General features: G+C 35.3%; 8 protein-coding genes across 15 annotated transcripts; 4 read left to right on the forward strand and 4 right to left on the reverse strand.

Annotated features, from left to right (window-relative positions):
* Positions 1 to 1,135: 1,135 nt before the first annotated feature.
* LOC106160321 (putative U3 small nucleolar RNA-associated protein 11) lies at positions 1,136 to 9,576 on the reverse strand. Its single transcript, XM_013536874.2, has 8 exons — positions 9,387 to 9,576; positions 8,666 to 8,727; positions 7,633 to 7,735; positions 3,838 to 3,951; positions 2,657 to 2,750; positions 2,244 to 2,374; positions 1,829 to 1,939; positions 1,136 to 1,585 (listed from the first exon to the last, which is right to left on the reverse strand). Exons 1-8 carry the CDS (start codon positions 9,444 to 9,446, stop codon positions 1,499 to 1,501), a joined length of 762 nt encoding a protein of 253 aa, XP_013392328.1. The 5' UTR covers positions 9,447 to 9,576; the 3' UTR covers positions 1,136 to 1,498.
* Positions 9,577 to 32,571: 22,995 nt separating this feature from the next.
* On the reverse strand, positions 32,572 to 35,269 carry LOC106160339 (POU domain, class 3, transcription factor 4-like). The gene has a single exon (XM_013536912.2). It carries the CDS (start codon positions 35,235 to 35,237, stop codon positions 33,993 to 33,995), a length of 1,245 nt encoding a protein of 414 aa, XP_013392366.2. The 5' UTR covers positions 35,238 to 35,269; the 3' UTR covers positions 32,572 to 33,992.
* Positions 35,270 to 56,448: 21,179 nt separating this feature from the next.
* On the forward strand, positions 56,449 to 62,922 carry LOC106170353 (24-hydroxycholesterol 7-alpha-hydroxylase-like). 2 transcript variants are annotated; one of them, XM_013550194.3, is made up of 12 exons: positions 56,449 to 56,655; positions 56,830 to 56,965; positions 57,225 to 57,371; positions 57,735 to 57,832; positions 58,204 to 58,289; positions 58,503 to 58,692; positions 59,198 to 59,294; positions 59,605 to 59,738; positions 60,025 to 60,120; positions 60,431 to 60,519; positions 61,144 to 61,231; positions 61,831 to 62,922. In XM_013550194.3, the coding sequence occupies exons 1-12, from the start codon at positions 56,476 to 56,478 to the stop codon at positions 61,897 to 61,899; spliced, it is 1,410 nt and encodes a 469-aa protein (XP_013405648.3). In that variant the 5' UTR covers positions 56,449 to 56,475; the 3' UTR covers positions 61,900 to 62,922. The 2 variants fall into 2 exon arrangements, with proteins under 2 accessions (XP_013405648.3, XP_086855659.1); XM_086999533.1 differs by having other exon boundaries at positions 59,614 to 59,738.
* A 2,080-nt stretch (positions 62,923 to 65,002) lies between these two features.
* Positions 65,003 to 84,214, reverse strand: LOC106160302 (sodium-dependent serotonin transporter). Of its 2 annotated transcripts, none has more exons than XM_013536854.3 (14): positions 84,149 to 84,214; positions 81,166 to 81,960; positions 79,734 to 79,868; positions 74,468 to 74,696; positions 73,663 to 73,810; positions 73,078 to 73,212; positions 72,852 to 72,955; positions 72,500 to 72,624; positions 71,981 to 72,093; positions 71,553 to 71,684; positions 67,789 to 67,888; positions 67,431 to 67,531; positions 66,549 to 66,719; positions 65,003 to 66,331 (listed from the first exon to the last, which is right to left on the reverse strand). In XM_013536854.3, the coding sequence occupies exons 2-14, from the start codon at positions 81,926 to 81,928 to the stop codon at positions 66,242 to 66,244; spliced, it is 2,346 nt and encodes a 781-aa protein (XP_013392308.1). In that variant the 5' UTR covers positions 81,929 to 81,960; positions 84,149 to 84,214; the 3' UTR covers positions 65,003 to 66,241. The 2 variants fall into 2 exon arrangements, with proteins under 2 accessions (XP_013392308.1, XP_013392305.2); XM_013536851.3 differs by lacking the exons at positions 65,003 to 66,331; positions 66,549 to 66,719; positions 67,431 to 67,531; positions 67,789 to 67,888 and adding exons at positions 68,915 to 69,367; positions 69,627 to 69,797; positions 69,999 to 70,099; positions 71,003 to 71,102 and having other exon boundaries at positions 84,149 to 84,208.
* Positions 84,142 to 87,330, forward strand: LOC106160308 (uncharacterized). The gene is made up of 3 exons (XM_013536861.3): positions 84,142 to 84,665; positions 85,306 to 85,429; positions 85,683 to 87,330. Exons 1-3 carry the CDS (start codon positions 84,656 to 84,658, stop codon positions 86,365 to 86,367), a joined length of 819 nt encoding a protein of 272 aa, XP_013392315.2. The 5' UTR covers positions 84,142 to 84,655; the 3' UTR covers positions 86,368 to 87,330.
* Positions 87,331 to 87,467: 137 nt separating this feature from the next.
* On the forward strand, positions 87,468 to 90,066 carry LOC147764176 (uncharacterized). Of its 2 annotated transcripts, none has more exons than XM_086999536.1 (4): positions 87,468 to 87,718; positions 88,351 to 88,402; positions 89,061 to 89,214; positions 89,645 to 90,066. In XM_086999536.1, the coding sequence occupies exons 2-4, from the start codon at positions 88,351 to 88,353 to the stop codon at positions 90,009 to 90,011; spliced, it is 573 nt and encodes a 190-aa protein (XP_086855662.1). In that variant the 5' UTR covers positions 87,468 to 87,718; the 3' UTR covers positions 90,012 to 90,066. The 2 variants fall into 2 exon arrangements, with proteins under 2 accessions (XP_086855662.1, XP_086855661.1); XM_086999535.1 differs by having other exon boundaries at positions 87,469 to 87,718; positions 88,346 to 88,402.
* A 1,256-nt stretch (positions 90,067 to 91,322) lies between these two features.
* Positions 91,323 to 108,182, reverse strand: LOC106165518 (WD repeat and SOCS box-containing protein 1). 5 transcript variants are annotated; one of them, XR_015332234.1, is made up of 9 exons: positions 102,396 to 102,551; positions 99,676 to 99,847; positions 98,202 to 98,422; positions 97,827 to 98,059; positions 96,692 to 96,864; positions 95,685 to 95,798; positions 95,199 to 95,309; positions 94,501 to 94,638; positions 93,317 to 93,469 (listed from the first exon to the last, which is right to left on the reverse strand). XR_015332234.1 is itself a non-coding variant. In XM_087002808.1 (8 exons), exons 1-8 carry the CDS (start codon positions 107,846 to 107,848, stop codon positions 93,307 to 93,309), a joined length of 1,227 nt encoding a protein of 408 aa, XP_086858934.1. In that variant the 5' UTR covers positions 107,849 to 108,182; the 3' UTR covers positions 91,323 to 93,306. The 5 variants fall into 5 exon arrangements, 4 of the variants coding, with proteins under 4 accessions (XP_086858934.1, XP_086858935.1, XP_086858933.1 ...); XM_087002808.1 differs by lacking the exons at positions 94,501 to 94,638; positions 102,396 to 102,551 and adding an exon at positions 107,809 to 108,182 and having other exon boundaries at positions 91,323 to 93,469; XM_087002809.1 differs by lacking the exons at positions 94,501 to 94,638; positions 102,396 to 102,551 and adding an exon at positions 104,690 to 104,861 and having other exon boundaries at positions 91,323 to 93,469.
* Positions 108,183 to 108,648: 466 nt separating this feature from the next.
* LOC106160338 (ribosomal protein S6 kinase beta-1) lies at positions 108,649 to 118,314 on the forward strand. The gene is made up of 16 exons (XM_013536911.3): positions 108,649 to 108,874; positions 109,746 to 109,777; positions 110,738 to 110,855; positions 111,070 to 111,138; positions 111,549 to 111,620; positions 112,423 to 112,556; positions 112,871 to 112,971; positions 113,269 to 113,359; positions 113,562 to 113,652; positions 113,814 to 113,855; positions 114,338 to 114,403; positions 114,558 to 114,620; positions 114,837 to 114,914; positions 115,134 to 115,241; positions 115,573 to 115,688; positions 115,890 to 118,314. Exons 1-16 carry the CDS (start codon positions 108,770 to 108,772, stop codon positions 116,080 to 116,082), a joined length of 1,479 nt encoding a protein of 492 aa, XP_013392365.2. The 5' UTR covers positions 108,649 to 108,769; the 3' UTR covers positions 116,083 to 118,314.
* Positions 118,315 to 123,173: the final 4,859 nt, after the last annotated feature.

Consider the following 123,173-nt stretch of genomic DNA (forward strand, 5'->3'; position numbering starts at 1 on the left):
AGGGCCACCTTTTCTGGACTAATGCTTGTCTGATGACGATAAATACCTGTGGTCTCCTTAAACAAACTGAACCAAAACCATTAGTGACAGTCACACACAAGCCATATTTCATGCTTTAATTCTGTGCCTAGTGTCAGCATAGAAAGATTTATATGCAATTAATTGTAAAAGATGGGCTAATTTTAGAACCGACTTCACTGGAAAAACAAATTGGATCAAAAGAACTGTATCTACCAATAAAGACCAGTGTTGTTTTGTCTAATTTCCTGTTATGAAATGGTATTATTCAATCTTTAGAACAACTGACAACAGCAGTGAGAGTTCAACCAAGTATTCCACAAAAGACAAGTCAAGCTATTGTGACAGTGTCATTAAATGTTGGCAGTTGTGACTAAAAAAAATCTTGCTCATCAAAAGCTAAACAGGAAGTGGACTGGAGTCCAGTTTGCTTGACTTTTCACAGTTCTCAGCGTAATTATGTTTTAAAATACATCATTTTAATATTTCAATTTTTTTCTTTTACAAAATCACACAAGTACGCACTGCTTAATAAACAGGTGTTTCTTTTGATTCAAAGTTGGTGAAAAAGTAGGTTTCATGGAAACATTAAGTGAGCCCTTCTCAGCCTGCCTTACAATTTAACATTCATGACTATCAACATGTTACCCTATCTGCCTAACCCAGACTGTGGGCAAAGTTCCCGCTAACGTGAATTATATTGCAGTTTTGTGGTATGATCAAGCCAGATATTTTGATTGGTTGATGCAAACAAAAACGACAGGTACGCAGTACCTAGCCTACATGACCATTCCAAGATGTGTGACAGGATATTTCTTCAATCCACCTGGTTGTCTGGACAGAAGAATTTCTTTTTCCCCCTTAATTGCACATTACACTTAAATGAACACAGTTTTGAAGAAGTGCTGTCTTGGTACTGTATTCTGGCAATGTGTGGACTATAAAAATAGGAGCAAAGATGGTGAGAACAGGTGCTAATATTGTAATTTTGTGTACTTATTTTCCTCCCTGCCATACCTTAAATTCATCTTACAGTCTATCATTAAATGACCTTGAATTAAAGTGATTTAATCAAGAATTTTGACACAGTGATTAAAAAAAACAATTAAAAGTCACATTTTTCTTTGTTGCTCTGTATAAGGCAATAATTTATTAATAAATAATACCTTGGTAAATGACTCATTGTGTCAGAGATGTGAGAGGGTGGCCAGTTTACAGTCATCAGCATAAGGGTTGTCATAACACATTTTATGCAAAATAATTTTTTTCAATTGATTAAGTTACATTCATTTTCCACCGTTGAACCAACCAATCACTCTCCAGCTTAGCTCAACATCATGGGCCCAATTGCTGTCCATTCCCTTTAATAGTAATAAACATTTCAAGCTGTCCAGATTTTTTGTTTCTTTTTAACTTATTGTTCTTAGGAAAAAACACTTTAATGAGCTTCAGATTCCATGCCTTCCTCGTCACCTTGTGGTCACCTCTTTCTCTGTGGCATCCATTTGTACACAGCAGCCATTTCCTTTGTCTCATCAGCAACCTTCTTTTTCCTAGCTTTTTTGTCCTGGAATATGTAATATTTTCTTTTTGTGTAATATGAAAATAACATTAACCTAAGATTTTGCTTTGAAAAAACTCTTAAGGTAATTCAAGGTTAAGAGCATTTAATTTTACAAAATTTAGTCAAATCATCACAAAGTTATTCAAATTCAATCAATTACCATACATATATTTGGAACAAGACATCTGATTAGCAAAAGTGAAATGATAGCAAAAACACTCGTAAAAGCTATCTATAAGAATGTACCATTAACAGTTTCTTCATTTCCATCTTCTGTGCTATTACATGAAGGTGTCTTTCTCTTTCTATCCTTTTGGAAAGTTCCTTGTATTTTTTCTTTCGTTCCTCTGCAAATTCCTATACAATTGAAAGATAATTTGATCTCAACTCTCTTGTCTCTTGTGGACAATTTTAAAAGTCAACAAATCAGGTTATAGTATTCTCAATTGGAGCAATGACTACTTCTGACTGATCATCAGACTTGATGACGAGGAATTTAAAAATTCATCAGGTTTGATCATCATAAGCAAGGCTTTTGTAATGAACCACTGATAGGAAATACAAAAATACATTTTTAAAAAAATAAAATCCAGACTCAAGCAGTTAGTGAAAAATAAATTGTTGAGGCAAAAAACTGAATTGTCAAGTACACTGTCATTACCTGAACTGTATCTTGGTCAAGACCACTCTGATATGTTTGAGTTTTCAACATGTCCAAGGTTGGGCGGTTGTATGTTCTCCCAAGTAAACTGGGGTGAGTGTTGAAACGTTTGGCTACATCAAACGATTTTGCTGAAGTTGCAAGTTTAAATTCATAAGTAGGATTTAACAGGTCCAAGTGTCAAAATCATTCTCTATCCATTTTTTTTTTCTCTCATCATTATCATCACAGAGAAAAAATCTGACAAAAGTATTGAATGATCAACAAATTTAACAAGAATTTCCATTCTTAATTATAAACTATACAATTAAAATGTACGTCTGAATTTTTCTTATTTACTGTTCACTTTTCATTTTAACAATTGTATGTTTTTTTAAATGCATACAAATATATTAAAATGTATATGCACTTACCTTCTTTCTTTGAGTCTACAAAAAATGTATGCTTATTTTTTGGTTTTTCTTCACCTTCAAGTAAATGCAAACTTCCTTTTAGCTTTTCTATTTTCTATAATTAAATAAAGCAACAACATAAATTAATATACAACAAAGTCAAACAAATAAAAATTTTAATTCTTAAAATTTAAAAGAAAACTGCACAATACACATGCAAATTTATTTTAGACATTTTCTGACTTTGATTTGTCCTTTATGTTATGCTAAGGGTGATTATTATTTTGAAAATATAGGACAGTCACCCATCAACATGGTCTCATACACCCTGTTGTTTTCCATGATACAAATGAACACTGCATTTTAGTGATGATGAGCCGTGTATTATATTTCTTTAGTAATGCCAACTTTAAAAAGGTTCAGAATGAGCCAGCTAATTTAATGTCACAATAAGCCATGTTTCTACTTATACCGTTTGTCTCACAAATGACTGATAAACCTACGATGGAACTTGAATGAAAAGATTTGTCCCACAGCAAAGTTTAGAAACCATAACTATAAATAGGTCACTTGGGTCATGTGATGTCATTTGAATTTAGTCAAAAAAAAACTCAACATGTGTTGAGGTTTCATTAACTGGTTTAGTAGTTTTATTTTTTAGGCCCTTGCAACAAAGGAGAAAAAAGAAAAAATTAACTCAAAAGTTAGCAGAAGGCTCCATTTAGAGGATGGAATAACAAAACAGTGCAACAAAATACACTGAAAATTATGGGAGAAAGCCTGGCACGTGTAAACGAGCAGGTGTTTCATGAGGCCCAAAATGTTAAGTAATAGATATATATCAATTCATGTCAAAATTATTAGAAATTAATTCAAATATCAGTTTTAATTATTCTTCACTCCCTTTTTAATGCCAAATAAATAAGGGGCAAGGGAAAAATAAACATTTTATGCGCAACTAACTAGACTAGGTTGCAATGACCTCAGTCTGGTACATGGCAAGTGAGCGTCTTTGAATGAGCGCCTTTAAACACCCACAGCAACAGATATTGGTAGACTTAAAAAATATAAGAATTATAAAGAAGAGGTTCTTAAGTTTCATTTGATGTGCAACACAGATGTTCATTAAAAGAAACTTTGTAACAAGAAACAATCAGTGCCAAGAACAGGTGTGCAGAGGCTACTGCAAAATATTCCTTTACCTTCAATTCAGTGCTTCGCTTGTAATTGATATATTTTAGATCTTGGGATTGCATTAATTTCAACTGTTCTTCACTATATGCTGGGGGAGAGTCATCATTTTGGTGCACACCTTCCTGAAAGTAAATCATCAAATAGCTCTTAAATATCCTAATTGAATTACAAATTTTAAAAATCCAATAAAATACCCAGGTACATTCAATACCCACAATGAGACATTGCTTTAATTTCTTAAATATTGAATGGCATTGTAAGTTAAAAAAAAACAGTAACAGGTGATCTATCATTTCAATGGAAAACAATTAAGTAAGCTTTCAAAAGTTTATAACATCATCCCCTCACTCGCAAGACTAGATGAATTAAAAGTTATTGTAAATCTCAAATAAAAGAGAAGACAATTCAAAAAAAAAAAAAAACTAGCAAAAATGTTCATTAGCATTATCAAACACAAACTATTAGCTTATGGCCAACCTAGGCGAAGGTCACCCATGAATAGGGACGGGGGGTCGATCTACCTGACATTCATAAGAGGGTGCTGGCCACTCTACCACCTAGCAGTCAGTGAGTTTCAACATCTACTCACATCAGTCTGATGAAGGCCTTCAACCAGGTTGGCCGTAACCTAACGGTATGAAAATATTTCCACTTGTGTTTGATAATTTTCATTAACGAAAAAAAAACTACTTTTTAAAAAACAATGGCTACTTTTCCAATCCATGAAACCATATTTTCTTACAGCAAAAATACAACCAAAAATATTCAGAATTTATTATGCCTGATCATTTTTCTTCCATAACACTTTTGGAGTCAAATTCCTCCAATATTGACATTTTACCAACCACTTACATCACCGAGAAGCAGATAGTTAAGATGGGGTAAAATCACTCACACCACAATGGGACAACTCTGCTTCACAGATTAATTTCTTAATTTCCCAAGAGTTGCAAATGATATGCTAAAAAAGACATGTAAATCTAGTAGTGAAAGCTGGCTTAAAATCGTAATGACAGCTGGAGGGAAGGTGAACAGGGATCACATTACAGTCAACAATTGCAGCAAACCACAGGGAAATCGAAGCTGTTTTTTATAACACGCTGGAGAAACAGATGGCTAAAGACCTTGTCAACTTTATTGGCCACATACCCTAAAACAGTAGGAAGTAACCATACACTGACATTTTTTGCTTTTTCAAGTTTCATTTTTTTATAAGTTTGTCGTTTGAAATGTAGTGATTATCAAAGCACTGTTTGTTTAATGAACAATGACACAAATTTGTGGATTTGATTTTCATACTTTTCTGTACAAATTACAAAAGACTATCATTTCTTGGTTTCAACAAACTAAAAATAAATAATAAACTGCAAAAATGACAGTCAAGTTTCATCTGACACAGGACTGCCTACTAATGCCTAACCATTTCTAAACATCATCCTCAGCTATGCATTTTCACTGGACTTTCTATCCATCATTACTTGTCAAAACTTTTCACAAATGTATGCTACCACCAATAAAGATGATTAAAATTACCAAAATGATCAAAATCCCTCAGTGACTACAGCTGTATATTTTGATTCCCTTAGATATAATCGGCAAGATTAAAAGGTGACAATATGAGTATGCGAAATAATTCATCATGAAGTCCCAGAAGACCCCCAAGGGGTTTCATAATGATTGCTTTAATCTACACAAAACAATTTTCTGAGCACTCATTTCTGACACCTTGGTGGGACTTTTGAAAAAGTAGATAAGCCCTAATTAGTTTAATGGGCCTTAAAAACTTGATGAAATTTACTTGGTTATTGATGCATTCAAATATCAAGAGTGGTGAGTTGGAAATTTAAGAAAAGTCCATTTATTTTGTCTCAATTAGCATTTGTTAAGTGCCACATTCAGAGCAAATGAAAGCATTTTATTAACATTCTCTTTCAATATGTTCTAAATATAACTTAGATATATTTTTAAAAATATTCTTCCAAATAGATTGAATAAAAAATCTCTAGTGAGAAAGACATCTTAATCAAATTGTTACGAACCAATTTATCAATTTCTCATATTTTTGCGGGACTTAAAAAATACATGAAAATTGTCAAATGTCCATTTAAGAGGAAAGTATTTGAAAGCTTTTTTGCAAGATAACTGTGATCTTTACATTAACCTTTCTCTAAAATACAAGAAGCATCGGGAAGATTTCCTTGTCTTTCAGATGAATCCAATTTGCAAAAATGTTGTGTCAACTTGTCATAACAGATTCAGACTGCAGAGCATCAGGAGAAAAGCTCGGCAGTTCATGCTGATAGCTATTAGTACTGATTGTAGCCTCTGATTTCCAGGCAATTTATCAACACTGTCATCCTCAATAACTGTCTTTCATTTACCGGATGACTATTATTGGGTTTTGTCAACTTTAACATTTACTTGTTGTCACAATGTCTTTGTTACTTCATGGCTGCTTTATCAATTACTGAAAATAAATTGTCATTTAGAGATAAATGAGAAAAAATATAGATTACAGAAGTGTTGGTAAATATTCCATTTTGACATGTATGTAACATACCTACAGGTCAGAAATAAATACACACTTTGGCATGTCACAGTTGTTATCAATGGGGCAAATAAACAAGTGTTTGACTCACAGAATTCTTCATTAAATTTAAAATTACTAGCACCGTTTTATTTTTTAGTAAATCACTTTTGGCAATGTTAAAGCTATAAGTCTTTAATTTAGGCTACCAGTCAATCTATTTACTTTTGACTAACAGTGTTCATATCTCTGTACAATTCAAGCTTGGTTCAAAGCCGCATAATGGAATACAAATGGATGCATAACTAGGAATGAGGTTAAATAAAATCTTTGAACTGCCCTGTTAATGTGGAGGCATCAGAATATTATCTGGCAGATACCAGCTTATATCTGTCTTGTGTTAAATGGTCAACATGGCTTATACATACTATTTACATAAGATACAATGATTTCACTTAGCAGAAAGGTTGACAAGCTGAAAAAAGCAAATGTTTGTTGTTGCCTGCCATATACATAATTCAGGGTTGTTATCCACTAGGTGGCACTACAAAAGTTATTGATCACAGTATCTTGAAGAAAACAGTGAATGAAGTAGTCTGCAGTAATGATGAAAGTAATGCTGGTCATGAAAAATTTTATTTTATGTAACAAAAAGATATTATCAACTTAATGATACAAGAAACAACCAATACATTTTATACATAAATTTAAAACTTCTGATTAATGTCATTTAATTAACTTTTCCTCTTTTTTTTATCCACAAAAAACGAAATTAATATTTTTATTCTACTTTGGACATTACGGGTAATATACAAAACTAGTTGTAACAAAAAATATGAGTCTTTCAGTCTAAGAAGTTTTCTACTGTTGAAACATTGTATTTGTGTTTATTATTATTGCTTCCTAAACATGCTTATGAAAGTAGGCTTTAAAATATGATCACTGATGTCAGAGAGGGATAGAACTGCAGAAATCTTCTCAAAAAAAAAAACTGCTATAAATAGACAGGAAATATGGCAATCATTGTAAATTAGTTTCATTCAAATTATCATGTTAAATATTCATTAGTGGCTGCTATCATTCCCACATTAATTTCCAGAAAGAAAATAAAAAACTCTCAATCCTTTTTTTTTTAATTTTTCATTTGAGTTGCTTCAAATATTAATCTTTTAAAAAAATATTTAGCAAATATTGTAAAAAATATTTTCAAGATACAAAATGGCTAGAAAGAGATTAATCAGTCAAATGACATAAGCTTGCTTTTCTCAATACTGACCTTTAACCTTGTGTTGACCATTTTGAAATAGAATTCATCTGGGTTTTTGTCCAAAGCTTTCTTCTTTAAAGATTTGATCGTGGCTTGTTTTCTCTGATAATCTCTAAAATCAAGATATAAAATTAACAAAGCTAGTCAGGGCCATATGTTAACCTCAGGCACCAGGTAGCCCTGTAGGGTTACCAACAGCCAAGGTGTGATAGCTGGAGTTTTTTTAACAAATATATATGTTTATATCAGGATTTGACATGAAATATTTTCAAGCACTTGCCCAGTCAGGCAAAAAGGTGTCAAAATCAACTTGCCCCGCTCCAAAAAATATATTTTTTTAATTATAAGAGGGGGGGGGGGAGAGGGGTGTACACAGTGAATAAATAATTTAAAATAATGTGTTTGGGAGGAGGTTACAAAAACTTAATTGCCACACCTGAAAATCACTTTTTTCAAACAGTGCTTGTTCCTCAAAGTTAAGGATTCCAATTATTTTTAATTGATATTTTCTAAATTTCTCATTATTGATGTATCTGCAAGGGGTGGGGGTACCTCCCCTAAAGAAATTTTGAAATATGAATAAATATTTATGGGCAGTGCAGTTCACTACCTGAGTGACTTGATTTGAAAATTACATAAAAAGAGGGACTCTGCCCTCCCCCACCCAACCCCCTTTCAGTTTCTGGGGAAAAAAATCACACCAAAATTCTCCACTATCTGAATCATAGTTCTTAACTGTACCAAATGGCACTGTTTGCTCTCCAAAACACCAAAATTTTTCATTGCCCTTGAACGGACCCCCTAAACCACATACCAAGGGTAGGCTTTGCACCTGAGGCCTGTCCTTTCTAAAAAATCAAGCCCGCCTTCAAATAATCCTGGATCTACCCCTCAGCATTACATTTGAAAAAACTTCCTTTACATGAAATGGGACACGATGACTAACATACACAGTAAAATCAGAACAGAGTCTTTAAACACAGCAACTGACGACTACTGTATATATGCAATCATCTTGCTGAAAATATCTGACACCACTTACGTTGCTCGCAGTTTGTAGTCTTTTTTCTTCTCCAAAAGTCCAAGATGTGCCCTGCTACTCGGCTATAAAAAAAAAGGTTTTTATGAAATTGGTGCTTCCATCTGATCGTGATTTTAAAACAGAACATTTAAATTCACAATAATCATCTGAACAAAGCAAGAAAACAAAGAATATTTCTTGAATAGAACAGTACCTAATATCTATGCTTATATAAAATAAACTGTGTATATTGAACATGTATTTTAATACATCTTAAAAGATGTGTTTTGTATACTTTTGGGTGGAAGACATCACCTGATCCAAAAATGGGGGCATCACAGCATTTGTACGGTATATTGTTTATCTGTACATTTATTTGTTTTTGACTACTGGGAAATATCATCTATATGTTTAATATGCGACACTGATGTCTAAGGTCGAAATGCTGTCTGTACACACAGTGAAATATCAAGACGTCTTCTTGGACAAGTACAAATAACAGATGTAGTTTCCCGTCTTTAGATCTCTTGACCACGTTTTCTTTACACACTGAGCGTGCTAGTACGACAATGAATACATTTAAGCAAATTAAAAAAGGAAGACTAGAGGCTGCTTTTATGGAAAAGATGGAAAATTTGAGTCAAATTAGCGACCCCACAGCTCCAGTTGCAGCACACATCCATGAATGATGAAGTATTTGGGTGTTGGGGGCAGTTACTTAAGATAAGGCTATATTATTTACCTGATTCCTCTCCCTGTGAGTCTTTTGGTGCGATTTTTTTGCATTCTTGAACGTCGACATCTTTGCTTTGTGTATAAATTAAGAAATACCGATTTGTTTACGTTTCACACATACGAACACATGGCCACTACAATCGGAAATAGCGATAACATTGATCTGCGCACGTGCTGCTAGATGTTTCTAATCTCTCAGCATTAGAGAGCAAGATTAGTCTAAATAACGCACGTACACTCACTTCGGTCAATATAACGTATATGCATCTTAGTTCTGATGTTCATTTGCTTTTTTTCATGAAAATGCATTTTAAGGTAATAATTAAATCTGCATAATAAGTTTCTACAACTTTTTTAGATTTCATGTTGTATTTCTTGGGAAACTAAGTTATCGTTAATTGGCAGTCAAGGTAGGCCTACTTAAAAAGCAATTAGAAAATTAGAATTAAAAAAATTTGAATTTCAATTTGAAATGAAACTGATGTAACTGAAAGGGTTTCGTCAAATTAATATAAAATTTCTATTTTTAAGCTCCTGAAAACACGTCAGCTATTCACCCACTGGTGAATGGTTACAACCCGTCCCAAGGCCCCAGAAAAACACTGGGTAGTAATTTCAGAGACTCGAGTTTAATTTACGGAAAAATTTGATTTTGAAGTCTCCTGTCGATTAAATTGTGATATGAGTAGAGCCGTTTAATCACTGCGCGTGCCAAGTTTGTCATTTTCTTACCCAATTTTGTTTTGGTCGTTTGAGATTTCAATTAATTAACTCGACAGCGCTCTAGGAACTTAAACCAAATTTTCTTAACCCCGTCGTGGCTTTAATTTTGCGGTCCCTAACCTTCAATCCGCAAGAGCTCTTCTTCTCCTAGTATTTTCTTTTGAAGCAATCGAGCTTAATTTGTCCAGGGAATTCGTCACTGATTGCGGATTTCGAGTGTCACAGGACCTTTGCAACGCACGCATTTCACCCTTGCTCCCAACTCCCCGAACTGTAACAAGAAATTTCGATTTGCCCTGCACCACGAGGATTGAGATAGGCGTTACAAGAATTAACTTCTAATTTGTTCTATTTTCTAAACCATGAAATTGTCTTCTGATAGCATGGATTTTAGCACAAGGCGATAAGAGAAGACGCTGTCAGGATGTCGCATCTGCTGTGACTAATGATAATGTTTTACTCGATCTATTGCACTGTTGCCACAGTGATATTTTGATATTGCCATCTTCTTTTATTGCTAATTTTTCCCGTTTGGCCACCAACCATCGGTCAGTCGGGTTTATCTGTTCATTTAATGCTCATATATTCTTGATGTACCAATGAATTATTCCTCTTGATTTTTAGGTTTTATTCTTTAAATGTTTTTGTTCCCTTACTTCTTTTCTTTGATTTTTTATCATTTAATTTTTGTAGTGAATTTCATTTCGCGTGTTATTTCTCTCTCTATCTCTCTCTCTCTCTCTCTCACACACACACACACACACACACACACCATGACACATACACACGCACACATACAAGCACACATACTTTTAAGTCCCCAGCCGTCAAACATGCCTATCGCATACAAGCACCGACTCACCTATACTAAACGTGCGGCGCAATGCACTTGTCTGCCCACCCCGCACACCCATTATCCAGCAGAGAGGATCTATCACATGTCATCTTTTTCACATTGTCTGAAACTTGAAATCTTTTATAACTCCATTCCATTTTCAAAATGGTTTACTTAAGGGAAAATTTAAAACACTAATTCTTTTTGTTGTGTGATGGGGCTTTTAATTTGTGTGGTTTCCGCACGCACAGAAAAATGCAGATTTTCAATTGAAATTAGGCCTACATGATTAGCGATTAATATTGCCCGCGAAATTTACCGAACGTTTCTCTTTAAAACATTTCCATTTGAAAGGAACATTAAATTGAATTAATTGTTTATCATAATCATTCCTAACCCAACAGCAGGACTTGTATCGATCATATGTCGTCCCTTGAAACTCCTCTAAACGACACTCTTGCGATATTACGAGAAATCCACGTCGTTTCGGTAATAAATCTCCGCAGGACTTTTCTAATCACAGCGGGTCCAGATCGGAGCGCAACTTAATTCTGTTTTCGTTCTTTTCCAAATGGATTAGTGCCTGATCTGAACGGGGGCTAGAACCCAGCTATCTCCGTCTAACTCAATTTTCATTCGGAGGATCGAAGGTAAACGACAATATATAAATTAACGAAGATTGATGATCGTTTCGAAAATTCAATTTTGTTGCAATTAAGACAAATAATAATCTAGTAATAAAATTGAAAACGTCACGTGATTTATGGAAAGAATATCGTTCTTTACTAGTGTTCAAACATTTTTTTCTGTTGTTTGAGACATCAGTTACCACAACCAGGTCTATAGATTCATGGGTTTTAAAATGTGTCCCACTCTGTACTATTTCTTGTCCAAACTGTATAAAATAAAACATGTTATCGAAAGCCTTTTTTAACTTGCACAAACAAGTAAAATTATACAGATGTATATGTATCAAAGAGCCTAAATTGTTCTCAGCTGTTGAAAAAATTCATCGATTCATTTATTACAGCAGAAACCCATATTTCCTTGAAACACAGGTATTATTATAAATTATGCACATATAAAAGGCTTAATTTCGGGCTGTGTTTTTTTTTTAACTTGCTATATTGTTTAGAAGGTAATGGCTTTAAAATGTTATTTTTTTTAAATCATCAATGTTCTGACAAACACCTCCCTTTGTAGCCTCGTCTTCCCTGTAGCCAGATTACCTCCTTTGTTGTTTTAAAATATACAGTATATATATTTTGAGTAAAGTGATAGAGAGCCTTAATTTGATAGTTGTGCTCAAAATGCCACGGAGGCCATGATTCACTGAGAGAAACCCCAACCGTTTCTATGTATGTCAAATTTCGAACAGCATCTTGCCTGTGTTTTACGTGATACTTCAAAATTATAATAAAACCGTATCTGAGGGAAGGCAAAATAACGTGACGAGTACATAAGTTCAAGTCACAGAGCAGTGTTGTTATAGGAATGTAAATAAAGACAAGAACGATGCAAATGGCAGATTGGTCAATTTCAACGATTAGCAATCCTGAACGACGCACATGTATATTCTCCTTGCCCTCTGTCGTAGTTGTCATAATTTGTTGTTCACTAAGCCGTGCGATGATGTGTTCATTATAGATAGCAATAATTAGATCAAGGTATTACGGCGAGCTGGATCGATAGATTAAAGATAAAATTAGAACCATTCATCGACAGGCTACCACAGTTGATGCTCTGATGTAACCCTCCAAACTCTATCAAATTTACGTCAATAAAATGAAGTCCAGTTATGTCAGCATCAGAATTAACGACTGTCTGTTTGATATGATGTAAACTTGCTCGATGTCCTTCCCTAACATTGCGGAGAATTTATTTCATTTTCGGTACATGATTGCACCTTTCTACATTAAGTGTTATTTGCGTGCTCGCACCAGTAATGCATTTCCAGTTAATATATTTATATTCGATTGAATGGAGCAAGCTCGTTCTCTAGGCAAAATCGTCTTTTGGACGCATCATAGAATGAAAATTATGGAGTAAAACATTATTTAGCGAAGGACATGATTTTCGTTTTCAGCTTAAGATTTTTTCTCTCTTAATATCATTTACTGTACAACTCATAGTGTGAGTACGCGTACCGTGAGGAACAGGGTCAGATTGATTCTCTATTTAATTGTTATCCTAGTCAGTCATTGGATAAATGTACCAAAGTTGTCAGATTGACTCAACTTTAAGTAGAAAACGCTAATCAAATCAGTTGTTTCATAGATAATTTCAGCCGCTCCATAAAACGTGATTTTCTCTTCATATCTAGTCATGATTACGGAGAAAACTTTATTACAAATGTTGTGAAAGAAAAACTGGACCATCTCACGGTCTAAAGTGAATATGTATTTAAGTTGAAAACATTCTAATGGTTATTCTCTCTCTTTCAGAGAGCATTTGCATTATATATGTAATATATATTGCGTATCATTCCTGCTGAGCGCTTCTTGATTTTTTTGTATTAACAAGTCTCAGTTAAACGTCCAGTGTTCGTCTATTATTGAGAAATCGCGTCGCGAGAAGAGTAATATCAGTGAGATCAAGTGTGCTTAAAGTAAATCTTCTTCATTACAGAAGATAATACATTCCTGGAGGCATTTTTCTGCACGTTGTCTCCAAGAAAATATGTGTTTCTTTCTTTTGTTATCTATGTGTTCTGCTTTCCTCAATTGACACTATTATTGGACGGTATATAAAGTAGATATAGCGAACTCTATAAATAAATTCACCCAGATCATTAAAAAAATATAATTATATCATTATTGAAGAGTACGAGTGTATCCAAATAAGGTGGAGATAGCTGTTTGCTGTGGTTTATAGGCTTATTAATTACTTCTATGGCCTGTGTGTACTTACTAGTGATGAAAAGACAGAAAACTATAGGCAGGCTGCTCTTTTACAATATTTATTATGAAAAGCTAAATAAGATGTTTCTTTATAGACATGTCTAATAATACAACACAAGTTTTACACTTATTAGTAATTAAGTGAAATAGCAAAGACATAAAGGAGCATAAATGTACAGATAAACAAGTGAAAGTGTTACACAACTTAGGAATTTATGAAAAATAAGTTAACACCCGTATACAGTGTGAAATATACATGGAGCCCTGTAAGTAGATATTCTTTAGATAAGCTAAATAAGATGTTTTCACATATAGACATATTTATAAATACAAAACAAATTACACCGATAAGTAAATAATGTGAAATTGCAAAGAACAAAACACGGTTTTATTATTCATTCGGCAATGTTTAAAGAACTGGTTCTCTGGGACGGAACGGATGTATGTAAGCATATCTACAGATATTTGTTAACAATTACAAAAGGAAAACATAATACAAAAAAATACACATTAGCTTGAAAAGGGCCGATTTATTCCTATGCTTCATTTAACATTTATGCTTGCTTTTACTTGTATTTAATTTTTTTTTCATTTGTGATATACGTCTATTAATTCCAAAAGCCGTTAAATTCATCGCTATTAAGTAAGAATCGATCAGCGAAAACTCGAGCATTGATCCATGTAATGGAAGTCAGTAAGTAATTAGCTCGTGCACGATGTTGCTATGGTAACAAATCTGGTAGTTTGCAGGTGCAGGTACAAGAGGGCGTCACGGTCAGTAGTAGTGTGTGCCTGTCTGTGATTTTTTTCACCACACTTTCCTTACAACTTGGCAGGTAAACGCAGGTGTTTGTGTGACACCATGGTGTTGTCATGACAACCCGAGGTGCGTCTTGCCGCTGACGTGCACCTGAAATAACCTGTTGCTGTTGTTATTTCGTCTTACTTCATACGCATAAGCATTCGAAAATTTGAAACGGGATAAAGAGTTAATCTAGTGACGAACTAATTGACTTTTATATTATTCTTGCATGGGAGACAGGTATTTTCAACGGACTTTTCAGCAATGTTTGCGACGTAGCAGGACCACGAAAGATGAAAGTCAAGGTTATTTTTTCAGTCTGCTCTCATTTGGTTATATTTGTCTCCATCAAGTCCCCGCTGTGGCAGTTAAAGTCCTTCTATATCTATATAAGTATACTTTCGTTTTCTGCTACTCCTTTTTTGTCTTTCCCCTTCAGGTATGTTGGTGGTACGGGGTCTGTGGTAGGCCTACGTGCAATACCACTCCTGTGGATGAAAAAAAAAGATAACAATAACTTTTACAATAATGAAATTGAAAAGCATGTTGAGAATTATAATGGACAACCGGGAACTTTGCTTAAAGTTTTGCTGACTTTTCATTTATAACATTGCATACAATCATAGTGATGGTAATAATAGTGATGGTCTAGAAGATGGCAAAATCTTTAGGAAATCCTGATCACCGTATTTCCTGACACGCTCAATTTGATGTTATCGCCTCTAAATAGCTACAAGATAGGAAAGCGTGACATAAATTACTTCAGAGAATGTCATTTGCTGTCACAGCCTTTTCAAGTGTTTTATGGGTGACAAGAGCAACGACATCACCGCGACGTCGCATCTTGTCCAAGGCTTCCAGTAGAGGTTGTCTTGGAGACACGTACGGAGGAAGAAGTATTTAATGACGACTGAATTGCCCCAGGGTGGAGATAAACGATAAGACAAGCAACCCCCGAGCTTGAGCAAGCGATGGATAGCTAAATGTCGTTTATTTTTCTTTGACCTTAAGTTTAACCTCTTCTGCCGCATATCCTGTAAATGTTTACGTTTTTCTTAAGAAATACACATTATATTCAACTACAAATACATCTAGACATCGAAAAAATTCCATAAGACTACAAAATAGAAGCTTTTCTAACAAGGCATTTTTACAATGTGGATCACTTGCGTATGCAATTATTGATCAATAGTTATGTTAATCGTTTGTCATGAAGTAAATAAAGTGTACATATATGTATTTTACGGGTTGTAGGTCAATCAAACAAAAATGACCAAATGCTTTACAGGAATCTTCACAATTTCCACCTCACCAGTTACAATTATTTCCCTTCAGTCGGAGAGTACTATATCAGGGGATTTAGTCGAAGAAAAATCTGGTTTTCGTCATGCTGATGGTCATCTAGAGATTAAACCCATCAAATTTTTAGTGAACAAAAGTATACCTTGTCTCGCGACAGGCGTAACTAATAACGGAGAGATGTGGACCCCGATTAGACAACGATGTCGCCTCACGTTAAAGACAAAAGAAAGGTAAAATCTGATAAACTAAAACAAAGAGTAATAAGAGAGTTGGTAACGTCATCTACGAGTTCTGTGAGACCTTTAAAAGGGAGGATTTGCGGATTTTTTAAAAATCATCCTTTAAGTTAATATGTCACTCTCTCTAAAAAGCCGATAACAATTCTTATTTAACAGAAATACAGGCAGCACATTCTTTGACCTAAAACCGTAAGGAAGTTCCTCAATTAATCCCTATCTTTCATTACGACAAAATGGCAACACGCATTTGGCCAGAGAAATCAACCATGAAAAATGTCTTCTGCTTCCTCTGTATGGTATGGGCGCCTGGTGATAACATACAAGGGGGCGCATCGCCCGCTATCTACACCGCTAACAACAAACAAGGCGACTATCGCAATTTCAAAATTGCTATCATTAGACTGGACAATCAAAATCCGTAAAAATCGGACTATTATTCGCACGGCTATCCGTATATTAAATTATTTACTGGGGCCTGGTGGGGTGTTTTGTGGCCGAATCTTTTTCCTCATTTCCTATTCAGATTTTATCAACAAGTCTGGGTTTGTATACGTCCGACCACTATAGGTAAACTGAGGTCTTGCACGACTATATATAGCAACGCGCCAAATGATTAGCATAAAACATCACTTTTCGAGAGTTTTCGTGTCTAAAACTGTTTATTTTTAATGCGATTTCATGAAGTAATAAAATACTCATTCACCTGCCCAGGACAAGTACAGAAAGTTAGTGCATTGTACGAAGACCTTCATTAAATTATGTTCTTTACTATACCGTCGGCTTAGTTGTCCAAAACTTAAGGGGCGATATTACTTCCATGGGTTTAGTCATAAATTTTGTCTAGTTTAAAACTTGATATAAATCTTAAAGGTGTGCAAAACTGTAAGGATAAATTTTTAACAATTCTTTATCTAATTCAAATTTAAACACCTGAAGAAAACCCCGAGCTTAAACCCTCCTGTAAGATAGGATCTAAGACGCTAATTTCTGTTAGAAAAAAATAAGATAAAAAAGCAATAATATTATCAAATAAGTAAAACACTCCAGGACTTTTTTTAATATGCTAACTATATCCCAGCTAAACACTATGTGTTCAGTGGAATTAAGAAGGTTACTCATCAGTCAGATAGATAGAAATATGCACGATAGGGACTACCAGCTCCCTGCGGGCTGACCGGCCTAAGAAACTGTGAAGAATTACATGTCGAGGATAGGTATTCTAAAAAGAGTAGAGCAAAAGGGGATAAAATGGCCCTGTGTATTTATCTTTTAAGTTAAAATTTAAAAATACACTCCGTAAGTTAGCCGTTCTCAGACGACATAAAACTAGGTGATTTCACTGAAAAAATATCTCGTCATCGTGTTTACTTTTCTCTTTTGCGTCCCATCACACAACTTATGTTCTGAAATCAGATAGTGAACTTGAGTATTTGTTTTAATGTTCCTGTTAATTCATATAGCCTACCTTCTTTTCTAATCGAGGGTAGGTTGCTTTACGGAGTATTTTCGAAAAGACGAAAGTAGCAAAAAACAAAAGTAATCATTACTGTGTGTGTGTGTGTGTGTGTGTGTGTGTGTGTGTGTGTTGAGCAGTTCGTCATGTTATTTCCCTTTTAAAACTTTCTTTAAAAAGAATTCTCAGTTGATAAAGCAACAGAAAAAGCAAAAATAAGTTACTAAATTGTGTTTATTGAGAGCTCTCCACAGCATCTATTAAAGATGCGTGTAGTTTAGGTTTTAGGACACGATTTCAAAAGTGTCTTTGAAAAAGAAAAAAGGACAAAAGTAGTAGTTATGAATAATAATGTGCCTAATAAAATGTATTATCTATTATGTCAATTTATTATAATATAATTACCCTTTTCTAAAATTATTTAAAAATCAAGTGCCAATGGCGTTAGTTTTTGATTACAGGAGGCACACGAGTATTAGCAACGTGGATTACTGTAAGGACATAAATCAACTAGGGGATTGCCTGGAATATAACTATAGAGTCAAATGCGTCAGTTTTATTTTTAAAAAATGCTTAATTTAAGGAGGGCATCTTTATGTTGAAAGATATACATGGGCCAATTTCATAATTGATGTCATATCGATAAAAAATCGCGTCAGCAGTCCATTTGTCAAAATAAATACGCGGCTACCTAATGACCGTGGACAAATAATTTTTTTCATTACATCTCTTAATATATTCTGTATTGAGAAACGGTGGTTTATGTGTGAAAAAAGCTGCTGTTGCGTATTAAATTTCCCCTCTTTACACACTGCCTAGCAGAAGGAGGTACTTAAATAGATAACAATACCAGAAATGTTGTATTTTAATCACAGGCATATGCACTGGTTTAATGCCTATACTATTAAATTTGAATGTAGAGTGCACAAGCATTGTCTTGTCAACATTACTGGAAAAATCACGGGTATTTTATGTAAAATATACTTGGAAGTTAAGAGAAAAAATACTATAATTCACAAGCCATAACTGCTTTCTGGGCACGTTTACTTTTTCTATCAGTTATGATTTATACTAACTACTTTTTCAATACCAAAATGAATACAGATATTAAGAAACCAGGCAAAGAGTAAAAGAAAAAAAGACCTGGTGTTAGGTGGCACAGATGCAGGTGTTTATTCATCAAGTCAAAATGCGGGTATATTTTACTCCATACAGCACTGAGCTGTGATTTTTTCAACAAACCATGTTGTTGGGGACATTTAATATACAATAAACGGTGCATATGGGCATAATTTAACAATTTTGTTATTATTCCAAACTAATTGCTTGTGTAGACGCAATTGCACGCCAATTACCTTTTTTTAACTGTTGGCGTTTTATACAGTTAAAGGTAAGTGTTTGACCGTCACATTTTAGCAAAATTGATCCGATATTATTATCATTACCATGTGTGTAAAGAGCAATATGAGGGCCTTGCTTGGCTGTGGTAGAAAACGATCCATTTTAATCGTCATTTTCGCAAGTATCCAAACCTCTACGGTATTATTTCACACTTTCACTCCTTTTCATCCCAAAATTATAACCCAAACATTCCTCACACAACAGCTATCAGTTAGAATACATTTTAAGAAATGTTGCAATAGCTCGATTTAAAGTAATGTGATTCAAAATATTTTTAACGAAATTAAAATATAACTAATTTGATAACAATGAATCATGGCACAAGGGAATAATTTTTAAAACCACTGAACTTTGTTAATCATCATTCATTCGGTATGTGAGATTTTGTAAAATATGGGACCATGCGTCTAATTTCCAAATCTACTGAGAAGACATCTCTGTTGTGTGCCCCTCCCCACGTGACCACGAGGTGTGTGAGCATTTCGATCAGGTTTCAGTTTAATTGCGTCTCCTACGTCGTTTGAACAGTTGAAATGCTAATATTTAAATCTGCATACGCACTTGCATTGTGGTTCGATCCTATCAAATTTCATCCTGCCACAAAAACAATGGAAATCAATGTGGCGTTGCTAATTTCAAAGAGAGCCGAAAATAGTGCAGGAAATCGACCGGAAATGTAGAGTTACGCCACAGCCGTGCTCAAACTACGTGTAGAATTCAATACTTTTTGAACTAAATAATCTAACCGTATGTAAGGCAAAACGTGTCATATCTGTTACATTGCATGCAACTTGAAATAATTAATTTTATGCCTTTGAATTAAGTTTGGACACTTGTTTGAAATCGTGCTGTTTTATGTCTAATTAATTTGTTCTTAAAGTATGATTGAAAGTACACTTTATGAAGGTCAGTCTTACACCTGATAAATGCCATTTTGTGGCGATTGGAATAAACTAACCGTGAAAAAAATCTTACTTCATCATTTGTCCAACGCACACACATGTGTGTGCACCAAGGCCATTAAACTGAAAATGCACTAAAGTAAAATTCCGAAGTCTTGTCACAAAATAATTGGGTTATCATCCTTCGTGCCATCAATATAACTGGAAGAAAAGTCATAAAAATAATTGTAGCAAGATGTGAAAGCCACAAGCTGGTCTGACGCTGGCGGCCATAGTAACAAAGCTTGCCTCTGTGTCCGTCAGCTCTGGCGTACAGGTTACACTGCTGCTACGTCTTGACGTGTATCACCCTGGGCAGCGGAAACGTAAAGGGACTAGGGGCCTTGTAGCTAGGGGTTCGGCCCACCTCGGATAACACGCATTCCAACAACACCGTCCACATATCTTTCATTCTTTATCTGAATTGCGATGATACTAATCCCCTACTTTTCTCTCATTCAGTTCATTAATTGTTATTGCCTGAATAAAAAAAAAATGATTGATCATTTTTTCTACAACCTGTAATACTGCGGATTCGTGCCAGCAAAGATTTAGGTATTGTAAGTGATAACTGTATGGGGTCGGCACGAAAACCAGTAATTAATAGCTGTATGATGAACTGCAGCGACAACAGTCAAAGAAGCGTCGATTAGATCAAGAGAAATTACGTGTTGATTCCATCGTGACATATACGATCTTTGCTTTACGGTGAAAGAATGAATCTTCCGTTTTCACATATTGTGTGTGGGATTTTTTCCTAATCTAAAAAATAACCCGTTTTAAAACATCCCTGGCAGTCATCTTTTCATCACTGCACGGAAAACTCTCAACTTTTCCGAGCAATATAATGCAAAATTGCGTTTGATAAAGATTAATTTTCCGTTTCTTTTCTAAATCTGAAATGATGATAATGCGACGTGACTGGAACAAAAATGAAAGCGTGTACAAAGACATGAAATAGAAATTTTGCTCTCAGGCCGCCGCGGTGAGCGCTAGTTAGACTTGACAGATAAGGCAAAACACACCCAGGGAAACAGATAAAAGACAAATTAGTGTATGAAATGTGACAGAAAATTAAAAATGAAACGGGATGCCCTTTGATTTACCAAGGTCGGACTTGTCAATGTTTTCTCGCTTTGTAAGCCCGACAAACTTTCAGCAAATGTCTCTGGTTTATGATTGGAGTGTAAAACACGAGGTCCAAGCTTAATTGGTTAATGCCTTTCCTCGGCGGGATCTCCGATTCCAAGTAATTACGTCCTAGCCATTGGATTGTAAGCTGGAATGGCACTCTGTGTTGAACAAATGTCTGAGGCAAACTCAATTTCTCTTTCTCATTATGTCTTTACCAAAATTGACAGAGAATTGAAAGAAACAATTATCTAGAAAGTGCTAGATTTTTTTGTCACAGTAAGAGTTGTTTGAGATTGAAAATGTATTGATTGATGCGATACCACAAAGCGCACGCAAAATAGCGTGGAGTTGCAAAATACAGCAGTCGTTTTGAAATAACTGTGATACGGGCACGACCACAGATTGAATTTTAATTTCATTCTTATCTCTCTCTCTCTCTCTCTCTCTCTCTCTCTCTCTCTCTCTCGTCCTTCTAATTGCAAAAGGTATTCTTTGTATTTAAAACACAAACAGCTGTTGATATTTTATAAATCTGCCTGGATAAAGTACGGGCTAGATTCCTACACCTTTAGCATAACAAACATAGCTTCCACATCAGATTACCAGAGGGATGCCAAAGCTCTGATTTTATTACTTTGATGTTTACGTAATATTGCCTTCGAAATTTATGGCACGCCGAGAACACGCGTTTGATCATAACATTTCAATTAACTATACGGTTTATTTAGATTAATTAGATTTAATTAAGCACGTTGTGATGAAGGCCTCTAAAAACCTCTGATTTTAAGAGGCAGAAAAAATATCACATTGGCCTATCCTCTGCAGCTTGTGTACCCTTATGTATTCAGTTGGTTACAAACATAGCTTAATAGTTCAAGCATAAAGCGATCGGTATTTTCAAAATTTTTACACAAATTTAGAACACAAGTCCAAAATATCTTGATTCCAAACCAATAAATGGGAAATTTGTTGTTAATTGATTGAAATGCAGAATCAGCCAAGCGTGGATCACGTAGCTCTAGAACTCAATTATGTTCGATAAATTCATTTTGTTTAATTACACTTAGTACACTGCGTCGCACTCAGGGTGATCTTAGCAGACTTACATTAGTGTGCTGACCATTACTTTTTTGAATCCATAGAATTCCTTTGTTAGACGCCTTCTTTTATGGTGTTTACTAAATACGTGCATTATATGTGACAAAATCCTAAATCAACTCACACACACAAACTGTTCGAAGGTTCCGATATAAATTGTGATTTAAAAAAAAAACAATTCTACTCATTAACAATATTTTGTCATACACAACGAGTGTATAGGCGGCTTTTTCAGGAAAAAGATATTGCCATTCAGAGTGGATGACATTCTGTACATTACACATTTCTCACGTCAACTTTTTTGTCTTAATGTCAATCTTCTGAAACAGAATCGTTCCTTGTCTACCATAATACTATACTATATTTTATATATACATGTGAACTGATATACAGGTAGAGTGAGCACAGCCGTTGTCTGCTCTTCCGACCCCATGACCATCGGGCACAACTGACACGCCCAGCACAAAATCACCAAGACATCTCTAAGAGATAGGCCACTTTTTAAATACAAAACATTTTTGTCGTAGTTCTAGCTTTTCTAGCCTGATCCATTTTATTCACCAGAGTGTCGGTATATTTTATATTTTTTTAGATATAGGGCTCAGATTTTACGCCCCCCTGCCAGTTCATTGGAGATATTTATTAATAGTGCTCTTTCTATACCGGCAATTACATGGCATTTTAAACTCGTCCTAAAATCTTAATGCATCTTCCTCACGCGATGGTTGACCTCAAGGCTTGTGTATTGTCAACAGCGCTGTAAGATAGTACTGTTTTCTTCATGCTGTTGTACAAAGCAAATCTGTGAAAGCTCAAATGTGTTTTATTGCAACAAACGCCTAATGCATCATAAGCTCAAGTAAATCTATACTTGGGTTGTGTTTTTGTTGTAAATAAGTATCAAACAAAATTAATGTTTATTGTTCTTAAAGCATGAGTTAATTAAATTAAATATAATAGCCATATAAATGCTTAAGTGTATATGTTGAATTAAACGAATGGCTCTTTATACTTACATAAATAGTTGGGAGGGGTAATTAGTGTGGCAAAATTACCGAAATATTATTGCTCGAAAAAATATAGATTGTAATATCTCTTCGTTGGAGGAACGGTTTAACTGTAAAAAGTATGGTCATGATAGAAAATTTCCTTTCTGCAATGTTTGTGTGGTTAACTAAGTGAGGCGATCATACATTGAAAAGACGCTGGTAGATTCAAATACAATATGATAAAAAGGATAATTTAGTTGACATAGTTACTCTCCAACCAGTAAAATAAAAAACACTGAAATCATTTGTGTGCTGCACATTCTCAAATTTAAATATCATATTTTAAAACTTACATTTACGTTTTGGAAACTGCTTTTGTTTTTCTTAAGCTTTTTGAAAGCATTAAATGGATGCAACAGTGAAACGCTGGTTAGTACTATGGCTATTGTTTTATCTGTATTATTTGCTAATTACAAAACAATGTCCTTGGGAGATGCCATTGCTTGAACGGTCGATTGCTCTACTCTGTGCCGATCCTATCACAAAGAGACACGGGGGTTCAGAGGAGGCAAGTTTTTTTATCGCTCATTCAGCCCGCCATCGTGGTATCCGCGATTGACGGTGAGCGTCTCTCCAGTGAAACTTGATCGATTGGCGGGTGGTCGTGGGCAAGCGCCGTCCCGGTGCGGTATAGGGGCCATTATTTGGGCTGAATAGCAGAAAATGATACCAATATATTTCACGAAAGTGTTAAGATTACCTGCTGCGGTGTTCGTGCTCGGAACACGGTTGGGAGATTTTAGATATCAGCAAGGGACCCGTCGTTTGTGCTGAAAATGAATCTGAAGAAACCGTTTTTAGATGACCCCGATAATAAACCTTGCGTGTCGAAAGTAATGTGTACGCCAGCGTCGAAAGTCAAAATGTTTATATCTATGTACCTTAACTTGGCATTTAGATATAGATAGAAATATATATTATTAAGAGGTCTATATGATGCTTTTTATAAAAGGACCAAAAGAGTGTGACCTCTGTAGTTGAGTTTCCATGTAAATGTCCACTTTAATGCGTTTCTTTTACTTTAGAGCGCAGGTTCATTATGATTTATCTCTCGCAGGAGTACAAAAGAACAAAGATTTATCATCGTGTCTTCCTTTTAACACCAGTTAACCTGTACCGGGTTGGTTGGTCTATTGTGCGGATACAAACTGAACTAATCTTCAGACATATACCTCAGCCCGACACGTGATTCCACCCTTAGGGAGAACGATACGACCGCCCCATCTTTAATAATCACTTTGATAGTCCGGGTGTAGCATCCGCCGGCCTTTCTTGTAATTTACAATGAAGCACTTTGAACCCAGAGTAGAGATAATGGCAGAACAAAATGCTATAGTGTACATATATATTACACTTATGTGTATATGCTTTGCCAAAATGATATCTTTCGACTTTTATTTTAATTTATTTGGAATTTTATGCGTTGCAGAAAAAAAGCTGAATATAAATGGAATCAACGACTGAGGAATATACTGCATGTACTTGCACATTTTAAAGCAAGCCTTCGTGTCCCCTTGTGTGACTAGTTTTTTCAGCACTTAGACCATTTTTAACCTCAATTACATGTCATCCATTGTGTCCTTATCAATCACTGGCGTCGGCAACGTATAAAGTACAGTTGTCTCGTTTAGTTTCATATTGGGTGTCTGAACGACGAAACCAATGTGTTTGCATGATGCTGTCATTATTTGGAAGTACAATAAAAATAATTGGCAAAAAGTTTTCCTTTACAATTAGAACTGATTAGTAAAAGCATTCTTTAAATTCAACATGGTACTGGACTCAAGCTATATATTCCATAGATCTGATGGTTAAAACCCTTTCTCGTTGATGCACTTACACAGCACAGGTGTACAAATCTAACGTTTTCTTTATTTGAAATTGTATATTTTGGTCTAGGTAATTAATTATATAATTCGGTCGCTGAAATAATTTCAGATTAAATAACTCAGTTGTGTTAAGTCCAAAGGTATTCAACCTTTACAAAGCTTAATAGGAATTATCTGTATCGTAATTACCTTTCTCTTAAATTTAATTTCCAAAATATTTTCAACGTTTTAAAAATTCGTAATACATATTTGTTCTTGTCTCAAAAGGCTAAATACCAGCAAAACGCACGCCAGAAGGACTATCCTTGCTCAAATTCCTTTCTAAATTTGAACTTTGACTTTGTCGCGTTCGATGCTGCTTCGAATACGAGCTGGGTTCTTGAAGGTAAACTTTGTCATTATGTGAAAAGCTGAATTTTATCATGCTTCATTTATTCCCATCAAAGGGTTATAAAAGCAGTTGACGGTCTGTGTTTTCCACAAGCAAGCACTGGTACCTTGTGCTTTAGAATTCCTCCCAAATTTAATATCTTATGTCAATAACACACAGCCTCTGATGGGGTGATGTAAAAAAGCAAAATTTCCTCTTCATTTACCAGGTGTGAAAAGCAGGTCACCATTTAACTCGTCGTCTGCGCTTTTTTAATTAAAAAATGCAGTAATTTCATAGCGTACTTTAACTACAATAAGCCACGTCTTAAGCAAAGAAAATTCAATGAAGAAACGACAAGTATTGTTCTTTCATAAAAAGCATCTAATCATCTTCACACGGGCCTCAGCACGATGAAAAAGTGATTGTTTTTTAACTGAGCAGTGGGAAATCTCTGGTGATATTATTCACTACAAAGCATACAAAGAGCGAGCTTTAGAGACCCGTTTTTTCATTTTCTACCCAGCAATGCTGAAAGATGGAGTTGGCTTGTGTTTCTTGTGCAATTTCATTATTTTATCCATGCAGTGTTGGTATCTTTTTGCAGCTAACTTTAAATTATGTCGATTATATTTGTTTGTTTTTTTAAATGTATTCTATATTTATATTTGAAGTAAAAAGTGAATCTTTATTTTCTGAAATAGCAGCCATGGTATTATAAGCGTATAGCACAGGTAGAATTAGTTTTAGCAAAAAAGTAGTTAACTATCATCATAATAGGAAATCACGAATTTTGCTCATTACAAACATTACGCAGCCCATTCAGTACTGTGAAAACAGTTGAAACAAGCTGTATTTTTTCCAACCTCAGTGCCGTGCTATGTACATTCATATCTCTCAATTGACATTAAGAAGGACATTTAGGACTTAATTTCCTTAATTTTGGTTCCAGAGTGGATGACGAGATTCACATAGAACTTAAGTACGTGGGTATGGCGGAATGGCCTTGTGTTGAACTTATCTCTAACAATTTGATATATCTTATATGTATATCTGCACGAACTTCTATCTTAGCGTCACTATCACCGGAGAGATTACGCTGATCATAGAATACATGCGAGGCTAATGAGGTGAATTTCCCCCCACTACAATCCATTTCGGCAATGGCGTGTGATGATAAGTTTGAGGCTCTTTTTGGCTCTCAGTCTACGGCCAGTCACACAATCTCCAAAAATACAATCATTGCTGTGTGATAGCACTTGTAAGTCGATTCATTTGTCAATGAAAAAAGTTGACACCTATAGCTTTTGTTACCGAGGCTATGACCTCGTCCTGTACTGTGAGTACCAGCGTTACTGGCCCGTGATATCAAAACGCCTCTGGCGCGGCAATATATTTACAGGACGATTTGTCTGATATTGTCGCAGAACCATAAATGATAACACGTTTGGCAGTAAAACTGAGAGAAAAAGCCATAAAGATCTCACCTGTACATTAGTCGAACCATTTCGGCACCTTCCGTCGTAGATCGTCATCTGAACAATTATTCTCCTTTTTTCTCCGTCAGTTCATCCTTGGTCCTGAAGAGATGCCGGACCGTGCGCCTCGGGAGCAGGCAAAAGTTCAGCTTCCCAGTTTGTAGCCATTGTCTTTCGTGCCAGCTGACAGGTTGCCAGCTACGGCGTCACACGTATTTAAATCTATGTATGAAGAAGGGGCTAGTTTTCCTCTCCGTCTGTCTACTACATCTGTCGGCCTTTACGTTGGTTTATAGAATGAGTTCTTTTCTGATACAGATTCAGTGATATCTGAATTCCATACTGAAAGCCCCACTGAGAATCGAATTTGTTCGATCGGTTTGTCCTACATAATCCTCCCGATAGATATCTGCACCCAAATACCGAGAACGTCCTGTCGTTCGTTTTTCTTGACGAATACTGCGGTTTTGTTTGAAAAATGCCCCCTTAGACTCTACCTTATCCTTTGCCACTAACTCGTAACTGAAGACAGATGAGCAGCGTGTGTCGATTTAACAATTTGAACTTCATTAGAAATTTTAATGAATGTTTAATAAAAGCACTGATATATATCAATGGGCGAATTGATGAATATTTCATGCCTTGTAATTTAGAGAGCAATTGTTGTATTAAGGCTAATCTGTACATTTGTTTATTTGGCTCAGGGTACAATATTGTGCGGCTCCGGGGAATCCTAAGACGAGGAACGCTTGTGACTTTCCATAAATTTAGTGGGAAATCAGACAGAGAAAATAGGCAGAAGGCGCTTTCTATTTTAGAAGGCAAATTGTTAAGGCATGCAGGTCAGGTCTTAAGGAGTCTCCTAAGATCTAGTCAGAGCGAGGCATGAACTATAAACTCCATGTAATGGTATCATCTGTCTCTTAACGCATTGTTAAGCTGCTATATGCTCGTGTGTCAAATGGGCTCTAATTTGGCGCACGTGACCCAAACGATCGACGTCTGGTGATCAACCGTAGCAGATTTAATGCTTCCAATATTTTCCTGGGATCTGTCTCAATGGTTTTGAAATAAGCGAATGAATTCATTCTAATAAATATACATGGAAAATATTGGGAATCAAATACTAACTACTGCACTCTAAAAATCAAACCAATATTAAATTGACTTTTAGATGGCAAAGTAAATCTAGATGGTGTTTCTTTAAATAATGTATTGTATATATTATACTAAAACACACTTAATGCTCTAAAACTAGCATCTAGCAAAATAAATAAATAAATAAAAATAGAAAACAGCGAAGGAGTGTAGAATAGAATTCTCTGTGCTGACGCAGATGTTAGAAATGCACCAAACATTTTGTTTTGCTTTTAATCGTCAAAGTTGAGGAAAATGAGTGATTTCTCACTTCCTTTGAACCCCGATGTTAGGCCATAGAAAATATGAAGATTAATAACACGACAGAACTTGCTCATATGCTGCTGGATTGAAAGATTTCTTTGTCGGGGAAGCCTACAAATATGAGTCCTTTGAGACAAAAATATTTGATTTATATTAGGTTTAGGCAATACCTCGTAATCATTAATAGCGTGTTAATGTAATAATTCAATAGGAAGTGATGGGAAGGCGGGGGCCAGATAGTACTGGTCATCTGTGGTCATTGAAGTCTATTGATTAATGACCACCTGCCCCCGGCCAGAAGGCCCAATTTCTTATCCCTACAGTCGTGTGCCGTTACTTCAATTATTATTACGACAGAAGTGGAATTTTATTGGGTACATCTCAATTAGAACAGGCATATCAAATAAGTAAACAAACGCGGTCGCGATAGTTATTTAATTTAATCGTCCTGGTTGGGCAATTAAAATAACAAATTAACGATTTGGAATATCAAACTTGAAGAGTGAATTAGCATAATGTTGGGCGACTATGAAAAACTAGTGCATTTGGATTATTAAGGCGAAGGAGTCTGCTGCAAAAGTAATTTTTATCACCTTGCCGACCTCTGCAGACAAAATCTGTCTTTCTTCTCTCAGTGGCCAGCTAGCCTAAGATTCTGATAACGGTTTTATTTGAGATACGAGAAGATGAAGATAAATTTAGACAAATAATTAATGTTTTTGCCCCTCGACACCTCATAATGGTCCAAGACGATTGATGAATTACACGATAATTTCATTGTCTTTTCCCTTGGTTCTGTGCCGATACACATATGATATATTTGAAGATAGATAGGAGCACGGGTTTTATAGCTATAAATTCCTTTGCAATGTGTCGGGACAGCGATAGGTCATCTGCACAGTAGATAAAGTCATCCCAACTTCACAAAGCCAGTTGTCGAGAGAAATAAATCTCATCCCCTCGTTATCAGTTGCTTTGTTTCTGTAAAATTATGCTGCCTTGTAATGATATGTTAAAAATCAAGATAACTGCGAAATGCAATGTCGAGAAACCATGCACCCCATGCTTACTTAGCTCATTGTGCGAAATAAAACTATATGAAATTTAGGCTGTGATTTGAACCAATATAAAATTAAGAAGACAAATTACTTAACACATCTTACATTTAGAAGATAATTCTCAGTTAGCGTGTCATTTAGCATGTTATTTAAATGTCTACTTGAGTGACAGCACCCTCATGTATCACATTAACTCTTGAAAACTAATAATACGATTAAACATTCATGAAAAACCACCATCATTTTATACATCATTGAAGACATGCCGGGCAGAACTAACAAGTTAAAGACACAAATTTTGAAGTTATTTTATTCAAAAAGCAAAATTTAACCGGCATAAGTCTGTGACTCAATGTCCTTTGTGTTAAAAAAACCGGTGTACAATTAGACTGACAGGCAAAGCTAGTATGTCGAAATGGTCCCGTCTCAAGTGCTGGCAAATGCCGGAGAGAGCCATGTTTTTCTACTGAAGTTAGCTTACCGCCTTATCTGAAGAAGTTTATATGATCAATTGCCAGATCAATTTACGATGGGCAATAATAGTATCAAAGAAGGCCAAACTGTTATTTCGTATTATTTTCTTTCCATCTAGTTACCGACTGAGCCGAAAGACCCCTCACCTCGAGAGAAAAAATTAACATAGTAGCTTCAGCATCAAAATAAGGTTAAATGGGGTGTCTGATTTTCAATCTAAAAGGTCCTTTTTTTCCTCCTCAGCGTTATGTTTATTTTTGCTGATGTATCTGTAAAAACGCCATCAAGGAATTTTTTTCTCTATTTGAAATAAAAAAATTGGTTTGCAGTTAATGGAGTCTCGCCTCAGTACAAATTGAGATTGCCCGGTGGAATGGCCCACCTGTATACAGGTCGTATTACACTCAAAGGTGGTCACAGGAAATAGAGAGGATAAGCTAATCCAATATATGGTATATATGATACTGTCCATAGTGCTGCTTTCATCCCCCTTTACGACTGGACCGTAGGGATAAAATGCGGACCTGGTTATAAATCTATCTATACTTATTTTTGATTAGCTGTCGTTTATTTCCGTGGATTTAACATCACTACGTCAGAACCTGTGTTAATTTTATTTTTATTTATGTATTTATTAATTAATTAATTTATCTATTTATTTATTTTTGTTATCAGTTATGGCGATTTTCACTATCAGCTTTGAAATATAAAATATATTCACAAATAAACATCCAGTGAGTGTGACCATTAGGGTCTTTTTCATAAGGCACGTGCACAATGCTATATGAACCTTCGTAAGTGTCTTATGACTCACTACCTTGCAGAGTAATTACAAAAATTTTAACGGCCAGTATCTGATTTATATAAAAAAAATTAGTATAGGGCCCTCTAGTTTCAATGAAAATTACCGACAAATTGTAAAACCTTGTCTTAAAAGTGAAGCTCTGCTGTCGCGAAATCATTGGCGAAAAAAATGTTCATTTCGCGTGATGTCAGCTTCTTGTGCGACTGTGGGACCTCGGAACAGATGTGAGCTCAGTTGGCGTAAAATAGTGCTGTACAAAGCAGTAAAGAATTGCACGATATGTGGATCACAACATTAGCCTACAACAGATTAACCTACTATTAGTATATTTTTCCCGAGCTCCATTGCTGTTCGGCACCAATGCTCGGTGCTAAAATATACATTATGGGATGCTTTTAAGATAATACACTTTTCTTTTCTTCGTGCAGGTCTTGGTATTCTAACCCTCGTTGTAGATACGTTGTAATATTTCAAGTAGGTTGCGCACACCAAAAAGGTTGATACTCTTGGGTAGTAACCAACGGTTAGAGTCATAACGAGAATGTCTCAAAAGACCGAGAACAAATGACCTCCGTGTAGCTTTTTGACGTCTAGGAAAGAAAGTCAAGTTTCTCAAAACGTGTTAGTTGAAAGATAGTAAATATCAGTCGATAATTTTGCCGGACCTTGAGGCGTAATTTTGATAGATATTTTTATTGTGTTTTTCCTTGAAGAATAGAGCTTTTTGTTTATCTAAAATATTTTCACAGATTTCATCTAATATATTTTCGAATTTTACAACACATCGATATTTCTTGAAAAATAAAAATCGAGTTTTGAGATCTTAAATATTGAATTATTCTAAATTGCTTGTCAGCCGATATAATCAAGCACCCTTAACAAGACTGCATGGTACAGGTGACGTGGTTTCTCCGATGGTCACCTTTGAAGTCAGAAAGTTCCCGTTTACCAACAGAATTAGAGGGTCTTAGCTATTGTTAGGGAAGCCTAAGTTAACACATCGAATAACAGCTGTGCATTGGAGCCATTGTGCAATCAAAAAGCCGGTCCATTGGCCGATTAACCAGCCTACAATACCTCGGGAAAACAGCGATTCGCGAGTTAAATACCTGAAAGGGAATAGGGACTTAAAAGCCGCTTAGCCTGACTTAAAGAATGACGAACCATTCAAGCTTTCTGATAAACTCCTTTTTTCTTCGAGTAAGTCTCCGTCTGGTTCAATGGTAATGGAACTGTCTGAGAAATTATATGCTTAATTAACAACTTAATCAAATATTTATTATTAATGAACGCTCAGGTTCAGTGCCGGTCTCAAGTCAGCAGTCTGATGAGATTTTTTTTTCTTGTTTCAAAATGAAAATACAAAGCGAGGTAATGATAAATAATGTATTTATTAGCTCATTCATCTGCATAAAATATTTCTTTTTAAATACCACAAAACATTAATTATTAAATAAAAATATATCTGAGACCGGATTTAGTGTCTGTTGCAACTTTATAATGGTACTTATTACCTATTTTAAATAGTCCCCTGAGTAAAAAAAATGCAGACAGTTTACTTTTTCTAAGACGTTTATCCTTGTATTAAATAGAGATTTAATTATGGTTTAACAGAGGAGCAACCTGTGCCTACAGACCATGACTGCACATGTTGATATGAAAATCCATATACTCACACGTGTTGTAAAATGCGAGATAAATGAACGGAGTGTTAGTGGGAAACCTTGCGCTTTGAGCGTTCCAATTCAACATTATTGTATTAGGGCTATTGACAGAGCATTTCTACCGAGTAAATTTGACCGAATTTACGAGCCGTACCATGGGACTCTACGTTGTAGTAAATCTAGCCCGCGGCAGTATAAAATAAAATTTAGGTCAATAAAAAACTGCATACTTTGGGTCGTGTCTAGTAGAAAATTGTTATCATTTATTCTTTGTTTTTCTTCATAAATATTTCAACTAGATCATATGACAGAGATGCAGATTTCCTTAATTTATATCTAATTGATCACATATTGCCTCATAAGCAGCCAAATCGAAAGTATTGGCAAATCTACATATGCTGAAGTACAGAGATGATATATAGTAAGTACAGAGGTACACAGATGTTTGTTTGGGAATGTATATTGAGCACGAACCCTAGCTACGGTTCTGAAGACACTGATTCAACCCGACTAATGATAATAATTCCACATATCAGTACAAGGAAGTAGTGACTGAGCCTTCGCACTGGTAAATGAGTGAGTTTAAAGGAGATGGAAATATGGTTGTGGCATCAAACTTCTGGCCATCATCATTAACTCTCTCGCTTTCTCTCTTTGTGATTAATATTGTAATAACAGGCAGAGATAATTCAAGGAGTCTGGTCTCTTAACCTAACGACCTCTAAACAATTCACATCAGGTATAAATAAAAAGAAGACAATCACGACTGTGACATGCAAACGTATAAAAAAAACATTGTAGAGATATTCAAGAAAATAGGTCGCCTTTGGGGATATTCATTTACTAAAGCAAAAGATAGAATGGGATTTATACACCCACTGGAATTTCTTATTTCTAAAAACTAAATAAATGCTTTGGCATTGCCGAGTGGCACGTTGTTTTGTTTACTTACTCCATACTTTCATAAATTAATACCCTAACTAAAAACTAAACACTAACATTTCATGTCTTACTATGTACACGCAATAAACAGAATAAATTTTAAATTACACAACTTTTATATTTACATTGATTAAAATATATGAACTTAAGTCTGGTACTCTGCGTCTATAAATACATAAATACAGAGTGACAAGCCTGCAAGGACAAAAGCACCAGCATGTATAAAATAACAACTTTCTTTGTCTTTGCACTTTAACTTAAAACAAATACAGAAATAATGAAAATAATAATATATAAACTCTATAAAAATCTTCTGCCATTTGTACAAGTATATTTCCTTAAATCTCGGTTTTCATTGGTGAAATAGGTAGGTAGGTTATAGAACATGAGTATACTCATCTGTGTCGTCTGCAACAGTGCAGATGTCACAGCTTGTCGTCTGCCAAGGTAACTTGATCGTCTGCTTTCATCAATTTGGAACAGTGTCATCTGTCCAGAAATGGAAGAATCGTTTCTGTTAGACGTGGATTGAGACCAGTCTAGGTGGGAAAAAAGTAACTTATTCAGGAACGATAATTTACGATAAAACACATCGTTCCCAAAATAACAAGTTTTTGTTATAAATGGCGATTGTTCTCAATATTTGGAAGAAAAATTTGTCACTGAGTAGCACCTGTAGAGATAATATGTCCATGAAATGCTCACAAACGTCTTTTTACGCCGTCGTCGGATGATGTTGATTTACAACGAGAGATTGTGGCATAGTCTGTGGCATAGTCTGTGGCACAGTGTGGGGGGGGAGGTGGGCTTGATGGTGATGGTGATGAGGCATAAGCGGAGAGCCGTTTCCTCCGTGGTGTATTGGGCTGCCGTTAGGATGCTGTTGTAACGGACTCCCATGCATGGGACTGTGGTGCTCTGAAGGGTCATAGCCCGGTGGCGCGGGAATGAATTCCCCGTTAGGTCCTATCGTCCCTGGGGGCGTCATTCTTTTCTCCTTCTGTCGTCTGTTACAAAACCATACGCGCACCACTTCTTTCTCTAGTTGTAACGAATCTGCGAGTTGTGTTATTTCTTGCGCTGATGGTTTGGGTTGCTTAAGAAAATGGTTTTCAAGAGCGCCTTTTACAGTCACTTCAATACTAGTGCGCTTTTTACGCTTACGCCCCTGCGCTGCAATTTTATCAATACTAGTAGGTGACCCTGATGTAGAATCTGCTTCTTCGAGCCATTTTTGAAGTAAAGGCTTTAGTTTACACATGTTCTTAAAACTCAACTGCAAAGCTTCAAATCGACAAATTGTCGTTTGACTAAAAACGTTACCGTATAATGTTCCCAGGGCCAGCCCAACGTCTGCCTGCGTAAAACCTAATTTGATCCGCCTCTGTTTGAATTGTTTGGCAAATTGTTCCAAGTCATCTGAGGTTGGGGTGTCCTCATCCGAAATTTCGGCATGTTGGCGTTCCAAGTCGTCGACTGTGGGATCGCGTAAAGCTGGATGAATTTGTTGTGGACTTAACATGCCATTCATGTTGAGCCCGTACCCTCCCTGGTGGGGTGGCTGATGGGTCAGAGGGGACGTGTTGTTGCCCATCCCAAGGTGGGTCTGAACCATCCCCCCGTGAGTCGCCCAGCCGTGGGCCGCTGGAATGTGGGTCTGATGAGACTGGCGCAAATCTGCCATGTTTTGTTTCATGTCTTGTCCCCCATACAGTCCTGGGGGTGTCGTACTGGCAGGGGGCCAGTGTCCCGAGTCACTATGTGTTGGAATACCTGTGATCCACTGTGGATGCCCCATAAAGTGCCCATTTTGGTTGTGAGCTGACATGTACTTCATGTCGCTTAAATGATCTCGGTGGTACATCTCTTGCGAATGCATTCCGTGGCTTTCCACTGGTGATTCTGTAAACACAGCCTGAGCACTGGTGGCTATGTACAGATCTGTCGCTGTTGTGGTCATCCTACTGCTAGGGGAGGCTCGTGTTAGCTGATCTGAAATGCAAAACGGGACCTCACTTTATGTGTTATGGATGAGGAGCCTTATCATTACCGCGGCCACGACTTCTTAGCTTGTAAGCATGGCGCTGATTGGTCACTGCTGACTTGATTGACACATGCAGCACTTAAAGGTGAATGCATTATAATGAAGAAAACGTGGGTTTGATTGGTTTGGTTGAAAGGGAAAGTGTCATACATTTGTGTTTCTAGTCTAAGTCGTGAAAGCAAACACCGACACAAGTTGATTCCTCTATAAACAAAATTTTATTTGAGTAAAGCGAACGAGTTAAAGCCCCATCTTGCGTTCTTACCGCGGCAGAAAGGTAGACACGGCTTGGTGAGCAGAGGGGACTACTTCAATGCCTCTATTGTTACAGAATGAAAATCTAGGCCGCGACTGAAGTTAAGGTCGCTTCATTTTAAAAAGAGATTAATGACCCATAGGCATAAAGTCAACGGGAATCTTAAGGCACGTAAAATAACTTACCTGTGCGCAGTAAAGGCTAACTTAACTAGCACTGAAATCAGCAACCTGCTAAGTTTAATTAAACTCTAAACGGCATTCTGACAACTAATTTTCCCCTTCACTCGGCCTTTGCTTAATTAATGAAGGAACATCAGAGCAAGCGTGAAGCACGATAACAGCATCACTTGTGTTACGTTCTTTGGCCCTATAGTCGCACAATTTTAATTCACGCCTTAACCTAACTTTTGATGAGAATTAGCAAGCAAACAGTTAACATTTTGTAAACAACCAGTAACTAAAACTAACCATCAGCTGAAATAAAATGAAGTTAATCAATAGTTAGCGAAAACTTATAATAATACTTGTGATTTTAGCTTGATGTGCGGCAGTAGTAGAATATTCAAACAATATTTCTAGAAAACCCAAGTGCTAGCACACATCAGCTTATGATATTAGCCGATTGCGTTCATTTGTCATTGGTATATTTAGCACTATTGCTCTTTAAAAAAGCTTTTGAAAGGAGGTCATTCTTTTGGGCACATAATAAATAGTATCGCGGGAAGATGAAAAGATCTGAAGTCTTTACAACTTATCGCTCTTACTTCTTACCTACTTAATAATTTCAAATAATTATCAGAAATGAAAATAGCATTCAAGATCGCTCATGTTGTTCTCTAAATTACCCAAATTTTAACTATCGTGTGAAAATCTAAATTGAGCGGCAGCTTCAAACTTCAAAACTAAAATCAAAGTGTAGAATTGCGACAGTAAGGAAAAAAACGTTTTGTCCAATGTCGCGTGTTCACGTCCTTATCCCGGCTTGTCACCAGAGATTAGTGCCCACGACAAGGAGCGAAAGTGGATGTTAAAGTTTGCATGAGTTTGGCTGGGATCGAATTTCAAAGTTTTGACAAAGTCTTGAAGTCACAGCGGTGGTTTGTCGATGACGGCATCAGAGGTCGCTGGTGATTGTTTCACGGGCACTGAGGATAATAATAGAGTAATTAAAGGGTGCCGCGTAGTAAGGGTTTCTATCGTATCATGGAACGCCGAAAAATGCCCTCCCTCGGAGACCATTTAGTTCTGCAGTCGAAATTAGTTTGGATATCGAAATAAACGTGCATGAAATTGAAAATTAGTATCAACAGGAAAAAGTGATGTATCAAAACCACCAAATTGTGAAAGTGCAAGTTTCCGACGACATTTTTATCTCCCATAGACTTAGTCTGCCACCTACGGGATATAAAGCCTTTTGTCTGACACCTGTCCGAGACAGAAAAAATCACTCCCTCTGTGTAGGTGAAAGTTCGTAAAATTATTAGTCATGCGTGAACAGCATCCCCCCCCCCCCCCCAAACAACATTAGCACATCGCGGTCGTATTATAGTATATGTCTGACCTTAAATCTCATGCAATATTCATTAAGTGGACAATCAAAGAGTCGGCCGTGAAAAGACTCATCTCACGAATCCAGTAGCCTCACTACTATTACTCGCACACCCACACAAACGCGGTCAAGACAAGAACCAGGAACTATGTTGAAATGATTCCCAGAAATAACGTGAAAAATAAGGCGATGAGTACAGTGACATTACATGATCTGGTGTTTTTACAATAAACAATACAAACAGTGACTTTTCTGAATTTCTCTGTCATAAATTTTAATTTATATAAAACGCACAGTGGGTTGACCTAAGTTGAGAGTTAAGTGGCTCGTTTTTTGTTTACCTGGTGGTGGGGTTACCAGCCCTTTGTCCACAAGATATAATCGGTAAACAGGTGGAGAAGGTGGATTAAAATCTCCCTTTCGTGGTTGTATGTATTAAACAAGTTGAAGGGCTTAAGCCCTCTGTTATATACAGCATTCGGGGGCAATGCCGGACTAATAAAATTCCTGGTAACAGAATTAGGGACTTAGGTAACTGCTTTGGTCAGCAACTGTTTAAGCCATCATCGGTCATCCAAGTGACCTTCATCGAGAAGTAATGCGTTAATCTTTCATCAAAAAAAAAATACCCAGCAAAAATATATTTTATTCATTCATCTCTTGGGAACGAAAATCGCCTCCAGTCAAGGTTCGTTCATATAACATGACAAGGCCAATTTTACATGCCTTTATCAGGGCCGCCATCTCTTTTCCTTACCCCACATTCAGTAAAGACAAAATATCAGACAATATTAAACTTTCTCATCTCAAGGCACTTCGGTGATGCCAGATAAATTAACCTAACAAAAAGAAGGAGATCTTATTTTGATTCATCGCAAAGATTATGTTTGCAGCGTAAAGTCGCACAAAAAACCGTCAACAGCGATCTGGTGCCTCTCATAAGACGCACTAATGGGAACTGATCTACATTGTACAAGAGCGTGTGTAATTTATGATTTCTTAAATAAACGTGTTATTTTGTTGTAGGAAAGCTACTAGTAGTATAAATCAATTTTAATGTCGCTTAAGCTCGTTAAGTATCCTAGGCGCGGCACCTTTCTTTGCCCGGGATGACTCGTTTGCTATGTGCACCCATGCGAAGGAGAAGCACTGTCACTTTTAAGCAAACCTTTTTTTTTTCTTCATAACCCAGAGTATGGTTATAACACGTAAACAACAGCGATAAAGTTAATGGATTGTGTTATTACTAAACTTGCCGCAGCTAATGCACGGAACACCTCAATTTCAGCTTTCATTGGTTTGTCCTGCATGTCTATTTCCGTCAGATGAGGGATGAATCCGTTTATGACTTAATATAGCATTCATTAATCCGAAGAATATAAATTAATAGAAACCATCCCGCTATTTTCATAGAAACGGTTAGCCTGCCACGAAGCCGTAAAGAAATACACTCTTAAAAATGACTCTTCAAGTCTTTTATAACAACATCATGTTTTAGCCAAGGAATTGTATAAGAAATAGCCATTACAAAGATTTTGCTGTTTATATTTAACAATGAAAAAATGCCCTCGACACGCGTAACTAGGAAATGTTATCGACGAATTAATTATGATTCATTTGTCTAACAAATGCATCTTATTCATGTTTTGCTGATTTCTTCTTTTTCTGAACTCTACTCAAGTAAGCGTTTTATGAAATTGACCAAAGAAATATAGTGATAGGAAATAACAGCTTTAGTAAATGCCACAAGAAGTGCGTCATGTGCTAATGATAGTGTACGTAGTGGTGCTTTAAAAAAATTGACTTCGGGCCTTATCTTGTGTATCGCCTTGTTCTTTACGACGATCCATTCAGATTTTGGTGACCTTGGCATCCTTGAGCCGTGAAAAGATTTACCTGTGTCCCGGGGAATCAAGAATTACTCCGTCTAACCTAAAGCGAAGGAAATACAGCGCACGCAGGAATCCGCATCTATTTGTTGACCGTAGAGCGATTGGTTACGTCTACGTAAATGTCTTTTATTGTCAAATGTAACGTACCCGAAATGACTCATACCAAAATAGAATGAATTGACGTTGCCTAAAACGGGGATAAATAAAGCAAACAAACAAAGCGCGTCACATTTAACCTACTAACGTTTTACACTTGCATTTCTAGATTTTTTTCATCATTGATAAATTCTTGTGTATCAACAACTGTGGTTATAAATAGTGTGTTGAATGTCTTTTTCTTCTCAATTGCACCGCTTACAAAATGATTAAGGCGGGTTCAGTATGATTCATTTTTTAAAAGTGCACAAGAAAACACTGCCCAGCATTGTCCAGGCATGTAATTCGTCATATCTTTCAGCGCCAAAAAGCGTCAGATTTTATTTGTCTTTCTATAAGTCTTTATGGTTAATGTTTCTCGTTGGTGACAGTTGTTTCCCCGTGGCTCGTTGCTGTCGGTTAAAAAACATAGATCTGTTGCCGGCCCCGCGAGCACTCGTAGCACAGCCTTGCACGGAGGATCTTTAGTTGCGAAAATAAAAAAGAATTCATGCACTAGCTTGACCAGTTTGATAGTCGCATTTGAACACTATGAACCTTCCTTTTGATTATCTTACATTGCATTCCACAACGGCATTTTCTCGTACCTCTGTAAACATTTCTTGCATACCCATCACAAACGCAACAAACGAGATTCAGTGGAAATATTTCGTTAAATTGTAAATAAGATATCAAAAGTCAAGATGGTTACAACTTTTTAATCTTTATTTTTCTTGAATTTTGTTAAAGAAGCTTCAGCACTGATTCTAGAATATAACGGGCATAATATCAGACAGCAGTGAAAGAGCATTCAAGAGATTCAACACAAAAATAGATACATGTAATATATAAAAGAGTGAATTCGTACACCTTTCTGTGGCTCAAAGCGCAAGACGTATGGCACCGTGATCGTCTCTGCGTAGATTACAGGTGCGCCGACACCGGCTTTCTTTGAATTACCTCAGCTTTTGTTTTCAACATCTAAGGAAGACAGCCCGCCACATGGACCAGACTCGGGCTGATCATAGCAGCCAGTTCAATTTCTTTTCTAACTGTCCTTTTTATCAGCAGAAGTACACAATTGTCCAGGGTTTTCGGTCATTGTACTCGGTGCTATCCGGACGCTTTATCGACGGACATCTACAGGTGCTAGGGCCGCTGATGGGCGCTTTGCGAGACTGCACTTTTAAGTGAAGATTAAAATCTAACTATCGTGTTCGCCTAATGAAAACGCAAAGGTGGTTAAATACCTTTGTTCCCATTATCGAATCAAAACTGAAGTAATCTGTGCGCTTTATCCACTTCTATCGTTCTAATTATAATTGAGACATCCCGGTGTTTACGCCTGGAATGCCTGATTGTTAGGGTCATCATTGCATCATAATTAGAGGTACACGTTTTTAGTGCCGCCGATAGCGCGGGGTTCTATCTACGGAGGTATCGCGGACTGTCGAGATAGGACACTACGAACTTATCTGGCTGTTCAGCCTTAGAGAATGGGAAAGCACCAAGTAGCCGCCGAAAATAATCGACATGTTGGAGATATGGTCTGTTTGAAAATTAGAAAATAATTGGTCGGAAGAAACCACGGCGATTACTTAATCGGCGATGTTTTCCTTCAACGCAAAGCTGACCGCAAAGAGGCTCTTATGCGCCGTTTATTTTATAAAATCTCTGTTCAAAACTACAACAATAATAACACAATATACTGAGCCTCAAACGACCACACCGATATCTATCTTACATTAAAGAACAGCCTTAATACACCGTCTGATAGCTAAAACTGCAGTTCAGCTACATTCTTAATATCAACTGCCGAGAGGAAAATGATAATGAAGTTCGTGATCGCCTGAAAGCGTTCACCGTCTCCGCTCTATTTTCGTGACCGTTGTTTGTGACTCTGCCAAGGAAATATACCCAGGAGTCGATTACCCAGTTCCTTGTTCATTTATCACCGTGTTCTATCAGAGAAAACCGCTTGCAATCTGTGGCCTTAACCATCAAAGGAAATAATAATAGCTGCATCAACGCATTGTTCTGGTCTTCGCCGAAATTTATCACTTTTTATGCAAAGCATGTTACGTTATAACATATATGAATTTAGGATTAAAAAAAGAAACATTTTGGCATAGAAAAGGTGATGAAAATTAGCAACAGACTTAACAACTTACTTCCATTGCTTTGAAAAGAATGCGTCGAAAGTAATGTCAAACACCATCATTGCGGTTCGAGAAAATTCACAGCTTGGTCCAACCGCGAAAAGATGCAACAAGCGTTTCTCGCAGTTTGTATTCTAATTTGTGGAAGGCTATATTTAGGTATCCTTAAAACAGGTGAATCATCACCCGCCCACCCCGATTTGTTACTTTTGACCGACGCTTTGCCTTGTGTGCAACACCCAGACTTTGTAATAAAAAAATGTTTTCAGGTCGCAAGAAGACGCAATTTATAATCAGAATAGTCGTGGAATGTTACAACGGGGCTAAGATAAATATTTTCATATTATAGAACGTGATTCTTTTACAACTTTTTATCCCAGCCTTGTTTGAAGTCCAAGGCTACACCGGCGAAGTTAAAACTATGCACTTAATCATTTTCTGTTTGGCATGCATTAAATAACAAAACAATAATAGTTTTAGCTTGAGAATGTTTAGTGCATGTATGTATTTCTGAATTATAAAAAAATCTTAAAAATGAAAATCTAAAAAATATAAATATATATAAGACGGCGACCTGAGGGTATCAGATAACAAATTATATCAATTTTTCGACCCTACTTTTGTCAGAGTGTGAAATAAGCGTAGCCAGAGCTGTATGTGTGGCATGGTGCTGCCCTTATATCTCACCAAATAGACCGTTGTTTGGACAAGTGCTTGTCTAATTATCCCTATTTTTCTCACGCAAATGAACGTCTCCCAGAACCAGCAACTTCTTCTCATTTCAAGTCCCAGCAAAGCTAGCGACTGTAACGTAACAATAATAGCCCTACGGTCACCGAAACAAACAATACGACAATAAGCTTACTGCTCTCGAGGAAATGTACCTGGGAGATGTTTTCCGAGAAATGGCATGTTAAGCCGCCACACCTGCCTTGCTTGGCACTTTCACCGAAACGAGGGTGGGGTAAACAAAGAGTTCGCACATTCAAGGGGATTTCTATCGATGTGAACTACTGTTGGGCTGCAATCAATGGGAGTTTTGGGAGGCTTACGTCTAAACCACCTAGCACAACACTCTTCTAAGTTTACATCTTTGTCAAGAGGTGGGCTAGAGAAGAGAAGACAGGGGATAAAAAGCAATCTAAACGGTATTGGCCTGCTAATCAGTTAATTGCGTTTCAAAAACAAACAGAGGCAAATCAAGTGCTATTGATTTGTGTGCTTGGAGAGCAATTTGTGTCGACACGGATAATACTCAACTCACATCAAAGTTTTAGACGATAAAAAAATGGTATGAAACCAGACGAAAATGCGTTACGAAGTCTTGAAGATAAACTAGAAGAGACAATTATTGTTATAAATACAATACGAGATATAAGTTTTTTACAAGATATATTTAATACTAAAATACTACAAAAATTAATATCTAAACTGACGAATTGAAATGATAAAAATTAATTAGTTTGTGTTATTTTTATTTCATCTGTATTCGATACCAATGGAAAATATCTCTTTTGAAAGATAAAGACCGATAGACACACTCGTTATCTCTGGGAGACAGTGTACAAATCAGCCCAGCGCTTGACCACGTCTAGCTCGGACCTAACGTCTCCCTGTCCTTTCGATAAGCGTTCACTTTTTTTCATAATGTAAAAATCAATGCGGGGAGGATGTTGTCTTACAGTTCGCCGGTGCTGTGTGGCGCCGTCCACATCTCGATACAGGAAGGCAAATGCGGGGCTTTTACCGACTTTAATTCCTGAAGACTAAGCCCGAGAAATTGTACCCCTTTTCCCCGTCATTATAGCGCGTTCTGGATAATCACCTCACAAAAAGAGACCAAATTAAACGCGGGTTTGTTTCTGAAGTCGGCGCGGCTCCTGTTTCGCAGCTCTGTGTAGAGGGATAAAAGGAGAGCGCAGTAAAGGAAATAAAGTGAAGCGTGTTTGATATCAGAAAAAAATCGTCTGTACCGCAGACACGGCGGTGGGGAGGTTTTTCCTGTGCTCTGCCTTGCTGCAACCAAGCTGTGGCTTGTCCAACACAGAATCCGGTTACTGATGAACGATTAGTGGAGAGTTTTCACATTAGGATGTCTGACGGAGGGGGCTGGGATTTAGAAAAAAAAAAATAATGAATCTCATTATTTTATTGTTATTATGATTATTACTTTTTGTGTAAAATCCTGTTCATTCAATGATTATGTCCATGCGAGAGGTGAGGGGTCATACTAAACAAACTCCGACTCAACTGATATGACTATCATTTTTAATCCTATGTTGGTTGCATATTCCATTATGAAATTCCTCTATTTTGTTCTTGTATTTTTTATTTATTAACATGGGACTATGTATCTTCCTCCTCGTGTTTACAATTAAAAGGGATGCATCATGGATCCCACTTCTTGGTATCATCATATTTATATTCATCTCTTTCCTTATGTACAGCATCTCACTGGCACTTCCCTCCCCTCCTCTTTATTGCATATCGTCTTCAACGTTTAAAATACTATTTCACATACTGGCCTAAAGAAAAAACATTCCCGTTTCAAGATATATTTCTTTCTTTCATTATTATTATTATTATTATTATTATTATTATTATTATTATTATTATTATTATTATTATTACTTTATGCGGAACACGGAGTTTGGGCGTCCGTCACAAGTCAGGTGACGCACGCGTATGGCGGTCATTAACTGACAGTTTTCCAGGTTTTTTTGTTGTATATTTATGCAGGCTTATCAATCAAAAGAAACTGATCACCCGCAGATCATACGTTTATGGTCATCCCTTTGATTAGCAAAAATAAACGACCTCAGTATTGTAACTTTTTCAAACATATATAAATCGAATTCGAACAGAAAAAGATAGAGATTGAGCATCTTTATGTTAAATGTTTCTCATCTTGTACTTGTAGACTGTGCGAATCTTGAATACTGGATATTGGTCGAAGCGGTGCATTAACATAACCATCCGATCAGATGCAAAATTTCATTTAACAAACTTACAAAGTGTGTAAAAAGAGACATGAATTCGCGCCGCGTAAGCCACCCACAGTCTTGCAGTGAGTGGAGTTTGATTGGGTAATTCATACCTACCATTGCTACAGTGAAGACAGATGTGGCGTTGGTTATTATCAATTATTTAATAAGGGGATGCATTTAATAACTCGGTAACATGAGTGGGATCGCACAGACAGAATCTCTTAACTAACCTTATTTCAAAAATACTATTATTTCTTTGAAGCAACCTTGTGAAAAAAATTGACAACTGATAAATGAATAAACAAATAAATTGATTTATACATGGGATAGAACGTGTTTCGGCTAACAAGTTGCAGAAGATGCAATGCCACTTCATAACACACTTTATCAAAAATATAATCTATATAAGAATGGTTAATGAATGGTTAATTGATTAGTTGACAAATAGATAAAATTATTGTTGAATTGAGCATTTTGAAGAAAATGTTCGATAATATATGCTCATGGTTATTCAATTAAATATGCGGATTCATAATGATCAGGACTTTTTTGCTTGCGGTTGATGTAATCGATGTTGGTTTACATTTTAATAATTCAAACTACTCATTAAATAGTAATATTTCAAATATCATTTATTATATCCCTCTTCAGAAGAGTTCATACACGTACTTGAAATAATAACGAGAAGAAGAATGTTGAATTATGGATTTTCTCGTTAGCCTAATGAATATTTCACTTGCTTGAATTAAAAGGAAACGTTTAAAATTATTTACTTTTGCAAAACTTATTTCAGTTTTCCTGTAAAATCAAATGCATCAATTAAAAAAAAAGACACTGTTGGGAATCAAAACGCAAAAAAGAATCAAAGGATAAACAAAACACGAACTACAAGTAGACAAATCATCGGCGAGAGAGTGAAGAGCAGCTGCGTGATTTCATACAAGATATAATGGCAGCTGCCATGTCCTGTTCTACAAGTGTGATCCCTTGTGCCTACAGGTGCATTCTCCGACTTCAAAAATATATTTGTGTGTCAATAAGGACGTAAAGACCGCAGCCACCGCTAATGTTAACTCAACCACCTTACAACTAAGACGCATGTTTTCTATGTTTCCAACTATTATGGCAAATTCACAGGACGTGATAGTTGAATTATTTATTTCTGATTGGCTTATGGTTTAGTTTTCTCTAAGGTTTTTACTCACCATGATCCACGAATGAAAGAAGTTATCATTCATATAATTGGCAATAATGTAGGGAACATACGTCCAAAACGTGTAAATGTCCTTTGTGAAATTATTTTGTGTCTCTAATATCTCATAAAAATTCTCACTTACCGTCACCACCAATGCGAGTACCTCTAACACTACTTTTACAAAAAGATGCAATTTGAACCAAATACATTTCATCTCCCACAATGAAGATGTGATTTTAATGTCGACGTTAGTTTTTCATCTTTTTATCGTTGCTCAATTGGGGATAGCTTATATACATGTCTTTTTTTACCGTGATGACTTCTCTGTGTATACATTGTTTGAAAACACAAATGTTCATTGCTCTGTCCATCTCCCGCTCACCATGTCAAACACAGTCGCCGTATGTTAAATCACCATGTAATAGTTCATGATATGTGCGCATAAATTCATAAAATAACAAAAGGCCAACAACTTATAAAGTGTGACCCTTGACAACATCAAAAAGTATCTGAAGGGTCTAAATAACTTCATCAGTTATCCTTGCTTCTATTTAAAAAAAAATTGTCTTTATCGAATTCTTTCTTTCTTTCTTTAAATAATTTTTGATGATTTAATAGATAATGGACAATTTCATATTATACCATTATTAAAGCATGATGGACAGCGAATTGAAAAAACTATTTACTACAGGGGGAAATATCCTCAGTCTTGTCAAACTTAAATCACCCTAGCACTTCAGTCTCAGTCCAAAGACATTCACCCAAAAGCGCTCACTCAGACACGCGGAAAGAAACCTCATGAGTTCTGAATATAAAATAACAAACTAACAAGACAAAAGAGTGCTGTTGCATCAATTGATACTGTAAATAATGGCGACTTGTGAGGCAAGATCATGTTGCTGAATATGTTGTCAACGGCGCGCGTGTAACAGACTAAACGAGATGTACAATAAAGTCGACGTTTTTTGTGCACGCAATGCTTACCGTATTTTCTCCGAAGATGCCACATTATTCTGATGTCCTAATTCTTACTTATGTCCAGGTCTTGATTTTTTACTCTGCTTTCGCCAAACACCAAACAGTGTTTCTTTTCCAAGCACGGGGCAGCTTCTGCCGCATGTTGAACGAAAGGCGCGATTTTATAAATTCAAATGAACTGGTGTATTGATTATTAACAGTGATATGTTTGGCACAACCGCACATCTATAAAGTGCTCGAATAATTATCTGGTACACGAGCGGCAGCTCTTAACATGTGAAACATCGTTCCAACGGAAAAAGAGGGGAATGCATTTTTCAAAAAACTTATATCCACACCTGTATGTATATACATGTATATATAAACTTACTTTACAAACCCATTTATTATAATATATGCTACCACTTTAAGATTTTAAACTTTCTTAAATTACCATCCATTTAAAAAGTTAAAATGGCAGTTGAACTCTCGACCTCAGTTTCAATGCTATGATTTCAATTAGACAAGTTATGGCGAGGCGATTATAAGATACTATAGGATGCCTGTCTGTTTCGTCAATCATTTTATTTTGACTTGATGATTAGGCAGAGGACAACAGGAATCAACTTTAAATGGAAACGTTTTTCTAAGAAATTACTCTTTCTCGATTATTCCAGCCCGGATGACAATCAGTAAGACACGAGTTTCGGTGTCCATGTCTACATCATCTGTCTTGATACTTCAAAAGAAGTAAAGGAAGAAATCCCATTTCAGTCATTTCCTTTCACTTGAGTGGATGCTTTCTTGAATATGCATAAGACACCTTAACGCGGAAGGAAAGCACAGATTGGGTTACTTTTAGAGATATCGTCCACAGGAAACCTTCGCCAATTAAGATGATTTTACAACTTTTCCCAATTTTGGCTTCAAATACCCTAACATTTGTATCTTACACACACACATACACACACACACACACACACTGAAAACCTGTGCTGTTACAGTGTACATGTGATAATTGCATATTCGACGTTTATGATTTACATGCCGAATGGCATTGCTTTCAAGTAGTCAATGACAAATTAAAAAAAAAAAAAGAAGAAGCGCTTAAGATTTCGAAGATTTTTTTTTTCAAAATCGCTGTAGGCAGTAAAAAATATCGAGCACAGACTCTAAGGGTGAGGAGTGGTATTTTCTAAAATTTCCCCCGTGAATAAAAAATCTACAAGACAACTGTCATGGCGAGATTCTCACATGTCGAACTGCTATTGAATTGCAAAATGCAGTATTTTCCGTAAAGGTCTCGCTGTCAGCGCACGTCATAGCATACGCGTATGGAGTTTCTCCAGGACAGACGGATGTCAGGGATAATCAAATAATCAAAGCGGAACTTTGCGGCAAAATATCACATCTATGAACAGATTTTCTATTGTGACATATCATTTGATTGCTTTTGACTTGTTTATCATTTTTCTCAGCAGACGTTCATGTTTTATAAGCTTTCCCGCTCGGATGCTGGGTTGCCAGCCAAATAATTTGCGATGACAGGGTTGTGAACTGTCGCTTGTAATAAAAACAAGTGCACCCTAAACCAACAAGACGTTACGAATATCTGTTAAGAAACATGACATTGAATATGTAACGACTCGAAAGGAAAATGCTTTGACTTACTTAAACACAATAAATGGTTTTACACAGAATGCCAAAATCATGTAGATGTGTCATTTTTAATATATTTTTTTGTTTATTTGTAAGATATTTCACAAGTTAAACGCTCTGTATCTTACCATATCTTCATCAAGCACTCTTCGTCAATTATTTTTATTTCCTTTGAATACTACTTCTCCATACTTCTTCTGCAGTGGCAGTTATACCTGATATCCTCATAAATGAGTCCACTTTCAAAATTTCCAAAAAGTTAATTCCACTTTCTACAGCAGTGAAGAATAACATACAGACGCGCCCTGCTCTCTCCTGGACCTTTTGCGTGCGGTTGTGCTCTTTTGTCATTGTAGGGATGATCTTCCGGTGCGTGAACGGTTTTGACTCAACGCACATTTATAAAAAAAGTGATGTTCTTTCACTCCCCATTTTAGTTTTTATTACGACGATTTTAAGATTCAACAAACTTTGAAGAGGAGCGCCATTAGATGTGAATGCGTTTATTTAGGCGGTGAATACGTGTAGTAAATGTTGACCCTGTGTTGTTATAAGCTGCAGCAAAACGAAATAAAAAAGGAAAAAAAGAACCCGAAAATAAAAAAAAAGCGCATGACGGCAAATATAAAGAGATTTAGAATCGGGGACATTATGGCGAAATGGCCAAGTAGTAAACATTCAATGGTCTACAATAGCACCAGTCTCACGAGTCAGGTCCAGCAAGAGCACGCACACATGCACATTGACAGATGATCTTTATTCTTGATGTAGGCCTAACAAAGCTTTTTTTTTCAATTTCTTCCCGTGTCGTGCAATGTTGAAATGGCAAGATCACGCAAAATCAATTAAAGCAAAAGAACTCTCATGTCAAGAGAAAGCGACGGAACAGTCAGATGCGACAAAATGAAATATTGTTATTGATACACTTTGGTTTTGACTGCAGCTCTATCACTGCCTATAAGACGCTTCTTAACTTCTCTTTGAGAGATTGTCTCCTCTTGATTAGACATAGGCCAGACTAAATGTCGAACAACAATTGGATTTAAACAATTTTGCCTTGTTTCTTGTATTGACCACAGCGACAGTTCGCGATTATCTGAAGCCCTAATCGGACATGTCACAAGTTAACCTAATCAATTTGTGCTAAATTTGATTAAGATGAAGTTGTTGCTATGGTTACAGAAAGTGGTTCCTCATGTCATGTAACCGAAATTTGAAATTAGTTGTCATGGTTGCAGAAGACACACTGCTCCTTGGAAAGACGCAAAAAAGTGAGAACAAGTCAAATGACATATTAAATAAGAACATGCACTAAAATCTTAAATTTCGCCATAAAAATCGCAACTGAATTATTTTTTTATGAAACAGCCAACATTCTTACCGAAAAAAAAATAAGATATATATGTGAAAGCAATTTTAACCCAATTTCTCTGTTTTTCTAGGCAATGTATGGCTTAAATACTTACAAAAAAATGGTGTATTCGGAGTAAAATATTAAAAACATCTAACATCTTTCTATAGACATTGCTTAACTATAACTAGAGCAAGGAATCAATTGATGTTTCACTACTTATCTTATAAGAAGAAAACGGCGTTTTTTCACATTTATTTGATCCCTCATTTTATTGATTTTCGTATAAATCTCTTCAGCACCATCCCAATCACCAAGGATTTTCTTAATGTTGAATTGATGACGGTAAAGGTCTGCGAGGTCCATCAGTCAGCAGAGAGAAACTTCTCTGACACCAGGAAACCTATGTGCTCGACGTATGTATGGATAAAATTTCTAAAAATTATATTTTTGCTTATTGGAAGGCCTGGTGTTGATTGTCTTGGGGGTATTTTTATTATTATTATTATTATTTTTTTTTTTGTATTTAATCTCAATTTTTTTTAGAATGAGAGCGAAATTTCAGAAATCTAATATTTGAAGAGTAAATGAAAATATATCATTTCTTTATATCTCTTGGCAATATCTTCAGACTAATTTTTTATGTCCGAAACTTAAAGATGATGCGTTTTAAGCACTAAAATGAAAAAACGTAGACATTTGTATTACACACAGAGAATTATAATATGTCACTGACCAGCTTATTAGGCAAATGTCTGTAAACATAGGCCAATATAACACCAATAACAATAACTGTACATAATTTCTACTTACCAAGAGGATCGAGTTACGTGCGGTTAAAATAACAAAATAAGATTATAATGCAAATTTTGATAGATATGGCCAAAATGTGCGAAGACGTAGAGAAATTAAAAATCCATTTGAGAAAAAGATAGTATTGCGCTGGCGCCCTTCGACTTGACGGCAGTGTGACAAACACAGCTGATGTGAAGGAGGTCGGGTTTATCGCTGTCTGACTCAGGATATTTTATACATTACAGGGGTCCAGTACATCAGAAATCATGTGAATACCATGGATAGTCAATCTCTCTCACTAATTAATCCGTGAGACATTCTGTAAAGTAATGTTCAAGGCCCAGACTATGTATAACGGGGTGGGAGCTGACAAGCCAATACCAGTGCCCGGGAATAACCAAGACAATGAAAACCGTCCGCTCAACTATGTGTTGAGATTTTGCTTTACGAGACGCTGCTTTTAACAAGACAGAAGACGGATGACCATTTATCATTCGTTGAGTGCCCCAACTCCGTTTTTGTGGTGATTGGCTGCGTTATTTGTACATTATGAACATAGAATTAATCACTATGCACCCTTAAAGGGTAGGTTCAACCGTGTGCACCCTCTTAATGGATGTCGTAAACACAGTGTTGAACCGCAGATCTTGGGCGGCGGTAGGATTCAAATTCTTCTCTTTTGGGATGTAATTGGGTGTCGTCTTTGGCGGTAAAAAGAGTAGAATTAAATATTCACATATAGTTTGTAATGATAGCATTACCATGCATGTTTGTAGTAACACGTTAGACACATTGGGAATAAGTATGAACATTTAATTCATGATTTTCTTGTTGTGTTTATTCATTAGGTTAGGCATTTTATTTTAGCGTGTATATAATCAAAAATTACTCGTAGCAAATGAATAAAAAATAGATAAATTAATAAGTTGATGGGATAAAAAATAAAATGAATATTAAAATGAAATAGAATAGAATTTTAAAAAAGATAAAGAAAAAAATTAAAAGCAAATTCAAAGCAAAATGTTTAAGCTACGTAGTTAACATATGATTTCCATATTCCGTCTTTTTCTTTATCGGTTTTACTTTTGGTTTTCAGTTGCTGAAACAAATGAGCTCTAGGCGATGCAACTAAAACATTAATTGTTCTCGATTCATTGCCTCCATTGTGCGCTGTTATGTTTTTAGACACTGCATGAAATTCGTGCAGGTTGTTAAAATGCATCGTATTTCACTCTGAGTTTAGCTGAAAGACCGTACATCAATGTCGATGACCTGCTACAAGAGTACGATAAAAAAGTAACAAACAGATGCGTAAAAAGTACTTTACTTTTTAAGCAGCAAAACGCACTGATATTACAATTTATTCAATCACAGAGTTCCCCATTGAAAAAATCTTTTTTCTAATCGCATTTGTGGCCAAACGCACTTAAAATAAATCTGAACATGCTATCACGAACCTTTATCCTTAGGCTATTATCATTGACGTGTGCCACCATTCAGTAAAATAACAATATTTAGCAGATCAATCAATTTACCTAATTGAGAACAATCCGTTACAGCTTCCTTATTTCACAGGTGAAGGGCGACGCGTGAGAGTGACAGATCTTACAAGACTCATTTAACCGTTCACTTACTTAAAACAACGGATAAGAAGCTTTTCTCTGTCAACGAGATGAATTAAAACACAAAATCTATTTCCCAAATGGATTTGAAATTCTCTAACCTATCATGAAAGCAGTGATAATTGACGTAAAAGTGTGACACTCTGCGACAACTGAAAGATTGCCATTGCCAACGCTTGTGACGGCCCTCCCAGAACGCTTGTTTGCATGTCTCTCATTCGAACCTTGCTGAGAGAAAACTAATATTTTTTAATTTGTAGGTCCGTGTGGTCAAGCATGGACATGATGTGGGTCAAGCACCTGTCCTATGAAGTAAGGTGAGTTGACCATGTGGGTCCACAAGAAATACCTCTGGTCAACTGTATATTCAACCATGAAGATTCATAAATTTTATATACGAAGATGTTTTTCAGGAACAGCTGCCGCTCTTTTATGTATTATACGTTATAAACCGGATTGCATCTGATTTCTTTCAAATATCTTCAACAGACAATATGGAAGTTTATGCAATTAAAACAGCAGGATAATCAATACTGTCACCATGTCAACATTGTAATCTTTGTGGGAAAAAAAGAAAAATAAATAGAAAGAAAGAAAGAAAAAACATTACTCGAAATGAAACGACAAAGTGCTCTTTTATGTTATATTCATAAATAGTAAAGAATTGTTGTGAAGTATATTCATAAGTGGCAGGGACAAGCAGGTCGCTGTCACAACATAGATGTTTTATTATTTCAAAATCAAATAACCGCATTTTCATTACGCATCTCACAATGCGCTGAAGATATTATAAATAATCAGCTATTGTAAAAAAAACCCTTCAAATAAGTAGTCACATTTGTCTGATATGAATATCAGGTTCAGTATTGATGATTCTAAACAATCTTATCCTGAAATATGTGTGTGTGTGTGTGTGTGTGTGTGTGTGTCCCAAAAATCCTAAGTAGATTATGACGTTTATAATGTGTACCATTAACACACTAGGAAACTGCAAACAATCGCCTATTGAAAATTGTTTCAAAGCCAAGTTTGTTTTGAAACAGAGACCAAGTCATTTATGTCGCAAGCTTTTTAATAATCTGAAGTTGCAAATGTATCATTTTCAGATTGATTGTACAGATTGAGATGGGCAGATTTATCCAGAAGTAAATCTAATGTACAGGTAAATTTAGATATTTGACATTCCCGTGGAACAGGTACATCAACGGGGTAATTGTCTTTTAAGTATTAAAAGTATTTACCGGTATTCCAACTATATGATCTGGTATATAGGTTTAGTGCATTCCACATGGGTCTAGCCAGGTAGATATGCGGAGTCTATATTCTAGTATTCACTTAGAATACTGTAGGCTCTACTGTAGATATTAAAAGATATGGTTTAAATATCAAATGTATTCGGTGATATCGGAAACGACAGACAGATAAACGAGAATAGACGGGTGGGTGGTGCGCAAGCAGAGAGAGAGAGAAAAACAAAGACGTAGACGAAAGAGAGTCACAATTAATTCAAAAGTCTAGTCGCAAATTTATACAACAAAGTCTACTAAAATACTAATGAAGATAAATATTTGCGTTCTTTGGTTTAAAATAAAATTACAGTTATAAAAACAAATATACATATGAAATCAAGAGGCCTATGTACTGGTACACTAAGCACAAAACGCAGGGGCAAAACCTTGCAAACCTGTATTGGCTTTTTTTCCCCAGTCATTTCTCTCAAATAAAATACTCTGCAAAACCATTTACCTGACATATTGCTAATAGATGATACTTACCCACTGATCGACACTCAACATTAAAGATATAAAACATTGACCTGGTTGATTTCTACATTGTACAAATTACTGGATGAAGATGGATTCATGAAACCGATTGTGCATGGCGACAGCTAATACTAGAATATAGATAAATGCGGTGAGTATAGGTGACGGGTAACAAAACATTCTTTTGTGTATTCGCAATTTTCTATCAAGGTCCTAAAATAAAATGTATTTACTTGTGTAATTTTTGCAGCATTAATTTGAATTCGAGTTTATTCATCACCGAAACAAAATCTTGATTTCGATCATTATATTTCTCTAAACAAAAGTAGAAAATGTGTAGAAATCGCAAGCTCCTATTTTATGCACTTCAGTGAAAGCGTTGTGAAGGGGGGGGGGGGGGGGGGGAGTCATCGACCTGGACAATGTCCCGTTTGTGAATGTCTCAACGCAAGGTATTAAATACACCCTTGTTGGTCATTTTCTCACAAATCTCATTTGATATTTGAAGTCGGATAATCGATTTTCACTTAAGTTTGAACCAACATTCATATAATCCAATACTTGATAATCCAACATTTATCAGTTCTATTTCACTGATATTAGGATTTACAAGAAAAAAGAATAGGAGCAATCAACTTTAAAATAAAAAAAGCTAAAGAAGTCCTTTGACTGTAAACATATTCGACGTATTATTTTACATTACATAAGTAAAAAATTCTGAAGTTTCTTTTAACAAGTGAAATACAAAGAAATTATGACAAACAAAATGATTAAAAGAAAAAGAAAAAAATTAAGAGTAGAACGGAAAAGAAATATGATATAATGAGCCGACACAAATTTTGCGCCTTGCTCTATAAATCTGTAAAGTACGGTTTTATACGGTCACCCCGAATCGATGAAGACGTGAAGAGGGACAATCCCAAATCATTAGCCCTGTAATTGCTTGGTTTCGCCGAGCCCTCATCCTTTTCCTCCAGCCGTAATTACCTAGACCTCAGGTAATTAAACACTATTAACTCTGCAAATATCAAAATCAATAAAACCCGATGGAAAGTCCAAGAAAACATAACTCGCTTTGATTGGAAATCAATAAAAAGCCATTTGAACAAGCTAAAACATAATACTTGGAATCCCTAAGTACGCAACATTTTGATCTTTTAATTGGTATCATCTCGTTTGAACGCTATCGTAGCAGGTTCGATGGCTTTTGAGGGATTTTATTCCCGTCCTTAATTCTGCCTATGTTCGACTGTTGGGCCTGGGCTATTGCACATCCTTAACCTCAAAATTGGCAAATGTCTCGTTGGGGAAATGAAAACTCGGGCAGGGAAATGTAAATCATGTTAAGATAATTAATTCAATCTAGCCCTGCTGACACGCAGAGGTCAGGTTTACAAGTGGGGGCAATCTACAGCAGATGGGAGGAGAAATTGAATTGTCCAGTAGAGGGTATCCAATGTTCAAGCAGACACGCCATGATTATCTCCCCGTCTAATTCTCATCAAACCTGACTCCATGCATAGCACGTTGCGTCTAGAATGAGTGAAAGTAACTTTGTCTTTACTTCTAAATAAGTGGAATAAACCAGCCCTATAATTTAAATGAGATATCAAAGTGTCGAAGCAATGACAATATTTGAAAGCACATTTTCTAAGTGCGTATCTCTCTCAATCTCTCTCTATTATTTCAACTTACATTTGCATTTATTCCTATATACCGTGCAGCCTATCTCCAAATGATATCATAGATATATTCATTCTATGATATATTCTATGATGATGTCACATACGCACGAGGACAATTAAATACAATAATGGTGTATGTCTTTTTATTTGTTTAAGTGCTGATGTCAAGATCAGCTCATCCAGTTGCTGTTTGTATGCAGAATTAATTAAATGTTGTTTTTTTTTCTCATTCAGAGGTTTATATTTGAAAAAAAAATCAGTTTACTATACTTAAAACATTTGTAAAGAAGATTTATTAAGAAAGGAGAAACATGGAAAAATGGTTCCTTAAAACGGCATATTTTTCGTGTTAATGCTTTCTGATAAGGACAAAATCTACCTGTCATTATGTTTTTTTTAAACTGATAATACATGTAAATGCTTTAAATTTTCATTTCAATTTCTAAATTCTGTTTTTACTTTTAGAATTGTATCAATTGATTTCAAATAAGGTTGCCGTACCATATTCTACTGTCCTAACGGTTTTTTTAGAAAGCGAAATACCTTTCCAGAATTTGCACTGATTTCTCCTGTATAGCAATTTACCCTGCTAAATCATACTACGATCATTGTCTGCTCGGCCCTAAATTTATATCGATGATTAAAAACGTTTTCCCGTTTTCCCATTAGAAAAGAGTGATTTTACATTTGTTTGTTTTCCCCTGCTATCACTGTTCGCTTCCATCATACTCACCACGAGGGAAAACACCACAATATTTTCAAATTGCATGATGATTTTAGCCATAAGACCACAAATGCACTCGTTTAATTGGCACGGGATGAAGGATCGAATTACACCAATAATTGTTAGTGAAATGTCAAATCCTGAGCGATGATCAATTATTCCATTTCTATCAACAATATAGCCGTCTAGTTAGAAAAAAAAACACTGTACAATGCCCAAAGGAAGAATGACACGTAAACAATAATGACATCTATTTTTATTGTCTCAATTAATTTGAAGTGCTTTACAAACGGGATAGCACAACCACGAGAACATCTAATGCAATTACAAGCTGTACCGCGTACATGTAACCTACAGTCTAGTCATGTGATAAAATGACCTATTTTTACTGCCGTATGTATGTCATACTGAGCGTGGTCAGTTATGTCCCTGTCAGTTATTGCCGCAGTCGTCACTGCATTTAGTGCATTGGTGCTGTATTTTTGGTCTCAGAGGAAGTCTTCAACTGATCCACCTATTCTCAAAGGTTGGGTTCCTTGGCTTGGCTGTGCTGTTGAATTCGGAAAGGCACCGTTGTGGTTCATCCAAAAAGCGAAGTGCAAGGTACAAAATTCAATAATCAATACATGTACCGGTATATGAACATTTTGGTCTATTCGTTCTATGCACGAGGATGCCGAAATACGAAATGGTTTGACCTATGTTAATTCTCTCTCTCTCAGTGCTTCCCACCTATTATTTTTCTTTAAATAATATAAGTGTATTAAAATATTACAGCTAGGTCCATTGTTCACAATATATGTGACAGGAAAGAGACTGACATTTGTAACAGAGCAAGAAGATTTCAAGCACTTTTTCCAGTCCCCAAATGTTGATTTCCAGCAGGCAGTTCAACAACCAGTCAAAAATACAGGTATACATATATCAGTATTTAACATGTTTAGTGTTAAAAGTCAAAGTACTTCAGTATTAAAATGATCTCATCATCTGCTTGAACTTTAAAAGAGAGGTTAATTCTGGTCACTCTGGGGACATACTGAGGTTTAAGTTGCATGTATGACTACAGATATATTTATTATTTTGCAGACTGTCATGATCAGTTATTTGCACACTCTATTGGTTGACTGTATAAATGACTTTTTGCATCCGTATTTGTTTCTTTTATTTCTCAGCATCCGTCAAGGAGGAATCATTCTACCAATATCACACTAAGATCCATGATACTGTGAAGGGGCGACTGGCACCCTCTAAACTTGGTCCTATCTCCCAGCAACTTTCCAAGGGATTCTTAGAACAACTGAATAAGTCAGAGAGATCAGGTGCTCTATCAGAATGTGAATTATATAACTTTCTGTTACATTTATGTGGAGAAGATGTACTAAGTATATTTTACAAATCGCCTTGCTCATGAAAATAAAGTGTTCAGAGTAGTTTGAATTTTTAGACAATTTTCTTAAAATATGCTATTTCAGTAAAATATATTTTAAATTAACCTTAGATCTATGTGTTTTAAGTCTGAGTGATTTTTATCAAATATGTTTGTTTAATAAACTGATGTGTTTTTATATTGTTACTTTGTTTGTGGTTTTGAGGTACTGTATTTCATAACTAATACATGTATGTTAACACATGGTAACCATATTTTACTAGTGCTGTTTACTTTTACATACATGTTATTTTAGGTCAATCCATTGATTTGAATGATTTCATTAGAAATGTAATGTATGCAGCTGTCCTTAACCATTTATTTGGGAAAGGTGTGATGCCAACAGACACAAAGGTAACTTGTACATGTTTACCTTGCCCACAGCCAAGATGGATTTAGAGATTTGCCCATCAGACATCTACCTTAACTTAAGATTGCTTTCAAGTTGAAATGATTGTTTGGCCTTAATTTTTCAAATGTTACTAACCTTGCCGAATGAAAGTCTACTTATTATAAAAATTCAGACTGAAATGAAACCAAGTTGTCTGCTTATTTTTCTTTTTCACCCATCCTCAAGTATACCCCTGGCCGTAAGGCTGAAAATATATCATCAGACTGTCATATATTCAAATAATAATATTCAAAATATGTGTGAAGAACCTTATTGGTGTACACTGTACCACCTCAGTGAAATTATGGACTTTCATGTTATCTTTTTCTCTCAGGAGGGCCTCAGGGAGCTGACTCTGAATTTTGTGGAATATGATGATGAGTTTGAGTATGGCTCCCAGCTCCCAGAGTTGTTCTTAAAGTAAGATAATATTAAAGGTTATTTGTTTATCAAATTTGTTTATTTTTTGACATATTTTTACAAAAGAGCTTTTGATAATGTGATACTGTGTCTGTCTGTGTAGCTTTTTATGAAAATGTATTTCTTTGTCAAGATTAATATATTTGAAAATTGTATGAGAAAATAATCTTGGATCCCCATCATATGAATCTAATCTACTTTTATTTAAACTAGGCAGTGGGCCAAGTCCAAGCACTGGTTGCTGAACCTGTTCAGAAACATAATAAAGAAGTTAGATGCAGAGCAGAGGTCATCAGATGAAGATGAAACATTGCTGCAGACTCTTATTGCTTCTGTTGACCGACCCCATGCTCCAAATTACGGATTATTGCTTATGTGGGCCTCGCTGGCTAATGCTATTCCTGTAAGTAACTCTACGATTTTGTTTGTGTCATTACATAAACATGCAAGCCTTTTCAAGCCTGTTAAGTCTTTCATTTGTAACTGTTTAAAGTTGAGATTTAGTTATTATATGCGTAACAGTTTATCTCACTCATTCTGTACCATCAGTTGTGACATCTCTGGTATATATCATCTTTAATATTTTAATATTATTCTGTTATCATATTGTTTTTAATTAAAATTACAAAAATGCTTTATTTAGACAGATGTTCCATTTCACTTTTGTGATGTATTAATATCTCAGATATTAGAAATATGAGTCGAAAAGGAAAACAATATTCGATTCCCCTGATTTATATTTGGCTCATTTTTAAATGATCCACCATATCACTTTATGGCCATGTTTGTTGTAGTCATTACATGAAACCAATTTTGATTATATTTAAAATGAACAGTGATACATTGATACCCATTTAGTGCCAGCTATGAAATATTTGTAATGATGTATGTTTTATTTTTAAATTTAGATATCATTTTGGACTGTTGCTTTTATACTATCTGAGGAGGGTTGTTTAGAAAAGGCAAAGAAAGAGATTAAAGAAGCTTTGGGCAGCCCAGGTTCATGTAAGTAAATGAAATATTCTTTGTAAATTTATATTTGCAAATGATAATTATTTTGGCATTTTGTGTGATGTTTAAAACTCCAATAAACAGTGGAATAAGTTTGAGTGAAATTGGCTATTCACAATCATTATGATCTTTCATGAAAAAATTATTTTGCCTCTGTATTATATAACTTCTTTTGATATGTTATAATCAAATATAAAAGTAATAGATACAATTAATCTAATTTGTTATTGTGTAAATTTAAAAAGCATTTTTCTTGATGGCTATTATACACTGATTTTGTAAAAAAAATTAATATATAATTCAGTACCCTCAGATGCAGAAATACCTGAAGAGACATTACTTAAGATGCCCTATATCAAGCAGTGTATCATGGAGGCCATCAGGCTGCGCTCGCCAGGTGTCATTACCCGCAAAGTTGTCAAACCCATTCCTATACGAGTACGTAGGTATTCCATATTAAGTGCCAGGTTGATTTTAGAAAGTTTTCAAAAGTAGATATAGCAATATTTCAACAATTTGGAAAGAAAATATTGAAATTTTAATCAGGAAATTCTATATGGTGGGTCTAAGTAAAAGGGATTGCTGTTTTTGTAACTGAAATTATAGATCTTGAAGTGATTAAATGTTTTAAATAACTGGTATAATTAAAAATAGAACTGTTTTTCTCTTGTTAACATGTATGCAGATTGATGTGAAAAATAGAAAGAAGCTGATATATTTGCAGAATTACATCATCCCTGCTGGAGACCATATAATGCTGTCACCATACTGGGCTCATAGGAATACACAGTTTTTTCCAGAGCCAGAAAGATTTTATCCAGTGAGTATATGTATAACAAATATCCTAAGCTGAACAGAGAAAGCATTAGCAGTTGTTTTTTTCCTATTTTTAAACTTTGAAACTTAAAATTTTTGTTGGAAGTCTTATTATAAGAAAGTTATATATATTATATATGTTTTTTGTGATACTTGTAAGTTCTCCAGTTAATGTGCATGATTTATTAAAACTGTATATTCAACTTGGTTGTTTTCATACATCAGCTTATAACAATAACCAGTCATATAAGGTTATTTATGTTCTAGATAAAAATACAATAACTTTTGATAAATAATAAGGAGTATTTTATCAGGAACGTTGGGACAAAGCTGATTTAGAAAAGAATGTGTTCTTGGAAGGGTTTGTGGCATTTGGCGGGGGCAGATATCAATGTCCTGGGAGGTGAGTCCACACTCTGCAGGCAAATGAGAGAATTATAACAAAAACGTTGTAATAACCTGTTCACCTTCACCTGAACAGGTAATTCAGTTGTATCCAAGTCTGTCAGAGTGAACAGACAAAACGTTCAACAGGTAAATCAAATAACTGGATCTATCGTAAATAAAATTATTTTGACTATCAAAATTGAGATCCAATGAAACTACTTTCACATTGTAGTTTTATAGTTTTGTCGGTTCAAAAACACACTTGATGAATACATAAAGTGCAAAACAATTATATCCAACACAAAAACTTATTCTGCTTTCCAGTGTAATGAAATAATCAAGATCTTTTTTTTTTGTAATATAGATATGTGTTAAGAGTAGCTTCCAGTAAATAAAGGCAATTAAGACTTTTTTTGGGAGGGAGTTTCCAGGATTTTTGGCAATTTTCTGTTTTCATCTCTGTATTTATTATATCAGGAAATGCGCTTTCTGTGAAAATGTGATATTTATGCTTATCTCTAAATATGTCTTTATTTTTAAGACAGGCATGAAATTATTCATTTGCATGTGTAACTTGTTTATGCCATCTACATTTATATACGTTAGATCTGTGTTTATTAAACTTTTATTTGCATTTCAGGTGGTTTGCTTTAATGGAAATCCATATGTTTATTGCTCTGTTATTACACAAGTTTGACATGAAACTCGTCAGCAATGTACCAAACCTAGTATGTATTATGTTGCATTTAGTTTGATGAATCCAAATGAAAAAAATTAAGTTTAAACAGAAGAAGTGTTATGAAGACATAAAAAAGACATTCTTGTCTAAGATATCTGTTTAACACCTGACCTGGCTTGACTGTGCATATTTTACATATATACATAGGTAAAAGTTTTAAGGATTATGCCTGATTTTAGGATTTCAGTCTTTTTTTTTTACATATGGTTTTAATGTGATGAGAAACTGTGTGCTATGCTTTCAGGGTTTTCATTTTTCGAAAACTTTCACCCATGTATATAGTAGATTCTTATTTGTTAATGAAAAGTAGAACCTCAGGATGATAAAACAAAGAAGGGAATTTGGGACATATCAAAAGTACACTCATACAAGTAACTTTTATTATTAAACCATAAATTAAAATTAAGATTTTGGAATAAGTCAGCTATTTGAAATTTATACATAAGTACAATAATGCACTTTATTTTTATGTATTGTTCCACAGATATCCTGCTACTTTTTATAATTTTTTTTTAGCTGGTCTTTCATTTAACACATACTACATTTACAAAACAGGAGTATTGATTGGAAACATTCTTTTTTTTCCAGAGTCCTCTTCATCTTGTTGGTACTCAGCAACCTGTAGGGAAATGCCTTGTAGATTACAAGATGTATTAGTGCTAGAATTGTTGGTGTCAGCTACCAATATATATATTTTTTAGTTAATGACACTCGAAATTAATTTTAGACTATGATTATTGTTTGTGATAGTTGACTTAAGTAAGCGTTTTTAAAACAGTATGTAAGCACCTTTAATCATTGTTGGTCTGTGATATGCCACCATGCTCAAAACACAGGCACAGGGTTTTATCACTATATATATATATATATTCCGAGGAGATTTTGGTTGTTTTGGTGATGAAACAAGGATTTGAAAAATTGTCGATGGACATATGGGGCAAAGTCTCCACATTGAACATTAAAAACGAGATATGCAGTATAACCACGAAAAATTAAGCACCAAACAAATGATCAGTGGAATAAATGAAACACGGGGAACGAAGGTTTTAAAAGAAAAAGACGAAGAAGCTTGGTATAGATGATATTCAGGTTCAGCCATTGATTTTAAGTCGGGCATACATTTTGGGTGAAAATTTTCTTAATAACGTTTATTTCTGAAGAGAGAAAAGGAGGCAATTCGCAATATACGCTCTTCTCGTGAAAACGCGGTGGGTGAAAGATAGGCGGTGCTTGGTGATTTAGACTTTGACTATTGCATATTCGGGGGTTAAATGTTAGTTTTGAAGTATTTAAACGTGCGTACTCGTTAAGAAAGAGGAACATTAATATCAAAATAGGAGCACACTAACTTGACGAAGGAGCGTAAAAATTGTCGGACCAATCTGACCGAACCCCCGTGTACCGGGTGTCTAATATAAATAGGAGATAATTGCCATTGTATCGATAATGTGTCTAAATATCGTTTTATCGCATTATCTACCGATAATTACCGTCTACATTGCGAAGAGCATTCAGATCAAAGTTTATGATATAATACTCTTGTAACATGGACTTCTTAGAATGAAATCCTTGTCCTTGTTGATGTTGCATTATGCAAAATGTTCAAATATTTGCAGGTATCATTTATACCGTCCTGGTGAAAATTTTTTGATTGTCTTATAAATTTTTTGTCATATCTTATGCTTTGTGTTTCATATTATTTGCTGCTCTACTTGAAGATGTTTTTAGTTTAAAAATAAAACTGCATCCGTGACAACGAACGTATATACATGTACTATTCACTGCAAAATCATTCATCGATGTGACCAATGTTTCTAAGAAACGCCCAAACACATACGGTACATGTTGTGGTTTGAAACATTAAACGATAATATTGAATCATTTTCATGTTATTACATAGTAGGGTTTCTATTACACTTTGGGTTCTGTTTCACTCAAATTTTCTGCAGTCTTAATTTTCCGTCTGAATGTTTCGTCCTTTTTGTTTAGGCGCCTTGACTGGTGGCAATTGGATTTTTGGATCCTTTGGGTCCTGGTTTCGAGAAGGGGCAACCGCTGTTTTGCTTCGGTGTTGATATTCTCTTAGTTGCCATAATTTCTTCTCTTCTAACTCTTCTCTGGATTTTTTGTAAGACTCCGCTGACTTTTGTTGTCCTGTTTTCATTATAAGTCGCTGCGACTTCATACTTTTCACATTTGGCACGGTTTGACCGGTCCATGACTGAGACACCTGCTGTTTTGTTGCTTTGTGCAAGGGCGGGATACTCTCCAATGGAAACTTGACATTACCATCTATGGGCAGTTTATCCAGGTCACCAGTTGATGTAGAACGCAGAAACGGTAGCTTTGTTCTGCCGGGCTCGTTAATGCTCAAGAAATGGCGTGGCTCTTCTCCAGACGACACCAATTGTGGGGATTTAGTGTAATGATGCCACTGACTGAGCGGTTTGCTCTCTGTACGTATGTCCAATGCAGATGGAGTCTTGTATAAGACTTCCCTGGCATCTGCTCTCTTCAGCAATAGTTTCCCACAGCTAGGATTTTGCATGTGCTGCGTTGGGGAAACATTCAGTAGATTACCGGTACTTTTGGACCGAGATATACCAGTCTGCCTATCTTCATTGGTTTGGTCGCATGTCTGAATTTTTATGACAGGACAGTTTTTAACGCCAGAGTCTTCAACTTTGTCGTCATTTTGCTCCTTACTTCCACTATGTGATTTGTTTCGTTGTTCTCCGCCAGCTTTTCTTGGTAGCTCACCATCTCGGGGTTTTGGAATGCTTAACTGTTTGCCTCTTTGGGAAACCCTTTCCAGTTTGTGATTGGCTTTCATTTCTTGTGTTTTTTTAATCGTACTTGTATTTAGGTCTTGTGTCTTTCGAGCTGCAGCCGTAGTATTAGCCATGGTATTATCCCGTGGTATTGTCGCGTTTTTCCACTATATTTTGCAATGTTACTGTGATCTTCATTAATATAGCAGACCGAAAAAGAAGAATTGCGTGACAGTCTTAATATCATAGCGCATTCTGACGTCTGCCAATGGAGCTCGTGCCTAAATTACTTCTATTGATTGATATCATCGTCTGAGAATCTTCTGGATGGTCGTTAGAAGATTAACAATCAGACTCATACGTAACTAAAGCCATTTCATCATATCGGCTATTAAATGTAGATATAAAGTTCCAGTGTATCCATAATAATACATTTTATGCTTTTGATATTTTTGGCTGTTTAACCTAGAATTTCAAAGCATATGGATATTTATCTACAACTTGGCGGCCATTATTGGACATATAGCATTACAGTAGGTCTTTCCAATGCAGTATGTCGGTAAATGACGGATCGAATAAGGTGTCGATGCTCGGGGTGTCCCGCTGGGCTAAACTGATTCACAGCCGTGAACTTTATTCCAAATATATTAGTTATTTATCTTTTTTTTATTCTATGTCAACACGTTATTTCATCATTTGTGCATAGTTTCTGAATGATTCTTGGTGTCTGAGGCCGATTTTGATCTGATAATATATCGAGGGATCGTTCAAAGAAGTAAAATGTTCCCCTGTGTATGACGCCTACTTTTAGTAGCTCATAAGACAGACTCACTTATTGGTAAGGTGTACTTTGATGGGTCCAAACAAAGAGATTCGGGTTAAAAGAACACGTTAAAACAAAACAATGGTACTGTTTCGAATTTCGATATGATTGAATTTGATGTGACGCATCACCTTTCAAACCTTTTAATAATATGATGAATAAATATAGGTCACATAAAACTCAAAATATCTTTCGAATTTCTTACGTTTTAATTATAAAACACAACAATACATACACGAACTTCTGTCATGGGATTACTGCAGGAACAACAACATTTACACCAGACTTTTGTAATTAAAATTTGGATTAATCATCACATTTCGCTATAACTATCATTTATTACCAGCAGGTCAGGGATTTGTACCTCTGTCAAATATGAATTTTGGTTATTCGACAGAATTATTTGATGGTGAGAAAATTTGGTTAAAATCGAACTCTTCTTACACAGAACGAAGACATGTAAAACACATTCAGGCACGTGTTCTAGTGTAACAGTAACATTGAACATTTATATTAGTTTTCGTGTCTAAGGTAGACCTATTTAAATAAAATAGCTCTAACTTTTCTTTGTAAACATACCACCTATCACATGTAAACATTGATTTTCATAACAGACGTTTTCAGCACAAGTCGAGGCACTTGAATGCCTATGCTTAGCAGGTACCTGATAATCTACAGTGTACACCTTATACAAACATGTTGTAAGTCCTATAAGGCTTATATACAACTTATGTTCAGCCAAATGCCTGAAACGCAATTGATTGGCGGAGAATGTCATGTTCTTTTTATCTAATACAATTAGTATTTTACCTGCTTTCAAGAAACAACACTACTAACGTAAACTATGTCGTTAAGCGAAAACTTGCTTTTCGTGACATAGATAGTATATACATTTCATACAATTCTGTATTATTAAAGTACTATGGATAGGAACCAATCTGCAATATTTAACATACAGGAGCAACATTTCTATCACTCCATCCTCACTCCTTTCAAACTGATCGTTAAAACTTTGGCAAATTCCTAAAACTAGTCTCATTCTGGTCATCCAGAATTTATTGCTGTCAGATGGAGTAACTGCCGTTAGTTCCGAGAAGGATGCATCTAACTAGCGGTCTTACAGTTTGAGCACCTAGCCACTTTGTCGGCCCTCTTGTACTCCTTAAATTGTAAGTAAATGTGCAGAGAAAAAAAAGGGGCGATCTTTGGTTTTCGACATTTTGGACACCACTGGTTTCCCACTGATTCTCGTCTTTGAAAAGGAAATTGTTTAGACATACACAACCAACACGTCATTTGAAAAGAAAGACAATAATCTGCAAAGCATTATGTATAATACCGAAGTTTTAATAGGGAAAAATTGAGCCTTTTTGAGGAAGAATTCTTTTTTTGTCCATTGGTGTGATTACAAGTAGTGAGTCGCTGGCGCAGAACATATGGCTTCTTTTTCACTTACTGGAGGCTTTTCTTTTGCCTCGATCATTGCAAGCAAACGCTGTAATAGAGTATTGTAAATATTTAAAAAAAAAGACATATCGAAAAAAAAGGTTATCAACCCACGATACAATTTGTAATGTTTACTAAAACACATTGTAATAAAACCCCTTTGAACAAATTATTTAAAAAACGTAAACCTAATGAAATTTCGCGTGTTAAATCAACACAAAAATATTATGAAATTTTACCATCAATGAAGAATAATTCATATATACCTGTTTCAGCCCTCCTTTAGACGTAAGCAACAGGTATACGACGTAGGTTGGTATCGGGATCAGAGACGATAACGTGATCATCCAGCCTATAGCAATAGCCCAGCCAGGGAAAGGTTCGTCGTGGGTGTAAACAGGCGGTTTGTACCCCACGATGGAAAGAATGAAGAGGGTCTGGAAAAGACGGGATCTATTCTGAATTACAGTGACCGATTGACCATTGCTTAAAATTGATTTCGGAAGCAAGCATTTGCACAATGTTATCTTTGGCGTTGTCCGTAATATCGATCCTCTAAGCCCGTGCTGGCAAGCCCCGTAGCCAAAGGTTTTTGAAAAAACAAAACAAAACAAAAAAAAAAAACGAAGAAGCCCTGTAAAACCTTGTAAAGGGTGTCCTAGTCACTTTCCTGGGACCAGCCTTATTCGTTAATTACTGCTAGTTAAAAATCGAGGAGCATGACCTATCTGCCTCAACTTGGCTACGATACTGCCACAGATGGTATATGTGCAAAGCATCATTTGTCAGGTCGGTAGCTGACTAACAAGCAAGAATAGCATTTCTGGTTATATACTAGACTTGTTGTCATAGACTGGGTTCCCATACTTAGATCGATCCGTCTGGATCGACCTAACTCCCTGGGGGTTCACGCTAAATTGCTATCAGCTCTAGAGGTTTAAATGTCTGTCACGCCTACCGAATCAGCTAGGGGTAAGATAATTACCACCTAACAGTTTTACTAGACGTGACAGACGTTTAAGCCGGTTAGTTTGATAGCAATTTAGTGAGACTCCCCAGGGAAATAGATCGATCCAAATATCTGTGGCAATGGTCCCATAAACGCCACAAAAAATACATATACTTATATGACTAATAGCCACACCTACCAGCAGGAATACGGGACTGATAGCCACCCAGCAAATTTTCCAATATATACCAGGTTGAAATCCCAGCATCGTTTCTATATCACCACTGAAACGATTCACCCCTGAAATACAAGATAGAAGGACTTATTGAAAGTCGCCTTTTAATTAATTTTTGGGCGTAGCAACTCTTATATAATCTTTTGTTTCTCTATATCATATGAAGGTTAGACAGATATCTATGTATGAATCTTTCTGATGATATTACATAGGTACTTGTAAATTAACAATTCGACTTTATATAATAATCCCATTGACTTAATAATGAAACGACCGAGCCCGTTTCAACTTTGCATGTTTTGATACCGTACGTAGCACTTACCGTAAAACCAGTTCACCGCAATAGCTTCAATGAAAACGATGAAGAGAATTGAGATGGGGACACCATGTGAGTCTAGTAATACGAACACGTTATATCCGCCCTAGCCGAAAGCAGCGGTGAAAAAGATAAAAAAGGTCTATCGTCAAAACAAATAGTATAATCGGTACGGTTGCCTTGCTTCAGATGTGAAGAAACCGTGCGTGTTTTTAACATTCTCTTACACACATGAGTGTCAGAAGAAAATGAAAGTATAGGGTACACCAGGCAGAGAGGGAATTATACGGGACACATGCTGTGCAAGCCACCACAAATATTTATTTTTCATACTTTCACCACAAACGACAGAAATTAAAGTAGAATTATGAAATTGTGAACATATGAGACCTTTCGGCTTGAGAGGTTTGATTTTGTTTCCTTTATCCAATCAAAAGGGGACAAGTTGGACACGATGAACCGAGCGAATAATAGGGCCTATGTATCAACTTTGTGTTAAACTTTACACATAAAATGGAAAAATACATTTATTTGATTGAATCAATATAAATCAAAGTCTGGATAAAGGTACCATAAAAATTAAAATAGAAATACGACTCCTTTTCACGTTTACTGACCAGTTCAACTTTCCTGCGCCTAGCTATAGATTCCATTTGAATGTCTCTTCTGCTGTGAAAACTCTGGTCCATTGGCTAACATTGGTAAATAACTAAATACCGTTTATTAATTAGGTCAAATAAAAAAAGCTATTTTATATCATACGAACACATTTTCCTATATTTATACACAAGTGCACTGGTTTAATACTTTGACAAATACAAAGTTAATTAAAAACATTACTAGTTTCTAGATAATACTTGCTTAGCAAGATAATAATTATAATCTAAAGGAAAATAAATACACGAAGATAATGACAATACTTAACCTTTGTCTATACGTATATTAAATACATCTATACATCTTTTTACATAACGTTAAACTAATGTATCACTAACACCAGGATATTTAGTTGAACGTTTTTACGCCAAAAGGTAACCTTCGTCTTCAAGAACATCTTTACTTTCTGTAGGCTTATAATACGATCTTTAGAGACCCCTACCGCCATTTTTTCTATAATTTTACAAAGACATGACCGATATCGAACACGGACTGCATTGCAATATCTTAACGATTGCCTTTACACCCTGGCCAGGCCTCTGCAGCTAAGGGATGTACAGTAATCTTAGGGTACACATTTTACACTTTTTTCGTACTCTATATTAACAATCACTACTTTGTATATATAGTGGAATGCTTATTACATATTAAATGAAACTGAAATACACAACATTCCAAGCGTTGACTACGTGATTTTTTTAATTAATCAAAGCACATCTTAAGTTATGCACCAGGCATACTTGTACTACAAGCGGTTCAGAATATTGTGTAATTCCCCCTTTTCTGTCCTTTATAAGCTACAGCAGAGCACATTCATCTTTATTGTCGAAGTCATTTAAATGAAATGCGTGGTGGGCATAACGTACTGTACGCCGTTCGTTTCATCAACTGCTGGTCTTTCTTCTGGCGCCACCATCAACAGCAGACGCTGAAAATAAATATAAAGTTTGCATGTTTCACAGCAGCACATTTACAGATTGTGTCATCTCACCAAACACATTTATTGGACATCTAAATAATCCATCGAGTTAAAAAAATTATTATAACATAATAAGAAAAAACATATAATATATTTATCAAACGCCAAATATTTATTCAAATTGAATTGAAAAAAATCTCAAACTTGTACATTTCCTCTGATGCATCCATCCATTCATTCATTCATTAGTGTTTGGAATTTAACATACCTCTTTAAATTTTCCTTTGGTAATAATAAACTTATATATAATATATATCGGAATTGGGATTAGAGAGGTCGATGTGATCGCCCAGCCTATAGACACTACCCAATCTTGGAAAGGTTCACCAGTAGTATAATTTGGCGGCTTGTACCATACAACCGAGAGAATAAACAAAGTCTGCAAAGAAACATATAAACCATAATCATATCTGACTTGTTAATGCGGTATTTTGCCCCTGCTAGTAACTTCTATTGTTATCGTTAATTCTACTGCACCATTTATTACTTGTGTGATGGATTTAGAATTACCAAAACAAGTTCCACATGTGTTTCATGGAAAATGTCATAATATACAAATATAAAAGTATTGTGTTCTTACCAGAAGAAACATAGGACTTATGATCGCCCAGCATATCTTCCAGAAGATCCCGGGCTGAAATCCTAACATGGTTCGTATATCCTGGCCAAACCGGTTAACACCTAAATTATACACTGGATCGTGATTTTTTAATTCTAATACATTCAACAGATTATTTTTAACTGATCGTAGACCTGTGTTGCACAAGAACAAATATGTATTTTTAAAGACAAACCATATTTTACATTTTGATAAAAAAGTGAAATAAGCACTCTGCGAGTGTATACTAAACTACAGTTTCAGCATTTTTAAAAAACAGTATTGTTTTTCATGCAGTTTAAGCATATAAAATGTAACAAGATTTAAACTTACCATAGGCACGAGCAGCAGTATTTCAAGCGTTTAAGGAAATGGCGGATAATACGGAGGGCGATGCCCCATGCTTATAAAGCAAAGGAAACTGCGAAGTGCCCAGCTTTAAGCTGGAGAAGCAGAGGAAGTAAAAAAAAAAATTAAGCGTTTCATTACAACATTAGATCCCACATATCACCAAAGCGATTTCTCGAAACCTCAAGGGTAGCGCAACTCTTACAGTCAGAGTTGAATAAGCGAGCGATATAATTCTATCTACTGGAAATCGGTTAAGGAGTTAAAACCAGGAAATATGTGTGCGGCAACTATTTTAAAAATGCACAGGCCATGATGCGAAAGCAAGCGTTTTAATGCAAGAGCTCGGCTGTCTTGAGTTACGTGCGGCATGTTTTTGCGTCGTTTATGAAAAGTATTAATCCCGTGAAAACACTCAATCCAAAAGACATTCAAGCCAGGAAAACATTGTAAAACCAATGTAATAACCCACTCCAAAAACTAAGTAGCTACACATTGAAAACCATGCCAAGGAATGAAGAATGGTAGAAAATGCATGTGGAAAAGAGGAAAGGAAACGACTGGTTTTAATATTAAAAGTTCATGGGAAAATAGCGCGTGTCAATCATGCCAAAACCTGCCTGGAGCCGTTCACTTACCATAGCACCAGTTAACAGCTATACATTCTAAGAATACGATGAACAGAATGGAGATTGGAGCACCGTGTGTGTCCAACAGAAGAACCAATGAATATCCTCCCTGGCGAACAGGTGAAAATAGAAATTAACTGAATGAATGAAATTAAAACAGGGATCCACAGACAAATAAGACCAACGTTTTTCAACGTGAATCTTGTCTCCAAAAATTATTATACAGAAAAACAAAAACAAACAAACAAATAAAAATAATTATAAGAAGAAGTAAACTAAGGTAACAACAACATGCAATTATCATGACCAAAGATTGGGTTTGAACAAATAACAAACATTGCAAGATCGATAAAGAAGGCGAACTGATCATTATCATTACCATCTTTACAAGTATTAATAGAATCATGTTTCGCTGAAAACCCATCGGCATTTAGGTTTGGCTCATTGATGGCATTTTCAAGAAGAAAATATTTAACTCTAATAACCTTTACATTTAATGATCTATTCTTACCCCTTCAGGTGTCGTGATAATACAGAATATACAACTGGCATCACTCACCTCTGTGGTCGTTGAGAGAGCGCCAAGGAAGCAGTAGACCATCAGTCCAGCCACGAACAACTCTCGTCTTTTACCCACAGTCTGCGGGAACTCGTCACATATCCCTGTGATCAGTGCTTCAAGCCCTCCAAACTGCAAAATGAGTGTGGATATGATATTTTATTAATCATATTTGATGTTTCAAAGAAAAATATATTGACGCTTCATAATAACGGCATCGGACACCAATTTCTTTGCAATGGTGTAAACTGGGTTTCACCATATTATAAGATTCCCAATCGGTCTTTCGATCAAGTTATTTTTCTGAGAGTCCCTCAAGTTCTGTGTAATTCCTAGAATAAAGAGAACAAAACAGGCAATACATTAACATGCAAAACCCAGCACTGTATAAAATGGTCATGAATAAAGAATATGGAGACAAAACTTACTGTGCTGTCCAGTCCCAAAGTGATTAACATAAGAAAGAAGATGATTGCCCAGAACACGGAACCCGGCAGTGCCGCTATGGCCTCTGGGTACACGACGAAGACTAGACCAGGTCCTGCGAACAAGAAACGAGTTATTGATATGACATGTGTCATACAATCGCAGCAATGACAATGACAATTTTCATTGTGTAAGCAAGACTTGCATGCCATGGGCATACATTGAAATACAACTGCGAGACAGTCCCGTTTCCTTCTTGTTCTTACTGGCAATATGGACGAAAACAACTAATCGCTGATGGCTTTTCGACATTTTCAAAATGAAATTGCGTAACCTGACTTGAGGAAGATACTAAATGAAAAAATTAAATACTCAAAAAGGCCACAAAAGAATAAATGGAAGTTCGCAAGAGAAATCTAATTGTTTTAAGGTAATCATGATGCCAACACACATATTTTTCATTTCAGCTGATATAATATATATCGCTATGACACTGAACCCTATAGCAGGGTACCACCCACCATCTTGTGCGACAGTTTTGATGTCCTTGCCCTCCATGAAGGCCATGTGCCCCAGCACTGAGAACACCACGAATCCTGCCAGAAAACTGGTGGCACAATTGATGGAACTTGTCAGCAACGCGTCACTGGAAGCGTAAAATACAGGGCAAATAGTTCTGGTGCACAGAATTACTAGCTTACACAATACTGTAGGAGTTATTTTTGCTCCGGCGCTTTGTGTATGCAAGTCTAGAGAAGTCAGAATGTATCTAAGTTGATTAATTTATTCGTAAAATGTTCAGCAGGGGTGTTATGTTAGTATGAAGGGGAACTCTCGCATGAAGAATGCAGTTCAGATGTACTTTTCACAAACCTGTAGCAGTTATTATGAAATTTGTTGTAACTTGAAAGTGCCAGCAAGACACCAAAGCCGGGTCCCAGGGAAAAGAAGATCTGTGCCGCAGCATCTATCCAAACCTGAAGATTGAAAAGTACAAATTGCCTTAATACATGGAAAATATATGAAGAAAAAAAGCAAAATTGTTTTCTCTCTGTTCCTCATATTAGTGGGTATTGCAAGATTTCCGTGAACGTCTTACCTGTGTAACAAGTAGCCGGTCCCATTCCGGTCTGAGATAAAAGAGAATACCACTCAATGATCCTTCCAAAGTAACGCCGCGGATAAGCAGGATGAACAGTACTATGTACGGCATAGTAGCGGTAAACCACACAGCCTTATGAAGAAAGAAGAAGTTACATTAAAGGAATGCAAATATTTTAAAATCACTATTTGTTCATGTGTGTGTGTGTGTGTGTGTGTGTGTGTGTGCGGGCACGCGCGCGCGCTCGTGTGTCATTTCGAAAAGGCCACATAATTTGTATATTTTCTTTTCTGTTTTAACTACGTTTCCAGTCATGAAGCCTTGAATACATTACGAAGTATTCAACTTAATGCGTACATAAAGTTTTTAAATTAAAATATGTCAAAATGCATTCAGTGTCTAGTTCATAAAGCGTTTAAACAAACATACACACGTTTTAACAAACACACAAACACCTTTAAAATTGTCAAATCGTAAATTTGATATGATTGTTAACATATTATTTTTCAAATGAAATAAATAGGCCTTCTTTATTTTTTAAATGAAATATATACTTTGACTTTCCTTAAGCCCTATTCTCACCTTGCCAGATGTTTTGACTCCTTTCCAGAGTGCAAAATACACTAAAACAAAGACGGCCATGAGACATAGCGCAATCTGCCATTTGACTGGACCAATGTTACCGATGTCGTCCACATGACCTTCACCTTGTAGCTCAAGAACTCCACGACTAGAATGATCACAAACAAAATATCATATGTTACATTTAACATAGTTGGTCTGCTAAGAATGTATGTGTTGGTTACCAAATACACTTCGTGTCGATTTTTGGATCGTCATTAAATAAAGATATATACTTGTCCACTCACAAACTAGCAATCAAATTATCAATTAGAGACTGGTAATGCACCATTTGTTTTAATTATATTACATTGTACAAGGTCATGATTATTTATGTACCAGAACAGAAATAAATTGATTAGAATTGAATATATTAAAATGACGGTGAACAACTTTGAGACTTCTTCAATTGCAAATGCTGTATATAATAAAAGAAATGATGCAAGTTGCCAATCGGAATACACATGGGATTAAACGAGATTTTACAATACAACCAACATTTCCAATAATACTCACAATATTAAAAGATTGCCGATTTTGTATCTAAAATGGCTAGCAACGGGTTATCAACCGAAAAACGATTGCTTCCTGTTTATTTATCTTTTAAAACATCTGGAACAGTGCTAGTGGAACAGTGTGAAACAGGATATCACATGAAACGTTGCGACTTTTTGTAGATTGGTGTGTCTGTATTTACCGGAAATATTCTACGAAACCAGCAATCTAGATTTTTTTATATCAAAACAGATATACTTATGTAACTTACTAAAAGAATTCGTGAGAAGCAAGCTTGGAATAGTTATTTTTGGCCAACGTTTTGTTTAGCGACCTGTCTCGGAATGTTGTACAGTTGTCCGTGTTCCAAGGGTTTCCGCAGGTGGCCCACGGCACTTCACTCGCCATGGAAGAGAAGAGGTAATAGAACGCCCAGGCGATGATGGTGTTGTAGTAGAATGAGACCCAGGTGGCAATGAAAATGATGCCAAAACCGATGCCTGCAAAGGTTACAAATGCAATGACAATATTTCAACATTAGGCATAAATATTAAGGTACGTGTGAGAACTGAAGAGTAAATTGGCAAGTTTTTTTTATCAAATAATTCATTTGGATAATTCTATTTTGAATCACAAAGCACCAACTATCATTCTTAATTTGGACAGCCTAAATCTAAATTCTGGCTTAATGATAAAGATAAACATTGTCAATAAATTAGAAACAGGTTGATGTTGTTAAAGAATGATGAAACAAATTCATTTAGGTGATCTGTCAATCGGCAGAGGACGAGATGACGCATTTGTCGGGGGCGTGATGATTGGATGGGTAAAACGACCCTTTAAAATGTAATTAATTTTGTGACTTCATTGTCGCTCTTACAACGAAGAGTAAGGATTACTGACAGGTCTGCATTGATCAATGATTATTTGTTGTATCATGGCTGCGATGATCAGGCAAATCAGTTATAGGTCTGACAAATTACCTCTGAATGGGAATTTGTGACTATTAACAGATTTGATGTTTTGGGCAATGTGCTGTCGATGTGAATTAGACTGCAGCTTACCAGTTCGACCGCTGAGTCTCAAAGTGTAAGAATAATAAACGGTCCTATTATCCCCTTAAATTTCCTCTTTTGCAACTTTGATTGTATGGATTCTGGGACGCCAATAATGTTTTGATAAAAAGAAATTCATCACAGACAAAATGAACTCAAGATGGCACCTTCCAACTTTCTCCCCAGGGCTAGTACATGTAATATCAACATGAAAAAATCTCCGTGGTTATTTAATCTAGAGCGGGTGTTACGTATATATATATATATATATATATATATGGTAAAGACGAAACGCAATATTTCTTGAACACTGTCTGCAACTGAGTAAGTCTTTTTATTTTCAGCGAAGCCAATAATCTTCCTCGGACGGAGGAAATTAGATGTAGAAAAAATAAATAGGAGACCGTGTGCTGAGGATGACGCCGTGGCAAGTGTATGTTGTATCCTTGAATACGCAAACCAGATTTGCTCGATTTACCAGAGCCACCTTTTGTATCAATCTAATTAGGGCGAAAAAACATTACATACATCTACGTTTAGTTCAATTTCAAGAAAAGCGTGACTTACGAATAACGTTTTTTTTCTCTTGACTATATTTTTACCATATTTACACTTCAAAACACGGCTATTGCAACGTTGCATCCGGAATGGTCAGCTAAATATTAAAACCAGCAACCCAAGGTAGATGTGTAACAGATCCTAAATACCTAATTTGACGTCAAGGGCCTGTTATGTCGATCCAACGGTCCCAAGCCCGCCCTGAACCCTGATAAAAAGAATGCGTAGTGGTGGGACACTCTTGGGCTGGGGACGTGGTTTGTTTGAAAAAAGAGTTTGGAAACCGTTTTCCCTACAATTCTTCAGAAGTTCTTCTATTTCGACTCTTTAGGCTCATAACAGATAGAAACCCATCCTTATTTCTTGAACTTTAGGATAATTTATTTCGAGAAGATCTATTCTTCAAGGACGAAAAAATACTTCTAAAATTCAAAATATATGCTTAAGAACATGTCAACCCTTTTATGATATGATATGCTATGCGTTACAAACCAAGACGGCCACTGCATTGGATGCGTAACCATGGCTGTGTATAGTTACATCTGTATGCGTACTCTTATCTGGTTCTACGTATTGCTGTTTTTAAACCAAAGTCGTATTAGGTATATTTACACTTAATAGTGAACGAATTTTCTTCTAACCCTGAAATTTGTGGTGGAATTATAAAAGAAGATATTCATAATTGAAACCAAATTACGTTTCAACTATTATTGGTTTTCGACTATGTAAGAAAAAATGCAGTTTTGTTTGATGCCCTAGAGAAAAAAAATAGATGCAAACACCAAACTTTTTTGCATGTATAATCCGAAATTACTCCTAAATCCTAACAGTTCGCTATCAGAACCAAATAATTTTAGTAATATAAAGAGAAAGAGCGCTCTGGGGCAAACCATGGCCATTCAGAGAGTGCATTAGGCCTAACAAAGTCAAATAATTTTTAACTAACGAAATTTCACCAAGTGTTTTATTGTATTGTAAGATGTTGTTTGATATAGCTATTTGGCGATAAACATACTGTAGTTTTACTTTTTCAAAATGTAGCAGAAATTCTGCTAAAACACATAGAGTTTAGCTGCACTTTTGGAGGTCTTTGAAACAAGGCATTACTCTCTTCCGACGCTGGATCGATGTATATGCTCAAGGAATCCTAATCTGCAATTATTTCCGTATACAGCCTTTAAGCTATTTTATGTGTCCCCGACAAGATGATCTTTTGTGTTCATGATTGTAGGTAATCAAGCTGAAAATCTAAGAATTAGCCACGCCAGAAAGTTTAAAGACTTATAAAGGTAAAGAAAATTCATGTCGTTGCCTTGTCAATTTCTTTATCCCGATGCTGGCAACAGGCGTGGTCTTGAAATGCATATTTCTTTTATTTATTTGTGCTTGTTCCGTTCTTTTATTTCACATTCCAAAATCAATCGATTATTCATAAGACAAGACGCTAACATTTGGCAAAGCTAGTCCCTTTGTCGACAGTAACTTGGAAATCGCGCTCAAGATATGGATCGGTTAACGACAAAATCATACGTCTACGGTTTTATCAGATGCCACGGAATCAGAGCCTACTGTGGGGGAAAGTTTAACGACTTTCGAATTGGTTTGGAATTATGATATTGATGTGATTCACCGTAGGCTTCATCATCTCTGGAATTACTCCACCGTAAATATACAGAACATCTCTATAAAGCAACGAGTGGGACAACAATCGCTAAAGCTCCATTTGCAATGCCTGGTATTGCTCCCAATAAAAATGGATAGGAACAACGGGCACTGACCTTTAAAGATAGGGCGTTTTTTTAACATTCAGGAAATCAACCTTTTTATATAAATTTGAAAGTTTTAAGGCTGTTAAAGCATCTAGTTCTTTGTCTTAAAACAATGGAATTATTTCTTAAATGATAGGTTAAAACACAATAAACAATATGAACGTTCAGCATTGAAGTTGGTATGTAGAACACCAACATCGAGTATGCAGGAAACAGGCATACTGTCATTTAAACAAAAAATTTCATTTTCTTATGGAAGTGAAAAAAAACTCGCGTTTGCTAAATTATGATTAGAATCACAAGTTGAAAGCCAGATTCACCGCAGTCACGAGGGATTGTGAAATAATCGACATGTAAAAGGGAGGATTACACACAAGCCAGTTCCATACATCAAGTCACATTTGTATATACATTAGAAACCTGCTTGAGCCCCGCCTTAGTGTCCTCGCTTTCTTTGCCTTCATAATGAAACGCGTTGTTGAGATATACATGAATATCCACAGAACTATAAACATTTCTTTGTAATATATTGATTTCACAAAATTCTTTTCTCCCTAGTTGTTCTTTGCTTTCATCGTTCATCATCTTAATAATGTTCTCTGAAATAAGAACACAGAGCGGGTGGAGAATACATGATTTGTTGAATTTTTTTCTGCTATCAAAAATTATTGCACGTGGTCTGTGGGAGCATCTTCTCTTCTAGGGGTATAAATATAAATTATTATACTATTATCGTTGTTATTGCCATTTTGATTCCAGAACATCACGACTCCAGCTGAGCATGAAATCATCATAAACCCATCTTATCATAAAGGCAAAAACACTGATAAGAAATTTTGTTTGATATTAATTTTATTAGATTAACCACACGATAAAATTAATCATTTGGTTTTGATGTGGCTTCCTGTTCTTTCCCCGTTTTATTGAGAACGGTAATAGTTTTTACGCTACATAGCAAAAACAATGATATAAGGAATGTTGTTTATGTGCAAAGATTCCAAGAATTTGGCTTCTTGAGGTTGTGCTTTTGTCATATCTTTTTCCCGTATGTCTTTATACTCAAGAATAAGTCACAGAAATGTTGGAACCAGTGAAATTTTTTAAATGACCGTCGGGAGTTTACCGTTTCACTGCTTTTTCTTAAATGCCGCAAAAAGCCTGAGAGTAAAAAACGAGACTTTCCATTAAGTACACGCCCAAATGTCATTACAAAATGACGGAAAACTGAACAAATCAGAGAGGTCGATTAGAACACAGGATAAAACACTCACCTTGACAGTACGGCATTCCATTTCTCAGAATTGTAGTTTAAATACCAGCACAACGTACATTTTTATGTTTGCAGGAGAAACAATAAGTATTTTTCTAATCCGTCGGAATTTGAAGTGATCTATCATTTATGCTATTAAATAGATAGCAAACTACGAATTTGACAACATATAACAATAATAGAGGCGGCTCTGTACATGGAAAAATCAACCATACTGAGATCAGAAAATTTGACCTCACCTAACTTTCGCTTCCCTCAGCTTGGACCCGAAATTTCGGGAGCAATTTACCACCAGTAATGCTACTTTAAACACATACATATGGACATCTGTAGACCATTTGATTGTTGTCGACAAACCGATCTTTTAACCCCAGTTACTGCTATCAAACCTGATAAAAAGGATGAGTGATGCTCATACTTTTGTAGCTGTTTTATTATTAGATGTAAAAACAGGGAATTGGCATTTTTTATGGTTTTGATGATAAAAAGTGAAAGTAAAAAACGATCCTTGCCCTAACGACTTTCAGTCCACCCTCAGTTTAAGATAAAATAAACCATGCACGATTGTTTCTATATAAACACATGGGATGAACTTGACTGTAGATTGCAAATTATTCATACAAAACACTTTTTTCGGAAGCAAGGTAATTGTAGTGTGTTAAAATATAACGCCTCCTCTGTTCTTGTTATCGTTATCTGTATTATTCTCATATGCCACTCTGATCAATTCACAAACCAGGATTGATTTACAAATCAGAGTGTCCTCACTGATCCTCAGACATCTTGATGACTTATTACTTGGACTATTATTCATTTGAATTCAAAATATAATGAGTTGGAAAGCCGCGTTGTCGAGAAATTGCTGACAAGGAAATCGATGATTACCTTTGAACATCGGACAAATTCTCTTCCACACCGTCAAACAGCCGCTTCGCTGATACTGCCCCAGGGCTAACTCCATGTAGAATAGGGGGAGACCCCCGAAGATCAACATCACGATATATGGGATGAGAAAGGCCCCTGGAAAGAAGAAGAAAAACAAGCGTAAAATTGGGCTGTCATATCGAACTTAAAATCTAAGAAAGGGTGAACTTATTTGGCCGTCGTCCCGTTAAAATTGAACATATGATGGCAGGGTATCGAATACAAAGTTATTTGCTGAGATGGAAAAGACTGGGGGAATGGTATGCAATTTCCATTTGATTCAACAGCCTTGAGGTGCTGACAAGAACGGATAATGAAAAAACTCACTGAGGATAGGGTATCCAATAATCAGTGAATGTTAAGGAAAAAACATGTTTGATCGCTTTTTAGAAAGTTTCCGTAATTCATTCAAGCTTTAAATAATTATTTTTACGCGCCTCGAACACGTTCATCTGTTCAACATGTGAAACAGTATAGCTTCATTCGTTCACATCAGCTATTTTTTCAAATTCTGGCCTGAAATTCTATGCTGAGATAATAAATCGTTCACGTGTATCTAACTAATTGACAATGTTTTTTTCTGCTTCACGAATGTGCCGTAAAACTAGCCCAACTTGTTCTACGCGGGTTTAAAAATGTGAATTACTTTAACAACGGAGTTGACTACAAATTACACAAATTTGCGGGTTCATGTTTTCATTGTAAATTAAACCTGCGGCCTTTGGCGTTATAACAATCTCTACCATGCCTTAAAACAATGGCTTGTGTGAAACAAGAATTGGCCTCGGCAGGACTCTTGGTTTGTTGCTGAATTGTACACAGATTAGAGCGGCAGAGCAGACATATAACATATACAAGTGATTGTGACGGTCACTTCATATTAAAGTGGAATTCAGGTTATACTTTTATTTCATTTGACATTTCAATGCCAGAATAACTCCCAGTCGTCATAAAAGCCTATTTTTCTCAAAACACAATACCGTTATTTTCTCCAACTTTCCCAAGTAGGTGACACGATTTTAGCACAATAAGAACACATGCTGGTCTCAGCTTCGTACGTTTAAAAGATAAGATTTAAAAAAAAACAGGTTAATAATGCGCGGAAAAGAAAAAGATTCGTACACGAGCCTAATGCGCACTAGTCTTAAGCCATACCACCACGTGATTTCGCCTTTCTAAAGTCGTCTTCATTGCGTTTATTATTAAAACAGTATGTGTATAGAACTATTTTTCTGTCCAAAAAACTAATAGTATCCGACCTAGACCAACCAAACGATGCAGTGATTTACATGTACAAATATACATTGTAAATCCGAATTAAATGACTCTTGGTGTTTTCAACACAATACTGACCACAGAGCATTGATGGGCAATATTAGGTGATAAAACTTACCCCCGCCGTTGGAGTAACAGACATAGGGGAACCTCCAAACGTTTCCCAAATCCACGGCAAACCCGATGACAGAGAGAAGAAAGTCCACTTTTTTCCCCCAAGTTTCTCGTTCCGGTAACTCAGCTTTTTTGGCATCTTTTGTTTCGGCTAGTATTTTCTTTTCGCCATCTACAGTTCCATCCAGGACAACTTTCTGAGTTACAGCTTGTGAGGACATTGTGTCTATGTTGTCAGCGACCGGTGCTGAACTGGTTTCTGAGCAAGAGTTGTCAAAGGACGAAATTCTCTTCACCGTCCCTTCGCGCTCATGTGTTGTTGCTTCTGGGAAAGGCTTTAGATTTACTTCAGTGTTTTTCACCCCTTTTCCCTCTTCGTCCTCGTCTGTGTGTGCGCGGTGGACATGTGCCAAGTGGGAATCAGAGACTTTCCCTTGTTCAGTTTCAGGAAAAGCTAAAGCGCCCTCTGGCGGCAGATGGGTATCTGACTGGAAAGCCGCATTGTAACAACCTTTTGATTCAGAAGAAGATCCTTTTATCCCTCTCTCATTGATTTTATGCGAGTCTTGATCACAGTTTTTGACGTTTGAATCTTTAAACAGTGGATTATCATAAGCCATAGTAGACTTCTTCTGCACTTGCCGGTCATATGGAATAGAGTCATGTTTGGGTACTTTAGCGCGTTGATCTGACAAAACCTTGTTTATTTCTTGATACGCAGAGGCAGTTTGCTGGGGTCCTTCGGTAACAGGATTTGTTTGAGACATGACGCTTACTTGACGCACTTTCCGCTTCTAGCCTTGCATCAGGAAATAATATTAAGAAAAAAAAAGATTAATAAATAACCCTTTAAAGCACTTGCTCTTAAGCATTTTATCTTTTTAAGGTTCCAAGAAAATCGTTGGGAACAATTGGAGGAGGAGGGGGAGGAGGGCTAGGAGGAGAAAAATCAAGGAGCCTATTAAAATATTACCTTTTTTGCCCTACACCAGGCCATTCTGACTATACCAGTAAGGTAAAGAAATACGCAAAAATATTTTACGATTATTTATTGCCACCGAAATGATGTATTCACTCTAATTTTTTTAATAAGACATATAAGACAAATTGTTAGGAGACAGGACAGAAGAATTATGCTGATAATATTTCAAATTGTAAATGTTGCACTGACTGCTGACAGTTATGAATTATTGCAATTCTGTTGTGATATAAGTACACATTCCCTTAAGACAACTAGCTGAAGAAAGTGAGCATCGCAGAAGAGACACATTGATAACGAATCTAAAACAGCGACTTCACATTACGCACGGATTACATGCATTAATCGATGTTTTGGATTACCCGATTAAGTGCACGTAAAAGAACGTAATTGAACGCTACTGAAACCCAGGCGCTGCGCTTTGCAACACGGATTTCCAGGGGCAAAGTTGTACTTGAATGCCGACCTCACGCACCTGTCTACCGGGGGAAGCGCTATTTATTACCTCACCCCTAAAACAATGATATGTTCCGCTTGTTGATGACGTAATTGTAGATATATGTACTTGTTAACACACTCACGTTATAGGGGATATTTGGGAGTCACGTTTTGATTGATTGTCTACCCTGAAGGCGCTGTTAACGGTATTGAACTTTCATACATCAGACATTTCAAAGAATCTCTCTATCGTCCTTAAGTCTATCGCAAGATCTTATATTACTAAGATAACATTGTGTTTGAAGGGATTTATAACCCTGGTCTATTAGGGAAACGAAATTCCCAACATTTGAAATATTTTTGTCACATTTGTTTTCAATTAAACGGGTTCATCCTTGTTTTAAATCACAAAAAAAACCACCTTCCGTTCGTAAATATAGCATAAAAATGATTGACTTTTTTATTTAAAAGCTAAATGGTAAAGAGGTAAACATGTGTCAAATAGCGTGAGTTCCCAGTATGATTGCTCTGTGCGCCATTTTCAGCATTTCTCTGGATTTGTATTGAAAAAAAAAAGTCAAAATACCAGATTAAGCTTCTTAATGGTACTCGTCGGCAGAGGATTACTGTAGGGCCGGATTTGAATCTTATCAAATTTTCGAATCTTATAAAACAAGTTTTGTATCATGTTTCTAACTGGACAAAATAGAGAGGTTGATACTGGTTTTTACAGAAAAAAAAGCATCCAACGAGTTTTAACAGTGTGCAGTCATCACCATCACCTCTATCAATTCAATGTCCTTTTCTCGACACTTAACATCAGATTTTTAGGCGGAAATGTAAATTTCTATGAATTTGAACAATTCCCCACGAGTGGTGATGACAACAAATCCGTCGCTTTTTTCCGTGGGCCCAACACTGGCCTCTGGTGCCCTGCCACCCTGTGCAACGAGTTACCTGCATAATGTTGACATCAGTTTTGCCAAAGTATAGACACCGATACTTACAATGTACGCACTTTGTCTTTTACTAATGTTTTATTTTCTTTGAAGTTAATATTTCCATTGAATAAAGAATGAGGTTTATTTCCGTGATTATCTTTTATTTCACGATTTAATTTTATCGTACAATAGGAACGTTGCAATAGCTACGCAGGTAACATGTGGCCAAAGGTCGCAGGCCACCGGTGGGCCATCGTGGCCCAACAGAAAGACTGCCTTTGGCCCAATGTTGGCTCACCAACAGTGTGCTATCTAAGGTGCATCAATAGGCGATTGGTCAGTTGTGGAAAAAGGTGGATTATCTTAATCCCTTCCCGGTTAAGCCTCTGTAAGTGCCTTCAACATAACAAAGCATCTACCTGTAGAGCAAATAACAAAAGCAGTAACAAATTCGTCACAGTCGGCTAGATCGAATGTGTGGCTGCCACTCGAAATACTGATACGACACTATATAGAACTCGACATGTTTGGTTAGTGCTAATAGATGCACAAGTTTCTACAACTCTTCATCAAAATGCATTCGTGGTCAATGTTTTAAAATGCGAGACCAAGTGATCGCACGTTTTTACCTGCTGGATGCCCCGTGTCCGTTCAACCTTTGCTTATGTAGTATGTTTTATATGTAGGCCGAACAAGGTGAATATGTTTTTTTTTTACAGTTAAAGCAGTGCAGGTATATTTTCCCTTTACCTGTGCTCAGTGATGCAAATCAGAACAAAGGACCTACAACAGTATTGTCCTGAGCAATAGTGTCAACCCTTCCACGACACCCGACTCCAATAATCGAAAGGGCGTGTTTAGTTAAGGCATTTGCATGTGCAAAAGGGACGCAGTGCACGCCTTGGGTGTGGTAGACGCACGACCACGAACAGTTTTGAAGCAAGACTCGTTTCATCTCCTGAACGGTAGAAAGAAGAGAAAATTATGTGATGGGAATATCAAGTGACGCTTCTGACGAAACATCATCGCTGTGTATTGTATTGAAGGTGCCCCAGAATGACCCTTTGACAACTCTTGAGAGGTCTTTTAAAGTCAAAGAGTGATAGATAGTGTTCTAGCTCTGGACAAGAGAAATCATGTCCGAAAGTAAGTATATAATTTCATGACGATGACGTATGTGCTTGTGTATATGTCTGTGCGCCCGTGTGTGTGTGTGTGTGTGTGTGTGTTTGTGTGTGTGTGTGTGTGTGTGAGAGAGAGAGAGAGAGAGAGAGAATTATGAGTTCGGAATTATGAAGTCGTGATCAACATGCAAAAGAAATGTTAAAATTCAGTCTTTATCAAGCTCACAGAAAGAAAAAAGAAAGGAATTTACCTACATGGCATGTAGGTTACGAGTGACATGTAAACACAATGTCAGGAACCAGTCTCAATATGGCTGCCTATTGTAAGGTCGATAAATCCTCCATTATTTGGGTTAAAAGTTGGTTGAGCTTTATACCTCGAAGCTTTCTTATAAAACCAAGCCTTGTTCGTTGCACACCTCTTCCATTCTAGCTCAGTTCAACAGATGGGAGTTTTATTTGCATTCATACTTTTCTAAAAATTTAATAAGGCTTACATTTATTTAGTCTTATTGGCGATTATTTGTGTAAAATAAATAGGACCCCTTGTGGAACATCAGAAATTTAATGACACGAAGAAGCTTAAATATGATAGAACTACAGCGTAATCTTGATGTGAAGACTTGACTGAAATATAACAGTGTGAAACGTGGTTATTTCAGATCAAGGCAATGAACCACCTATGCAGGCCGGGTTGTCCCAGGGAGTGGTCACAGCTTTAGCAATAGGGTGCAGCGTACTCTTTGTCCTGCTTGTTATTATTATTATTCTGGTCATAATACTCAGGTAAATGTATTGGGATCTCTCTCTCTCTCTCTCTCTCTCTCTCTCTCTCTCTGTATACCAGCTTGGAGAGAGATACAAGGATTTTTCAATCTAACGCTGGACACCTACATTGCTGCTCAAGCACAAGAAAAGAGTAGATAACAGATGTAGATGCCAGGAGAAAAATTAATGCATACTTGTAGTATAGTTTTTATAGTTCGTTTTAAACAAAATAATGGCCTCCATATACCCTGTGTTGTATTAATCATTACAGGCGAATGAAAAATGACAAAGACGAGACACAATCAAGAACAGAAAAAGCACAATCAAAAGCAGCGGAGGAAGACGACCGAGGTCCGCTTGATGTGACAGACGTAGCACAATTTGAACCATCGAAAGGAAAACAACTGACACAATCGGGTGCTGAACTCGATCCCGAGTCAATTTTTGTTGAAGATAAGGAATTTAACAAAATTTCAGACAAGGACACCGGCGAGGCGGAAACCGAAAAAGAAGTAAAGAGGGAAAACGGCACAGACGCAGTGAAGGCGAACACAAAAAATGATATCGATAAAAAACGAGAAAGCCAGACTTCGTCGAAAAACAAACCAAAGAAATATAAGGCACCCATGCCAAAAGTGGAAGTTGAACTTAATGATGAAAGTAAAGAATCGTCCGGCAACGATGTGAAATATAAAGATGCGGAAGAATATTACGCTAATTCTAAATATGCAAAATTTGCAGAGTTCAAGGAGGCCTTCAGGGAACATAGAAGAAGCCGACACAGAAGCATGGAGGCTGAAAATAGACCTTCAAAGAAAGAGCGGCATGGTAAACGCAAAAGAAAAAGCAGACGATCGGAGACAGATGCCTATGACAATGCGGCATTTAGTGGCGAGCTGAAGGAGATGAATCCGGATGAAGATTTGGTTTTCGTTAGTCCTGACTCTGAGGTTTAGCGGTTTGAGTTCAACAAATAGATTGTCAGATATAGCGAATGCTTTTTACCAAAAAATATATACACCGCATCACACGAAGAAACGAAAGGCATGTTTAGAACTGAAACAATGCTGGTGACGTCTTGCACAGCAATCTGCACAACTCACTGCCATTTGCCGTATAGGTCCCTATACATTATCACATTATGTCAACGTTACGTCATATTATCACATTTCAAAACTTCACTTAGCATACATTGTTACTATGTGAAGAAACTGTGAAGATAAACACATATTTAACCCTATATTCACTCGGCATTCTCAACAAACTACTCATTTTTTAGCGAATGTGATTTAGTTCGACCTTTAAAAAGACAATATTGCGATATTTTTTTGAAATTGATAAAACGCTTGCTATTAAGCACACAAAAGAAAGATTAATATAAAAGAGATGTTATATTGTGCCAACCTGATATTCAGTAAAGTGATGAGGTCTCTTATCTGTCGAGAACATGTTTAGATGAAACATTCTAATTCTAAGGCAAACATCTAAAGGTAATTTTCATCTACCCATTTAAAGGAGAGGTGCCAATAAACCCTCACACTTCGGGTGCATATTGTGTACGAATGCCATCAAAAAACAAACTGCAATAGAAAAAGCGTGAGTGTGCCTTAATCTTTCTTTCAATATGTCATTTATCAACAGTGTCAACATGGACAGCGTAAGATTAAGAGCAAGTGTAATATTCTGTATGACAGATGAAAACATAAAGATGATAACTTTTATTAAGTTTTGAAGGACGTTTTCTATCTTATGCTCACACATGTCGTGAGCGGAAATGGCTTATTTCTGATTATTGTAAGACGTCCGCATGAGTTTTTTTGGGGCGAATCCTCTATATTTATATTTATATATGACCATCACGTTAAACCAATTTGAAATAAATAAATAAATTTGACAAATGTTTATACCAAAAAAAGCTTTAAGTAAAGGTTCTCTTTTCTCAAACAACCTGACCGCCAGATGTCATGCACACTACACAAAATATAATACTGTACCGCTTTATCTTCTTTTAACACCTAAAGGTCGGTGGCTGCATGCTAGGCAATCCTTTTCCTTGGCACCGCATACTTAAACCTCTATCTCGCTCTATCAGTCTTTCGTGACGAGAGAGAATAATGACGACCGAGGACGCTTATTCTAACCTGTGTAATATTATCGTTCTGTGATAAAAAGGCCGAGATAAGGTGTTATAGCCGAGAGGAAAATTCTACAAATTTCAGCATGTCCAAGTGTTTTCAGAGCATTTCTCACCTGGGTCAAAGTTAACATGATATTTCGTTGAAATACTGCGCGCGAGGAATTGGAAAGGTCAGTAGTATTCAATTACACATCAATTATATATTTTAATGACTGACCATGACAGCTTACAACAATCGTAGGTGTGCTTTTCGTTTGATAGGGCCAAAATGTCGACCCAGAGGTAAATACATCTGAAGGTTCAATGTTGATGTTTGACCTCGTATAGCGGTAAACAGTCAAAACTCGTTCAGGTGGATTAGTGACATGAAAAAATGCGACTATATGACACCGACGCAGCTGACACCCAAACTGTGTCACGGAACAAGATATCATTTACTAAAGCTATGCAACGTAATGTAATCTTTTTGTTCGAAAATTAAGAAATCCCAACTGTCAGACTTAGCGATCCCGGGATTAAATGGAGAAAGAGGCACAGTAAAACTGATAGAAAAGTTCCCCACAGTTATATACCTTTTAGTAATATGACCGCAACTGGAATGAAAATCTCTTTTTGTCATAATATTGTTGAGTGACATTGGTTAATGCAGTGAATGAATCGTTTAGCGAAAGGCAATGCTAACTCAAGTGACTCAGTTATTGGTAGTTTACCTTGACCTTTGAAAATATGTTGCTTTACTGGTAGTGAATAAGCCAAAATGCTTACCAGTATATAATTCATGCGTTTATTTCATTAAGTCAAGATGACCACTGATGCCACGTCAAGTAACGTCACCTTCCTTCTACCAGCAATAGGTATGTATAGAAATGTATGAAAGAAACGTTCTTTACATGCGCATTTATAAACAACCATTCACAAGTCGGGTTTGCCTCAAAGGTTTGGGAGGTATCTGTGCATTATATTATTTAACTTTTATTCTACGCCTCGCTTCGTATACATGGGGTGCATGGACACATTTCACTTAAACTGCAGTTTATGCTTAAGAATATTTCATCGATATGGAAACAAGCGCCCAGGGTTTCAGAGGACACTGGGAAATCACCTTTTAACTATCAGTTTGCAGATGCATATTGATGGTAGAGAGATTCGTTCCGAGTGTCCTATGATCAAGGAGTTCCAGCGGCTGGAACTCCTTGCTATACTTGAACTAATAACATTACCTGATACATGATATCATATATATGTGTAGTGATGGTGCATATCTCTATATGTAATATTATTGCTATTTATATGTGTAGAAGTTTTTGGGGTATTATTACTGTTATTTATCTCTGTACATTTTCTCCAGCTCATTGTGATGGAAAAAGTATGAATAAAGATCTACTTTTATATTACCAAAGTCCAATGCAATAACCATTTTATTAAAAAAACTACAGTTTATTCACTGGCGAAATTTTAAGTAATATATTTATTTTCACACACTTTTTGTCTTGTGTTTAAATTTTCATCTAGGCCTATCTCATGATGACTCTCATGGCAACAAAAGGCCTTCTGACCAGATGGACGTTCACGGCTCTCTGAATACAGGAGGGGTGGCTGGAATAATTGTTAGCTGTATAGTTGTGCTGCTTATAATACTCATTGTAGTACTAATTGTCTGGAGACGGTGAGTATTTTGGCGCTTTATGATGATATTGGTGGTTTAATAAACGTCTGGAACTTTCATTTTTAATTTCTCAAAAATATGTCTTTGTAATTTAACAAAATTTCGCTCCATACCATGTTTCCTCTAGGTATTGCTTCTGTACTGTAAAAATTATATCTCTATGGCTTAAATATATTCTGCACAAGAATGTAAGTCCATAAACGGCTTGCAGAGATTGTAGTCTGGATATGACATTCTTTCAAATCGACGCAACCTCTCAATGGGCAACATATCCTCACATTAACGTTGCAAAAGAACTTTTCGAAAAAAGTAAAAAAAAAAAATCTTTCTCTGTGCTTTCTGTGCTACTTAGATCTGTTAGAAAGTGTAATCGCCTTTTCAATTTTTTTTTCAAGTCAAAATTGAAGAAAAGTACTTATTTCTGTTGCAGAAAGCTAAAACTCCACAGTTTCCCATCATCAGATCTTAGGATATTTGAGAATTCAAAAGAAGCGAGTAGTAATCCGGGCTTCACGTACGACGACACAGTAGACAGTTCGCCTGCTAAGGACGTTGGTATTAACCACAACAACAGCGGTAGTGGAAATAACAACGAAAACATACCAAAAGATGCCAAGGACACGGATGATACTGCCAGCGATGACACGGACTTTAGCGTAGGTGCAGTGCGCGCGCAATTTGATCCTGGTAGCACTACTTTACTTACTTCTGGGAGAGACCTGACAACCAGCGAAAAAAACTTAGAAAGCAGTGGAGCACCAGATTTGAAGAAAGGACACAAAGAGACAGCTGTATGATCCGACAAAAAATAAAAAATAAAATAAAATAAATAAATAAATAAATAAATAAATACGCGAGGAGAATGAATGTGTAGATAATGCAAATACACTAAAATATTCAATGAAAAATAAGCTGTATATAATAATGTTTAATATGATATAATATGATATGATATAATATGAGATATCCAATTCTATACGTAATGCTAAATTGAAAATAAACCTAACAGATATTATGAGAGAGTGAATGTTTCAACTCATCCAGTAGTTTCATGTCACAAAGGATTTAAAAAAATTAATACAGTTATATATAATGGGTCTCCTCTCTGCGATATCTGACCGTAAATCCAGAAATAGTTCAACTTTTCCTTTTATCTAACAGATACATGTATCGTGTTGACAGATATGGTCTCTTGCCCGAGTGAGTTTTCTTTCGAAGAACCTTCATGACGTTAAGGAGTCTAAGTAGCTATCAAGCGATATACTTATGAAGTAGTATAATTTGGATTAACGTTTGCTACCTTTGGGGCGATTTCGTTTGTGAAGCTATTTAAATGAAAACGTAAATTCACCCAACCTGTCATCACGTATAGTTCATTTTAGGCATGCAGTACCTCGCCCGTTACCAGTGTGGTGTTTTCAGTTAAAAGTTTGATTTGACACCATTCATTTTATTCTATTTCTCCAAAATTAAAATATCATTATTTGGTACAAATTTAACCACGATTTTCTTTTCTACACAGAACAATTACTTTAACCAAGTTCGAAGCTTTAAAAATCCTACAACTATTTTGTTTTTGGCATTTTTCACCACTTGTCAAAAGTCGAGTATCGGTCACATGTGTAAAACTGCATCTTCCAGTAGGATAAATTATAATATTTTATTTAAAAATATATTTTTGAAATACAAGTGCAAGCATAGGTTATCTGAAAATGATAAACTTTTAAACAAATATTAGGCAGAAAAAGAATTATTTCATATTACACTCATAAAATGTATGAGATCTTACGAAACGTCTTTCCTTTAAGAAAAAAAAGTTCATGGCTTAGAGGTGACATCACTGCTAAACAGCTTCAACACAAATCTACTCGATTATTCACAAAAACATTTATCTACAATGCTTCCAAACCTTTCCCATAACATCACAAACACTTCCTTCCATGAGCGTCTCACAGATTAGATTGGACGAGTCAAGTATTGAAATGACAGTGATCACCGCTAACATTAAAGAGCACGGAGACGAGGGAAGAGGGATAAACAAAAAACTATAAAACTTCAGAGGGGTCAACGCATTTCCAGTAAAAAAATAAAACAAATCAAACAAGATATATATTACAATGCATTTATTTTTTTCAAGGAAACATGCCATAAATAAGACAAAAGAACAGACCAGGCAGCAAAAGCTACCAAGTGTTTAGAACAGTGGCTGAAGGTTATGGAAAACTCTTCAGATCAATACAGTCAGTGCACCGGTTTCTCAAATACCACATTTTCAAGCTCGGGTGAATCTTGCAGGCACAAGAAAGCGATACATTTGATAAAAAAAACTTGTAACGGAAAAAAAGTCGATCTGAAATTCAGTATTTTAGTGCAGTATCTTCAAGTTCTATAGGTGGCTATATAAGTTAGAAGGAAAACAATTGTTTTCTAGTTATTTTGCTAACACAGTTGTAATGCAACTTTTACTTTTGGCATAATTATTCATTACAAATGACTACAGTACATTTACACCTGACAGCAACTTTCAAGAATCCAATGACCGTTTTACAAGTGTACCTGGAAACAAGAAAATTCTAAGACTGGTGAAGGCAATTTTGGTGTAGACTTTCTGTACAGGCACAGCACTGCCAGTAACCCAAAACTAGTGGGTTTAAAATAACATATTAACATATATGATCATATAAGTGCCCGTCTTGCATTGTATTTCTATACTTCATCTGTAACTAAAATTTAACAATGATTTTTATTTATTGCGAGGGCAAAATGGCAAACAGTAGCTTTTGTTATTACTTCATACCATCCTTAGTCTGGCCTCTTCAAAATTAATACTGCTTTCTTTAGTAAGTTAATTAAAATACAAATGTTTTTTTCTTGTGACACATGATATAATCAAAACATCTTTCTCCGTAAAACAGTAGGTCACAAAAACATCCATAAATTGAAAGACAAATGCAATTGAGCAGAAGGAAAAATATTTTCTGCACAAGATAGGAAAAGCTTAAAGGACCAGCACCAGATTAAAATAACTAACATCCACAATAAAAATGCCTACAATACGAAAACAGTAAGAAAAAAAAAATCTATGAACAAAGATAACTCATGAAAGCAAACTGTTGAAAATAGCTATCATACTATTCAGAGTTATTTTTATACAAGAGGCACCACAGAGTCATAATCACTGAATTGTAATCTCAATACTGTCTCAAAAGTTCATGTGGTTTCTGCATATCAAAAATATTTAAAAACATGGTAATTAACCTTACCTAGACCAAATACCACTACTTCAAAGATTTAAGTTTTCCAGAAACCATGTTCACTTTGGGATGTCTCCTTAATATCATACTCAGTGTTTGCCTCTTAGGAAAATTAGTTGCTGGACCGAAAGTTCAGCCATCTTCAGAAGTAGCTAGCTCGAATGTCTGCCGGGTGGGAAAACTTCTCAGCCCGTTCTGAAAGTTGTCAGCCCCGGACAGACGGTCCAGCCTTAATTTCTAACACTGATCATACTTGTAACCTACAAGCTGAAACCGATTACTTTTCTGTTTGACATGCACAATAGCACATCTGAAAAACACACTCAAATCCTCCGATTACACAAATGGTAACCATACCCTATCAATACCTCCGACTCTTCATATGCAAACAATAAATGTAAATAGTGAAAACAATGCATTAAAAAAAGTATTGAATATATTGCTGCCAGACAAACAGATCCATAACCTAAAACACAGATTGCCCCTCGGTCTGTGACAATTGTGTATTTTACATATATTGAAAGCCTATATTTACATGTATATATATATATTTATATATGTACAGATATAAAATACTGTTCACCATCCACTCCAAGCTACACATCATGAAGTGACACAAAGTGTAGACCAGAAGTATTGATATCATCATCTTGAATATCCTCCTATTTATTATTTTCCTAGAGGAAACTATGACATATAAAGGCAAAATGATACAGAAAACGTAGCTGTAGATAGCTGTACAGAGTGAATGTTTTTCAGAATCAGATCCTACACCTGACTTCTGGCATGACATCAGCCTGCTTTCCAGGTCAAGCACATATCATAAAACTGATGTGTCTCATGGACACCTGTACTTCACATATTCCTTCACTTTGAGCGGCAGCCAGAGTTTATCTACTGATTGTGAGGGTGTAAGGGTGCGTAGGGCCATACGACACAGGTGCTGCAGTGGCTCCACTTGCCTGGGAAAAGCAAACAGACTGGTGGTGCCATCTCTAGTCCTGCAAGAGAATTAATACTAAAATTACATCAAATCAAATCAATGGAACAACATGTTGTGACACCTGAAGCTTTTAAAGCTGTGTTCTGCTGATAATTTAAAAGCAATGTTTTATAAAACAAAGCAGCAAAGAAAAATTAAATGTTAGCAACTCCAGTGAAATCAAACTTAAACTTAACACATGAACAGAAATTAATTTCAAGAGTTAATATAGATGTTGAGGGTTGCAATCAAATGATTGCTTTAATTGCTATACATAAAGAGCACAGCAATTAACCAAAGGTTGGGCAGCATTGGTGAGAAAATTTGTCTAAAACCTTTAAGCAATATTTTCTTAAAGAAAAAAGGCAAAGGGGTTGAATATTGCTGCAAAGTGCTTTAAGCAGATTTTGGACACATTTTGGATACTAACTGTATGCTTTAATTTCTGTTGCCAACTTGATAATTTCCATTCACATAAATGCTTAATCCAAATACTTCAGACCACTTTTTTTAAAAACTATCAGTCAAAATGAAATTTACTGAAATCTTTTTAATAAGATTTCCATATTTTGTTGACTTTAAAATTAATAAAGTGTATTTGTTGAAAGCTTAGCATAATGATATCATAGCAAAGTGATCATTAATAAAACTAGTCTTGCTTTTTTGATAATTTTGACCCTCTGCCTTTCATAGCATTCCCATGCTATATTTACTAATACAAGATATGAACTTAATATTTTTTGTTTCAGCAAGAGTTTTGTTGTAAAGACGGATTGTCATTATTAACCAAGTATTAGTCAAAGAAATTTATAGAACAAAGTTAAAACCTGGGCAGATAAAGCCATCCAGTCTTCCATCTTGGCTGAAAGTTTTTCAAAGTCCTTTAATACAACAAATGGCCTTTCTTGTATTACGAAAACTACGTAGTATATTTTGATTGTATGGCAAAATACCCAAAAGATGGTATAAATCTGACCCTATAAAACAGTGGGGATCAATGAAGCCCAACCTTTAATTAATCCACTGAATTCTGAATCAAAGGGAAATCACCACCAGTAATAATCCCCAGGTCTGCACTGTACGTACAAACCTGCACCAGCGGATATACAGTGCTAGTGGCAGGAGTGGATGAGGAGAGTTATGCACAGCAAAGCCAACCCTTTCTGGGGGAGAATCTTTATAATTCAGCTGCAACAAAACCATATGACAGCACACTACTCCACAAATTGCTTCAGCAGTAGCAAAAGCCAGGAGACTAATGTGAGTTAATGTGAACATCAAGAACCAATGTGCAATTTGCTAAATTAGTTATGTTTTTAGCATTGTAAACCAAATAAAGTAACATGCTATTTACCAATATTAAATACACAAAATGCTTTTCTTCCACTGCTTTTTCCAATTTAGCATCCAAAATATATGTTGCCTATGGCCCCATTCAGAATAGGGGACTAACTAGTCCGAGGGTCAAATATGGCCGACCCACTTAAATACTTCCCCACGGGATATCTATTCAGTGTCTATTAGCGGATTAAATGGCAAGCTTTGTAGTAGGTCACCATATTTGACCTCGGACTAATTAGACCCCTATTGTAAATGGGGCCTATAAGATATCTTGTGTAGACAAACATTTTCACTGCAAGGTTATGTTATATCACTCTTTTTATATTACAAAAGGCTTAAAACTTATAACTCTGTCATAGGAAGTACATTTACACCTGGTTGCATTCCTATTCCTTCTAGTAACTTACCCAACTGATACAATACTCCCAGTTGGAGAACATGCTACACAGAGAGCATCTGGTATAGTGGCAATCTGCTGTGGAACCAACTCATCCTCAATGGTCCAGATCCTTAGGTATCTGAAAACACCAAGTATAATTTTTATGTGTCACTGCAACCAGTTTGCACATTTAGAGGAACATCACATTTTTTTCACTGCATAACACCATCAAGCTTAATTGTAGGCTTTAATGGCCTAATTGTAGGCTCAATGAAGCCATTTTGTATTCAGGAGGCTTCAAAACTTTGAGTAAAAAATTACTACCATCTCTAAAAAACATGCATTTGTTCCAAATATGGTACTAAAAGTAATGCACAAAGACAATAAATCGCCACAAGATCAAAATTAGCACTGTTAGCAAAGCCCCCTACTCCAAATTAAGCCATTTAAGGTAACAGCCTCATAAGTCTTGATTATCTAAAGCCCATTTATTACCATTATTATTGTATCTTACCCATCATCACAGATGGTAGCTATGTGTTTTCCATCATGAGAAAACACTGCACCCCGAACATGATTGCCATTAGCTCCTGAGGCATAGATCGGCCTGGGAGGTGGGAACAAATGACTGAAATGACAGTTTCTATTATATAATAATAGATAAATGAAAAGCAGTTTTTCAAGCAGAAAAGAATACTGTGATGCAGTGTTTATTGTGCAAAAGGAAAGAATAAAGAAGAATTCAAACTAAAATGATCACAGTTTTCTGAATCACTAGACAATGATCTTCAGTCCAACCACAAAAAAGAGCTTTTCATATTACGCTTTAGAAACATTTCACAAACTTTATTAATCAATAAATTTATTAATTCATTTATTCAACTAATTTTGATTGGTATGCATTAATTGTTAATTAACTAATTAATAAGCTAATATGTCATAATTTTAAACATCTAATAATTAATCAAATAAATTATTAACTGATTAATTTATCACCACCAAATTCTCATCCTTTTCTGACCTATCTTGAAAATTTCATCCAATCACAGCACACGTTTCTGCATAATGATGGTCACAGATTTTATCAATGAATTAATTAATTCTGTCCACACCTTTTTCCATAATGCTGCTAATAGACAAACTGACAAACAGATAATCAGAGCCATAAACATAACTTCCAAGGTGGTGGCAATGTATTTTTAATGGATTTCTCTACTTGTAAAATAGGGTCATGATTTATCTTTTTTCTAAATGATTTAGAATATTGTCTAATTTGGTCATTGTGTTACATTTCTGATGTTCATGAACCAAGGTCACCAAGTGTGAAGAGTAGCAAGTAATAAAAACACACATGATCCTGTCAACAACCTTAACCTGTTGTTTTCACAAACTCCACATAAACAAGTCAACAACTCAAATAAGGATAGGTTATACTGCAGGTAAAGGCACAGATGGCAAACAAATAGAGTGAATTTATGGGACAGGTCTTTGGAACTATTCCAACAGTCTTCCACTACTAACCATAGTTCCAACAGCACATCTCCCGTGTAGACATCCCACACAACTGCCCTGGTGTCATAGGATGCTGTGACTAGCAGTGCACCATCTGGTGAGAAGTCCACATCCACTACATTATGATGGTGGCCGATGAACTTTCTGATAACTTCATAAGTGTTGCTGTCCCACACAACCACCTGAAAAAATTAGGAAGACTGAGAACTAGCTTTTGTAAGACTGTATTCCCACAGATTTTAGATCGATCTATCCCGGTGGAGAGTCTCACTAGATTGCTGTCAGATTAGCCGGCTGAAATGTTTGTCTCGCCTACTAAAAGCTGTAAGGGGGTAATTAACTTTCGTGCGCTTGGCTGACAGCAATTTAGCGTGAACCCCCAGGGAGTTATGTCGATCCGGCTGAAATGTTTGTCTCGCCTACTAAAAGCTGTAAGGGGGCAATTAACTTTCGTGCGCTTGGCTGACAGCAATTTAGCGTGAACCCCCAGGGAGTTATGTCAATCCAGATGTTTGTCAATCATTCTTTTAAGGGTTTTCATTTTATTTTTACATATTTATAATGGTGGACAAAATATGCTGAAAAAAAAAAACAGTTCTTTAAGTTTGAAGACAAAGGTTAAAAGGTTTTCATCATCCTCTCAAATATCGCACTTTTTTTTCAAAGCACAGACATCAAAACACAAAACAGTTCTAACTTATCAAAACTTTTTTTTTTTTGCTAAAATAAGCAAATTATTGTTTCCTGAACTCCACACTCTTAAAATTTTCATACTTGCAACAAACACCATTATCTGGTGTCCAGGTAAAGTTTTAAGGATGGTTGAGTTTAAAATAATATTTATATTGTCCTTATCAGCAGTACATTAGTACTGAGTCTGCTAACCCAATCTGTCTACCCATGAATTGATAATAGCGTGAAAGCACTTGTAACATATCAAGTCACCTTACTGTTTAAACAATGCTGGACTGTCCCTGTAATGTGAACCATGACCTTAGTGTTGTTTTGTATGGTCACCACAGGGCTCTCTACCCATAGCATGAATAAACTCTATTTAAACAAAAAAATAAATTTTATGAGACAAAAAAAGGTGAACACACGATTAATCTTCTTGATATAGGGATAAACAACCCTTTAAACTCACTGTTCTAGCACTCCCTACACCAGCAATCTTCTGACAATCTGGTGACCATCGGGCTGCATACATCCATTCACAACCTGGACGGAGAGTCTTATACATGTTTCCGTCATCATACATGTCCCAAAGTTTAATTGTTCCATCTCTTGAGGCCGAGGCCAACCTCAGACTTCCATCGGGAGCAAAATGTAGACCACGAACCACTGTTTTGTGATCATAGAGTTCTGTTATTAGTTTATCTGAAGAAAGACAAGTTCATACTGAAGTGTATGTGTCTGATCACTTCAAAATACTTTCATATAGAAAATAAAGTCATAAATAAAGAATTAAGACATACTGCTGATCAAAACAACTGATATTCAAGAAAGAAAAAAATCTTACTTGTGTCCAATTCCCATATTTTGATTCTTCCATTGTTCAGCCCAATGGCAAGCATGAGATTCGCAGAACGAACATGATGGTAGTTTATACTACATGTTCTTGGGATTTTCTCAGACACTGCAGATCCTATAGCTACAGACCATACCAATTCTCCTGCATCTATTGTACAACCCTTGTGAGTTAAAATATCTCCATTTTCATTAATGTTGTCAAGCTTTACTCTGAAATACAACAGAGACATTATATCACTGGGCTGTAGCTAGGATGTAGATTTTTCGAAGTGCTAAAGGTAACCTACCTCCTTAAAAAAATTAAATATCTAGTAACTCAAAAAATTAAGTTAAAATAAAAAAAAATTGTTCTTAGCTGAACCCAGAATAATAGCAATCTAAGGTTCTTTTGTGAAACAGGCTGCAGTCTTAAAAAGTCAGTTTTTTTGATAAAATATAAATTAACTTAGTCTCTGCTGACTAAGCTGTGTTTCAAAGAATCTACAAGTCTCTTTTTTTAATCTAAAATTTCAGTAAATAGCCAGAAAATTTAGCCCTCTAGGGAGCTGCTTACACTCAGTTTAACAACTGAAACTCGTTAATTCAGAACATAATCAACAAAATTTTCAAAACTAATGACTTATTTAAGATATGCTTTTATCATCTCAATGAATTTTTGTGAAACAAGAGACATTTTTTCTTTTTTGTATATTAATTGTAATACAAAATGTTTCCAGAAAACTGAACAATTTATTTCAATTAAATTTTACATCTTATATAAAAAGTTTAAGGATATTGTAACCCTTTATTATCATCCAGATACCAAAAATAAGATTTTTCTTGCATCTAATTATTTAGTAATGTATCTATCATTGTGCTGATTAAAAACAATGAAAAAATCTTAGAAAACATAAAATACCTGCATTTATCCTATCTATTTTGAGGTGAGATAGCAATCGGTATGGGGTGTAACTTCATCCCTGAACAAGATTTTATCACGGAAATTGGCAAAGTTGACCAGGGGTGAATAGGCAACAATGCCGAGCCATCATTTTGGTTTAAATGTTCTCATTATGGAGTTATGAGCCCCTAATTTCCATTAAACAATGGCATTATTTCGCTTTATCAACGATAAAATCTAAACTAAGACTTTTAAGAAAAATCACTGGCAGGGTTTTGGAGTCCTAATGGCGTCATTAAATTGGTGTTAAAATGGTGATCGTGGGTGCTCAGGTAAAAGAGAAAATTGAGAAACTGGTTTTTCAGTTTTTACCCCAAAATTACAATTATAACATCACCTGTAAGATGACATATGTGTAAATGTTAATTAATTTAGTCACTGAACAATGAAATCTATTTATTACTCAAAAGAATGTATGTAAGGCAGTAAATAAAGAGTTTTGGGCAAAGGGTTACAATATCCTTAAGCTTTGGTGTTTTATCACCTGCCATTTTGCAGATTTTGACAGATGACCATTGCTTACGAAGTTTTCTTTGCATGATTCCATGGAATGACTTTTACACTTCTTTCTCCAAAAGCACAAGCAAAGTAGGAGCCATCAGGAGCCCAGGCATTGTCCCAAGTTTCGCGACCACTCTTATATGTGACATTGTTGTTCCCAGGTGGCTTGAACTCAAGCAAATGAGTAGCTTGTTCTGAAATGATAACAAAGCCAATAAACAAAAAAGTTCATGTTGACATTATTAATAAAAAAAGTCAAATGAACGTACAAATACTTCAAATAAAAATTTAAGTTCAATGTACTGAGAACTGAAGAATCTATCACTTGATCAGTCTACAATAATCAAGACAAAAAGTATCTAAGAATTTTGTAATTATATTCAGAAAATCAAAAGAAACGAAGTTTAATATATGCACTTTTTGGTCAGTTTTTTATTTAATCAACTTTAAACATGTTTAACAAACTTCCATGTATTATTAATCAGTGAAAAAAAACTACATAAATTTTATCAAAAGATGAATCAGACAAATGATTTGTGAGTACGAGAAAATTGCTTATTTTCCTGGAAAAATCCCTTTTGGTGGGTTAATCTCATGGATTGTACCTTTAACTATTATTATATTCTCCTAAAAAAACTTGTTTTTGTAAGGTGCTTTTACATGAAACATTAATGGCCCAATCAAATAACCTGATGGTATCTGAGGGCATGAAAACCGAGTCCATCTATATAATAAAACCCAATTAAGTTAGGAGAGGTTACTTGTAACCTTATTTGACCTTAATATTTCACCTCACTGTTACCCAACCCCTGACAGTTATATGCCAAAGGACTTTTCTCGATTCATTTCCCTCCTTGTTGCTTTATTATTATCTTTCTGACACACAACATATATTTTAAAAAGAACCCCATTGGAAATGCTTCTGTCCTTACTACTAGTACCCAAGTTCTAACTCCTCCTTGCCTGGTATTTAGAACAGACTCAGTGTAATCAATTCAGGTGATATGACATATTGATACTGTAACATGACCTTACTGAAAGAAAAATAAAGCAACTATCCAGGTCAAGTCAGGGCAACATGACATAGTTACTACATGCCTTGTTATGTATCTGTACTGTGTCCACTGGACAAAGTGAGAATTTTTGCAGGAATTACTAGTAATGTCATCACCCACCTAGCCTCTAGTACAGAAAATGAAACCGTTATCTGTTGGGACCTCTCATGCTGTCAAAATTGCTCAGTTTTTGTCAATTGATAATTACATGTAAATCCCACATAAAAGCCGTTCCAGTTGAACCTATTTAATGGTTATAAAACAATGAAAATCTGAACAATTATGACTTTGAAAAGTGACAGATCCTGAAATGAAAACCTTTTCATATTTAAAGACTTCAGACAATTGTTAATTCTAATTAAACAAATTGTTTTCTTTCCACATCAAAAAGGTGTGACTGTTTCCAGTATGTGCAATCTGATTGGTTAGAAACCTCAAACAGGTGGATGCAACACTAAAACTACTGTACATAGATGAATACTACACACTTCTTTTAATTAGTACTGGTGATTATAGCTAACAGGTATATTAAGAACTAGTATATTTCAACATTGGTCATTTAAGACTAAAACGTGTAAATATACATGTGCACTTTTTGCTGCTTCCCCCCTACAAGTTATCAACATAACCTGGATTTATGCCAACACTTATTTCTCCACGTGATGTCTCTTCCAGAATGTTCAACCAAAATGTGCCCAGAAAATGAGCTCTGAAGTGGATTTATTCATAGACAAAATGTTTGTTTTTCATACCTGGAAACTCTTGGAGATTACTCTTTCATAGAGGTGTGATTTAACATCATTATTATAGAATCATAAATCAGGTTATATCGATATTTGAAAACCATTCTAAAACCCAACTTATGGCTTTGAAACATCCAAGTTATAAATATGATCAAATCAGCTTATGAAATGGCATCACTCAATAGATATACCTATGATAATGAACATGAGCAACTATGAAGAAAAAGCATAGAGTCTTTTTATAGTAACTATAAATGGCTGGCAATATTCATATTAAGACAAATGGCAGCAGGAGGAGACATTAGCAAGCAACAAAATGTTTTGTTTTCAAGACTAATAAAACATGACCTGTACATCAGACAGCCCCTGCTACAATTCACCTGTCTGAACTGAACTTTTAATTGTCCTAGACAGTCAGACAGTTGTATGTTGATATCAAGCCCTGACAGCATATTCATATCAATGGACAATGATAAATATGGATGCTAAAGCACACAATCAGTTGCCTGAAATGTCTACCACATATCTGAGAGGATATATGGATATGAAAGTTAAGAAGACACTAGCTTAAACAAAGGAGTAAAAAACGTACATATATCTTCATCATAACCAAAAATACAATGAATAAATGAATACAACGAAAATAAAAAACTATAATTAGATGTAAATTGACATACGGACTAGCTTTATGTATAAGAGCTAATTCTGTATCTACATAATAAATATCTTGGAAGCAAATTCCAGAAAAAGGTATAAGCACATTCAGCAGGTGATCTTTCAAGAATGGCAGTGCTGCCATATTCATATTCATGACAGTAAGTGTGCATGTAGGTCAAACAATCAATCAATAAAACACAAGCAGAGATACACATATACACACATCAAACCATACTTAAATTACTTAAAATGAAATTGTCAGGTTTTCTTTTAAAACATTCACTCACCAGTAACAAACTCCGATAAATGCTCTTCAAGTAAATGTTGAATTCTCATCCTATGGTTTTTAAGGAAAACTGATCTCCCTTTAAATCTATACTATAATTCTAGAATGAGCATACTACATTCGCTTATATGTGACTCTACTCATGCGCATTTTTCTCGACTTTTATATTACCCCAGTTTGACCCATTTTAATGTCTGAAAGTCTAACCAATGATGCAGGTCTTTATCTAGGTCACTTGATTTATCTAGATCTATATTTAGCATCACTTTTGTCTCGTCTCTGTAAAGACCATAAAGATGGATGGTTATTTATTATTTACTGATACAGAAACAAAGCATAAAAAATAAAAACATCATACACAAGAAAAATGTCAATACAATTTATGTCAACTAGCACCTGTATTCCTCCATAGCCATAATAAATATAAAGGTGCATTTTCATTTCTTCTGTACATACGTAGCATACTAGTATGTGTGCTGTATCAGAAATAAGCATAAACCCCAAAGGAATATAGTACCGACTTTGAAAGTTTCAACCGGCCCAATAAAACTTAGCTGTGAAAAATAGGATTACATGTACCTCTGTATGTTTGTCTTAAACTGTTTATTTGGAAACATTACCTGCACAAACTGTACATTTTAGAAAGCAAATATAGCCAGTTAAGGGAAGATGGCTTTTGGAAATCATTTTTAAAATAACTATATACAGTAAGAGGTTCAGGTAACCCGGGGGGGGGGGGGGGGGGGGGGGGGGGAATTAAAGACAGTGCTGACAGCCTCCTTTTAGGCTATCAAAGATGATTGCCAACTCTTGAAGTTCAAATCGCTGAAACCTTTCCTGGTCAGATGACCCAATATATAATTCTTCTTTTATTTGAAAGATCATTATTTCTTCTACATTTTTATACATTGTGTCTGTATTGAAATTGTTGGAACTCCAATTAAGTCAAAGATAATAACTTAGAAAAAGAAAAATGATGCAAACTTGAGAAATACATTAGGGGTATGACAACTTTATAAATGGGGCTAACATTGTCATTTAAAAAATTTTTGGAGTACAATTGCATTTATATGCTTTCTATCATAATGAGCAATATAAATTTAAAGGCATTCTGATGAAAAATATATATGTTATGATATTTCATTGTCTTAATGTATCTTAATGTCAAAAAGATGAAAGAAATTATAGTAGATTTTAGGAAAAATCCAACAGAAATCAGCCATCTTATGATTCCGAGGTTGAAATAGTTAGACATTTTAAATTTCTTGGCATACATATATTTCTGATGATCCTAAATGGCATCAACATAGATAAAATTGTCTGTAAGGCTCAGCAAAGACTTTACTTCCAATGGTGATTGAGGTCATTCTATGTTAACCAAGAACTGCTGGCAAAATTTTACCGGGAGAATGTACTGACACACTCATTCACTGTCTGATACAGTAGTGCTACAGCAGAAGACAAGAATCACTTTGATCGCATGGTAAAAACTGCCAGCTGCATTGTAGTTAGGGAATTGCCCTTAATTGAATGTTTGTAAACGAGGCGAGTGCTCAAGAAAGTGAAGTCAATCACGGGTGACTGACTGTCATCCAGCGAATAGTCTACTTATACCCATGTCATCAAGGCGACTACGGTCATTAAAGGCAACTTCCACTTGCACTAAAAAATAGCTTTTACCCATCAGCAGTACGTATATTTAATGAGCAAAATAGATTTTAGTTATTCTACTGTATTTTATTTCATCGACAGATCATATCAATTTTCATTTTGTGCTTTTATGTATAAATATATGACAATAAATTATTATCATTATTATTATTATTTCAGTACTATAAAGGGCATGGTTTTCGGTATGATTCCTCGGGTGATGACTTGACCAACTTTTATGACCTGGAAAGGGTTAAATTTACAACAAAAGGTATATTCACTTTCCTTTAAAGGTCAGTGACCTCACATCTTTACTATTTTGGTTAAACAGCATGTAAAACCACTGCTAAATCAGGTGGTTTTACATGCTGTATTGCTATTATGACATGCATGCACATACTAGTAATATATTAAGACACCTTATAGCTTTTGGACTAATGTTCATTCCCCTATGAATAGACAGAACTCTATGTCTGTGTCCAACAGACCATACAATATTGTGAAAAATAATTTTGAGTTTGCATGATGAAAACTGAATATTTCAGACCAAACGTGTTAACAAATGAAGCAAACTTCTAAAATTGTTGCCTTCTAGATGAAACTTATCAATCTGTATAAAACTACTTCACATTCAGTCATTCTTACCCTTGAACCCGTTTGACATTCCGCCTCAGCATACAGAGTGCAGAACACCCATATTTAATGGAGTCAATAGAGCAGACCAACTATATGACATGTGTCATGTCATGAAATCCCCGACGAACTGTTACAAAGACATGGCCTCGCTTGCAAATTTGACACCATTACTTATCGTAGACACAAGGAAGAATTAGATCAATAGTAACTCATGAAGTAGGAGTAGTTGGCACATAAACAGGCCATAATCTGGGTGATGCAATACCTTGATGCAATACATGTACCTCACATGCAAATGCATTAAGTAAGAAAATTTTGCTTCAAATGAGTGGATCCATTCAACAAGAAAAATAAAACTATTCTCTGCAAACATATGACTACAATGGAGATGACAAATAACCATGTAAATTGTGGATAAAACCCAAGAATATCTTATCAACAAACTATTAAATAAGCAAAGAAACATTTTAATCAGACTGGAAATAAGACAGAGAAACATGCGCCTCTGGACATGTGTGCCCAGTAGCACTTTTAGAATATATGGTCAATGTATGACAGCACTTTAATGTAGGATAAGGCCACACTGATTTAATTTTATGGGTGACATCCTCTGAAGATACCAAAACTAATGCAATAGGAGAAGATAAATGAGATTTGTGAAATCCCAGGTTTTTGCAACATTTTGAGTGGGCACAGAAGATGACAGCAACTAGTTTCAGAGTTTTTTTTCCTGGGAATAGGTGAAAATTTATGAGTGCAAGGATGCCATCCATAAAATTTAATCAGTGTGGCCTAAGGTCAATGAATGGGGTTGTATTCACATAAATTTTCGAAGGATATACATGTAGCCCCTGTTTGTAGTACAATAACCAAGGTATGATATCTAGTCACTTTCAATTAAGGTAAAGATGTCCTTCAGTTCACTATTTCTGAAAAACCCCAAAATGACATGACGGCCATTGAAAAGTAAACAAATTTTGGAATAAATTGTTAGTACCTCAGACTACACTTAATACTGTGGCACACAAAAAATTTTAATGGTACTGAGGCGAAGCAGCTTACAAATGAAATAAAATACACGAAAAAAAATTATCAGATCTAAGTACAGTACAAGTGCTTGAATCTGGTCTTTAACTTGTAAAACAAATGCAGTATATAGTGGAAACACATGTAAACAAACTATATATATATATATATATATATATATCCTCCCCCCCCCCCAAAAAAAAATAATAATGATAATAATTTCTTGTCCAAAAGAATAATTATTCCTACAGTAATCCTACTGATAGATTTGTAACATGATTGAATATGTAGTCTTGTTTGTCAAACCACAAAAGATACTACTTTTGAGATACTAGTATTGCCTCTCGCAATATTGGTAATTTTTGTGAAAAATGAAATGATTCAAGGCAAAGAGTTGGCCACTTGTTTGCCTCATTCATGTAGAGTAAACAATTCAATATCATATGCTTATCATTATATGACAATGTTTCCATCAATATGGAATTTGTGATAGATTATATACATGATATGTATTTCTGACGCATGTCACAAATGGGTTTATTTCCTTTAAATTACAATTATCATATCATTGTATTTTGAACATTTGTCTAATTAGTAGTATTGCAATACCCCAATGTGTGAAGATCTCTCTCAAGAGCCAAATATTAAAAATATTTACACAACATTGGTAAAGAACTGCAAACAAACTGTTATATTTTTAATTTTCTTCTTTCATAATTTTTTCACTGTATTGTGTGAAGATACCTACCCCTTTATCATCATTTATATCTTTATCTACTAAATTATAATAGTTATGGCTATTGGCCACAGGAATGATTAGTCAAGGATTTGGTAGAGCCTATTTTGGAATGGTGAATGGATAGATTTTCTCAAAAACCGTGTCAATAACCATAATAAAAGGACTCTTTAAAACTGTGGGACATAATAAGATGAAAGTTTCTAGTTCTGCTGTGGAATGCAGGAAGACATTGACAATAATTTTCATCCAATTTTTGCCTATCTCATTTGGACTCTAGGGCAGCTGTGAGAGGAAAAAACACTGCTAATCTGCACTATCCTCTGCTGATTTTCCAAGGGTATGTTCCAGCCTTTTTGAAATAAGGACAAAAATGCACCTACTCTAAAACATTACATACCATGGGTAAATATTTGCTACATAACCCTATCCATTATGTTAAAGAAGGCAGGTCTGATTTTATCACAAAATTGATTTTGAGAGGGCACTGGGTAAATTTTTATCACAAAATACAATCAAGATAGAATAGCTTGTAGAAAGAAGAAAAAAATCATCTTCTTTTGTCAAATCATGCCATGTATTCTATCATTGTAAATTCTCCCAGTAATATATATATATAAAAATATTCCTCAAGTACAATAATTTAGAATGAATCTGATTATGCTGATTAGGGCCTTACATCTGTGGGAAACAATTAAGTTCGGATATTTCATTGCAACAGTCAACAACTGCTCATTGTAAGAAAAGATTATTCGATAATAATGGTGTCTATTATAACTCATAACAGTTCAGTTGGATTGTGCAATGGTTGTTTTTATTAGTATTATTATTTATAAAAAATCTGATGATTGCTTTTAAGCAAGGTCTTAATGCCTACCCCTAACATATCTGCTCAAATAAAATTTAGAAGGATGGAAAATACCAATTGAAAAGACTTGATTTTCTCTACTGATTCACTAGTAGTGACTACATTGCATGAATCCTGCCAAATACAAGTACGTTAAAAGTTATTTTGTCAAAATAGGCATATCTCAAATAAAACGTGATAGATAACTTTGAAGGTGGTGAGAATTTTTTCAGTGTGCAACTGATAAGCTATTAGCACGACCGCCTATTAGACAAGGAAAACATTCAAACCATTCTTATGCAATCCCATGAACCGATTTGTATTTGCAATATTGGCTAGGAGGAGCTCCGGTAGAGAGAGACGTCTGGTAGTCTATCCCTGCAAATTCTGTAAGTTTTGGGCGTCTTGAAAATTTCCCGACTTCTAACTTTCATTTTCATTTTCGTTGCAGAGTCACACATACGATATTTTTTAATATATTTACCAGAGTCAAATGAAGTGTGTCGCAGTGTCACTTACCGAGATCGTCGACGACAACGGTCTCAGAGAAGCAGGCCATCCGCAGTACCTCGTTCAGTGATGTGTAGCGAAAATGCAGGGCTGGGCCTGGGTGCCAAAACAAAGCCCCCTGTGGTATTGCGGACTTATAAATATGGATTCTTCTGCAATGTCAGTGTAAAAAATCACGTTTTACTACCATCCTGGTTCTGGAAAAACAAGTTCTATTTAAAATAGTGATACCAATCGCAGATGCAACATGTCTTTCACATTTAAGACACCATCTCATGTGTCGTGTTGTCCGGAGAAAAGGTGTGTATGCTGACCAGCAGACTGAGTGGCTCGTTTCTGTGTTCAGTAGCCCTGGATTCCCACCCTCCTACAAACCCAAGGTCACGATTCTGGTGCAGATTTTGGTGCAATATTATCATCAAAATGTATTCTAGGTTCAAATAAAGGATATTTTTTATGGCATTTATTATTTAAAAGTAAATGCAATACTGTATTATTGATTTATTAATTTGATTTTCAAGATGTCTGGGTCAGAGGTGAAAACTATGCACAGAAACATTGGTGTAAGAGCCAAGTTGTCGAATCACGAGGAACGTTACAAAATGACATTCCAGTGAAATGCAAGATTATTTTTAGCCAATCCTGATGAATATGAGACGTTTTATCGCATACTATAAGATACTATCGTATATTTATTTATACCATTTATTTATAAGAATGTAGTATATGAAACTTTCCACTTAGAATTTGGAATTTGGTGAGGACTGACGAGGTCAGGTGCTGCTCAAACGAGACTGTAAAACCACTGTTCGTTGGCTTCGATTTACGGAAGTTACAGACGTCATGTGACCACGTTTTCGTCACCAGCAACTCTTCTTGAATGGGAGGTTGGAATTAAACCGGGCGATGCCAGATTTTATGCGTTTTCCTTAGTTATTTTATGTTTTAGAGATATATCCATGTAAGGATTATGGCAGGAGTGTTTGATATAGAATTATGTGACGCCCCTGAGGCCCACCAAGAAGATCTATCCGAAGATGAACTCATAGACATAGAAGATTCGGATAAAATTGAGGTAGAGATTTCGGATTTAGTATCGGAACACCGATTTCACTTTTTTGTGCCTAATATATTAAGGATCGATTAAAATTTGGCAGTTTATGTACTCTTGAACATTGTACTAGTAGCTCAGGAACTAAATATTAATATCTATGATGATACTTTTATTCCAATTAGTGACCATGATTTATTAAAGTACAGCTAAAAGTCATTATATTTAGATAATGACTGTCATTCATTCATCGAGTCTCACTTCGGCTATTACTCATTTGTGGATTTCAGATTCAGTTGAAAATCATCTCATTTGAAGAAAAATACATCACTTACAAAGTCACCATACATATTTTTTACAATTTGTAATGTAAACACTATTATACTCTACATGAATTCCATTCTTTTGATCTTGTGGAAATTCCTTTGTTTATATCATTCCTTCACCATATGTTACTTTTTGTTGTTACACATAATTATTCTGGACTCTTTTGATTTTGGTTTTGACTATTTCTGATACAGTTGTTTGGATAATAATAAGTGATAGTTATAAAACTGTGAATATTAGTGACTGGATATGTCTGACATGATGATAATGTTAACCCTAAACAAAAAGATACACACTATCTTTCTTTCTTTGTCTCTAATGTATTACTTTTATAAGTCCTCATATTGTAAAAGAATAAGCATGATAAATGAGACATATGTCTGAGTTAAAGTTTGTATGAAATAGGTATTTTGTTTACATGACTTCAAAATTAGAATACAGAATGAATTCTTGTCTTATTTTATGAATTCAGATTTCTTTTTGTTCATTTGTGAATGATCATATTACAATCTCAACAAAGTGTTTTGATAATTATCATTTTGTAAAAAAGTTGATTTCTTATTTACAGGAAGATTTTCAAGGACCCCACATTGATTTAGAGTAAGTATGAACATTGATTAAAACATTCTACTTAAATATGGGTAAGAGCAGGGGGGGGGGCTGTCAGTAGTCTGTTTTAAAAACAAGTCTTTGGCTAAAGCCCCATTCCCATAAATATCGCTGGTGTACTTGGACCGACCCAACCGTGCAGGAACTCTTACTGGCTACAGTCAGCTTTTCTGAATGATATGCTTCCTCCTGGTGTAAAGTTGAATACATAAAAACTGGTGATTATACCAGTATGTTGGTAACCAGAGAAGGCATGCCATGCAATGTCTCAGTCATGCTGATTAAACTTATTAAGAGTCCCCACAGAGTAGGACTGATCCATGTAGACTGACAGTGTTTGTGGGAATGGGATCTGAGACTTTCAAAAAATTTAATGCTGAAGAATGGATATTTATTAGAAAATCCTTTGTACAGTTACAACCTGTACATTTCACTATCGGATTGAATTACTATAAGCTTTCTTTTGTGTTCCAATTACTGTTTTACACAGTCATGAACTGAACATATATAAGAAGACAGCTGTACCATATTCTGAGTAATTGTATTTATAAAACATACCATGTACTGTTTAAATTCTCACAGTCATATTAACAGCTATTAGGAATAAGGAATAATAGAGAAACAGTTAATTCTCTACCATACACATACGCTTAGCTGGATGAATGGTCATGAATACTTGAACCATTTCTTTGCTGTAAATTTAACTATGTGCTTTTTAACAAAAGACCAAGTTAATTTTGTAGAAGACAAGTGCATTTAAAATATATCTGTTTATTTGTAGCAAAATGTAAAATATTATATGTATTATCTTATTAAGACAAAGCATTATTTTACTGCCCAGTCCAAGTTCCAGTCAAATGATGTTTTGTTTTTATGTTATTTGATTATATTTTTGTAAACAGAAATTATCAGTTTACAAAACTTAGGATGATAATTACATTTTTGTTTTAGAGATGAGAATATTGAAACACTTGAATTATCTGAACACACAGTTAACCCTGGGCAGTTAAAAGCTGGGACACATGATTTCGAACTTCTGAAAGTTCTAGGGAAAGGAGGATATGGAAAGGTATGTTTTTGTTATGAAACTGTCAGTCTAAAGCATCAAAACAACTTAGAAACTTGAACTGCTTTGTCTTAAAAACATTGAGATTATTGATTAGTGTGTCTATTTTAAATTGGTTATTCAATAACAAAAACAACTGAAGTTGATATTATAAGCAGAATTTGACTTCGTTTAGTTGTAGGATGTTCGTTCCTCTTGACATTTTACTTTTTTGTAGGTATTTCAAGTCCGAAAGATTTCAGGCAAAGATGCTGGGAAAATTTTTGCTATGAAAGTGTTAAAAAAGGTAATAATTTTTTAAAGTCCAAACCAGTCATAGTATGTATCCATAAATAGCTCGTAGAATTATCATTCAGCTTTTGGATTAAAGTCAACATACGCCTTTGTATGTAGAATATAATTTCATGTACATATGTCTTGGACCTACTTTATTAGAATTTTACAGATTTTCAATTGAAACTGTCATTGAGGATCATACTACTTCACTTCCTTTCTTGTTTAAAGAGATGAAGATGCATAGCATTGCTTTTTGTCTGTTCATACATGTTACAAAATTCTTTGTCTTGTAACTTGACACATAATATGACAAGAGAAAAGTCTATTTGACATGTCATGTGAGGCCAAGTACACATTTTTAATTATGTTTTTAAGTACCAGTGCTTCCATTATTCTTAGTATTGTTTTTTAAATTTTTAGGCAACAATAGTTAGAAATGCCAAAGACACTGCTCATACAAAGGCAGAAAGAAGTATTTTAGAAGCTGTAAAGGTAATGAGTTTCCTGTCGAATGTTGTGAATACAAGTTATCACATTCATACGGATTTTATGAAACTTAATTATTTAAAACACAGTATCACAGTTTTTTAAAATTCGCAATGTATTTTCATGTAAAGTAGATGTTGATTAATTGTTGATTGATATATTGATTGTATGGAAAAAAATTCACCAACTTCATATGTGTATTATAGTAGTAAGTTTTTTTTTTTAATAAAAAATCCTGTGCAACTTAACCCTTTAATGGTCAAAGTCAGTTCGATGGTCTGATGTTGAGATGACCCAGGTGATAAGGGCTGTTATGGTTAAGACCTTGTTACACTTACCAGGTCAACTGCACACAGTGTGACACCTTCATTGGTAATTTTAATCAGTAATTGAATACTAGAACAGAGAAATGCTAAGGACCAGTTACAGATGGTAACTCTACCTATGCTTTTGCTGAAGACATTTCTTACACTGGCCCTTGGAATAGTTGAACTTCTGGACAAATTTTATACTGAGCAGATAGATGTTACTGCGAAGGCCAGGGAAGCTTTCACCAGTGGCTGACATTTACCACCTAGAAATAATGATAAAAGGAGTGGTGGTTGAATTACTGGACATATGTAACCCAGTGATCAGTCACATCATCATCAGTCAGAGGAAGGCCATGAAAACAAAATAATTGTTGTGCAAGATTTTAACTATTGATGAGAAAATATTCCATTGTATTATATATAGCTTTTAATGATAATTCTAGCTATCATTTTGTTTTTGGTTGTAAGTCATACAAGGGCACTTGTATATTTTTCAGAATCCATTTATAGTGGACTTAGTCTATGCTTTCCAAACAGGTGGAAAGTTGTATCTCATTCTTGAATATTTACCCGGGGGAGAACTTTTCATGCAGCTGGAGAGAGAGGGAATATTTATGGAGGACACTGCTTGGTAAGTCATATGTTTTAAACATTTTTAAATAACATATTGCCTTTATGATTTGTTTCAAATGCAGTCATTCTATTTACAGGAGGATCCTGGGGTGTCTTGTGATGTTTGTCTTGTGAATTGTTCAAAACCAGCATACATAGTTACTAATTATGTGTGTTGCAAACATTAAGGCTACATGTATTTTTTTCAGAATTCTTTTTTATGGGATATGGTATGCTTTCCAATGTTCTAGTTGGTCTAATACTTCTGCAAATATGTTTTAGGTTTTTATTGTGAAAGTATATTTGTGAAAGCTTTTTTTTTTGGTATTTCAGTTTTTACATAGCAGAAATTACTCTTGCCTTAGAGCATCTTCACAGCACAGGAATCATATACCGAGATCTCAAACCTGAAAATATATTGTTGACATCAACTGGTGAGTATGCTTTTTTTTTTGTTATGATGAGATTTGCTTTTGGTAGTTGATCCATTAGTTTGTTTATTGATTTCAGAAATGACAGTTGGTTAGAGTTGAGGTAAATTGACTAAAAGATGCACAAAATAAAGCACATCATGTAGCGCATTATGCTGTGTTTATAATTATAGGTTGTTGTGGAAAGGAGAACTGTATTAACTTGATTATAGCTACATATCAAAGTGGTTTAATTTATTTATGAAAATAAATTTAGTTTGGATGAATTGGATTACATGCTACCAAACTGTTTGTTTTTAGGTCATATTAAACTGACAGACTTTGGTCTATGCAAAGAATCTATCCAAGAGGGCCATCTCACACATACCTTTTGTGGCACAATAGAATATATGTGAGTCTAATTAAGTTATCTGTAAACAAAAGTTATAGGATATTGAAAACTAAATCATTCACATTTCTAAGATCATTTAGTGCAAACGGCAAACAAGCATCATTAATATTTGTGGCAAAATGAAGACTATTGCTATTTATCCAGAGGATATTGTGTTTTGTTCCTTAAAAAAAGCAACTGAAAAGAATCTTGATGTCTTTAGGGCTCCAGAAATTTTGACCAGAAGTGGCCATGGGAAGGCTGTTGATTGGTGGAGCCTTGGAGCACTGATGTATGACATGTTGACTGGAGCAGTAAGTGGATTTCTGTAGACAGAATGTGTTTATTTGTGACTGGTGATATTGAATAATTTTGTTTCATATGGTTTTGAAACCTGTGAGTAAAAAAAAAAAAAAAGCAAAATTTTATGTTATAATTTATTTCATTTTTTAAAATCACATTTTATTTTTTTCAGCCCCCTTTTACTGCTGAAAACAGAAAGAAAACAATTGATAAAGTAAGTCAACAAAATAACATTGTTTAAAAGCCAAGCTTCATACAGGGTTGAAAAGTGCTTGAAAGCTCTGGACCTTGTGGCCTTAGAAAGTACTTTAAATTGTTATTTTATCATTTTTGTTCTTGAAAAATCATTGATTTGATTACTAAGTTACAGACAATAATTAGTAGAATACCCTTTTATTGACTTCATTTGATTTTATTCATGTTTTTTGTGGTACTTCAGAAATTGCAAAATTGTGATAAGCTTTTTCCCTTTGTATTCACACTAAAAATGACAGTATGTTGCCCAGTATGCTATAACAGATTACTTGAATTAGAGCTTCAAAATTCCTTTTAAGTCTTTGAATTTGTTCTAAATGTAGCTGTCTGAACACCCCAAAGTATACAACTGAGCCTTATTTTTGAATTTTGAATCAAGATATATTAACACACTGTTGTTATTGGGAAGCAAAACATTATTATTTTAAATTTATTTTCCAGATTTTAAAAGCAAAATTGAATCTACCTCCATATCTCACCAACGAAGCCAGAAGTTTGATAAAAAGAGTAAGCATTAAAAACACATTAAAAACATTTTTTCCAGCTAGTTGACTGTAAAATTAATTGTAAAAATGAAAATCTTATTGTAGCATACATCACATTTGCCTGTTAATGTGCATTCCTTTTTGGTGACCGATTTGTATTCCTCTGTGCACCTTAGCTGTTAAAGAAGAATGTCCAGGAGAGGCTGGGGAGTGGTCCAGATGATGCAAATCCAATCAAGGTTGGTGGTAAATTGGAACTGGTGTCTAATTTATTGCATTCAACAGGTTTACAAGATAAAAAATGAAATTGGCTGTAATGAATCTTACGTAGATAAATGGTTGCTTTAAAACATGATTTACTCATGATTTGGCATTGTTTGAAAATTTTCTTCATGAATTGTTTTCTAGGATGAAACGTGACCAGTGTTAATGGTTATGAATTTTTTGTTTTGCAGGCCCATGCCTTTTTCCGTCATTTCAACTGGGATGATTGTGTAAATCATAGGACTGAACCTCCTTTTAAACCAAACATAGTAAGTTGTCAAAGTTGAGCTTGATTACATTACTGATTTTACTCCATTGACAGCGTATCATTATCAAGTGCCTAGTAATTGTTTGCTTGGATTTTTTTGTTTAGAAATAAAATCTTGGATGAAAAAGAAAAAGGACATACTGGTAGACATACCGCAGATTTATGCCACTGTAAAAATGACTAATTATTTTTTAAATAAAATTTTGCTTTCCATTTACAGGCCAGTGAAGATGACGTCAGTCAGTTTGACACCAAGTTTACTAAGATGACCCCGGTGGATTCTCCAGTTGATACAGCTATTAGTGAAAGTGCCAATCAAGTATTTCTAGTAAGCCATATTTAAATGTTTGATGTTATTTTTTATATGAAGAAACGGAGAAAATAGTTTTTAAGACCTTTTTGGGGGCAAATATTTCATGTGTTCAGTCTTCTATTCATAATCTATTTTAGATCTTTTTATATAATTGACATCCACGTATGCTGATGGTACAACTTGGATAATGATCATTTTTATTCAGAACGAAGAAAATGTCGCTTTTCTTTTGTATAACTCATTGTTAACTAAGTCTCAGGTATGACAGAGCACTTTTACAGACCCAAGGTAAAAATTATATCAATCTGTTGAATTGCTGGAACATATAAATATAATGCTCTTTCAGGGTTTTACATATGTGGCCCCATCAGTACTGGAAGAGCTACAGAGACCCTGGATTGCAGTCAAGGAACCTAGGTCTCCCAGGAAAGTCATAACTAGTCCAAAATTTCCAGACCCAAGGTAAATTATACATTTTCAGACGCAGTTAATTATTATTGACTGAGATAATTCTAGGGCATTATGATGAGAAGAAATTGTTAAATGATAATAAACAACTACTTTAAAATTTATGTTAAATTAATATTTGTGATAAAAAATAAAATTGGTATGATGCTTAATGAATCAATGGACATTAAAAAAAACAATTTTATGTATTTTCAGCATGGTCAGATCTCATCCATTTGCATCGTATGGCTTCAATGTTCCATCTCGTTCAGGAGTGCAGGAAGAGGCTATGGACACCTCAGGGCCACCAAGTCCTAGATCACCTGCCATTGCAACTAAAAATGGACCTAAAGAACGAGATGCTTATGCTGGCTCAAATAACAGGCCACCACATCTACGATTTACGTAATGATTTTAAGTTCTAGGCAATTTTGTAAAAAAAAAAAAAATGATTCAATTTATATTCTCTGACAAGGATTTTACCATTTTATGCTAATATTTATTCATGTTGTCAGAGTTGTCTGAGAACAGCATCTGGATCCAGATCATGGGCAAATGTTCACACCAGCTACCTGGTTGTTATAAACCAGAGTCAACACTTATTATTATCATGGGCGAGAAATCCATTGATTCTGTTGTCTTTTCTGTATTAATGGGAGAAAATTATGTGACAAGAAAAAATTAGTGCTAATTTTCTACCTCAACAGAAGCATATCAGAATTCCCTGGGGTTGCTGGCACTAATGGTGAACCTGTTATGTAAAAGGTTACCATAATGGTACAGTCTCTATGTGGTCTCGTTTATAACCTCGGAGCGTCTAATTCTTACTTGTTGACTCATTTTATCATCATTTCCAGTAATTTGTTTCTTGAAAAGTTACTGGCTGCACATAATTTCAATAGGTATCATTCATTTTTATATAATGGTCTTTAAAAGCGGAAGTGTAATAACTGTGTCTGTTGTTTAATATGTTGGCATTATCTTGTTCTTGACCAACTGCATTATGTATATACCAATACAGTGATGACTCACTAAATTTGAACAAAGTTGATTAATTTTATTTCCAAAGATGGTTTTATCTATACGTCAGAAGCTGTATTTGTGGGAAACTTAACAACTGATAAATGTTTAAGAAAATTAAAACATTAACAGAAAGAAGACTTTGAAATTTGTAATAACCTTAGTTTAGGTGTCAAGTACAGCCTTATAAATTTGTTGTTTTGAATGTTCCGTATGCTATCATTATCACGTGACTTTTGGCAATCATTTGTGCAATTGTAAACACCATAATATCATTTCACTAAAACAAACAACACAATCACCATTGTTTCTGCTTATAATTCATTGTATAGTTATGTTTTACAGCTGACTCTTAGCGTGTGTGGAATTGAATGAATAATTTTTCCTGGGAGTTCAGCCCTGGAAAATAATTATATGGTACCGAGTTTTATGTCATTTATTCACTGTATGAAATATGTCTAGAAATTTGACTAAACTAGTAGAATTTTATTATGATTTATTTATCGCCAAGAAAACTGAGGTGGTCTGAAATGTGCCAATGGTGTATAGTTCTCCTATATGTGTATCCATTAGGCTTCCCATAGTTGTAGGAATATGGTTGAGTAAAATGCCTTATAAAGGAATGTGTAATTGTTGTTTGTCGCCATGGTCCTCAACCAGTTTTAGGCATGCTCAGGTATAACTGAGAAGTTTAATTTTCTTTATATTTTTAATGTGATAGCATTGATGAAATAGCACAATGGATACACAGTTCTAACTTGTGAAATGTAAGATTTTCTTTTGCAACACTCTTTTAAAAAAGGAGTGGATTTTACAATATGCCTGAACTGTTGGACTTAGAAAATAGTAAACCACAAAATTAATCATATTCAGCTCCAGTGGAAGATGACAGTTACTGTGGGTGACCAAGTTGACTTACACTTCAACATCAGAAAGCTTGGAATCATGACATTTTTTACCTGATTAAAATTTATTAAATGTAATAAGTGCTCAACTGTGACTTTTTAAGTTCTTCCTTTATCTTTTTTTATACATGGAAAATTTGCTTGATAATGTTTGTCCCACTAGGTATATGAAGTAGAAGTGTTGTAACATTTGTGCGCAGACTGAGCAAAGTGCCCATGAATTTCAACATCATTGTTTATGTATATATATATTTTATTTAAACCACTGTGTAAGGGTAAGAGATTGATAATTATAACACTATATTGACGTCATACATATACCTATAAACTTGTACATGTTAGCTTATTACCATGAAAAGGGTCAATATAGGAAATTTAAACGATGGAATGCATTTTAATGGTCTTAATGGGTTTTGTCCCAACAGGTTAATCTCTAATTATGGATAATAAGGTTCTCTTCAAGCCGATTATTTAAGTGATTTTCATCATGAAGTATCACGATTAAGTAAAAATATTTATAAACCTGATTTGGAAAAACCTTGTAAACAAGATAGATATATTTTTTGTTTTAGCTGTGATGTTATAAACATAACTCATATTAATTAGATGAAGATAAAATGACAGGTTTGTAGCATTGACCTAGTTATTCATAGATAAAAAACATGAGTACCTGTGCTGTGTAAATAATGATAATAAAGTCTTAAATAAGAAATCTACTTATAAATGATATTGTTTCAGTTTTCCTGTTTCTGTGAATGAACATATAAGCATTATTCGGTTTTGTGTGCTTGCTTATAGCTGTACATATAACACCACATACAAATCTTATGAGGTACATGTACTATACATTTATTATCATTATTAGATGGTAAAGGCAACAAGATGGTAATTCTACTCCTAAATTCATTGTAAAGCTAAAAATAATGCAACATTTTACATGTAATAATATCAAAATGCACATACATGTATCCTGGTGCACTAATTTTGAAAGACGGATAAGTAAAATGAAGAAATGCTTGCTGTTGGGATATGAACAGCAAAACTTAAGGATGAGCAATGTGAAGTTTTAATGCTGAAAATTGCTTCTTTGCAACAGGGTGACCCCTCCAAAAAAAAAAAAAAAAATAATAATAATAATAAATAAATAAATAAATCCTACAAATATCACTTAAATTTGAAGAAATTTTCAGGACTTTTGTTGGACACAAATTGTTAATTACTCGAACACATTCCTTTGTTGGACACAAATTGTTAATTACATTCCTTCTTTTGGGGGGGGGGGGGGGGGGGGGGGGGGCTGTCTCGCTGGAACCTCTGTCCTTCATGGTCATTCAAGTGATTTCAAAAACTTTCTCAGCACTGCCACATAGCGATTTCAGGAAAGAATGAGCAGCAAGAATTGGGAAGTTGAGTGGGCACTGCATTCTCTAGCTTTTTATATGTGGGGATATCTCAAGGATAACATGTACAAGAATAACTCTCAAGCAATTGAACTGAAGGCAGCAAACACAGCAAATATCAGGGAAATCCCCAAAGAGGAATGTGGTCAAGTGTTCCACAATATTTAGCGACATACTCAAGTGTGCCTCCAGTGGTGCAATATTTATAAACCTGTTTTGGAAAAACCTTGTAAACAAGATAAATATATTTTTGTTTTAGCTGTGATGTTATAAACATAACTCCTATTAATTAAATAAGGATAAAATGCGGAGGCCATTTGGAGCATATTAAAAAGTACATAACTTTCATGCAAAGGGACTGAGATAATTGAACTTTGGGGAATGATCATGCACATACTGAAGTTAATGCCAATCAAATTTCTTGGAAATTGATGGACCTTTGTAGGATTTAATAAAAAATTTATGGGGTCCATTTTTTGGGGTCACCCTGTCCTACAACCATGTATTTCTCATCTGTGAAAAATTTTTCACACAAATCTTCATTTTTGCAATTTTATAATCTCATTTTTCTGTCAAGGGGCACTTTTCTTCCTGTTCAAAATTTAAACTGTTAACTAATATTCATATTTTCATCTTTTGCTCAAACTAACAATTTTATTTTCACTTTGTTGTGTCCAATATTAAAGGGATAATAACTCTTTGTATGAGATCTATATTTGACAGTAAAAACATTGTGAACAACTCGCAGAAATATAATATATTCTGTTTTACCACAAAAATGACAGTTATAGTTATTATTCTGATATCTGAGCTTGTCTTCAGACCACGTGACCTCCATTGATGGCTTTTCTCTGCTATAATCTCTTAAGAGATTTTAACAAAAAACCAAACTTTTTAGAAAAAAACCAGGGACTAACTTTGAATGTAAAAACGGATTCATTAACCATTGGTAAGTATGGGAAAATTGTTGTTTACTCCAGGAAAATTCATTTTTTTTGCCAAAAAGAAGAGTTATTATCCCTTTAACCATTTCCATTTAGAAAGCTAATGTATCATGAATTGTCAAAGCATCAAAAAAAAAAAAAAAAAAAAAAAAAAATGTTCAATATTTCCAAAGTAATGGAATACTATGAAAAGCGTTTGGATCAAAAGTCAAAGTGATGACCAATGCAACATATATGAAAGTAACTCAGCCTTTTGAGCACAAAGTGACTAAAAATTACTCAACATTATCATTTGATAAAAAAAAAAAAAACTACCACAATTCACACATTTTGATTTTTCATTACCACAAGCAGACACATGTTCGAAATGACATGCTCAATAACTTAGCCCACTTTTTTATAAAAATTAAAGAAACGATATATGGTGGGACTTTAAAACGTGCTAAAATTAAACATAAACACGTTCGCAATAAAAAAAGCTGATTTGCCCAACTGCCAACTGTCTTGCAATCCAATAATTTTTATAAATATGCAAGAGAATTATAAAAAGTCAGAAAATCAGTGCATGCTTGGCAAAGTGACATGGTGAGTGGATCCAATAATGCCTTGCTAAAATTGAATGCCACAAGTGTTTCATGATTTTGATACAAATTTCTACACTAAATGTACTTGATTGTTCTTGGGAGTGATAAGTTTCACCCAAAGATTACACACACATCACAAGAACAACATGTTATCATTATAAATGTAATACACTGTTTAAAATTCTCAGCATTTTAAATTACTAAAATATATAAGAAGGTATTACTACTAGGATACTGAAAACCATTTAACTTGTGATATATCCAGCAAGCTATTCAAATTGCCCCTTTAATGGAAACTTGAATGTTAAAAATTTTTAATCAGATGCACATTTGTGCATTAAGTAACTTAAGGTAGGTTACTCTACCTGGTATGTGAGAACATTAAATAATCCTTTTAACTTATTCGGTGCTACTGCTTCTGGGGTTATTTTTTCTTTACAATTCCAATCATCTTTAAGGTTGGCTACAAGACTTTTTAAGTATACTATACATGTTTTAAAAGTCCAATTTTTGTCTAAATATCAAGCAAAGATACTTAATTATCTTTCCAGATTCAGACCATACAAACTATCAGGCCTTTGATTAAGAATAAATGATGTTGAACTTTCCATTTGAAATGTTAGGTCCAAGTATAGATTGTGGTTTTTAAAAAACGAAATAGATGTTCAAGTAGATAGTGATTTGTTTAAAAATAAATTATTCAATCAGAAACTGTACAAAACATTGATTGCAAAGTGCAGAGATTGATCGAGCAATGATTCATGAGTGTGAGAAAAAAATGGCTTTTTTAATAGGAAAATTAGATTTGGCACAAAAACCCCATATAGAGTCTCTTGTAACTAATCAATTGGCTGGATGTGTGAGGTATAAAGTTTTAATGAACAAATTTAATTTGGAATATGGCGGTGCATTTACTTGTAGTAAAAACATAACTCAGAAGGTGATTGGAATTGTAAAAAAAAAAAAAAAAAAAAAATTGGTGAAAGTTTCAGGTTTCCAATTAGGTACTCTCTAGTGAAGCAAAAATATTTCTGAAAATAATAATTTCTTAAATCTTATTTTGATTTGAAAAAATAAATAAATAAATAAAATTCCTAAGGCAGTGGAAAATAAATGATGTCTAAAATCAGCTGTCATCATCAATCTTTTGACCTTTATCTTACATGTCATGACAGTGTAATCACATGCTAGTACTTTTTGCATCCCCAGTTTAATAGTACAACTCTGTTCTACTTCAGAATTCTTTAACATGAGAAGATATTTTTTCTGTCAGCAAATATCATTTCCCAAGCTAAAAAACTTTTACTGGGGAATGTTCAAATAAAAATGCCAACAGCATATTTAAGACCGTTTTATCTTACACATAATTTTCATGTGAAATTATAAACTTTTTCAGATAATAATAATAATAAAATAATAATAAATAATTATAAATAATATTAAATAATCAGAAGAAAACAATACATTGTGACACAATTTTTACCACTGTATTCCCCTTGCTTGTGTACACTAAAATCAACACCTCATAATTAGAATTACTAAAATTCACACGAAGAGAATGTCTGCTTCAAACTAGTTAGATCCAAGTAGTAGACTCATTTTGGACACTATCTTCCCTTTTTACATGAATGTGCAATGTTCCATTGATAATTGACAGGAAAATGATATGGATGATCAGTAGTCTCTGCTCTCCACATATAGTGCAGTTTTATAAGCAACCCACAACATTTCATCCAGCCTCTGGCATCCAGGCTCTCTGTTTAGTAAAAGATCCGTTCCCAGCACCATTTTCAAATGGTCTCATGCAACTGTCCCAGCCAAAATAGCACAGATAATAATTAACAGTACAGCCACACATATCAGCATAATGATCTTCTTCTGCAAGTAAAGAATTATGGGAAAGTTTAAATCTTTGGATACAAGTATAGCACTTTATGACAAAAACGATAATAATAATAATAATATTTATTAATTCTAGCTTATTTTCACCCAAGGTTATGACCAAGCAGTTACATAATTACGTAGAATAATGAAGCAAGTCAATATTTGGTGCATGTGCTTTCAATAATGCGTTCACAATGAACCTATCATACTAGCTACTGTGCGCTAACTCCACAGGGACTCTTGCTGAATGCAATCAGATTAACATACTTCCGTATGGTGTTGAGTAGAATACAGAAAAGCTGGTGATTATACCAGTGTGTTGGAAACCAGAGAGGGCGTGTTTATTTGTTAATCTGATTGCATTCGACGCAAGTCCCGTAAAGTTCATGAGAAGTAGTTAGCATGATAGAGTCATTGTGTATGCACCTATAAACTGAATGTGTCCTGTTTGGAGAAGAACTATAGGGACACATTTTCCCTGGTATGTTGGTAATGAATAAAGCTATTACATTCAGTTTGAACATAAACCTACTGGAGTTTCGTAAACAGTTTCTCTACATTTTTTGTCAGTTCAACTTAAAGTAGACATCAAAGATGACACATATACATTTATAAATAAAAAAAAAAGAAATTAAGACAGATTCAATTACATCTGAGAAAGATGGATGCAACAGTTTTCAAATTTTTAAAAAACTCAGCAACTTTTACCTCAACAACTGATATGACCTGAATAAAAGAAATGTTTTTCACTGTTCACAATTTC

This window comes from Lingula anatina, chromosome 1 (assembly GCF_051362555.1).
Source record: "Lingula anatina isolate TDL-2025a chromosome 1, LinAna3.0, whole genome shotgun sequence".
Classification (NCBI taxonomy): Eukaryota; Metazoa; Brachiopoda; class Lingulata; order Lingulida; family Lingulidae; genus Lingula; species Lingula anatina.

Excerpts from the sequence above, each read along its gene's own strand:
- LOC106160321 (XM_013536874.2), bottom strand. The coding sequence starts at position 9,446 with ATGTCGACGTTCAAGAATGCAAAAAAATCGCACCAAAAGACTCACAGG. Across the intron at positions 8,728-9,386 it reads CTCACAGGGAGAGGAATCAG|CCGAGTAGCAGGGCACATCT; the intron begins GTAAATAATATA and ends TTTTTTTTATAG. Across the intron at positions 2,375-2,656 it reads TGTAGACTCAAAGAAAGAAG|CAAAATCGTTTGATGTAGCC; the intron begins GTAAGTGCATAT and ends TTGCAACTTCAG.
- LOC106160339 (XM_013536912.2), bottom strand. The coding sequence starts at position 35,237 with ATGACCACAACAGCGACAGATCTGTACATAGCCACCAGTGCTCAGGCT.
- LOC106170353 (XM_013550194.3), top strand. The coding sequence starts at position 56,476 with ATGTCCCTGTCAGTTATTGCCGCAGTCGTCACTGCATTTAGTGCATTG. Across the intron at positions 56,966-57,224 it reads ACAACCAGTCAAAAATACAG|CATCCGTCAAGGAGGAATCA; the intron begins GTATACATATAT and ends TTTATTTCTCAG. Across the intron at positions 57,372-57,734 it reads GAATAAGTCAGAGAGATCAG|GTCAATCCATTGATTTGAAT; the intron begins GTGCTCTATCAG and ends ATGTTATTTTAG.
- LOC106160302 (XM_013536851.3), bottom strand. The coding sequence starts at position 81,928 with ATGTCTCAAACAAATCCTGTTACCGAAGGACCCCAGCAAACTGCCTCT. Across the intron at positions 74,697-79,733 it reads AATTTGTCCGATGTTCAAAG|GCATCGGTTTTGGCATCATT; the intron begins GTAATCATCGAT and ends TAACCTTTGCAG. Across the intron at positions 70,100-71,002 it reads AGCTGTTAACTGGTGCTATG|GTGTTAACCGGTTTGGCCAG; the intron begins GTAAGTGAACGG and ends TGTATAATTTAG.
- LOC106160308 (XM_013536861.3), top strand. Across the intron at positions 85,430-85,682 it reads ATTCTGGTCATAATACTCAG|GCGAATGAAAAATGACAAAG; the intron begins GTAAATGTATTG and ends TAATCATTACAG.
- LOC147764176 (XM_086999536.1), top strand. The coding sequence starts at position 88,351 with ATGACCACTGATGCCACGTCAAGTAACGTCACCTTCCTTCTACCAGCA. Across the intron at positions 88,403-89,060 it reads CTTCCTTCTACCAGCAATAG|GCCTATCTCATGATGACTCT; the intron begins GTATGTATAGAA and ends ATTTTCATCTAG. Across the intron at positions 89,215-89,644 it reads GTACTAATTGTCTGGAGACG|AAAGCTAAAACTCCACAGTT; the intron begins GTGAGTATTTTG and ends TTTCTGTTGCAG.
- LOC106165518 (XM_087002807.1), bottom strand. The coding sequence starts at position 102,444 with ATGAGAATTCAACATTTACTTGAAGAGCATTTATCGGAGTTTGTTACT. Across the intron at positions 99,848-102,395 it reads TTTATCGGAGTTTGTTACTG|AACAAGCTACTCATTTGCTT; the intron begins GTGAGTGAATGT and ends TTATCATTTCAG. Across the intron at positions 96,865-97,826 it reads GTGTAGGGAGTGCTAGAACA|GTGGTTGTGTGGGACAGCAA; the intron begins GTGAGTTTAAAG and ends TAATTTTTTCAG.
- LOC106160338 (XM_013536911.3), top strand. The coding sequence starts at position 108,770 with ATGGCAGGAGTGTTTGATATAGAATTATGTGACGCCCCTGAGGCCCAC. Across the intron at positions 108,875-109,745 it reads AAGATTCGGATAAAATTGAG|GAAGATTTTCAAGGACCCCA; the intron begins GTAGAGATTTCG and ends TCTTATTTACAG. Across the intron at positions 109,778-110,737 it reads GGACCCCACATTGATTTAGA|AGATGAGAATATTGAAACAC; the intron begins GTAAGTATGAAC and ends TTTTTGTTTTAG.